The sequence below is a fragment of the Megascapheus bottae genome, chromosome 16 (assembly GCF_031878675.1).
Source record: "Megascapheus bottae isolate mThoBot1 chromosome 16, mThoBot2.hap1, whole genome shotgun sequence".
Classification (NCBI taxonomy): domain Eukaryota; kingdom Metazoa; phylum Chordata; class Mammalia; order Rodentia; family Geomyidae; genus Megascapheus; species Megascapheus bottae.
In genome coordinates, this window is record NC_143524.1 from 7,805,978 (window position 1) to 7,928,490 (window position 122,513).

Sequence of the window (122,513 nt, forward strand, 5' to 3'; positions counted from 1 at the left end):
ATATTCCTATATTAAAAGCTTATGCAGGGGTTGAACTTCAAAATATTGATGCCAAGAACAAGAATAAGAATGGAGATGGGGTGAACAAGAGGATTCTTGATACCTTTTAAAAAGCATATGATGAAATGACTATAGCTTGTTTATGTTTGTTGTTGCTGGTCAGTATGTTTTTTGTCTGAGAAGTTTGATTAGAAAATTCAAGACTTCAATAACTTCTCATTTCCCATGTTATTTAATTTCTGTTATAAGATGTATGGGTTTTATATAGGATTAGATTCTAATTCTATGAAGATAATGGCTAGTCTTGGAATGTATTTTTGATTGGTCAAGTCATGTTTTTTTAAAAATATATTTTTATTGTAATTAATAGAAGGGTCCTGTTTTTACTGTTGGTGGGAGTGCAAACTTGTTCAACCACTATGGAAAGCAGTATGGCAGTGCCTCAAAAGACTAAACATAGAGCTCCCCGATGACCCAGCAATTCCACTACTTGGCATTTACCCAATCATCCAGAAACAAGGACATACTAAATCCACTAGCACAACGATGTTCATTGCAGTACTATTTACCTTAGCAAAGATATGGAGCCAACCTAGATGTCCCTCAGTTGATGAATGGATCCACAAGATGTGGTATTTATACACAATGGAATTCTATGCTGCTGTCAGAACGACATTGCCCCATTTGTTAGGAAATGGAAAGACTTAGAAAAAATCATATTAAATGAAGTAAGCCAGACTCAAAGGAACTTAGGCTCAATGGTTTCCCTCATTTGTCATAATCAGTAGAAACCTTGGGCTCTCCTAGCAGATCTTTGCAATAGAGCAAAACCTTGATACATAAGGCCATATAGTATGACGCTAAATGAAAGGACCTCTAGGGTATAGAAACATAAGCCATATAATGGGTGATTGTTGTTCTTAAGGTACTATGTTATCTCTTATCTCTTTTGTTGTCCCTTGGTTATGTCATATTGTTACAGTGTCTTACTTTGTTATCTGATATATCGGGTTTATTTGTATTTGGTTATTTGAAATTGGATAGGGAAGGGGGGAAAACAAGATGAGGGGTGGGGGCGAGGGAAATGGGGACCAAGACATGTGAAAGGGTATCAATGTATGTGAATCAGTGCACCTTCTATCTGGCAAATATCATGTAACCCTTCTATTAATTACAATAAAAAATAAATAAATAAAGAAGGGTCCTGTTTTTGTTTTCTTGAACTCTGGGCTTGAACTCTGAGCCTGGGTGCTGTCCCTGAGCTCTTCAGCTCAAGGCTAACACTCTACCACTTGAGCCACCTTCCACTTCTGATTTTTCTGGTGGTTAGTTGGAGATAAGAGTCTCGTGGTCTTTTCTGCCACGGATGCCTTTGAACTGTGATCTTCAGATATCAGCCTCCTGAATAGCTAGGATTACAGGCATGAGCCACTGATGCCAGGCAAGTCCTGGTTTTTTGAAAAAAAAGGATAAAAGAGCTTTTACCAAAATGACTTTATAAATAGTTGAGATGTTTTTGGGGGCAGGAGAAGTGATTACTCACTACTTTCCCTAGGTTCCATTTGTTGATATAGCACAAACTTTCTCTTGAAAATTAGCAAGATAGTTATCATCATGTGTCTTCTTTTTTTTTCTTTTTTCCCTCTAAAAATGGACACAACTTCAACATTTAAAAGTAAAAGGAACCCATAAAAATCATAGAAGATCTGATGAGATCTCAAAGTTAGGACTCTAGCTATTAGAGATAAACTTGCTGATATGCAATCTACGACTAGATAATTTCAAATATAAAACTAGAAAATGGTTTTTATTGCTTTAGCTCACTTTCAAACATTAACTTTTCTTTTTGCCAGAGTCAACATGACTACTATCTTGCAGAATATATTATAGCATAAACTGAAACATTGTCAGAAAATTTGAAGTTAGGCAGCATATAACCTTACACAAATAAAAACCTTGATCTAGTTTTTTAAAAAAGTGATTTTTCCCCTCAACACCAGAATTTTTTTTATCAGAAAGAAGTATCTTAATTAAAGCCTTCAAAAATCACACACGGGGCCAGGAGTGTAGCCTGGTGGTAGAGTGACTGCCTAGTATGCATGAAGCCCTGGGTTCGATTCCTCGGTACCACATATACAGAAAAAGCTGGAAGTGGTGCTGTGATTCAAGTGGCAGAGCCCTAGCCTGGAGCAAAAAAAAAAGTGTCCAAGGACAGTGCCCAGGACTCAGTGAACTAAGGATTGGCAAAAAAATATCACACATGAAAATAGAACAAATGGAACCTGTTACAGTTGTTTTGAGAATAGGAGAGGGTGAGTTCTGATGAGGGAAAATAATAAGAGAGGGTGATTTGATGAAAGGAGTATCTTGACAGTAAAAATAGGAAAAAAAAGTAATTAGGGGAATACAAGACAAAGAAATGCCAATTTTCAACTATATAAAAAAGAATGCAAGTATTCCTACCATTCTGCGTGGTTCAGAGGAGCTTCATTATCACCAAGTACCATTCATTCTTGGAAATATCCATTGAATTCATCTATTTGAACTTAACTATTTTTTTATTAAATAATTTATTAACATTGATGTTTACATCATATTTCAAACGACATATTTAACAAACAAGTATTCAAGAAGGGAATCTCTTTATACAATCACAGGCTCTTAATTTTTAGAACACAATCAAAATTAGGCTAACGATTTGTATATCATAGATACGTATTAATCATTCTAATAAAACATTATGTCTATAGAGTCATAAGTTTTTATGTTTATGTAGTTGTGTTTATATATCATTGAACTTACCATATCATTGAACTTAACTATTTTTAACATTAGCTTTGGGCATTCTTTCCTTGATATACCTTTGAGCCATTTTGCTGTAACAGATTTACCTTTTGATCCTCCTATATCAGGCCCTATCATGGTTTCTTTTCCCCTACTTTATCTACTGATGTCAACAACACAGAGTTAAGATTTTTCTTCAATTTTCCAGCCTGGAGAAGAGAATCCTGCAGAGAATCCACCCACATAGTCCAAGACCCACTCTATACTCACTGCATTGAGTTCAGACAGAGGCAGAGCTGTTTCAGGGACTTACCTTGTTTCCCTGGATTTTCTATTTGTTTGCTCTATGTTCCAGGTTCAGCTGTTTACCTGGGTGTTATAAGTGCCTTTCACTTCCTTGCTTCAAATAGTTTCGTGTTTTATCCCTAGGTAATTCCAAAGTCCATTTATGGCACACACACTCTGACTTCCAGTGAACACAGGGTGTGCCCATTTGCCTATCTTGGAATATGCTATGCTTTTGTGTTTTCTTCTCATTTGTGCTTGGAAGCCTGTTCTGACACCTGCAGACACCTCTGTGCATTTCTTTAAACTCCTTTGGACTTCCTGATACTGATCAATGCAGTCTCTTATTGCATTTTAATGTCTGTTCAAGTAGGTGAACAAACATGTAAAATATAGATAACTATAAAGAGAATAGAGGGAAAAAGGACCCAGAACCATAATACCCACCCACAATTAATGACAATATTTTATTTGGATTTATAGTTTTATTAGGCAGTATGTCTCATACAGAGGCATACATGATTTTATAAAATCATCAAATTAGGATTAGATGCTTCACTCATAGATGCCTCATCATTAGATGCTTCACCTAGTAAATGCATGTTGAATGAGTTTGTCATCTGAGTGTAGACTTTTCCATGGTCTTTTGCTTTTGTGTTCTTTGAGCTTTTCTTTCTCTTGTGGATTAATATTTTTCTCTAAATAGAAGCCAGTTTCCTATGTGAGGAATAAATAGGTGCTGAAGATTTGTCAGTGATTATGAGTTTAAGGAAATGACATATAAAGGCTGCAATCTTTGTCAAAGGTTAAACATAATTAAAAGTACAAGAAGGAATAAAGAATTCTGTTCAGCCTGATTCATACTGACCAAAGAGCAAGAAAAGAAAGTTGAAAGTAGTCGTGTTCTTTAAAAGCTCCAAATTCCTTCCCTTTGCCTATGGCTTTTGAAATCCACTTCTATGCAGTCTTTCCTTGTAAGATTCCTTCTCATAACTGTGTGGCTGTTGCAGTTGGTGATGCGATTCTTTCACAGGTTGGTTCTTCACCTATCTTCCAGATTCTAGAAGGACAGGAGAAATGGCAACATTTCCGAATCTCTTTTGAACCATAAACATAGAAAAATGCTTGTATAAGTGAGTTAAACAGTAATTAAAAGTGACTGAAGTCATCAATCAATAAGTTTTGAAATATTTTTTTTTCTTGTTTTTGACTGGACCTGGAGCTGGAGCAGTTACAACTCTAGGCAAGAGCCACAAGCACCTGGTTGTTCCCTCCCTTCCTTCCTTCCTTCCTTCCTTCCTTCCTTCCTTCCTTCCTTCCTTCCTTCCTTCCTTCCTTCCTTCCTTCCCCCTCTCTTTCTTTCCTTCTTTCTTTCTTTGTCATGGGGCTTAAACTTGGCCTGGATGCTTTCCCTGAGCTCTTCAGCTCAAGGCTACCGCCTTACCCATGGACTCTTCAGCTCAAGGCCACGGACCTACCCTAGAGCCAAGCCCCACTTCCAGTTTTCTAGAGGTTAATTGGAGATAAGAGTCTTAGGTCTTTTTGTGCCCGGGCTGGCTTTGAACCTTTATCCTCAAATTTCAGCTTCCTGAGGATCTAGGATTATAGGCATAAGCCACCATGCCTGGCTTCTATTTTATATATATATAAAAATAAAAATTGTCTCTCATAAATCAGAATGAGCATTTTACCCATCATGACTCTGAAACATGTGCTACCAGGATCTGTAAGTGTTGTAGAAAAATTTCCCCTACCTTGAGTGGCATCTCCCACTAGGTTGGAAAAAGTTATATCAATGGTGGCACTTTGTGGAATTGCAGTGGTATTACTGAAAAGATGCACAAGCAAGAAAATGATGTCAGGAGATAATGAACGTCCACATCCACAAAGGATACTTAATAATTGTTTCCATTGTTATCATTATTGTATTACCACAGCTAACTTTTGTAAATAATTATGATTTTACAGGCCCATTTATTTATTTTTCTTTTTTATTGTTATAAAGGTGATGGACAGAAGGGGTAGTTTCATAAGTCAGGTAATGAGTACGTGTCTTTTTGAACAGTGTCACCTCTTCCCTCATTTTCTCTTTTTTTCCCTGCTGACCCCCCCTTCTCCTACAAGTTGTCTAGTTCCTTTTCAGCAGTGCCTAGTAAGTATCACTGCTGTGTGTGTTCCCCTTTACTCTCCCACATATACATAAACTTACATATGAGACAAAAGGTACAGAAATTAAAACAACAACAAGGGAGAAAAAGAAAAATAAGAAGCAGAATAATAAAAAAAAGAACCCTCTGGTTTCAGGCCAGGAGTTTGGCCTAGTGGTAGAGTGCTTGCCTAGCATGTACGAAGACTTGGGTTTGATTCCTCGGTACCACATACATAGAAAAAAGCTGGAAGTGGTACTGTGGCTCAAGTGGTAGAGCTCTAGCCTTGTGAAGAGTTCAAGGACAGTGCTCAGGCCCTGAGTTCAAGCCCCATGACTAGTAAAACAAAACAAAACAAAACAAAACCCAAACCCTGTGTTTTCCATTTTTTGGAGTTCATTTTGATAGGCATCATTTTATATGATCATATGCCTATAGCTATTGAACTTTTCTAAGACTTCCATAGATTGACTTTCTAAAGTGTATCATAAAAAGAATGATTAGCTTTTCTAGGACCCTTCAGTTAGTAAGGATCCAAGGATGAGACACCACTTTTAATCTGTGAGGATATCTGCCTTTCATTCTTTCTGTGGGAAATTTAATTGTTCTCTGATTCTAGGAATATTTCTAGAAAACTAAGCACTATACCCTTAACCAGGCATCGAGCAGGAACTGGGCTACTGAGGTGAGTGGAAGTGGTTTTTACTTTCAAAGAAGCTTTTATCCAAATGAGAATGACAGAGTGAATAAAATATATAGCTCTAAGATTCAGTCAGTCCACAAAAATAAAACAAAACAAACAAAACTGGGTGGATAAAGCTTCATAGAAACAGCCTTCAACTTCCTTGGAGCAGGAATTCCTCTGAGACACAGGAGCTGAGATATTTGTAGACTTTGGAGGCAATTCTGGGTTTAACTGTGACCCATAATTTGGGCAATGAATGCCCTCTTTTGGTGGGCCTTACCTGTCAAAAAGGATGAGAACTTCAATCATGTTTGGGGGTAACTTTTCGTATTCTCCTGTGGGATTGAGAGTGGGAGACATGGTGTGTGGGAGTGGAGGTGGGTGGGCTAGGCAATACAGATAGGGCTGGCCATCCTTGTACACCATTCACTTTTTCCTCCCAGACTTCCTGCTCCTACAATAAATGATACAAAGGTGCAGCTCAGGCATAGGCTTTCAAGGCCTGCCTCATCCTTCACTTTTACAGGATACCCAGGACAGTCTTTTAACTTGCATATTATTCAAATTTATTTTTGTGAATAGAGCCTGCATTGTTCCCCCAAATAAGCTTTGCTAAAAAAAAAAATGATTGTTTTCTCCAGACATGAGTGGCTCCTGCCTATAATCCTAGTTCATCGGGAGGTCTAGATCTGAGGATCGCAGTTTGAAGCCAGCCAGGGCAGGAAAGATTTTTAGGCTACTTTTCCAATTAGCCACTAAAAATCCATAAATAGGTGTGGCTCAAGTGGTAGAGCACCAGCCTTGAGCAAAAGCTCAGGAACAGAGTCCAGGTCCTGAATTCAAGCCCCAGGGCTGACACATAAAAGAAAAGATGTTTTTCCAAGTACTGAAAGGCAGAATAAATGGATTTTTCCCATGTTTTGGAAAACAAAGTAAGTGTGACAAAATATAGAAGTAAAGCCACCTCCTAGAAATGCTTTTGTTCCAGACCCCTGCCTTTCATCTAAGCTATCTTATAATTATGTAAATAGCTCTGTCAGAATTGCCTTTTCAAGTCAGTCCTGTATATAGATATGCCACATCACACTGGATAAAATGTAGCTCTAAAAAGAAAAAGAAAACCCTTCATTTAACATATGAAGCTCTAGGATTTCAGATGTGGGGGTGGGGAGGAGTGAAGAATGAATGGAACATGTGACTCCTTAGAAGATAAAACTTTCTTTTCAATATTAAGATGAGAAAGGATAAAGAGTTTTTCAGCGAGGCTGAAGTTTGTTTCTTATTTCCTTCCTCACTAGCTGGAGACCTTGGGAGGTAACACTTCTTTTAGCTCCAGTGTTTCATCTGTATTTCTTACAATAGAAATTAAGTAAATGGAGATCCTCAGATGAAAGTCCTCTGGGTAGGAATGGTTCTAAACTGAGATGCTTTGGAAGGAGAGGTCTTACTTAGTATTACCATTGCTCTTCTTTGCCTACTGCTGCCTTCTTGTTCTCCATGCCTCTTCTTGTCCCTATGGTTGAAATGTAGACTTCAGTGATTAAATGTGTGACTACTTTGGACAAGCATCCTCTGCTTGTTGAATACCTATGTATGATCCAAAAAAGCACAACTGCTGCTTCACCTTCTATGGGAAGTGGCTTGAGCCTCAAGGATATTCCCCACATTCCGCGATTTCCTCCCAGATAATGTGGTAGAATTTTAATATTGCATCTCTAATTTCTGTTTCCTGCTGATAAAATTACAATTCTCTACTCTTTCCTCATATGATGATACTTTTTTCATTGTTTGTCTTTCTTAGAGCTTTCCTAATTATAAAATATTTAAATAACTTAAAAAAAGAATTACCTTTTCACATTGACCATCTAAGATCTGTTACTGGTACATCCTAGATAGCGCTTAGCTTATTATTTTCACAAGCACAAAATTCAAGTTTACTTAAATGAAAAAAAATATTTTTCGGTCAGTCGTGGGGCTTAAATTGGGCCAGGGCACTGTCGTTGAGCTCTTCAGCTCAAGGCTACCACTCTACCACTTGAGCCACAGCCACACATCCAGTTTTCTGGTGGTTAACTGGAGATTAAGAGTCTCACGGACTTTCACTCCTGAGCTGGCTTTAAAACGTGATCTTCAGGTCTCAGCCTCTGAGTAGCTAGGATTACAGGCCTGAGCCACCAGCGCCCAGCTTTAAATGAAAAATTTTGTGCTTCTTTTATTTTAGAAGTTTTATTAAAGTTTCTACCATCTTGTGACATACGTTGTTCCTGTCATGAGCTAAGATTCATTGCAGCTATTTCCTGTAAAATGCAAAAATGTAACTTCAAGTTTCATTTCCTACAAAGATAAAAGCATGAACAACTATGGAGGGATCACTCTACAGCCCTTTACCATAGAAGCCAATGAAAAATAGAGCTAGGATTATTACATAATAAAAATTACTTCCCTCCCTCCCTCTCTTCCTCCCTCCCTTCCTCCCTCCTTCCCTCCCTCCCTACCTCCCTCCTTCTCCTCCTCCTCCTCCTCCTTCTTTTTTTTGACACGTTGGGCCATGGAGTAATATGGCTTTGACATTGATGCTATAGCCCACAAATTGCTTTCTACAGTATTGTTGGTAGCGGTTATTTCTATCAAAGCTGATAGAATATATGGAACATTGTGAGACTCACATACTATTGTTAATAAGTTAATAAGGTGGCACTAATGTGACAGAAGCTTAGCTTTCTGAAACATTAATCCATTAATAAGGTGACACTGATGTGAATGAAGCTTAGCTTTCTGGAACATTGCAAGATTCGCATACTATTGTTAGTAACTTAATAAGGTGACACTGATGCGACTGAAGCTTAGCTTGCAGTGAATCTAGGCATGCCACACTCCCTCACCCTCTGGAGCATGTACTGGTGAGGGGGTTACTAATGCATCCAAATTCTGTAACCTTCAAGAAGGCAGGGAATTTTATACTACCCACTACCATATTCCTTCACTTTAGAGCAGTACTACATGGTAGCACATGGATCTGTTCCAGAAATACTTGCTCAGTTTGCTAAATGATTGTGGCCTGGTGGTTCTTGATGCCTACAGGCTTTAGCTGACATGCCATTCTGAGTAATTCCTTGCCCTGATTTTTATGCAATACTTTGGGTTATCTCTCTCCTCCCTTTATGATCAGATTATCTCAGAAGCCAAGTCTGTTCTTGAAGTCTGGATACTTTTTCATCACATACATTTTCCAGTGAGTCAACATACGTTTGCCCTCCTGACTATTTTTCTGAAACTATCTCCCTAATGGTGCCACTGATGCTCCCTATCTGCTGGATATGGGGGCCGCTGTTCTTGCTTTCCAGGAGTTCTCAACAACACTGTGATTTCCTTGTCCTTCCAAGCCCTGCTCCTGCTTTCTTAGATGTCCCCCACGTCACCTTCCCAATTTCAAGGGGACTTCTCCCCCACGGGCAGGTAAACATGAGCCTTCCTTACAAAGTGTCACTTTCCTCTGCGATGCTCAGTCATTCATGTTAAGTGACTAATCTATGAAATTCGTTTTCTATCTTCTTTTATCTGGTTTGTGAACTTGGATATTCAGGTATGTTATCAAAGGAGTAGTATCAAAGCATTTGATGAAGTATCTGCCATCTACAATGTAAAGCTATAGTACTAGTCCAATACGAGCTCACGATCTAATCCCCGGGCTTTTCGTTTGTAATTTCCTGTCTCCTTCCATTAGTCATCACCATTCTGACCACCCATCCCATCTTCCCCATCATCCCAACTCAAAGCGGGGAGAGAATCTGATGTCCTTCCTTTGTACTTTTTCTGTCTAACAAAGTCCTTCATGTCCATTAAGTCTCCTCTACTCAAAAAACAACTCTAAAATCTACCCACCTTTCTTCCCAGTTAGATTCGTTTTCTAAACTATTGGAATTATTGCGATGTCTGTACCCAGATACCTCAGAGGATTCTCTCATGTTACAGTTAAGCTGGACTCCAGTGGCAGCTTGGGCCTGTAATTCTAGCGACTCTGGAGCCTGAGATCTAGTAATTGAGGTTCAAAGGCAGTCTAGGCAGGAAAGTCTTTGAGACTCCTACCTTCATAACCACTGAAAAGCTAGAATAGACCTGTGGCTCAAGCGGTGGTGGCTAGTATAGGGCTCTAAGCTCAATTACAGTCAGTGCCAAGGACCTGAATTCATGCACTAGTAATGGCACAGACAGAAACAGTGTTCCTTGACACATAATTGTTTAGGTTCTAATGGTATCCAATTTTTCTCTTAATTATAAAGGTATGGTTTCTTAGTTCATAATGCTTCATGAAATGCAATGAGAGGTGCCTGGAGAGTGAGTGAAACTGAGTTTTAAACATTTATTTCTTTTATAATTATAACATTATATTAAATTTAAGAGGAGATATGATTTAAAAGCAGAGAACACATCTTTGGCCTTAGGGTTAACATGTTTTCTGTTGCTCAGTGTTACTGGATTCATGGGAAGAAATGTCATGGGTAGACATGAAAGGATTATGTGAATTTTTATTTTTGTCAGTCATGGGGCTTGAATTCTGGGCCTGGGCGCTGCCCCTGAGCTCTTCAGCTCAAGGCTACCTCCCTACCCCTTGAGCTACAGCCTCATTTCCCATTTTCTAGTGGTTAATTGGAAATAGGGTCTCATAGTCTTTAGTGCCTGAGCTGGCTTTGAACTGTGATCCTCAGATCTCAGCCTCCTGAGTAGCTAGGATTACAGGCACGAGTCACTGCACCTGGAGATTATGTGAATTTTTTAAAAAAATCTAATTAGATATACGAATGAATTCATTTCATATATATTTGAATCAACAAATATATTGCAGAGGTGGGAGCATTTTACAAAGCAGATCTTGCATTTTTGAAGGTTTTGTTCCCCTTCAACTTGTTTTTGTCATTTTTTCTTCTCTAATTCAGGATAGGAGCTCTATACTTGATAACGAGAGGGAGAAATGTATTTTCTTTTCTTTCTTTTTTTTTTTTGCCAGTCTTGGGCTTGAGCTCAGGGCCTGAGCATTGTCCTTGGACTTTCTCAAGGCTAGAGCTCTAGCTCTTGAGCCTCAGCACCACTTCCGGCTTTTTTCTATGTATGTGGTACCAAGTAATCGAACCCGGGTCTTCGTGCATGCTAGGCAAGCATTTTAACCACTAGGCCAAACTCCTGGCCCACGTATTTTCTTTTGTCGGTTATTGGACTTGAACTCTGGGCCTGGGTGTTGTCCCTGAGCTCTTCAGCTCAAGACTGTTGCCCTACCCCTTGGGCCATAGTGCCACTTCCAGTTTTCTAGTGGGTAATTGGAGATAAGAGTCTCCTGGTGCCGAGTTGGATTTGAACCGAGATCCTCAGATCTCAGCCCCCTGAATAGCTAGGATTACAGGCTTGAGCCACCACTCCCGGCTAAGAAATATATTTTTAATGAGCTGTTCCACACTTATTTTCCCTGGGAGAGTAAAGATATACTAGCACAACCATTAATGACATTTGTCAGTGTTCAAACCAAGTTTGGGTTATATAAATATGCACCCAAGGCGGGAGGAACCTCTTACACTGACACTGTGAAAGAAAAGAACAAGGAAACACCCATGTTGTAAAAAGAATTCGTCTTATTCATTAAGAATCAATTTGGAGACTTCACATAAAGAAGTGTTCTATCTTTTCTTCTGTAATTATAGAAATATTTTCCATTGGTAGTCACTCACATAATGGAAATATAACAGGGCACATAAATTACATTGCCCTTATGCCTGTTGGACCCGGAACAGAGGGATTATAGCCTCTGGTTGGCACATTATGGTAATATCCTCCTAGGTTAACATTATTTTCCTAGGCAAGGTACTTGTATCTCTGAAGATAGAGGAATTTAAAAGTAAGGTGGTTACCTGTGATTTGACATTTTAATCATGCTGTTTCTAAGATACTCTTCTTCCTGAGACTATCTATAGTAATCTGTGTATGCGTTGTGCACTCTGATAGCTTATCACATGACTAATTTTATGAACATTGTTCATTTGTGTTTCTGTGTTTGAGGGGTAAAAATCTGATTTTAATTATTTTTGACTCTTATTCCTTGTTTAGTGCTGGGCAGAGTAGGTTCTTTGACAAAACCTGCTGTCTAGACTCTAGTAGTTTAAGCAGTCATTAGAGTAACAACTCGGTGATTTCAAATATTGCCTGGATTTGAATAGAAGGATGTGTGTTTGAATGAATGATCTCATAGTAGCTGTTGATGCCTTTGGTTGTTTATTTCTTGGAATTACTTGAAAGAAGGGATTCTTTCTTGATCATTAAAGGCCAAAGGAAATTACTGCATAAACAAACTTTGTTATCTCGGAAGCATTCTATAGAAACATCTGTGGGTTATTGTTTGAGATTTGGATACTCATTACAACATACTTTTTCTAGTGGTTCTTTTTCACCTGCCGAAAGCCTCTAAGTAGGTACATAATATGACCAAGAACTGGGAATAGGAGTTGGACAAAGTGAAGACTTCCACACATATAAACTATGCTATCTGTACAAATACAGGGTTGGAGATTGACCTCTCAGACCTTCCCTGACAGGGTGCACGGTCTCTGAAGAGTGTGCCACAGTGTGAGACGGATGAGAGCATAGCTGTGATTGGCTTCTTATTGTTCTGTATTACATTTATTTTTTTAAAGCAATAATTCAAAAGAGGATGGCTCCAAAGATGTAGAGTTAAAGATAGTTGATATCTTTTCCATCGGCTGCAGAGTCTCTATGTTGCTGATAAAGGCATGCAAAAAATGATTACTATTGTTACTACTAAAATGTCTATTGGAGGAAGGTTAGTGGGAGACTGTATTCTGTAGTACTTATTCTGCCTCTGTTCCAGTTTAAGGAAGTTTTCTTAGGTGAGGTGCATGAAGATAGAATTGGCTGCAATTGCTACATTCTTTGAATGTGAAAGAGAGGAGGCTGCGCTACTCCAGGCACTGGTGGGTCCACAATGACCCTGAAAAGCTCTAAACATGAATGCTCAAATAAGAAAAGCAGCACAGAAGTTTAAGATGAGCTGTCCTTTTCTACTGGGGAGGATTCTGGATCTTGAGGCGGTTCTGGAAAGTTTATTTCTGTTTCTTCTTCTTCTTCTTCTACTTGGACTGGAATAATTTCAATGTCTTCTTCATTTTTTGGTTGGGAAGATACTTCAGTTAGCTCCAACATTTCTTCTTTTATTTCAATTGTCTGTTCCTTTTTTTCTTCAGCTGCCAGGAGAACCACACTCTAAAACACAAACAAATTTTTCTAGCCTTTTCCATTGACACCTTGCTCCATAATCTCTATAAATTATTTCCTAGTTTTTTATGCTTCTTGTGGTAATCACCATAGACCTCCAACTACCAAGATTTCTCAGATGCTTAAATCTTCATCAGATCACTTATCAGAACTCAAGTCTGAGTAAATCTCCAATGCCTTGTAGGCATTTGCCACATTGCCTGGAATGGTCACTCTGTCTAGGAAAAGAACTAGTGACTTTAATCCATCTTTATCCTTCAACCATCCTACTTTTACACTAGGCATGTACTCAGAAGTCAAGATGGAAGTCTATGGTATGAAGCAGGAGGAAAGGTTAATAAGAAGGTACACATGTAATAATATGAAATAGAACTAAACCATTTGTCTAATCACAAGCAGATTTCCAGTTCCAAAACATTTGTGTACACTAGTGGTATTTTCTGCTTTCCAGAAATGTGACAGAACCATTTCTCATGAAGCTCCTAGCCTTCAAGTCTTACCAGATTCTGTTCTCCATAAATAATTTTTTGTAGATCTCTGAGTTTTCTAGAAGAATATAAGAGTGTTTACCACTTACAGCTTTGGGCCTGGAGCATGTCCTTTTCCACTCATTCTCAACAATGCCAGCAGTTACAAGTTTCTGGAAGAAGGCAAAGATGAGCATCACTGACAAAATGCCCTGAAAAAAAAACACAAGCATGGAGATGAACATGTACCCGTAGAAGAGAATATGACTGATGCTTGTTAAACGACTGCGAGTGCAATTTCATTAACATAATAATAACTTCCTGGAGGGATTGCTATTATTGCAGTTGATGTCTTCATAAACCAAATGGCAAACAGAGCTTCAAGCACAAAAAAGTAAGGAAGAAATAATCAGTTGAAGATTAAATTTTATCTAGAAAAGAAAAATGACTGAGTTCCCAATTAAATTGTATCCAACTTTAGGTAATGTGGGATTACATTAAAGAAATCGTTCTACACATGGGGGATACAGCCCCCCACCAACTCCACTGCGAGAACTTCTTGAATGGAAAGGTGGTTATCACATCTTAGGACAGCCATGTTCATCTTACTTAGTAATGCATGGCCTGAGGCCTGGCTTAAATGGTAGAGTGCTTGTCTAGCAAGTGTGAGGCCCTGAGTTCAAAACCCAGTGCTGCCTCGAAAGGTTAAAAAATAGTAGCAATAATGCTACTAGTGTTAATGCCACTAATGGCATTGATGATTAATAATGCTATAAATGTTAAAAATAAACATTATAATACTTTCTATATACCAGATACTGTTCTAAGTGCTTTGAATACATTTATGAATATATTCCTTCAAACAACCCTATAACCAGTGTTCTATCCTATTTTACAATGGAAGAAAGTGTGGCAGAATATGAGTGAAAAAAATTTTTGGGAGGGGGGTCATGGGACTTGATCTCGGCCTGGGCACTGTCCCTGAACTCTTCAGCTCAAGGCTTCCGCCCTACACTTTGAGCCAAGCCCCACTTCCCATTTTCTAGGTTTTCTAGAAGTTAATTGTAGATAAGAGTCTCAGGTCCTTTTGTGCCCTGGCTGGTTTTGAACCTTTATCCTCAGATTTCAGCCTCCTGAGTGGCTAGGGTTACAGGCATGAGCCACTGGGCCCGCTGGGTGAAAGCTGTAGAGGCATTAAGAAACAGATCCACACAGTCTGATTCTAGAGTTGATGCTCATATTTTTCCCATGGAGAGAAATGCAGTTTCACACTTACTAAGAAAACAGATTGTATGTTGTAACAGAATTGTGTTGATGTAGAGTTTTTCTCAGCGGGATTAGCTGGTTCACAGTTGTATATGTTAACATATGGCACAGGAGTTTTAATAAGATTCAAACTGTCCATTTTTAAAAAATGAGACATTGTAATATTAAGTATATCCATGATCAAAAGAATGATTCCAGAAATGGCAGCAAAAAGGCTCAATGAGTTCATTATCACTTTCACTCTGACCTGAAACAGAAACAAACAGATTTATTGATTACTTACGATTCCCATTAGACAATATAGTCTAGGAAGAAATCCCGGATGCATTTCTCTAGATTCACAAAAACGCCACATCTAAAGCCTATTCTATTAGATTCTATTAGGATTTTAACCTCTTTGTCAGTAGAAAACATAATCTTCAGTTCTCTCACACTTTCTCCTTATTGATGTCCCAGTCTTTCAAAATAACGTTAGGGATCTCATGGGTGAGAGAATGTGAGTGGGAATGTTTCACCTTGCAGGAAGGAGTAGGTAACAGGCACCATTTTGGTACACTAATCCATGACATTTAATGAAACGTGTTTGATTCCTGGCTCTATTACCTATAGTTGGCCAGTCAGGGGATCTGACTAGACGGGAGGTGAGGCTGTTTGACAAACAGTTTCTTTCTCCAAAAACTGAGTTTCTGAGGCCACTGCTAGAGAGGAATAAGATACACTCTGCCTGACAAAGTGATTCAGTTTAGTAGGTGAGAGAAAGTACAGGGAGATAAATTTCTTGAGGGGAAGCTTGCTGGTAAGGGCTTCAACCACTTGGAATCAGGGGCTCTATATAAGGGGCTCTCTTCTCTCTATGGGTGAATGAATCTCCAGGTGATACATGAATAAGACCACACTGTAGCCTTTTCTTTTTTGCTCGTACTAGGACTTGAACTCAAGGCTTGGGCTCTATCACAAAGTTTTTTTTTTTTTTTTTTGGCTCAAGACTAGCATTCTACCACTTGAGCCATAGTTCTACTTATAGATTTTGGGTAGTTTGTTGAAAATAAGAGTCTTATGCCCACACTGCCTTCAAGCCATGATCCTCAGATTCCAGCCTTCTGAGTTGCTAGGAATTCACAGGCATGAGCCACTGGCACCTGGCCATACTGTAACTTTACAAAGCTACTGGAACACTGACACACATCTTATTCCATTTCATCCTCATACCTACTTCCTGGGGTGGCCAGAACTAGTATTGTCAGTTTATGAACCTCTGTGTTCCATTTCTGAGAATGCAGAGATTCACTTATATAGAGATAAACCGATGAATTTGTGGTTATGACTTAAGATTCTGACTCAGCTGGAACCTAAATCAGACAAAGCTGATTGAAGAATGTTCCTGATGGTGGTCTGTTTCAGTGAAATTCCTTAAAAAATATTAAAAGGTCTGTTGTTTGCACGTAGCACTTAAATTGACAAATTATTAAGTGCAACCTCCCTGGACTTCTGGGAGATTGCATTTCAGGTACTTTTATAAATAATGTCACAATTGTATTAGTCAAGGATATTTTGCTTTATAGTCTTTAGTCTGTAATTCCAGAGCTATGTAAGGTTCCAGTTGAGAAGAGAGAAGATATTTCTCCAGTGTGTAGGGAAGGTCATTGGTTACTTGCCAGACTCTTTCTGAAGCTTTTCTCTGTGGCTGCCAGGAGTGATCCAGAAATAATGAACTGTGAAAAGAGAAGTGAGGTGATGGTTGGGGAGAAGTAGGAGGAGGAGAAGAGGGGGAGAAAAGCACAGGTAGAGGGTAGAGAAATCACTTTTTGACACCAAGAACTGGCCTTCTGCATATTAGCAACTCTCATTAAACTATGTGCCAGAATTTATTAAGTTCATTTATATTTTAACAGTTGAGACAGAACTCCCACTTTGTTTTCAGTGGCTACACCAAATAGGTAGAGGCCTCTGGGTCTGGTCCATTAAATTGAAATAAAAAGGTATAGCAATAGTAACATTATTTACTTTTTTTTTTGCCAGTCCTGGGGACTTAACTCAGGGCCTGAGCACTGTCCTTGGGCTTTCCTCAAGGCTAGCACTCTACCACTTGAGCCACAGCACCACTTCCGGCTTTTCTATGGATGTGGAACAGAGGAATCAAACCCAGGTTTTCATGCATACTAGGCAAGCACTCTACCACTAGGCTAAATTCCCACATTAGTCTTTAATGATACAGTTTTCGATCAGCCACAGTTAACATTGTTTAAAATACATTTAGAGTTGATGTCTCCAGATAGGATAGATGAGAAAATAATCAATATGAATTAAAAAAATTGATTTTCCTTTTTATCTTGTTGGCATTAACTTGTACTTATTAGGCAGGCTCTCTACCACTTGGGTCATACTACTAGCTCTTTTTTGTCTTAAGTTTTAAAACAGGATTTTACTTTCTGCCTAAGATGGCTAAAATCTCCATCTACCTATGGATAAATCTCACATAATTGGGACATACCACCTCACCCACTTTTTTATTGGTGGAGAACGGCGACGTGAATTTTTTTGCCCAGGGCTGGCTTCAAACCACTATCCTCCCTCTCCCGCCTCCCCCTAGTCTTCAGTCTCCTGGGTAGCTAGGATTATAGACATGAAGCCATTGCTCCTGGCTTATTTTAATTTTTGTAGTTAGTAAAAATGTCCCTTTCAGTTCACAGTAAGGTAATTGGCTTTGATGCCAATGAGAAATCAATGTAGAGGGAAAACCTTAGTCTGTTTTTTCGAAAGCGCCATTCAAATGTTGGACACTACAAGAAATGAGGGTGGGTTATTTCTGAACTTCCTTGGTAGGAAACCTTATAAAAGAGTCTTCCTAATGAAACGTCAATTTTGGATTCATCATTAGAGTGGCAGCCATAGGACCATCACAGTGAAAAAAGCAACACTGCCCTGTGCTACTGTCATCCAGGTTGATGAGTTTGGGAACCACGCACCTGAAATACCACAAAGGAGAGTTGCTGTATTCCTAAAATTAAAGGGATTTTGAGAGGATCAGACCCATTTCCTCAGGTGCCACAGTGAACAGTTGAAATTGGCAAATTGGTAGGAAGGAAGAAGCAGGTGGAAGAACAGGGGGTTTCCCCTTGCTTTCTAGAACCCCAGCTTCTCTTCTCCTCAGCCTTAGCTGTGAAAAGGCCCTGATTTAAACACTTTTCTCACCTGCACAGATTTGAGCAGAGCATCTTGCTTTGAAAAGTGACCAGTAATGCTCAACTCTGGTATACACGTTAGTCACTCTCTTACATTTAATGATTTCAACCCAATAATTATTATTCTATCTGTATACTTTCTTTCACATAAAAATAGCTCTGATATATTTTTGAATAAAAGCATTTTTCTTTATTTTGTGATTATTTCTACTCACCATAGTGCCTCCCCAGAGAGGATACCACACTGTCACACAGATGGGGGCATAGACCCCCATGGGGATCATCAGCAGACCCCCCAGGGCAAGATGGAAGAGTCCATTCATGATCTGGACAGCCTGTGGGGAGAAGGGACACCATGGACTGAAATATCCCCAACTGGACAGTGGAGAGGTTTGAACCCTGGGACCTGACTCGGGACTGCACAGAATACCTAAAGAAAGTGACAGAGGTGGCCAGGCTGCTACTTTCCCCCCGCCAGGATATTTTCCCACAGGCTATTTCCCAGTCATGTCTGGAACTTTAGCAGTGGCTCACGGTGGAAGATCTTTAATATTCAAACACGAACAGATAGATGGCCTTGCAGTGAGCCTGGTGCATCCTTGATGTGGGCCATTGTGTAAGACACAAGGGCCCCATCATTTTGAACCACATCGCTCCGAAATGGAGAAATGGCCCGCAGGACCAGAGAGGCCAGAGCCTCTCTAGGACATGAAGCATAGGGTGATGGACTTACCCCCAGAGCCTTGGACTCTCTCATGAAGAAGCTTTGTGTGGGGCCCGCCAGGGAGGACATCCTCCTGAAGTTCATGTTTGGAGTAGGCTGCATCCCAATGGAGCCTTTTATGGGCTCTGCTGGGAACATTCCCATCCCTGAATTTCTGGGTGTCGTCATATTTTGTTCTCAGAGCTCCTAGAAATAATGTATTACATAGGTACAGATGTAAAATATTTGAGTATCTGTCTTGCAGCAGACTTTCAGTTCTGTAGGACTTTGTTAAAGCAAATGGTACAATCAAGAAAGATAAAAACAAGATGTGACCCCCTTCTCCAAGAAGGGTTTAAAGGGATCAGGAAAAGCAAGAGAGAATTCAGCTAAGTAGTTGGTATCAATAATATCAAAAGCAAAAGGTTAGAGAGCTGAAACTAGAGCTAGACATTGTAAATTACCTTTTCACTTCGAAAACAACTCATGAGTAATAGCAAATAGCATTCACCACACTCTTCCTGTGTTCTGGACACATTGACATAAGTCGGTCTGTTTCAAAGACTAGTTGGTAGATTTCAGGCTATCTGTAGGATTTTTATCTTTGGTGATATAAAATCTGAACCGATTCTAAAATCAGGATCCACCCAATTACACACTCTCTAATTTTATTAGCTACAGCAACTTCCTTATTAATTTTTTTTCCCAAAGATGCCACTATGTCTTCTTGCTCTGAAGAAACTTTCACAGTTTGTGGGTTTGGGTTTGAGCAAAGACTTAGAGGTCCAATAACTCCACCATGTACTGAAATGGCTGCCTGTCTTGTCACCTCTACTTCCTCTCTGCCACCCAAAATAGCCTATCATTTTCATTCTGTCAGCCTCTGTGCACTTATCTCTGAGACTAAATGCTCTTTGTCTTGTTTCTTTCCACCAGCACCTTTATCCATGCCGTGAATCACCTCCTCCATGCAATGTACAGTCTCACAGTCTATTGGCAGAAAAGTTAATTCTACCTTTGGGGCTGCATTTGGGATCGTTCCATAGAATTGGGATAATAAGTACCTTGCTCAAACTATTGTTTTGGTAAGGTAAGTTATTTTACAATTGAAGTATTACTACTCAAATTATTGCTATTTCTGAACCTTTCTTATGACTAAAATGTGCTTCAGTGTCCCCAAACACACAGCCTCACTTTCTTAAATCTAATAATGGCCCCCGCCACTATCCCACCTCCTGTTTGCCTCAGATGCTCTAATGCTTTTATATTTTTCCCTCTTCTCAACTTCCTCCCCACCCACGCATCTCTGTAGTTTCTGCCAGAGGTATTCAGTAGAAAGTGCTCAGCATTTAAAGCCTTCACTGCTTTTCTAGTTGTTGTGCCTCAGATTGTCTTATCTCCTTGCTCCTACCTCCCAGACTTCATGCCAGGTCCTTCATTCCTGATGTGCAGTCCATTGGCAAATAATGTTATTCTACCTCTGCAAGGTGTCTTGCATGTGAACTTTCTTGGTTTTGCACAAAAAGTTGTTTTTTTTTTCATTCAGTCATTTTCTTTTCTAATATGTCCTGTACAGGGCTGCTAGATCCAGCTCTACACCACTGCCCAAGTCATGCTTTTTCTCAGTGTAAAATTTTGTGCTGTCCTGCCCTTGCATATTAGAGAAATCCTCTATCTGGCCCCACTAGGCCTTTGTTCTTCAGCTTCACATGACACCACAGGACTTCCAAAGCTGGTAGCTCTACCAGAGTTACTGTTCTGGACATGTTTTCTGCCTTCTCCTCTGAACTTGCTCAATCCCAGGTTACCCCTCCCCCCTCTGTTTCCCCAAGACACATCACCCGAAGCCATCCTTGCCCTTACCGGATTGAAAGGATTTCTTCCAAGTCCAAAGCCCTTTTGTATTTGTTACTTCTCACTCATTTCTTTTCAGTGTTATATCACAACTCTAATGGAGTATAAATTCCTTACAGAAATTGAGTGTCCTACTAGGATTTCATAGGGACCCTGTCTCTGGCATAGTATGAGTTCAGTGAATGTTTGATAGAACATCAAATGCAGTCCTTCAACTAAATGGATTCTCAGGATGTTGGATAAAAGGTAAGTTAACCTCAGTTGTCCATCAGTAAGAACAAGCCATGTTTGTTTTTTTTTCTTGGTGGGTCATGGGGCTTAAACTGCTTTTTTTTTTTTCTTGGTGGGTCATGGGGCTTAAACTCTGGGCCTAGGTTCTGTCCCTGAGCTCTTCAGCTCAAGGCTACTGCCCTACCCCTTTGAACAAGCCATTTTAAAGGAAATAGACAATCTTCTTTCTCTTTCTGACATAAACTTGCTCGCTTTCTGTCTATCTCACTGGTTGGCCTCAGGAACCCGTTATGATACAGTTAAAATGAATCCCCACTCCTGCCTTCCTAGGTTAAGGCCCAATTTTGTGCTCAGTTTAGTATTCACTCATCCTCATAAACCATAAGATTTAACATCATTTGGGTGCATTTATGTGTCTTAGCATATCTTTGAACACAAAAGCTATTAAGGCACAATGGAGTCATTTTCCTATGACTCTGACTGATTTTTCTTTTTTAGTCTTATCAGACAATCCTAAAGGCTTTTGTATTTTTTTTAGCTCACTCAGTATTCATGACAGAGTGGGTATTATTCTTGTCCGTGTTATGGAGAAGGAAGCTGACAATTGGAATACAACAGAGTAGACACCATGTCTACTTCTCTTGTAGCCTTGTCTCTGAGTTGACTGCCCATAGTAGTTTTGAGAGGAGAACAGTTAAGAAACTTGAGTGGACTTCAAGCCTTGAAGCCAACAGATGGGATCAAATGATGCTATTAGAACACAAGAGCACAAGATTGGAAACAATCTCTAATCTACCCAGTTTCTTTTCCCTTATCTCCTGTCAGCCCTTTATTATTATTTTTTTCTTTTTTTTTTTTTACCATTTAACAAAGCAGTTTATGAAGCCACTTCTTTCCACATTCTCAGCAATCCCTCCTCTAACCAACCCTTCCCTCACTCTTCTTCACTTTTGGGGGTAATTATGGGATTCTTGAATACATTCCCCCTCCTCCTTTCTCTCTTCATTAATATACCTCTTGACCCCACCCTACTGCTTTCAAGTACCTGATTCCTGGGGTTTTTTATTTTGTTGAACTTTGATTTAGGCTTTCTAAGGAATTATACTATTTTGAGATCTGTCTTGAATTTACTGTATTTCAGTAATACATTTGTATACATTCACATTTACTTAGGAGTTTGTAAGTTAAAATCTAGCTTCCACATATAAGACAGATCTTTTGTCGATTTCTGGGCTTGACAACATATTCACCCCCACAAGTATTTCATTTATTTCAGCCCTTTAAACAAAGCAGTCACGCGCATTCTTACCTGGATTTCCAAGATTTCCAATTTTCAGGGCTTCCAGACTGATCAGTTTGCTGCTTCTGGTGTCTCAAGAACTTGAGGGTGAATGAAATAGACCAAGCCTAGGGGTGTTATCTCTGATAGATACCAGGTGACAGGAAATCAGTAGCTGCTGCTACCTTGCTCCAATTACTTTGGTTTAATATAATCTTACCAGAGCCAAAAGAACAAGAAAAAGTTTCTGCTACACTAACAGGTTTCACTTCTTGAAAAATACCCCCAGGGGACAGTATGGTGCACTTCTTGCTACCTTAATTAGAAGAACTTCTGCAGCCCCCACCCTGCAAGCAGGTGTGGAAAGTGGGTCCCTAAGGGCTAAAAGAGCACTGGAAATTCTCCAAAGATGGGCTGTTAGACCTTGTTACCTTTCTGCTTTCCTTTTAGGGGTGATAGGTGGGGAGAAGGCAGCCATGCAAAGGTTCAAAGAATCACTGCGCACATAATCTTGGGAGGGGGGTTGTACTTCTTGGATTTCAAATAGCATCCTTGTCTGCTCATACTTGGGGTTCTAGTGGAGTGGGTTCATGTGGTGTCTCATGTAAGATTTAGAAGAGATGGCTGGAAATATCACTCATTAGCACAGAACATGAAACTTGTGTCAAGAGTGAGCCTTCTGCCCATTTGGATATGGGAGTTGAAATAGTACTTGTACCTGCGATCAAGTGTGTTTCTTCCATGGGTCCAGCTCCCTAGGTTCCCTCTTCAGTACCAGATGGAACTGCTTGGTCAAACCTTGATCAAGTAGGAGAATGGTGGAAGCTAGTAGTACCAGGAGTCTAAACATCTGGGGAGTAAAAGAAATATTTGTCCAGCAATATTATCACCTCCATCTCTATGTACAAACTTTCAATTGATATGTTGGGATTTTTTTTACTGCTTTAAAAATTCAGGGTATCAATGTATGTGAATTAATGCACCTTCTATCTGGCAAATATCATGTAACCCTTTTATTAATTACAATAAAAAATAAAAAAAATTTAGTATCCAGTATTGGTTTTGTTGGACACAGTTCTATAAATTAATGATATATTCATTTAAGGATGAATTTTATTACCTAATTTGAGGTTATCTTTTTTCCCCTCCCTCCCCACCTCCCTCTTTCTCTCTCCTTCCTTCCTTCCTTCCTTCCTTCCTTCCTTCCTTCCTTCCTTCCTTCCTTTCTTCTTTCCTTCCCTTTCTATCCCTTCCCTTCCCTTCCCTCCCCTTTCCTTTCTTTTTTTTTAAACACGGTTTAGAATCATGTGGGTGGAAGCAGTAAGTAGAAGAAATTCTGGGGAAGGTGATTTTGGTACAAGAATAAACGTGAAGCATGTTAGTGGAGCATGCTACTATTTGAGTATTCAAGGGCAATTCATTCACTCATCTCTTAAAATGTTTTAGCAAATGGGGCAGTAGAAATTGTCATCCATTTAATATTCGGACTGTGGGCCTGTGATGCTGAAATGCTTACATAGTTATGACAGGGTTGATAATTATATAACAGAATACCCCAAACTGAGCAGTTTGCAGAAAAAAATAAACCAACAGAGATTTGGTTATTATAGTTCAGGAGACTAGAAAATCTGAGGCCAAAGATCTCATATCTGTAAAGGGCCTTTGTGTGGCATCGTTTCATGGAGGAAAGCAGAGGGCAGGGGCAGGTGTGTGTATGGGAGAGAGCAGAAGGCCAAACTCTGACTACACACACTGCAAACACTCCTGTGATAATTATCCCATTCCCATGAGAACAGCATTCATTTCTTCACGAGGGCAAAGCTCTCCTGACCGAATCGCGTCTCAGAAGTCTCTTTTCTCAACACTGTTTGATTTGGGATTGAGGCTGGGTTGCACATGACGGTGAGGCCTGACGTTTAGACCTAGGATAAGGGTGGGAATGAGAGGTTATGTGCCTTCACTTTAAAGGCTGAATGTGCAGACATGTGGCCTAAAAGAGGCTTGAATTGGGGTTGTATAACCGGATCTTTGCATTGTGTCTGGTTTAGTCCTTCTCCCTCTCCCCAACATTGGGTTGCTTCTTAATCTGGCCTTTGTGGCCAGCGAGATAACTTTTAACACTATGTGTGATTCCTTGTAAATGAACTTTTCAGTTTCTATGGATAAACTTTTACTCTGTCTTTGTTGATGTAGTGTGATTGCCCTTTCAATGACAGTATTTTCATTCAGATTACATTAATAATTTGACAATGGCATCTTTTTTGATGTGGTATGTTCTCCCCTCCCCCTGCCCCGCATTTAGTGTTTGAGGATGTTTTATGGAGTTTTACTATACACATTTCATATATTTTCTTTTTTTTGCCAGTCCTGGACTTGAGCTCAGGGCCTGAGCCTTTCTCAAGGCTAGAGCTGTACCACTTGAGCCTCAGCACCACTTCGGGCTTTTTTCTATGTATGTGGTACTGAGGAATTGAACCCTGGTCTTCGTACATGCTAGGCAAGCTCTCTACCACTAGGGCAAACCCCTGGCCATTTAATATTTTTGACTTAGCTTTCTGTCATTATCTAGTGGTATTTTAATTCCCCCCAAATGATCTTTTCTTGTAGTCTACATAAAAGCATATTAGTCTTATTGTTTGCCTGATACAACATTTTCTCTTATTCCCTGCTTCTCCTAGTAGTTTTTCAAGCCCCAGAATGACTTTGCCTTGTTATTATGACTAAACAGTACACTATAATTGAGTCTTTTCCTTACTCAGCCCTTGGTCTCTGTTTCTTAGAAGCAGGCATGGCTTTTCTGATTGTTGTACCTTCTGAAGTGTCATGAGAAATACCTATTCTTTTTTCACTCTTTCTCCCATTCATACGATGATCATCAGGTTCTTTGGAATTAGGAAGTAACATCATGACCTGTTACGAATTGCTCAGTAAGGCCCCATCACCCATACTTACGTGCTGTTGGTGGGCTTTTGTCTCAGAGCAGTGGTAGAGAAATGCATGGATCCTCAGAGGTAAGGTTAAATATCTAATTGAAAGTAGAATTCAATTATAGCCCAGGAATTCCCAGCATTGTACTTACAATTAGTTGTAAGGGAAATGTAAATTTAAGTATTGAAGCGCATAGTTCTTTCTATTCTCAAGAGCTTTCTTTTCACAGGAAAGTGACATTAATTGAATATTTGTTTACGTGCCAAGCAGTGTCCTTATCCATGTCAAAGTTTTATATGTAATATGGATTGTCTTACATGTAGTATTGATTGGCTGTACTTTATATTTTCAGAAACTAGAGCTCAGAAAGTGGGGAAACTAGGTCCAAATCACACAGCTACTAACTGATAAAACAGATGATGTGTATAAAGGAAGAAAAGCTGAACCTAACATTTAATGCATTCTGCCATTTACTAAGTGATTCATAAATTCCAAATGCCGATGAAATCACATCACACATTACATGTTTAATTGAAGGCTCGCAGCAAACTTGCTAGGTAGATATGGATTTTGTTTAGGAATTTAGTATGGGAACTTTTTTTTTTAGCCAGTCCTGGGACTTGAACTCAGAGCCTAGGCACTGTCTCTGAGTCTCTGTACTCACGACTAGCATTCTGCCACTTGAACCACAGCACCATTTTTGGTATTTTCTGAGTTTATTGGAGATAAGAGTCTCACAGACTTTTCCTGCCCAGGCAATCGTCAGATCTTAGTCTCCTGAGTATCTGGGATTACAGGTGTACAAAATTTAAATAGTAAAAATAACAGATTTAAATGTAAAATTTGTGAATCAGATCATGCTTCTGTTGTAGCTCATCTTCCTACACAGCGGAGCTGGAGCCCCTGGGTGGAGTCTCTTAGAAAAAATGAGCTGGAGGCTGCCGTGAATTCGGGAAGTTAAGTGACGAAGCCATCCCAACCTTGAGCTTTCTTCCATATCTTTATTTGTGGAGATGCAATATACCATACCACATTATGGCCCTCCATGTCAAGAATGCGTGGTGCAGAGGAGAGGGTGATCCCAGGATAAATGCTGGACACGGGGAGTGGCACTGGTGGCATTGCTTGAGGCAGAGTGCATTTCATCTGTCAGATTCTCAGCTTCTTCCCCCATCCTTACTCTTTGCTTGAAAGAATTGCCAGCCTTAAGTTTCTGCATTCCTTTTGGCTTTTCCTCTCATTGAGTTCATCTTTATATCATATCTTTACTCTCATAGCACTGTGCTGTTCAGTAACATGCCTCTCAGTCTTCATCTGAGTAGCATCCACAAATTGAGAACGTCAGAGAGATGGCTAATTCAACAATGCTAAATATCACCAGCATACTCAAACTTCCCTGTAACCAAACAGGAAAAAAGGAAGCACAGTGATCTAGCAATTCCCGGGTAATGAAAACTCCCCTCATCACCCAAGTACATCTGATACTTGAGTATCAAATTCATGGAGGATCATGGGAATAAGCAGACCTCCTAGCATAGCATACAACAACGTATATTACTAGAAAAAGTCACAAAAGAATATATTTTCTAAATTATGTAAGTAATATTCAATTCCATAATATAGCAACCACGGAAAAATGCACATCAGAAAGAGCAAAATGCGCATCAGAAAAGTGGTCTGTTGAAGAAGGAAGATGAATAGATAGGAAAATGGTAAAAGTTAAATTAGAAAAGGAAAGAAAAAAAAAGAAAAAAACCTATGAGCCCAGAAAAAGAGGAACATGAAGAAAAAGATGAACATGCAGAGAAAGATGTATAAAAGAAGCATCCACCGAGACTACCATCTATGTTCTTTTTTTGTACTTATTATTTTAAAAAGATTTTTATGTAAATTTCTAATTTATGGGGGTTTTATTGTGGTAGTTCCATCCATGTACACAGTGCAGTTAGAATATATTCATTCTCTCCACTGTTTTCTTTAGGGGTAAGTATTCACCCCTGGCCCCTCTTCTATCCTCCTGCCTCCTCCCTGTTCAAACAGTGCTCGGAGGAATTCACCATTGTGATCTTCATCACCTTATGATTTCCTTTTAGTCACTGAAATGTTTTTTTTCTTTCTATTTTGGCAACTAAGCACAAAATGACATACATTTGGTTAGGAGCACTGAAGCTGGGTGCTGGCACCGTGCCAGCTAAGGTTTGTTTTCTTCTGAGAATGGAGTCTTACGCTGAAGTTGTAAGCATTAATATGATTACTATTCTATCTTGGTAAAACCATATTTGTCTATCATATTTTGTGTGGCAGACATATATACAATATGTACATATTTTGAATACATACTTTAGAGACATGATTTTTTGTTGTTGTTTGTACATAATTTATTATTTTTTCATATATTTTTATTGTAATTAATAGAAGGGTTACATGATTTTTGCCAGATAGAAGGTGCATTAATTCACATACATTGATCCCCTTCCACCTGTCTTGGTCCCCATTTCCCTCCCCCCCACTCCCACCCCTCATCTTGTTTTCCCCCCTTCCCTATCCAATTTCAAATAACCAAATACAAATATACCCGATATATCAGGTAACAAAGTGAGATACTGTAACAATATGAGATAACCAAGGGACAACAAAAGAGATGAGGGATAATATAGTACATTAAGGACAACAATCATTCATTATATGGCTTATGTTTCTATAGCTAGAGATCCTTTCATTTGGTGTCATACTATATGGCCTTTTGTATCAAGGTTTTGCTCTATTGCAAATCTGTGCTAGGAGAGCCCAAGGTTTCTACTGATTATGACAAATGAGGGAAACCAATGAGCCTAAGTTCCTTTGAGTCTGGCTTACTTCACTTAATATGATTTTTTTTTTTGCCAGTCCTGGGCTTGAGCTCAGGGCCTGAGCACTGTCCTTGGGCTTTCTCAAGGCTAGAGCTCTACCACTTGAGCCTCAGCACCACTTCCAGCTTTTTTCTATGTATGTGGTACCAAGGAATCGAACCCGGGTCTTCATGCATGGTAGGCAAGCACTTTAACCATTAGGCCAAACTCCCAGCCCTTAATATGATTTTTTTCTAAGTCTTTCCATTTCCTAACAAATGGGGCAATGTCGTTCTTTCTGACAGCAGCATAGAACTCCATTGTGTATAAATACCACATCTTGTTGATCCACCACTCATCAACTGAGGGACATCTAGGTTGGTTCCATATCTTTGCTATGGTAAATAGTGCTGCAATGAACATGGTTGTGCTGGTGGATTTAGTATGTTCTTGTTTCTGGATGATTGGGTAAATGCCAAGTAGTGGAATTGCTAGGTCATAGGGGAGCTCTATGTTTAGTCTTTTGAGGAACTGCCATACTGCTTTCCATAGTGGTTGAACGAGTTTGCGCTCCCACCAACAGTGTAGTAGTGATCCTTCCTGGCCACATCCCCTCCAGCATCTGTTGTTACTAGTTTTCTTGATCCTGGCCATTCTAACTGGAGTGAGGTGGAATCTTAGAGTTGTTTTGGCCGTATAATATGTGATCATATACAATATTTAAATGTTTTAAATTAGCATATATTAGATTCACAGGGGGCTTTATTGTGGCATGTCTATGCATACATAAATGCTTCATTCTTTCTCCCTTTCTTAAAACAATTTCATCAGGCTTCTTTACTTTTGTACATGTATAAAAAGTACTTTAAGCTGGGTACCAGTGGCTCATACCTATAATCCCAGCTACTCAGGAGGCTGAGATCTGAGGATTGTAGCTTAAACCCAGCCTGGTCAGGAAAGTCCACGAGACTTCTCTCCAATAATCTACTTAAAAGTTTAAAGTGGTGCTGTGGCTCCAATGGTAGAGCATTAGCCTTGAGCAAAAAGTGGCTCAGGGACAATGCCCAGATCCTGAGTTCAAGTCCCAGAATCAACAAAAAACCAAAAACAAAAAGAAAACATGTTTGTAATTGTAGGACCTTTTGGTAGGACCAGGAGGAAGGAGAGAGGGAGACAAGGAATGACTGAGGGTCCATAATATTGAAATTCTCTGTACAAAGATGGCATAAGGAAACTCCCTAAAAGTTGTTGAATAAAAGAGGGTAGGGCAGACCTAGGAAGAGAAAGTAATAAAAGGGGTTGAGCTGATTAAAGTGTAGTGTCGGCAAGTGTGAAATACCATGGTACAGCCCCTTTGGACAGCTAATGTTCATTAAAAACAGACTGATTTCCTTGTCATTTTATTTTCTGTGTTTTATATTTATTTGTTTTACCTCCTTGAATATTAAAAAGCCTGATTAAAACCATCAAAATATTCATGTTTCTCATATCTCTCTAGAACAACAATTATATTCCTCTATTTTTGTTTAGTATTGCATTTTTATGCTAATTTGCATACAGTTCTATTCCTTCTATCCCTAATTCCTATAGGTGGGAGTTATCTGTTTATTGTTTTATCAGATATTATAATTTCCCTAAATTTGTGTGAGTAAAATGCACAGGCCTGTACCATATTACCTGGGTGGTGTTGATTGGATGCTATTGAATCTTTCTGATTAAGCCATGGGCTTCTCACTCTAAAAATGCAGCATACTTACAGTGAATAGAATGGTAATTGCCTCACAGGGATGTCTGTCTCGAGAATAGCCACAGATATAGTTTCCGTCTAGAAGGAAACCAAACACGAGGGCAATGATTCCAACTACTGCTCCCATGGCACTAATAAAGTTCATGATTCGGCTTATGGTTAGCTGCAAAGGAATCCAAACACAGCATAATGACTCAGGCACTTCCTGTGCTACAGAGACAAAGAAATGAGTGGAGTTCCTAGAGAACGAGATTTTAGTCACAATCACCCCATGCCATGAACCAGCCAGGTGGTCTCATGGACTTTCCTTATCCACAGAATCCAGAGGACTTCTTAGTAATATTTTTCTTTTTCTTTTTGTTTTATTGGTTGTGGGACTTGAACTCTGGGCCTGGGCGCTGTCCCTGAGCTCTTCAGTTCAAGGCTACCACCCTACCCCTTAGCCTGGGTGCTGTCCCTGAGCTCTTTAGCTAAAGGCTACCACCCTATTCCTGTAGCCACAGTGCCACTTCTGGTTTTCTTTTGATTAATGGGAGATAAGAGTCTCACAGACTTTTTAGTGCCTGGGCTGGGTTTGAACTGTGATCCTTAGATCTCAGCCTCCTGAGTAGCTAGCATTACAAGCCACCATGGCCAGCTCTATTTCTATTTGCCACATTCTATACCTCAGTTAGCCTCCATCGGCGTGAAGCGGGGCACTCAGGGGACAGAGGGTGGCCACGCCCAGTGTTGCATTTTGATGCTCTGATAAAACTTGTGGCCTGTTAAACACATTTTTCTAAAACTAAGTATTGAAGTATTTTCTAAAACTAAATATTTCTAAGTATTGCATTCCTCTGTCATTTTTTTTTTGCCAGTCCTGGGCTTGAGCTCAGGGCCTGAGCACTGTCCTTGGTCTTTTCTCAAGGCTAGAACTCTACCACTTGAGCCTCAGCACCACCTCCGGCTTTTTTCTATGTATGTGGTACGGAGGAATTGAACCCGGGTCTTTGTGCATGCTAGGCAAGCACGCTACCACTAGGCCAAACTCCTGGCCCCTAGTTATGTTTTTTTAATTGAAAAATTATCTTTAAGTAGTTGCATGAATACAATATAAGCAATTTATGAATACAATATATCTTGATCGATATCACCCCTTTCAACATTCTCTCCCATCCCTCCCCTACTACCCCTTCCCTCATTCTTCTTAATTTTGTAGGATATACATTGGATTCTTGACTGCATTCTCCCTGCTTTCTTCTTCATTTCACCCCTTGTCCCTTGACCCCACCTCACTCCTTTCAAGTACTTACTTTCTGATGGGTACTTCCTGCCGAACTTTAACCTTGCCTTTCTACGAAATTATAGTATTTGGTACCCCCCCAGAATCTATAGTATTTCTGTTAATGCATTTCTATTTACTTAGCAATGCATTCTCTATTTCTGTATTCCACTTGTGATTTAATGAGGATGTTTGGACTTGACCTTTCTTATGTGGCAAGACCAGGGCTTCTCAGTGTCTGGTGTGCATTAAGTGCACACAATATGGAAAGAGTAAATGAGGGAGAAACTAGAATGCTGAACCCCCATTGCACGATTCGTTGACTGGGGAACTTGGGTAAGCAAGTTCTTTGTTTCATTGTCGTCATATGTAAAATGAGAATTAAGCTAGATGACCTAGGAAAACTTTTCTGGCACCAGTGGGAGATATAATTTATGACCACAGCTAACAAATGACATTGGTCATTATCAGTACTTGACTAGTCACAGAATTATAGTGGCCTGATGATTCTCCTTATTCACTTGTGTGTGGGGAAGAGGGATTGTGGAGCTTGAACACAGGGTCTGGGCACTATCCCTGAGCTCTGTTGTTCAAGGCTAGTGCTCTACCACTTTGAGCATAGCTTCACTTCTGAGTTGCAGGTGATTAACAGGAGATAACAGTCTCTTGGACTTCCTTTTTTTGGTTGGTGATGGGGCTTGAACTCTGGGCCTGGGTGCTGTCCCTGAACTCTTCAGCTCAAGGCTACCACCCTACCCCTTGAGCCACAACACCACTTCTAGTTTTCTAGTAGTTAATTGGAGATCAGAGTTGCACAGTTCCCAGGATGGCTTTAAACCATGATCCTCAGATCTCAGCCTCAGCCTCTGGAGTAGCTAGGATTACAGGCATGAGCCACCGTGCCCAGCGGTCTCTTGGACTTTCTTTGCTGGACTGGCCTTTTCACAAATGAGGGAAACTGCATGACCTATGTTTCTCTGGGTCTGGCTTTCTTTGCTAATAATAATTTTTTCCAACTTTTTACATTTCCTTACAAATGGTCCAAATTGACTTTTAAAGCTAGAATGAATTATTTCAAATTTATAATTTTTAAAATAAAGTAGAAATGACTCACCAAAGTTTCTGTGCTTTTTCTTGTCAATGCAATTAGGAAGGCTCCAGATATAATGAACTGTTAATAAGAACAAATATTATAATGATGTATGCATTTGTCTGATGTTAAGGATTTCTCACAGGCTAGATCTCTGTTCATCTTGTTTCTTTTCCTCTGTGTTCATGCAGCCCTTCACAAAGTGAGGGGATGGTCTGCCTTGGATGATGCTCCCCAACTAGTGAACAAACCTTGGCCTACAATCTGTTCTAGCCTTAGCAATGGATTTGTATATGTGAATTTAAAAAGTTTAGTTTTCTTGTCTGATTTCCATTTCTAGGTACTGTGAACTTAACTATGATATAATGACACATCAATGTTGTGTCAGTTTATAACCACTAACATCAGTAATTATTCCACCTTATTAGAGTCTCTCTTGGAGAGAGACAGAGAGAGAGAGACAGAAAGAGGCAGACAGAGGCACAGACAGAGAGAGACAGAGACAGAGACAGACAGAGACAGAGACAGAGAGACACAAAAACACATACACACAGAGAGACAGAGAGACAGAGACAGAGAACACCCAATGATTTTCATGGAGGTGAGTCAAATGTGGCACCATCATTGCCTAGCAGATTCCAGATCTGATGATAGCTCCTTGGTGCTTAAATCTCTAGGCCTCTTGTTGATATTTCTGTAGGCTCATCCCTCCACCCTTACTACCCGGACTAAAATACTACAGGTTACAGAATATAAAATGCCTTCCTGAACCTTAATGCCTTGTCCTGAAGCAAAGCATCCCTGCCTTTACACCTAGATATCTCTTGTTCCTGTCTTGTGCGTGTTACTTTACCCTTTTAGGAATTTGAAAGCTTGGTCAAGCTGGAAATGGCTCTAAAAATTTCCCTTACCCCTTGGGGCCTGTTCTTAATGGAGGCAGCTTCTGCATCCTTTCTCAGAACTCATGGCTCTCTATGGCAACTGTGTAACCTCCCCTGACATCTGCCACTCAGAGTCTCCCAGCCTGCCTATTCTCTGGCACTGTTAGATGGAATTACTGTTAATTGAATGAGCTTAAATGTAGCAGATTCTTCTGTGCAGCTCATCAGGGGCATATGTGGATTTCATCCTACCTCTCTATTTCTGTTTTGATCTCTGCTTATAGAAGTACTTCCAACATTCCTCTTACATTGCTTATCATACCACCTTGACAAGATCTGCTTATATTTTTCCTTCTTGTTCAACCGAGAGCTTTCCGAGGATCCTTAATTGCTCCAACTTTTGGATTCTCTTTGCTCTGCTCTATGAATCTGACTTAGAATTCATATAGCTATTCATTTTGGATGAATTAATAGACAAGTTAGCAACTATAAGACCCAATGCAATATTCCCAAAGGAATTTCAGGACCCAAAGATAGGATATACATAAAGCTGGTGATTTAATGTGTGTGTATGTGTGTGTGTGTATGTGTGTGTAAATTTCACCCAAGTTAATCTTTCTGCTAATTCGTCTCAACATCATATACCAAATATTTTTGTTTTTGCCACTCCAGGGGCTTGAAATCAGGGCCTGGGCCTTTTCCTTTTCTCAAGGCTAGTGCTCTATTACTTGAGCCACAGCACCACTTCTGGCTTTTCTATGTATGTGGTACCAAGGAATCCAACCCAGGTCTTCATGCATGGTAGGCAAAGCCTTTAGCACTAGGCAAAACTCCCCGCCTGGTACCCGAATATTTTTATTTCATTACTAAATGCTTATTAACATCTTCTGTGATTGACATGGCTTCCAGTGGACCAACTATACTCACCAAAGTAGAGCCCCAGAATGGGTATCCGGCAATAAATACAAAAGGAAACCTTGGGTATGGCTTTATCAAGAGGAAAACAAAAACAATTCCAAAAGAAAAAACCATAATTCCGAGCAGGATCTGGATGGCCTATGAATAGAGGGAAAAGTCTTGTTTAGTTCTTCCGTTTGATAGTTCCTCTCTTGTAACAAGGGAAGGATAGCAGAAGTGCCTGTGTGATGCTCTTGGGACTTTTTTTTTTGTGTGCCAGTTCTGGGGCTTGAACTCAGGGCCTGACACTGTCCTTGAGCTTTCTCAAGGCTAGCATTCTACGATTTGAGCCACAGCACCATGTCCGGCATTTTTTGTGTATGTGGTACGAAGGGATGGAACCCAGGGCTTCGTTCATACTAGGAAAGCACTCTACCATTAGGCTATACTTCTGGACCTAAGACTTTTCTTAAGAAAAGTCTCTCTGATATTTGCTGTCATTACTCCTACATTATGCAAAATCTAAAGTAAAGAGGGGTATCTGATTCTGAGGAAAGAGATCCCCAAACTTACCTTTCTGTTTCTCTTTTTTTTTTAGCTTCTAAATATTATTTTAAAAAATACATTGCAAATGAGGGAGGGTGTGACACTGTTCAAAAAGAAATATACTCAATCCCTGACTTATGTAACCACTCTATATATCACCTTTACAATAAAACTTTAAAAAAAATGTTATTGTCGGGTCGAGAGTTTGGCCTAGTGGTAGAGTGCTTGCCTAGCATGCATGAAGACCTGGGTTCGATTCCTCCATGCCACATACATAGAAAAAAGCCAAAAGTGGTGCTGTGGCTCAAGTGGTAGAGTTCTAGCCTTAAGAAAGTTCAGGACAGTGCTCAGGCCCTGAGCACCTAATCCCAGGACTGGCAAAAAAAAAATTAATGTTATTGTCGTAGTGGGAGGGATTGTCTGAGTTGAGTGGGGCTGAATGTTGGGGTTGGCTCCTACCTGAAAATTGTGCCATCAGGTAAGCTTCCTTTCTCCTCTTTCAGACTTCCCCTCAGCAGTCTCTCTACTTACCCCTAAGATCTTCAGTTTTGTGGCAAGAAATTTCTGCACGAAGTTTTGAGTAGCCATGAATTCTGCTGATTTATATTCTGGGCTGTTGATCTCAGGAGGAAATATCAGGAACATGGGACTGTGTATACTATTTGTATTCATGATGAAGCCGATGTGGTTGATATTTTGAAGTGAGAGAAGATGGTTTGCTGGTTCCTCTGTCTAGACCATGTTCTTGCACTGCCTGCAGTACGGTGGTCTGCAGCACTGCCATTGTTGTGCTTTGACTTGGAATTATAGAACCTCGGAGTCACAGAGTCATAGAATTTCAGCTCTGCTCAAGATCCCAAGAAGATTACAAAGTAACCGGACAGATCTGTGGCCTGGATCACAGAAGCTGAGTAGTAGTCTTAGTTTGGTCAGAAACAAACTGTGACTGTAGGGCAAGTCACATACCTCCCTGAGGTTTAAGCTTCCACATATACAGTGATATAAAATATAAGTGTATATAAACATAAACATGTCATATATATTCATACCATTTATACATGGACAAAATTAATAAATGAATATATTATAAATGAAGAAAACCTACTTTGATTTGGTAGACATTAGTGCATAATATATAACATATGACGTGTATATGTATATTCATTCCTTGTCTATCTCCTTGTCCCCTCTATACACACACACATGTATACACGCATATACACATATACATTTTACTTCCCAGATAAATGACATCTGGTATCCATTTTCAATTCTCCATTTTCAGACAGGAAAAGAACGAAATACTTTAAGTCATAGAGGTAATGTCAAACTTCTGAAGCACACACAGCATCCTTATTGCCTGTCTTTATATTTTGCAACTTGATTTGACTATAAAATAGGCTTCCTCAAAACACTTCAGCTAGGTACCAGTGGCTCAGTGCCTTTTAATCCTAGCTACTAAGGAGGTTGAGGTCTGAGCATAGCGGCTTGAAGCCAGCTGAGGTAAGAAAGTCCATAAGACTCTTATCTCCAGTTAAGCACCAAAAAAGCTCAAAGTGGAGCTGTAACTCAAGTGGTAGAGTCCTAGCTTCGAGCAAAAAAAGCTCAGGGACAGTGCCCAGGCGCTGCGTTCAAGCCCCAGGACTGGTGTGTGTGCGTGCATCCACACACACACAAAACATAATGACTTCAAATAATCTATTTTATTCTGTTGACATTTCTCTGGGTCATGCATGTGGTCTTGCTCTGCTCATCTCTTCCAATTTTTCTCATGCATCTCAGATCAACTAGTGGGTGTAGAGCGTCAGAGGAGTTAGGATGGCCCCGGAAATATATCCAACAATTGGCAGACTCTTGAACCTCCTCCAGTTCATAAGCGCTTTCCATACCTCTGCAATCATGGTTTACATCCACTGGCCCAAGCAAGTTGTGTAGACAATTTAGACTCAGAGGATAAGGAAAAGATTCCACATCTTCATGGGAAGATCTGAACTACCAAATTACAAAGATGAAAGGAAAATAGTCATTTATGTCTAGTTAAATTTTTTTATACTTTGCCTTCTTCTTTAGTATTTTCTACTGAGATCAGATTTTCCTTAATTGAATTTCCTGTCATGGCCAGCTTCTGCTTAGCTGTGACTCAGAATATTTAAAAAGATCTTCATGCATTAGATTTTGTTTTTCTGAATTTACTTCTCATTCAGTTTTCCATGGACAGAATTCTAACTGGCATCATTCATGGTTATTAACTGATGCTGGAATAGTGTTGTCTGAGTTAAATTCTGTTCCAATATAAGGTTTTAAAATTTGGCAGTACTACTATATGGCCTTTTGTATCAAGGTTTTGCTCTATTGCAAATCTCTGCTAGGAGAGCCCAAGGTTTCTACTGATTATGACGAATGAGGGAAACCATTGAGCCTAAGTTCCTTTGAGTCTGGCTTACTTCACTTAATATGATCTTTTCTAAGTCTTTCCATTTCCTAACAAATAGGGAAATGTCATTCTTTCTGACAGCAGCATAAAATTCCATTGTGTACAAATACCACATCTTGTTGATCCACTCATCAACTGAGGGACATCTAGGTTGGTTCCATATCTTTGCTATGGTAAATAGTGCTGCAATGAACATTGCTGTGTTGGTGGATTTAGTATGTTCTTGTTTCTGGATGATTGGATAAATGCCAAGTAGTGGAATTGCTGAATGAAAGGATCTCTAGGATATAGAAATATAAGCTATATAATGAATGATTGTTGTTCTTAAGGTACTATGTTATCTCTCATCTCTTTTGCTGTCCCTTGGTTATCTCATATTGTTACAATATCTCACTTTGTTACCTGATATATCGGATATATTTGTATTTGGTTATTTGAAATTGGATAGGGAACAGGGGAAAATAAGATGAGGGGAGGGGGTAGGGGGAGGGAAATGGGGAGGGGACCAAGACATGTGAAAGGGTATCGATGTATGGGAATTAATGCACCATCTATCTGGCAAATATCATGTAACCCTTCTATTAATTACAATAAAAAATATATGAAAAAAATTTGGCAGTACTATATCTAGAACCCTCCTAGTCGAGGATTACAATAATGCAAAGCCTAGAAACATAAGGCCATATAGAATGAGGCTAAATGAAAGGATCTCCAGAATATGGAAGCAAGAGCTTTATCTTGTGTGATTGTTGTTCTTAATGTACTATGTTATTTCTCTTCTCTTTAGTTCCTTTTGGTTAATCTCATATTGTTAACAGTATCTGACTTTGTTACCTGGCATATTTTATATACATTTATTTGAAATAGGAAAGAGAAGGGGGGGAAAGATGATGATTGGGAGGGCTGGGGGAAGGAAAGGGGAACAAAAATATGAGAAGGGGTATCAATGTGTGAGAATACCTACTATCTGGTGAATATAACTGTAACCCCTCTATACATTACAATTTAAAAAAAGAAAAAAATTGGCAGTACTAGGCTTTGAAGTCTGTACTTCATAGTTTGCTAGCAAATGCTCTCCCAGTCAAGCCAAGTGTCAATACCTTTTTTTTGCCAGTCCTGGGCCTTGAACTCAGGGCCTGAGCACTGTCCTTAGGCTTTCTCAAGCCTAGAGCTCTACTGGTCCACCGCACCACTTCCAGCTTTTCTATGTATGTGGTACCAAGGAACAAACCCTGCTAAGCAAGCACTCTACCACTAGGCCAAACTCCTGGCCCCAGCCAGTACTTTTTTATTTTTCTGCTAAGATTCCCACTTTTGCCCAGAGCCAGCTTTGAGTCATGATGATCCTCTCACACAGCTCAGATTACTGCCATGTACCATCTCACTATCCCCTATCTAATATGCTTATAGCGAACTAACTCACCGAGCTTACCTCTGGATTTATTGTAAGAAATGTTACAATCTGCCCTTTTATCAAATTATATTATCCAATTTATCTAATAAATCTATACTTATTCAAACATGGATGACATTCTCTACCCCTATGCACTTAGGTTTTTCTTACTTTGACGGGGAATGGCTCCAGTAGTTTAATTATATACATTTGCGTTCCTTTGTACTTACAAACGAAGTTTTTTTTTTTTTTGGTCAGTCCTGGGGGCTTGAACTCAGAGCCTGGGCACTGTCTTTGGACACTTTTTATTCAAGGATAGCCCTCTGCCAGTTAAACCACAGCAACACTTCTCGATTTTTCTAAGTATGTGGTACCAAGGAATTGTATCCAGGTCTTCGGGCATGTGGTACCAAGGAATCTAATCAGGTCTTTGAGTGCCCTATCACTAGGCTTAACTCCTGGCCCCAAACAACGTTTCATTTCAAGTTTCTTATTTGCTAGTGCTTCCAGCACTAGGAGTTCAGCACCCTAGGTGATTGGACCACGGTCTGTGATCCAGTCAATGAGATTAGGCCTTGGCTCTGATTTCCTTGTGAAATTATTTCAAGAAAAGCTATTTGTGCTCTTCTATTCTTACCTTACTGCTAATGCTTTTCAAATTTGTAGTTCTTTTCATTGTTGCAAAACCTACCCACTGCTTTAATATATCTGTCCTCTTTTTTTTTTTTTTGTGCCAGTCCTGGGCTTGAGCTCAGGGCCCAAGCCCTGTCCTTGGACTTTCTCAAGGCTAGAGCTCTACCACTTGAGCCACAGCACCACTTCCAGCTTTTTTCTATGTATGTGGTACCGAGGAATTGAACCCAGGTCTTCGTGCATGCTGGGCAAGCACTCTACCTCTAGGCCAAACTCCCGGCCCAATATATCTGTCCTCTAAAGAGCACAGTAGTGACATGTGGCATCTCTGTGGGAATCCCTAAATCCTCTAGTTTTGATCTCTTTTAACTGGGTACTTGGGCTTGAACTCTGGGCCTGCGCATTTTTTTTTGCCAGTCCTGAGCTTGAACTCAGGGCCTGGACACTGTCCTTGAACACGTTTTGCTCAAGGCTAGCATTCTGCCACTTGAGCCACAGAGCCACTTCTGGCTTTTTCTGTGTATGTGGTACCAAGGAATTGAACCCAGGACTTTGTACATGCTAGGCCAGCACTCTACCATTCATTGACTATTTGCTCCTATAATTTCTGGACAGAGGGGAGAGAGAAAAGGATGGGAATTTGGATTATCAGGTGAGGCACAATGTAAAGAATCTGTCATATTTTCTAGAAACATCTGCATTGCTGTCCTTCCCTGACTTCTTTCTCACTGCTAGGTGTGCATTCCTTTTTCCTCACTGTTCTTACTGCCACATTCAAAAGAATTGATACTCATAAATTGAAACACTAAATTTGATGGCAAAATGTTTACATGAGATTTATTCCTTTACCCCAAGAAAGTTCACATAGAGCGTTAACATTTGGTTTGTTGTCCTTGTATTTTAATTAAGACGGAACTCTTTGAGGGTTCTACACACCCTTCATTTTCTGGTGGTCTTTCCCATAGTTAAGATTATAGGGTTAGGGAGGATTATATTGGTTTTCCCTTCATCTGGTTCCATTTGGGATGGGCACTGTGGTATCTGGGTAGCTTCTGAGTGTTAATCAGACTCTTCAGATTGCAGTTGATATCTTACAGTAGATGAGGAAGAAGTTATATGTATATCTTTAGTGTGACTCTCTTGTTCAGATTCCATGTTGGTCATACTGGTTTCATATGTGCCTTGTACTAAGCTTTGGCTGCAAGAAGGTTGATAGTCTGAACTTATGTTCTCTGACTGCAGGTCTCTTGGGTCCTGTCCTGTGTATTTCATGTCCTCTGGCTTGCTCGGTCTTGTTTGGCTACTAGGTGCACGTACATCTTGCTTCACAGCTCCAGATTCAGTGCCTTTTAGTTTTATATTTTGATGCTCACTGACTTGGTCTACAATGTTTTGTGATTGCCAGCCTGGCTTTTTCCGGGCTGTGGTGGTTTGTGGAATTGGTTGGCAGAGTGCTCTCTGCTTTAGGGATTCTTGTTCCAGTAGACCTTGGGATCCCCAGTTGAGGGATCCCCATTCTTGTGCTTTCCAGTCTTTGTTTTTCCAGCCTTGACTTCTCCAGTCTTGGGTGTCCTTGGCACGTGCTTGCCAGTTTGAAGATGTCCACTGTGGAGATTGCTTGTCTTGGGTTTCGTAGTCTGGGTAGTCAAAGCTTCCGTAGCTCCAATCTTGACAGAACTGCTTTCGCGGTTTCTCCACTGGAATTTGTTGTCTTTGTTTTTGTAATTTTACTTTTGAGCCTTTGTCCTCTTGGGGTTTCTGGCCTTTAGGTTGCTCATCTCGGATCTCTGGTTTTGGAGGCTGTTCCTTGACTGGCTTGTGGTCTTTTTCTTTGGGTGGTTTGTCCAGCACCTTCTCTTTTACAGCCTGTTGAGTCTGTCCATCTTGGGATTTCTCTCCTTTTACTTGCTGATCTTCAGCCTTCTCATCTTCAACCTTCTCATCTTCAACCTGCTTAGTTTTGACCTGATCTTCAGGTTGGTGATCTGAGGGTTGGTCTGGGGTTTGGTTATATTGTGCTTGCTTATCCACAGAGTACTTCCTTGGGAACATCCAGGATCTGACTTTTTGGTCTAGGGATTTTCGTCTTGTGCTTGGCAGGTCTAAGGAATATCTCTTTTGGTATTGCATACTTTTCCTTGGCAGGTCTAAGGAATATCTCTTCTGGAATTTCTTATCTTTTCTTTGGACATCAAAGGAAAGTCTTCTTGGGGATTTGGTACCATGGGCTTTCTTCTCAGATTTCCATTCCTGGGTTAGTTCCATGACTTCACTTCGAATGTCTTGATATGGTATGTCTGAAAATGGTTCGTCTTCCGACTGATGATCCAGGTCTAGCATGAGTGGCGATGTGTCCTGCGGAACATCCTGGGGTGCTGTTTCTTGGGCTAGACTTTCTTGGGATGGTGTATGGTGGGATGGTATGTCTTCAGGTGGTTCATCTTGAGGTGCAATGTCCTGGGGTGGTTCCTCTTGGGGTGGAATTTCTGTGGGTGGTTCCTCTTGAGATGGTTCCTCTTGGGGTGGAATTTCTGTGGGTGGTTCCTCTTGAGATGGTTCCTCTTGGGGTGGAATTTCTGTGGGTGGTTCCTCTTGAGATGGTTCCTCTTGGGGTGGAATTTCTGTGGGTGGTTCCTCTTGAGATGGTTCATCTTGGGATGGGGTTTTTTGGGGTGGTTCCTCTTGAGATGGTTCATCTTGGGATGGGGTTTTTTGGGGTGGTTCCTCTTGAGATGGTTCCTCTTGGGATGGGGTTTTTTGGGGTGGTTCCTCTTGGGGTGGCTCATCTTTTGGTTCATCTTGGGATGGTTCATCCTTGGGTGGTTCCTCTTGCGGTGGTTCATCTTCAGGTGGTTCATCTTGCGGTGGTTCATCTTCGGGTGGTTCGTCTTCGGGTGGTTCGTCTTCGGGTGGTTCATCTTTGGGTGGCTCGTCTTTGGGTGGCTCATCTTTGGGTGGCTCGTCTTTGGGTGGCTCGTCTTTGGGTGGCTCGTCTTGGGGTGGCTCGTCTTGGGGTGGCTCGTCTTGGGGTGGTTCGTCTTGGGGTGGCTCATCTTGGGGTGGCTCGTCTTGGGGTGGCTCGTCTTGGGGTGGTTCCTCTTGAGGTGGTTCATCTTGAGAGGATGATGACTGCAAGATTTGTGTTGATGGGGATTCTGAGGGTGGAAGGTCAAATGGCAAGCTACTGAGCAGTGAATCTGTGAACTCTTGTGCAGATGAGGATGGGGAAGCTCGGAATGGTAAATCCAGGTCCTGAAACTTGACTTGTGTTTCAGTGGGCTCTAAAGAGCCTTTCAGAGAGCGTGTAGTGCTTGCCAGAGACCTTGCCTCTGATTCAGGTTCCTCCTCAATGTATTCCTGTGGTGTTGTACTCTCTAAAACAGAAAGTTCACTTGGCTCTGATTTTTCTTGGGAGGAAAAAGGAGGTTTTGAGACTCTTAACTTAAAGTAAGAATAGCCTCCAAAGAAACTGGCTTGTATGTTTGGAGGTCCACCAGTGTGACTGCCCTCTTGAAGTTCAAAGTGTATTTGAGCAGGTTCTTCTTGATCAGGTTGTTCATTGTCTTGAATAACATCTGAAGGCAAGAAAAATACAACCTGCAACACAGGGAGAAGAGAACATTAGTGCAACAGACAGAATCATCTTTCATGAAATTTTCCATTTGACTTCTCCAGTTTTTATTATGACTGTAGATAGGAGCTGACATTTAGGTTAGGAGTTGGAAAAAATATTTGTGCCATCATCAGTTCATTGGCATTATTTGGGACAAGGCAATGCACCTTATTATCTCAAATACTGTAATTCTTCCATGCTTTATATTATAAAACTTCTAAGACATTTGAAATCATTCAATCAATATTCAAGTATGAAGTTGTGTGTGTGTGTGTGTGTGTGTGTTTAAAATTCAGTCCCCTAAGGGAACACATTATTTCAGGTTGATGTACAGAGTGGCTGTGTAAGCTCTGATTACACCTTCTTGTTATAAAAGATCTAAACTTGTATATCTAACACATATCCATCTAATACATATGTGTGTATGTATGTATGTATGTATGTACAACTACTTCACTCAATCTTAGCCAAAAGTCCAGGGAATAATACATATGATTTATTAGTTATATAAAGGAACTAAATGTTGGTCATCAAGGATAATTAGATGTGAATTTTGTTCTTACAGTGCTCACAGTTGTTGGTAGACCAATGTACAAGTAAATAACCATTCAGATATTATTACAGATATTCGGAAAGGGGTACTTTCAGGAAATAAAGAAAATGACCTAATTTTCGAATCTTAACAGATGAGTAGGAATTGTTTAGGTAAAAGAGATGAGATGAGGTAAGACAGGAGACAAAATTCATGTAGTGAATCAATGGAAACAGTTATAAAAGGATAGGTTGTGATATAACATGTTACGATAACATTGGTAAGCAGTTAGATATTGTTAGGTTAGCTAGGGGATTTGGGATTTGCCTTTAGAATCAAGGCTATTGGCTTTTTATTTTTGTTTATTTCTTTTTTGTCAGCCTGGGGCTTGAACTCAAGGACAGAGCTCTACCACTTAAGCTACAATATCAGTTCTGGCCTTTTCTGTGTATGTGGTACTGCGGAATGGAACCCAGGTCTTCGTACGTGCTAGGTGAGCACTCTATCATTAGGCCAAACTCCTGCTCTGGCTATTGGATTTTTAAAGCTAATAGTATCTGATATAAAGTGATTCTCAGTCTTTCTAAAAACAAAGTAAGGAGTTGACATTGCAACCAAACCTGCTGATTTTAAAAAGTAATTATCCTTCTTATTATTATAAAGATTTCTTTTTGGACAATGTCTGCCCTTCCCTTGCTGTCTGTTTTTTCCTCCCATCCCCACTCACAAATTGTATGGTTCATTTTCAACATAGTGTCTAGTGAATACCACTGCTGCATTTGTTCATCCTTTGTCCCTGTGCTCCTTTCACCCTCCCAAAGACAAATAAATGATCAAAGAAGACAACATGAAAAGGAAAATAGCAACAAAGGAAAAAATAACCTCTTGTTTCAATTTCCTGAAGTTAATTTAAATAAATAGTATTTTGTATAATCAGTTGCACATAAGCATTGTGCATATTTTCCTTTGTTCTTACTATGTGTGAATGCTTACTGTCTTGTATACTTTATCATCTCCCAGTATATTTTAGATCTAGCTTATATATGAGAGAAAACATGTGTTGTTTGTCTCTCTGAGCTTGGCTTACCTCACTTAACATGATTTGTTCTAGGTCCATATATTTTCCTACAGATGCCCTAATGTTCTTTCTAATGGCTGTAAAATTCCACTGTATAAGGTACCATAGGTTTTGGATTCACTCATCTATGGTAGGGCATCTGGGCTGTTTCCAGAACTTAGCTATTGTAAGTAGGGTAGCAGTGAATGTGCATATGCAAATGACTTTATGGTATCCTGTCTTGTGATATTCTGGGTAGATGTCCAGGAGTGGTATGGTATGGCTGGGTTGTAGGGAAGATCTACTCTGCTGTCCAGAGTGGTTGTACTAGTTTACATTCCCACCAGCAGTGCAGCATGGTTCATTTTCCCCACATCCCCACCATTTGTTGCTGTTCAAATTCACAATGTTGTCCAATCTGAGTGAGATGCAATCTCACAGTTGTTTTGCTTTGCATTTCCTTTTTGGCCAGGGTTAATGAACATTTCCTCTGTGCTAGTCTGTCTTCTTCATCTTCTTTTTTTTTGGGGGTTGGGCCAGGGAGCTGTCCCTGAGCTCTTCAGCTCAAGCCTATCCAGCTAACCTTGGAGCCACAATCCCACTTCCAGTTTTCTAGAGATTAATTGGAGAGAAGAGTCTCACAGTCTTCTGTGCTGGGCTGGCTTTGAACTTCGATCCTCAGATCTCAGCCTCCTGAGTAAGTAGGATTACAGTCATGAGCTACCTGATAACTCTTACTTCTTCTTCTGTGGCAATCTCTCCTTAGCTCCCTTTCACATTTGGTGATTGGTTTATTAGTTTGGGAAGGGTTCATTCCTTGAACAACTTGTATATTTTGGACATTAGGCTTTTGTTAGATGTACTGCTGGTAAAGATCTTTTCCTGGTCAGTTGAGCCTGCTGATTTTTCATCAATCTGTGCTGTTCTTTTGAGGTTCTTTATATAGTATAGGAAGTAACTATCTGTTATGTTTCTCTGATATGCTTATTATTCAGTGTTTAAATGAATTAATTATGCTTATCTAGCTGGTTAATAACAGGACAGGCAGAAAATCCACAATTCTTGTATTATATACATTGCCATTCTCCACCATCTTTGGTTTCTATACCATATGTTTCGAGTACCATATAAAATGGGTACAAGTGGTACTTTGTAGATATTTCTTTTTTTTTTACTTATCCTCAGCCTTTGTTTCATAGGTATTAACTTACTAGTTTGTTCCAAGAGAGCTTTGGAGGCATGGATAACAATTTATTATTTATTACAGTTATTAAGTGCCATGGCTTAAACATTACTTAATGTTGACTTTTTTTTACAACAAAGAGAACTGGGATTTTGAGATGTAATGTGGTTACCTCAATGAGAACAGTGTCATAGACCTATGAACTGTGAAGCTAAGTAGGAGTCACACATTGCAGTAGAACCCTATGTCTTGTGTTTTCCTCTCTAATTTATTATTTCTTTTATTAACCACTTACCACTTCACTTAATTAACCAGTTCAGTCACTCCCTGCAGTAGGGTGGTAATGACTGAAGATCATCTGAAATACTTTTAAGCATACTAGTCAGAATCCTCATGTCATCTGTGATGCTCAGGACATTAGTTAACCTTAGTTCCTTCCATTATATGTAATATAAGGATATTATAATAGCTTGAATGCAATTGAATTGCTGCTCAGTAATGATAACAATGACTAATCTAATGTGTGATTGGTAAATACAAACTTCAATGATTACAAATGAATTTAGTTTCACTTAGTATTTTTCTACTTCCTCTCTAGGAAGAGGAAATAGGAAGAGGAAGTAGGAAAGGTATGACTGACATGCCCTTATGACCCAAATGTAAGCCTCCCCATGTCGCAGTAATTTGGATTCCTATTAAGTCTGATATGTTGTGAATGTCTTGTCATTGAGCTCAAGACCCGTGCATGAACAGTAGACAGCAAGAAAGGAAAGCAGAGTGGTCCTATAGGGTTGTAGGGACCTTCAGTCTTAAGCTTATCCTGCTCTGGCTTTCCTACATTTAGAAGTTTCAAGTTCAATATCTGAGCATGCTCCTCCACCCACTCAGACTGGAAGTTACCTGGGATAACCTTTTAGGGATCAGTTCTTATTTGAACTCACCTGATTGGAATGTGTCCAGCATTTGTTTCTGAAGGATGCGATAGTCACAGAGATGCTGAACTCTGCTATGCTGATGATTAGTAAGATTGACAGAGCTCCCTGCAAGGAAGGAGGGAAAGTAAACAGCATTTGGAAACAAAGCCAATGTCCTTTTAGAGATAGTACCTTATACTTCCTGACCAAGTTTGACATTGGACATTAGTTTTCATATCTCTCTGATGAGACATTTAACAGCCTCCAATGTCTATACCCATAGAACCAAACACCAATTTGAGTGCAACAGGAAGAGACAGTAGAGAGTAATGATATTGGCAGTGAATTGTTGCCATATGGCATTGTGATGCCTTTTTCATTCCCTTAAATTTTAAATGATGTCTCTGGTGACCATGTAGACAGTAGATAGGTCTTTTTGAAGTATCTATAGCTTACTGTCCTAATATTTTAAGCTGAGTTTTAGCAGGAGGTTAAAACAGGCATGAGGTTGATTTTCCATAATTTTCTATGCAGGAAGACTATCCTGGGATACCTATTCATGGAGGGCAGGAAATAACAGAATTTCATGAAGCTGAGCCCCCAGACCTGGGTGTTATCCCTGAGCTCTTCAGCTCAGTGCTAACACCCTACCCTTGAGCCAAGCCTCACTTCCCATTTTCTAGAGGTTAACTGGAGATAGGAGTCTCAGGTTCTTTTGTGCCTGGGTTGGCTTTGAACCTTGATCCTCAGATCTCAGCCTCCTGAGTTAGGATTACAGGCGTTAGCCACTGCGCCCAGCATAACTCTTTTCATATATAATTTCTTCCTGATGTATATAATTTATATAAACATAATACATAACTTGCATACTTATATATAATATATTATCAATAATATGTCTGGAAAAATTATACACATATAATTATATAAGTATATATAAATTACATATACACATGTAACTATATTATATATAAATTATATAGATATATATATCACTGTAATAGAGAGTAATGGGATCCTAAACATGAGTTAAAAGGGTAAGAAAATATGGTATTATGTATGAAGATAAAATTAGAATTTTATTTTCTGTATTTATTTCTATCACTCCACAGTAATCTGAATCTAATTTTAGAATTTATCTCAGAATATATGAGAAGATAATTTGGTCCACTTAAATGAGTGTGACTAAGATCTTTTAGTCAGTCACTGACAGTTCTTTTTTATGTCCTCCTTTATTGAAAGAGATACTTTTCCCTGATTCTGTGTTACTTCCATCCAAACTGGTTCAAATCTTAAAATTTTAGTATTCAGGTCTTTAAGATACAACTGGTAGAAATAGAATGAAACCCAGGACTTGCTTAAGAAACTAGGAAGAAAGACCTACTGAAATCTTTGACATAATAATAGTACCATTTATTACTTCTGACAAAAACAATGTTCTTCTGAATTGTACATCTTGGCGAAAGTGCATTTTGTTTTCCTTATTAAGATTGCTACAGTTATATAAAGTGATTTATGTATTAAAGTTATTGTAAAAAATACTGTACTTGCTAAACATTTCTTTAGTGATGTTATTTTTATTTTATTAAAAAAAATTTGTTTTCAGGGCCTTGGTGCCGTCCCTTAGCTTTTATGCTCAAGGCTACCACTTGAACTCTACCACTCTACTTTTTTTTTTTTTTGCCAGTCCTGGGCTTAAGCTCAGGGCCTGAGCACTGTCCTTGGATTTTTCTCAAGGCTAGAGCTCTACCACTTGAGCCTCAGCACCACTTCCGGCCTTTTCTAAGTATGTGGTGCCAAGGAATCGAACCTGGGTCCTCATGCATGCTAGACAAGCACTCTACCACTAGGCCAAATGCCCTGCCCCTACCACTCTACTTATACTCTACCATTTGAACAAAACAGGCCCATTTCCAGCTTTTTTGTGGTTAATTGGAGTTATTAATTAGAGTTTATTTGTGGTTAATAAGAGTCTCACAGACTTTCCTGGTGAGACTGGATTCAGGCTACATTCCTCAGATCTCTGATAGCCAGGATTATAGGCATGAGCCACAGGTACCCACTCTCATTGTGCTTCTTTTATATAATGAAGAGATAAAATCCAATTGATGTCAAAAATAATTGTGATAATGAAAACCATTAACCATTATTTATACTGGGCCAGTTACTATTTGTACTATTTAGTGATAGCAAGGAGTCATGTAGTTTCATGTGAGTTCAATGAAGCGATATAATTTTCATTTTCTATAAGAGGAAACCAGAGGCACAGACCTCATACAGTGCCAGGCCAAAGTTACAAGTTTGCCTAAGGCAAAACCAAGGTAAAATTCAGAGGAGAACTCCTGAGCCATCTTAACTATCAACTTACTATATGCATCTCAAAATAAGTTTAAAGGTTGATACAACCTCAGTTAGTAGAATAAAAGTTAATAATGCACTGTTGTTTCATGGGCAGATCATACCTAAGATAAAGCACTTACAACAAGAAGTGTTTTGCCAAAAACACATAGTCCTTCAAGGGATGGCATCTGGCAGAACTTGTGTTGCTGTGTAAAGCTGATAATGGTGAATGTAATCCCAGCCACTGCGACCACGGAACTGATGACATTCATGGTGGTGACCGGTAGTCCCTGCAACATAGTTTTAACACATGATAAAGTAAAAACTACACCAAACCAGAAATAGCATGTAAGAAATCTACTTCACAGGGAAGAGTTGGTCCATTCGATCAATGACTGGAAAGGTCAGTGACATAGATTTTGACTCATCAAGGAAGACTAAATGAGAATAAATGAGTCTAATAAATATGCCGGGTGCTGGTGGCTCACGCCTATATGTAATGCTAGCTGCTCAGGAGGCTGAGATCTGAGGATTGCGGTTCAAAGCCATTCTGGGCAAGAAAGTGTGAGACTCTGATCTCCAACTAACCACCAAAAAGCTGGAAGCAGAGCCTGGATTAAATGGTAGAGCACTATCCTTGAGTGAAAACGTTCAGAGGCAGTGCCCAGGCCCCAAGTTCAAGCCCCATGACAGGCAAAAAAAAAAAAAAAAGAAAGAAAAAAGAAAGAAAGAAAGATTAATTAGTACAAGGTTCTAATGAAACTGGAACTAAAAAATCAAGTCTGATTTCAAAGTGAAGATACCTTACAACTTACCCTGCTGTTTGCCTGTTATGAAAAATACCTACTCCTGGCACTGATCTTATTATTTTAAAGGAAAAACAACAAAAAGCATCCTTTCTGTCTTACTTCATCCTGTGTTTACTGTTCATTTATCTACGTGTTGTGTTTGTTGTGACAAGAAATGTCTACAGTCTCTTCCCGCTGGAGTGGTCAGTGGCTTAGTTGGCGGGGAATTGGACATTTTTACATGCGATGTAAAAATAGAAAGAGGAAGAATCATATAGAGATGTCATCTCTCTCAATGTTCAGTTTTGCTCTTGCCAACCTCTGTTTTGTCTCTCGTGGGACATTTGATAAAGTAAGGTCTCTAGAGAGGCAGTCTTTCCAGGGTGGTTTAGGATGTGAGGCCAGGACATTTGATGTTCCTGTTTTACAAATGAATCAGATTCAGGGATTCAGTGACTGCAGCAGTCTTACCACTGGTGGAAGATCTGTGAGGAAAAATCAGGTCTTTTGATACCTAGCTCAACATTCTCGCTCATGCCATCCTGCCCACTCTTCTTTTGTCCCTGAAATCTTAAGCTCAAGGCTAGTGCTCTACCACTTTGAGCCACAGTGCCACTTTCTTCTGTGTAGTCATTTTGTGAGTCAGGGAGAGTTTTGCATTAATCTTAGTCTAATTTCAGCATTGGAAAGATGGAGGCTTTTATCCTTGCCTGATGCCTGATAATTTCTCTACGGCTTGTTACTGCTTTTCGAGGATGGCAGAGGACCATTAGAGCAAAGATAAAATGGCTTTTAGAGGAGGCTTACATCTCCAGGGCCATAACAAGATCAGAGTGGTGAGAAGGGACTTGGAATGTTTGGGTGTCATTATTCCTTTTATAGGCAAACTCTTAATCTTTAACTGAACACAGCAATGAATGGAATGGTACAGCATCAATGCTCAGAGCCTTTTCTTGGGACCTTGGGCAGTCCTCACATTAAAGCCTCTATTGGTATGGGGAATTATGCCTGGAGAAGGTAATTACTGGTTTCTGTGCACTGATTTTGGCTGTAGCAGTGTTTCTTTAATAGTATAGACATTTTTGGTTTTGTGATTTGATTTTACTGTGGGAGGCTTTCCTGTGTGCATTTTAGAATGCCCAGAAACACCTCTGGCTTCTGCACAGTAGAGACCAGAGCATCCCATCACCCAGTCATGACAAACATATCTTTAGACATTATTAGATACTTCCTGGAGGAGAAGGGACAAAAATGACACCCGAGTAAAAAACTACCTAGTTAGAGAGATAGCAAGAATGTATCAATTTTCATGGCCAGAGAAATAGGGATCAGTGTAAACATGTAGGGCTAAGGGCAGCACTGACAGATATGAATGATCTCTACTGCACACCTGATGTTTTCAGATTCTCTTGAGAATTTACACAAAATGGTTTCAAAACTGAGATGATATAAACAATGAAAAGATTTTAAATGGCATAGAAATCACAGAGTGACTTACCCGTATCTTATTTGGCTTCTCATCGATCATAGTGACTAATCCTGTAAGAAAGAACTGTTTGGAAAACAAGAGACAAAAGTTAACAAGTGATGAGTGAGATGGCTTCACAGGGAAGTCTCCACAGGATACATGGATTACCTATGTGGGGATCTCCCAGACCCTTGTGCCTTCTCATCGTGCAATAGGAGGAAACATAGGCACATTTGTAAGACTAAATCTGGACTAGACTTGATTATCACCAATCAAAGGCTCTCTGCCAGCAACAGCTGGGAATATCTCAGCACAGCTGAGGTTTAAAAAAAGAGAGATCTTCTTGGGCTCTTGGCCTGGAAGGGGGTGCGCAGGGGCTGTGTAGGTTCTGAGCAGAGGGAGGGAGCCTTTCTCAGTGAAGATTCCCCTTCAGGTTGATAATGTGTTCCAAAACCTAGTGACAGCTGATTTTCAGAGCATACTCTAGTCCTAGTGCCAACCAGAGAAATGGTAAAGCCACCCAAGGTCATTAATGATTAATGCATCTCCTCTGTGGGGATTACTACTGTCTTGGGGGTATCTTGGGCTCAGCTTGGTTGAGGAGTTTTGACATGACATACAGAGACTGGAAGTTCCTTTTGGTGCCTTCCTCACTCAGATCACCAGGTCTTATCAGTGGCTCTCTGAGCGGTCTGTCTCCACTGCTGCACTGATGGTTCAGGGAAGCACCTTCCCTGCCAGTCCCTCCAAATGGATTCTGCAAGGTTTCTGCTATTCTTTGACTCATTTCTCACACAAACCCCAACATATCTCAATGAAAATAAATCTTCAAGTGACACTGTCCTTTAACAACTTGTTTGTGAATTTTCCCTATGCGCATATGGAAATTTTGTTTTGTTTCATTTTGTTTTTTTTATTGGTCGTGGGGCTTGATCTCTGGGCCCAGGCACTGTCCCTGAGCTTTTTGCTCAAGGCTAGTGCTTTTTGATGATTAATTGGTGGGAAGAATCTCATGGATTTTTCTTCCTGGGCTCTCTTTGAACTACCGTCTTCAGATCTCAGCCTCTTGAGTAGCTAGGATTACAGGCATGAGCCATAAGCATCTGGCTGGTTCTGTGTTTTCAACATTGCTGCAGAGTTTGGCACAATCAGGTTCAACTTGGATTTATGGTCTCATTTTTATGCCACTGACACGAAATTTTTGGATTTCTTTCAATTGCTCTTTCTCACATCAAGATGGCTGATTCTTTGTCACTGGCTAATGAGAATGTGTGAAGCATTGCACTGGGCGGGCCAGATAGGGGCAGCTAATAAGGCCTCCCTAGAGTTCCTGGAAGAACTCTCAGAACACTTGGTGCTAGCTTGTTCCCCACTTCTCACAGAGAGGCCTAGCGCAGTGCCTGGGACACTACCACCAACACATAAGACACAGTTATCTAGTAAATACGCTTCCCATGCACCCTGGAGTTTTGAAAACCAGTCAGCCAGGACCTCATTAGAATTCATACATGCAGACTACTGAGAATCCCCTGGGTGAGATTCCAGTGGGAGATGGGAAATGAGAACTGGGTCTATTTGATTTCTTTTTCTTTTTTTTTTGCAACAGTAAGTTTTCTTTTAAAAATTTATTAGTTTATTTTTAATTTTAAAAATCATCTTTATGAAGTTGTTCTGAGGGGTTTTAGTTCAACATGTCTGTGGGTACAGTGAATAGCAGTTTGAAAATCAATTATTCAATACTATATTACATGTACTGGGAAAATAAAGACATCACCAGTTGTTTTTGGAATACAAATTATAGAAAAGGCATGGGATATTAATGTTTATCAAAAAAATAGGGAGCCAAGAGTTTGGCCTAGTGGCAGAGTGCTTGCCTAGCATGCACAAAGACCCAGATTCAATTCCTTGGTACCACATACATAGAAAAAAGCTGGAAGTAGTGCTGAGGCTCAAGTGGTAGAGCTCTAGCCTTGAGAAAGTCCAAGGACAGTGCTCAGGCCCTGAATTCAAGCCCAGGACTGGCAAAAAAAAAATAGCATGGGTATGGGTGTCAGTGACTCATGCCTATAACTTTAACTGCTCAGGAGGCTGAAGTCCAGAGGATTACACATTGAAGCCAGCATAGGCTGGCTTCAAAACTGACAGCTAAAAGTAAGGCTAGAGACATGACTCAAGTATTAGAGCACCAGTGGGAAGCAAACTGAGAACGTGAGGCTCTGAGTTGAAGACTAGAACCAGGAAAAAAGAATTATATTAAAATGAAGATAGGAGTCTCTTGAATTGCTGACTGGCTCTGAACTGTGGTCCTTAGATCCCAGGTTTCTGGGCAGCTAGGACTACAAGCATGAGCCAGCACAAGAGTGAAAGTTGTGTTTTTGTTTGTTTTGCTTTTGCTAGTCCTAGGGACTGAACTCAGGGCCTGGGCATTGTCCTTGGGCTTTCCTCACAGCTAGTGCTCTACCACTTGAGCCACAGCACCACTTCCGGCTTTTCTATATGTATATGGTACCAAGGAATTGAACCCAGGTCTTTGTGCATGGTAGGCTAGTTCTGTACCACTAGGCCAAACTCCTGGTCCCAAGAGTGAGTTTTTTAATAGAGATGGTGGTTCTTATTTCATCTTTTTTTTAACTGACTAATTGCCTCATTTATTCATTTGTACAAACTTTGCCTCAAGTATGATTCTAGTTTCTGAGACTGTAACAGCAGGTAAAACAAGACAATACACTTCCCCTCTAGTGTGAGACACTGTGACAAATCTATCTTTAGATATATAGTACAAAATTAGGAGTCAAAACTATACACTGTTGGAGTACATTTCATTGTTCTCAGAACAGTATTATGGCTTTGTTATTACCTGTATGAGGGACACATCCATGAGTTTTACCGGACTGAGAAGGGCATAGATCTTATATAAAACCTTAAAATTGTAAAATGCATAATAATCTTAAAATTCTCCTTAAACTAGGATACAGTCTTTGATGCCATGAGTGCTAGGTAGACATGTTTAATTGATTACCTGTTCTCCAACTCAAGTTTCCTTATTTGCAAAGGAGAAAGTTGTGTATCTGCCTCTTTTTCAGATCAAGTGTGGACTTTGGACCCTTGCAAGAATTGCCCACCAGGAGACGCTGTTACCAGAATGAGAGCTGTGCATGACCAGAGGAGCCAATGGTTTTGTCATGGAAGGGACTCTGGTTTTCTGGAGGTTTCACATATGTAGAAGTCACTGTCATAGGTCACCTAGCAGTTCACACCCGCCTTTATAGCAATTTCTCTAAAGCTCTTATAGCACAATACTCACAATTAATGCTCCCCAGAATGGGTATCCCGTGAGGAAAACGAGGGGAAATTTTTTTGAGAAAGTGATGACATTAAATGCAAATATAATTCCAAGGCTCATAATGACTAGAGCAAGCAGGATCTGGATAGCCTGTGTGGAGAAATGATGCGGAAGGTTACCTGTGCCTGAGGCCTGAAGGCTGCCCAGGCCCCGCAGCATGCTTTGTGCTGACTGCACATTTCCCTCAGCCTGAAAGTCTGTCTCTCCATCACCAGCTCGGCTCAGAATATGAGGAGCGACAGGCCAGATGTCTTTCCCTACCATGCTTGGCTCACTCTTGCACAGCTCCTCCAATCACCAGTTTATTTTCTACCACGCCAGTTTGAATGTCTGGCTGCCCTGGACTGTTAACTCCTTGAGAGCAGAGACTCCAAGTTGTTCACTTTATATTTGTTTTTACTTTTCTAGCACAGCGTTTTAAGATTTCCCTCACGGCCTGTTCTTCTTCACACTTTCTACATTAGTACAGTTGATCTTTCCTGATATGTGTGGGAATGTGGCAGGGTAAGAAGATCGATTCTGCCCAAGTCTGTGGTGTTCAAGTCCTTTGCGTAAAATGGCACAATTTCTCCATCCTCTCATATTCATTTCTCATTTTTCTTTCATTTCCTCAGACTCTATCACTTTCCTTTTCTTCCCTTCCATCTCTCCTTCCTTTCTTTTCCTTTCCTTTTGTTCTTCTTTCCATTTACCTCTCCCATATCCTTTAAGTTACCTCCAGACTACTTAGAATACTAGGGGAATATAAAGGGCACAAGGACAATTGTTTTACTGTCATTTTTAGGGAATAGTGGCAATCAAAATGGTACACATTTGGTACGGGCATAATTTTTTTTTAATATTTTGATCCATGGTAGGCTGTGGTTTTGGAACCTGTAGATTTGGATGGCCAATTGTGTATGCTTTTAAAACTGGGCTCATGTCAATTCCTAGAAGATTACAAAATTTGCAGATATATGATGGAGAAACAGGAGTGGATGGTGTGTCTCATCTCTTCTCCATCTAAGTGCCTGACTAGGAATGAGAACAAGATAGCCAGCTTTCCAATATATTAGGAATTTGCAAGAGATGGAAAATGCAGTGATCTTGTAGGGCCAGTAGTCCTTATTGGGGCCAAATCTCTCCGCTGGCAGTCTCGATTTTATCCCCAGGCCTATCCACCATGGCATCTCACAACGAATGATTTCATTGCTTTAAGGAAGTTAGGACTGTCTATTCAGCTCTCCCTTAGGTACATTCACATATGTGTAAATAAATGTCTATCTGTGGCTCACTACAGTGTTTTGGATATGAATTTCAAAGAATTTCTGATGCTTAACTCAAAGAAATTTAACCTTTCATTTACATTTCTTGTTAGTTCCAAGGTGGATACTACACATTTCCTCAATAAGGTATTTGAAAGAAATTCGAACAATTTCCTTTTATCTCCGCCCTAGAATGTCCTCAGATTTAGGGGAGTTACTAATTTGAGTAATTTTAAATTAAGTCCCCAGAAATGTTCCCAAAATCTGAGGCATACTGTGTGTTTCTACTGAGAACTTTTATTCTTCTTGTTCATGAAAATCCACAGTAGTCTGTTATCGGTTACGATTGGCTCTAATGATCCAATTCTTTGTACAAGCAAATGACTTCAAAGTCATGCTTATGACTCAAGAAGGATACGTTTCAGAGGAAAGGTGAGAAAGAACAGGAAAGAAGGAATCGGTTCCCTTCTTGAAAATGATGACCTAGTGGTGTCTCTGTAGATAAAACACAGAGACATAACTTCATTTTCTCCCGGATGACCCGTGATTGGAGAGAACTTACCCCCAAAAGTTTTGGCTCCCCCTTTAGAATATCCAGCAGAGAGATGTGAGGTTTATAAGGAAACGCAGTTAGCACGGTTTCATCCGTTTCTATTGTGATGACCTGGGTCCCTCTTTTCTCCTGGGATGGTGACTCCATGACTCACTGGCAGAATTCCATTAGGAGAATATGTGAGTGAATATTGTGGTGGAAATCATGATCTCCTTTTCCACCAATGTCACTTGGAGTCTTTTGCAATGCCCCTTCAGCAGTTACTCCACTCCATGCTAGAACCACAGAATCTCAGTCATTGAGTCATAGAATCTGAGAATTCTAGAGTGCACACAGCCCCTTCACTTCCAGGAGAAGGAATCAGTAATCTAGAAGATCTTCCTCTCAAGAGTTTGTTTATTGACATACAGCGAATACAAGATAAAACAGATAGTTCACATACAAATGAGTGCATGTGTACCTACTAGTCTTATATAGAAGCCTATATTATTCTGTAGCATATTGCTGTTTGGAATCTTTTTTTTCCCACATTAGTCCTTTATATTCTTATAACTGGTGTGATTTTTGACTATTAAGTCATGGAGACAAATGGTTTAACCATATTGTGTATAACCATACATAGTATATACAGATGTTACTCCTAATATGCCAACCATGAACCCCAGGGTTTCCCAACCCTTATGCTGCTGGCATTTGGACCAATAATTCTGCATAGTAGGGAGCTCTCTTCATCAACATCTCTGGCCTATACTCAGTTAGATACCAGTAGTACATCCCTAATTGTAACTTCTAAAAACTCATGTCCAAACACTGCTAGATATTCCTTGAGGCTAAACTATTCTATGTTAGAACAACTGCTATATACAGTGCTGAATTCATATGCTGTGAAGACCAAGCATTGTGACGATTTGAAGACTGAGGAATTGTATTAAGGATTGACTAGCTTAAAGTGTTTGTCTTCATCATCACCATTATCACCACCACCATCACCACCATCATCATCATCATCATCATGCTTTTACTTGTGTTTTAGGAACTTGAATGTGAGTTTGGATTGGCAAATAGCACATATATGCATATGAACATACACATCTATAAACTTATGCGTTCTCATTTAAAACGATGGCAAAGAGGTGGCTTCCGTGGTACCCACAGGGAAAATACAACACAAAAACTTCCAAGAGTTTATTTTTACATCTACAATGAATGAGATTTGGGGAGTCTCGTCACACTTTACCATTTGCACTAGGTTTTCTTCTGAATTAAGGGTAACTCATATCCACAATGAGCTCTTTTTGACTTGATGGATATCCTTATGTGACGGAGGTAAGGGGAATGCACTCTAGAAAAGATAAAATTTGTTAGTAACTTTTGTGATTTGCATATGAAGTGCTCCCTCCTCCTACATTCCCCACTCCCCCATTTCTCATGTGTTAAAGCTTGGTCCTTAGCTGATAGATTGGACAAGGAATTAATCCATTCATAAGTATGCTATTAGGATATGAAGATGGGTGGAGGAAATAGGCCACTACTGAAGGTGTGCCTTTCAAAGTTAAATCGTGCCCTTATTCTCCCTGCTTCCTGGCCACCATGAGGTGATCAGCTTTCCTCTGCAATTTCCTTCAAGCTGTAGTTCTTCATGAGGAGTAAGGCCAGATGATTTCTAAAGCCAACTAGCTTCATATTCATATCCGACAAATAATATCTGACGGTCTACTTCTCTGTACATACCCACTGATCTCAGAAACCCACTCCTGTAGAAACCCACTCGTTAAACTTTTTTATTCTACTATAAAAGTCATCTTCTACATGTGTCTCATGACCAGTGATTAATTCTTTGTGACCCTTTCTGAACCTGGATCATTGTAGCTCAGATGTAGGACATGGCAGGTGTTATGTGAGATGTCAGCGTACTCACTTTGGTGTTGCTGGAGTAGATATGGTTCCACCAAAAGACAGAGGCATAGACAGCAAGCAAAAGTTCCAGCACACTGAAGACAAACATCACCAGCAAAATACACTGCAAATTGGAGCATCAGTGATTAATACCTAATATAAGTAACTTGTGCCTATTGAGAGGAGATTGGGAGATGGCGGCCCCTCCAAGGAAGACAAGAAGTGACAAACATGCTTCTCTTCTCTGATTTTTAATACCAGAACCTTGATGTTTCACATTATTATAAATAACTGTCATGCGCCTCTTCTCTCTGGTTGCTTCATGTCCACATACAAAGAGTTGCCCCTTAAAAATATTCATAGTGATGTTTCTAGGTGTTGATTTGATTTTGTTTATCCTGCTATGGTCTTGGTACAGTTTTAGGGACTAAAATCTCATGTCTTTAATTTGAAGAAGTCTCAAGTTTTTCTTTTTGTGTATTTTTCTCTCCCATCCTTTCGTCTTGTAACTTTCATTAAACATATGTCAAATTGTTTAATGCCACTGAAGCTTTCATATTGTCTCATCTTTCTTTCATACTTTTCACATTTTTATCTTAGTGTCATATTCTGTGTGGTTTAATCAGGCTTGAATTTCAATATATATGCTTTTAGATACATTGAATCTGCCACTAACTGATTTGCTCAAGTTTTAAGTCCAAAGTTAGTATTAATGGTCGAGTTAATATTTTTCCATATTGCCTCTGTTGTCCTTATTTTGCTTTACTTTTAGTTCTTTTAATATATTTAATGACTTAAAATATATTTTAATTACAGCCATGTTATTATCTCCAATTCTTAGGATACTAACTAGTGCCTTTGCTCTACTGCTCTTGTTATTTTTTCTTTATTTCTTATAATACTTTTATCAGCAGATAACTGGTGTTTTGGTGGTGGTATAGTGGGATTCTTTGATGTGTAAAAGTCTCATTGGGAGCCCAGAGTGTGGCCTAGTGGTAGAGTGCTTGCCTAGCATGCACGAAGCCCTGGGTTCAATTCCTTGGAACTAGATATACAGGAAAAGCTGGAAGTGGTGTTGTGGTAGAGCACTAGCCTTGAAAAAACTCAAAAGATAGTGACCAGGCCCTGAGTTCAAGCCCCTGGACTTGCAAAAATAATGTCTCATTGGTTGGGATTATTGATATTTTTCTAGGTTTTCGGCTTGATTCCTCCAGTACCTTAGGAGTTTTTAAATCCAGGAGTCCAATTTTTAGAGCACTTTCTGCTGCAGTTTGAATATGAAGTCTCCCTTGAAAATGCTCATGTATTGAAGGCTTAGTCAGAGGTAATGATTATTTAGAGGTGACCAGAAGTAATTGGGTCATGAGAACTCTGCTTTCACCAGTGGGTGGATCCATTGGTAGATTCACTTGAATAGACTTTAAGGAAGTCTCAGAAGTGGGACCTAGTTAGGGGATGTGCTTCACTGAGGGTGTGCCCTTGAATGATAGGCCTTGTCTCTGGCTGCATCCTAGATCCCCTCGCTTTGCTTCCTGGCTGTCATGAGGTAGTAAACAGCCTCTTCCTCCATGTACGTAACACACTTCTATGACATTTGGCCTCATCCAAAGTAGTGGAGACTAACAGACCAGGGACTGAAACTTCTGAAACTGCCCATGTGTGAACATGGAACAATGAAGCAGCTTGTCCATACTGTTTTGGGAAGAGGAAGGTACTATCAGAGAATGATGGAGGGAGTGATTCTGATGATCAAGGGACACTGTATGTATATATGGACATGTGAGTTGATGCTGACAGACATACAGAAAAAAACAAACATTAGTCTGAATTGAAACCAGTACATCTGCTGGGTGCTTGTGGCTCATGCCTGTTATCCTAGCTCCTCAGGAGGTTGAGATCTGAGGATTGTGGTTTGAAGCCAGCCTGGGCAGAGAAGTCCCTGTAAGACTCTTATCTTGAATAAACTACTCAAAAGAGCTGGAAGTAGTGCCATGGCTAAAGTAGAATGCTAGCCTTGAACACGAAGAGGCTCAGGGATAGCACCCAGGCTCTAGTTCAAGCCCCAGGATAGGGTAAACCCCACACAACACAAACAAATGGACAAACCAAAAAGACACCCCCCCAAAACCAGTATTTCCTCCCTTAAGTTGTTTGTATCAGTCATTTGTCATAGCAACACAAAGCTTGGATAACATACTTCCTTTATTTGAAATTCCCCTATTTTATGTGTGACTTGGATAATTTGAGGCTTAGTAAGCAGATAACAAGATTTCATTCAACTCCTTGGAACACTGAGTAGCCATTTTCCGCATCTTATTCTCCAATATTGGGCAAATATTCACTCTGAACTTTCAAATTTTCCCCCAAGGTACTCAGTAAGTTCCTGTAGTTTAGTAAAACTGTAACATTTTCTGGGAATTAAAACTTTATGACCCTATATCAATGTGTGAAAAATAATGCATCTACTACCTGGTGAATGTAACTGTCTTCCCTCTATACATTACCCCAGCAAAAAAATCTTTATGACCCTAGCCTTTAACATAAATATTTTTGTAGAGATTACCCCAAATTTTCATCACTTACTTCATAATTTGACTTTATAATTCTTCTAAGATTCTGGGACATAGGATATCATCTTACCTTCTTGATTGTTTTTTTTTCTCCCATTCATATATATCAACATATTAAAAACTATATATGTGTTTTTTTATCTATTGCATTACTCTAGGTTATAGCTGCATTAATTAAAAAGAGGTGACACTAGGGATCAGATTAGTCTGTTCTAAGATGAATCTGAATTTGTTGTTATAAGAAGTTCTTTTGGGGCACAGGAGTTTAGCCTAGTGGTAGAGTGCTTGCCTAGTATGCACAAAGACTTGGATTCAATTCCTCGGTACCACATGCATAGAAAAAAAGCCAGAAGTGGTGCTGTGGCTCAGGTGATAGAGCTCTAGCCTTGAGAATGCCCAAGGACAGTGCTCAGGCCCTGTGTTCAAGTCCCAAGACTGGAAAAAAAACTCTGAAGTTCTTTTTGGGTTGAGTTGTCTGAGTGGGAGGAAATTTGTTGTAATGAGATTAGCTTTCATTGAAATAAACCCCAGTTGTCCCCATGGGACCATGATTCTTCAACATTCATTCCTTGTCATTTGCACCATGATTATACAACATGAGTCCTCATGTTGATTTCTAACCCAACGGGTCTCTTTGCTCTTTTACTTCCTCAACCTCCTGGATCAAAATGACTGTAGGTCACATGGAGAGATTCAGGCAGATATGAGCGCAAAAATGCTCTTAGATTGTGAGACAGATGGACTCAGGGAGATGAGAGAGAATGCTTTTGTCTCCTCATCCCTATAAACTTACAGAGGAACATAGTTTCTGGTATTGATAAACCAGCTTTTATCATTCACCCTCTTTGCCAGCCTTGCTGGATCATGTATTTGGGTTTGATGTTCAATTTTTGTAGCACATGTAGGCACATATTTGAAGAAATTAAACACTGCATATGTTTTCATAGTCCTCTCTTCCTTCCTCTCTCCTTCCCTTCTTCCCTTCTCCTTCCTTCCTTCCTTCCTTCCTTCCTTCCTTCCTTCCTTCCTTCCTTCCTTCCTTCCTTCTTCATCCCTCCCTCCTTCCATCCTCCTTTTCTTTCTCTCTTTCCTTTCATCCTAATTTTCTTCCTTCCTTCTTTCCTTCCTTCCTTCCTTCTCCTCTTCCTCCTCCTCCTCCTCCTCCTTCTTCTCCCCCCACCTCTCTCTTTCATTCTTCATTGCTAGGGATCAAACTCAGAGCTTCAAAAACACTAGGCAAACCGAACACTTTTCCATCGGGCTATCTACTCTGCTTCTCTTTACTCAACTTCACTGATGACTAGAAAATAAGCATCTCTAAGAAGTAAATTCTTACAACTCCTTAAGAGAAAAAAATCTGAAGTTCAAAAATAATTTCAATAAAGAAAACTATTTCTGCCTATGTTTGAAAAAATACCTTCTCAAGAAAGGGGCACTTTGACAGTTAAAGTCAAAAAGTTCGGAATAATTGTATACTTAAGAACACCTAGGGGACAGAGTTTCTATTGTTTTTTTTATTTACTTTTTTTTTTTTACTGGATTCCCTCATATGACACAGTCTGGTAACAGGTCTCTTTTAATCGAGAATTGTTTCTGTGTAACAGACGTCCAGACAAATAGGAACAGAGACTATGGAAAAAGCAGAAATTGGGTAAAGAAGAGACTTGCTTCACATGACAGGACATTCAGTCTAAAACCACTTACTGTTATATTGACACCAGCCAGGAGACAGTCCTTGTCTTCATATATTGAGGAGTAGTACTCTGAATAAGGTGATAGAGATTGATGTTCCTTTCCTGAGTTACAAGGTGGAGAAGCAGTCCCCAAGGCCACCAGGCTATTAGCAAGGAAGAAGAGGCCTGCCCCAGCAATGGCAGAACTCACTGCATTGGAAGCCAGGCTGCTCAGGGCCTGGAAGAGAAATTCTGCATTAGGCTGTCATCACAGAATCAGCAAACAGTGCTGTTTTCCCTCTGTCCAATGTATAGCAGACATGTTTCCTTGGGCATGTTTCTCCCTTTGTTTAAGTTCTCCTATTGGACAGAGATTGTATCATGTTATTTTTTTATCTCTCTCCACTATGTAGTTCATCATGGGATATAATTATTAATGCTGTCCAATGAGAAGACACAATAACTGTCCTTAGGGAGGAGGGGCTCTGGCTTCTCTCAGTGGACTCTATTGCACTAAACTCAGAGATGGTTCACTCAGGCCACTGACAATAACTACCTTGACTTCAAGAACTCTTGGAATATATCTTTCATTCCCTCTAGAAATCCCAGTGTTTGGGGTTGCTTTACATGGAGGAGTAGGTTTAGAGATAGGCATAAACTAGTGAAGAGGACAACTGGCCCTATGGAGTATCATATAACCTTCAAATGGCATGCAATTGACCTTCAGGGATAAACAGTGGTTGTTCAAAATGATAAGAATACACCTTGAACTTTCCCTCAGTGGCAAGGTGATAGGCAGAGATGTATGGTAAACCTTATGCTTTTCTTCTACCTACTTACAAATGAAACAATTACTATACAATAGCCAATTTCCTCCCAAACCTTGAAGCTATGATAGGAGGAAGCAGCTACAGGTTTTGCTCCTGTCCATAGCAACCTTTCCTGTTTATGCACCACACACCTGCAAAAATGACTCAAGGAAAAGCCATATTCTGACTCTAGAAGGTGCAGGGATGAACACATATGGGTAGCAGAGACTAGCATGTGCCCAGATGATTGCAGCTACAAGCTAAGCTCAGGAGTAGGAGTAAATGCATGTATGTGTGCATGCATGCACATGTGCATGGGTGTGTATGCTGGTCCTGGGTGCTGTCCCTGAGCTATTTTGGCTCAAGGCTAGCACTCTACTACTTGAGCTACAACTCCAATTCTGGCTTTTCATGGTGGTTAATTGGAGGTAAGAGTCTTATGGATTTTCAAATCCTGATTCTCAGATCTCAGATCTCTGCCTCCTTCGTAGGTAGGATTATAGATATGAGCCACTAGAGCCCCAGCTCAGGGGTAGGTTTTAGAGTTCATAGCATTGGGAAGGGGTAGGGTTTTGGAGCTGAAATCAGTTCACTTGGACTTCCTTATCACTGATGGATCACTGTTAGGGTGAACTATTGCCTTTGTGCTAGAGGAAGTTATTTTCTACTTTGGGATTCCATTTTCTCAGGCTAATCTCAGAAGTGGCTTCCCCACCATCCTGCATACACAGAGTACAAACAGACTCCAGTTTGGGTTCTGCCAATCGGCCAGCCAGAAGAACTGAGGCACTCTAACCTCTTCTGAGCATTATTCTCTAAATAATAATATGCCTATTTTGAAGAATTAAAGCTAATTGTAATTTGATGGAACACATACTTACAAAAGGTTTGATTGATATTTTTCCAGACATAATTGAGAGAGATCCACTAGTCGCAAACTGCTCAGAAAAAGAGAAGAACAGCTAATTCAGTCATCTTGCAGGATGTAGTTTTTATGATACATTTAGTCATTAAGCAAACAAAAAGTAGTCGGGAAATGCTACTGAAGAAATGGCATGAGTTCATGTTGCTCAGGGTTTATATTGATTCTGAAGAATAGACAGATGGTCAGAGCATTGGCTTTATTTTACTAGAAAGCACAAGGAGCTGAGGAGCCCTGGAAAAAGACAAATTATTCAAATTCCCAGGTTGAAAGAGAGGAAACTGAGGCAGACCAGTGGCTCGAAGGGATAGCTGAAGCAGTTGGCAGCAGCATGTAGGACTGAGGCTCTGATGGGGCAAGGTGCAGAAGCTCAAGCACATGAAACTGCAGGGGTGGGTGGCCTAAGACTTTAGGTTGGGGTAATTGGAGAATCTTTATCATAAGCCTCAGAAGCTAGTATTTGATCCTAGTAGAATCAAGGATCCTGATGTTAGAAGTAAGGTATTGTGGGAAGTGGGACCATTGGTTAAGATCATGATTTGGGTACTAGGTACTCACAGACAAAAGAGATCCAGCAGGAACCAACACTAACTTCCCCAAGGAAACACAAGGCCCTCAACTATCGCTTCCGGGAAGACAAGGATAATTTATTCTGTTGGTAACAGCAAGAACTTGCACAAGTGCATAATTTGTGCCCACACAGGGACTGAAAAGAAGTGCTTTGATAGTGAACTTGCTCAGAATATGTGCCTTATTCTCTTTTGTTCAGGATATTTTGGAAAAATGATCTTTAATGGAAGATTGTCCTTACTAATAAAAAATATACACTCCATTCTTTTCAAGATCTGTTAGATGACAGGAAGCAAGAAAGAGCTTTAAAGGGCTCGGGGCTACCACTCAGCACATAGCAAGAATGACTACTTCCCTTCAGTTTTGTTGTTGCTATGTAAATGTCTGCAAGCTATTGTAGCCACTAGTAGTCTTACTTGACCATTTTAACATGGCCTTCTTACACTCTGTCTCTTGAAAGTCCCAAAGAAGGAAACAAAAGCTCTTATATTTTCCATCAGGAAGCTAGAGTGCAGGCTCAGAAGTGCTGCTCTTCTATACCCAGTACATTTACCGTCCCTTCTTGCTTTTTGTCCCATGAAAACCCTTTTTGAGATCCTCATACAGCAGGAGGACAGGTTACGCCCCTCTGCTGCTCCTATAGAAGGGGAGTGGCATAAAGTGGAATGCTAACAGAGGGAAGCTTTGAGGCCTTGCTCTCCTGTCTCCCCTCCTCTTGAAGACTGAGTCACCCAGGACCAAGTTCCCAATTCGTATTTATAAAAACATGTCATCTCTTGAGACCCCACTCTACTCACACACAAGGCTCCGACAAATGGATATCCAGACATCAAAATGGTGAAAACTTCTGCATCAAAGTGGAAGGAGTAAGAGGTTAAAAACCAAATGGCTCCCAAACCTGAAATCATCAGGCAGCACAAAATTTGGATCACCTACAACAGACCAGAAGGAAGATTCTGGAACGCATGTCAAGTGAAAAGGACTACTCAGATACACACTGTGAGTTGTAATGAGTATTGAACATTAGAATTTCATAATTGAAAAAGGAAAAAATTGCATTTGGAAAAGGAAAATCACAAGGAGTTAAGTTTTACATAGTTATAATTCAAATTATACATGTTTAAGCAGAGGTTATATATAATTCCTTAAAAAGAAAGTATGTAGAACTTAAACCTCTTTTCTGAAAGGATGATTAAATTAGCAAACTAGAGAATGACCAAAAATACATTTTAATTTATAAGTGACATTTACAATTTTTTTTATTTTTGTCATTTGTGGGGCCTGGGCACTGCCCCTAAGCTCTCTAGTTCAAGGCTAATGCTCTGCCATGTTGAGACATAGTGACACTTATCTTTTTCTGGTGGTTAATTGGAGAGTTTCAGGGACTTTTGTGTCTAGGCTGGCTTTGATCTCAGCCTCCTGAGTAGCTAGGATTATAGGCGTGAACCACCAGCTTTCAGCCAAAAAAAAAAATCTTATTTTTTGTTTCATTTTGTTTTTAAGAAGCTGGAGAAAAGTTGTCTGTACATTAGTCCAGTTAGGAGACTATAGAAAACAAATTTATTAAAAGAATAGGAATGGAGGGTTCAGTTTCAATGGCATCAAACAGAATCAGTTTCAGTTGCTGTCATTCTTTATTAATTTAAACTTCTAAAAATGGTGGTCCTAGGATTTGAACTCAGGGCCTGGGCACTATCCCTGAGCTTTATTTGCACAAGGCTAGTAAATACCACTTGAGCTATAGGTCCACTTCTGGTGTGTGTGTGTGTGTGTGTGTGTGTGTGTGTGTGTGTGTGTGTGTGTAGTTAATTAGAACTAAAAGTTTCATGGACTATCTTGTCTTGGTGGGTGTTGAACCGCAATCCTCAAACCTAGCCACTTGAAAAGCTTGGAATACAGGAATGAGCTCATCATTTCAATGTAATATCCATTTTATCCTGATAATTGTAGTAATTAATATTTATTGGAAAAACTACATTCTGCATACTTTTAACCTTCTTTGTTTTATAAATAAAGAAAATTAAAGTAGATATTGTAAATCTGTACAAATGCTAATGGGAAGAATAGTAATTTTTGCCCTATTAGTTTAAATGGGACCTCATATTTTTAATCACTACTTAAAGCATATAGCTATTGAAAGATGATAGAAGAGGCAAAATAATCTAAAATTTAGAGAAGTTTGCCATTCATAAATTAATATTTATTGAATACATGTTGTATGGCAGGAATCAGGGAGCGAAGCAAATGAAAATCATTATTGTTGGAGATGTATCATTGGAGAAAAGCAGAAGCATGTGATGTCCTGAAAACCAAGTGAATGAAATATTTTAAATACGAAAATGAAGTCAACTGAAAAAAATCACATAATCTTCTATTCAAGAAAAAGAACAAAAATTCAGAAATCAGTTTGTTAATGTGGAACAACAATGCTAGTTGATATGATTCAAGAAAGAATATCATTATTATCAGCCCAAGAAAGAATATTACTCAAGAGAAGTTAGAGATATTGGCCTGGCCCTATTCAAATGAATGTTCCTTGAAGATAAATAGGGAAAAGAGCATCAGCTGAAGCATGCATGAAATTAAAGTATTTTCTCTCATTGGAATAAATTATATTAAGCTTCTGTGCTCATAGAATTTATCACAAAATGGCAGGAAAACTAGGCAGTATTTCTGGAACAAGTCATCAGAGATGAGATTTTGTGCACAAATGGAGTGTCAGCATTAAGTAGTGGACATTCTGTTCTTAGTACTGGAGAGGGGAGAGTGCAGGGGCATCAGTGTGGGTAAACTGGAGATGTTGTGGAATTCTGTCAAGATTGCTTCCATTTATTTAGTCTTATAGGAAATGTATTCAATGAAAAATGAGAGTGAGGGAGATTTATTATAGATTAGAAGGCATGAAGTGTTTTTCTGGAGTGGTCAGGGAGTGAATGAAAGAAAGTGTGTATCTTTTGGATAGCCTTAACAGTCTATTTGAGGTAATGGTCATAAATCTTAGGAGTGTGTGTGTGTGTGTGTGTGTGTGTGTTACTTTCTAGACTCAGATATGGAGTAGGAAGGGCAGATAATTAGAATTAAACCAATGGTTCAGTTTGCCGGAAGTGTGTTGTTGGGGGATCAGAGATGACTACCAGAAAGTCCATGAAAGAGTGAATTCTGGGACTTTGAAAGAAGAAAATGAGCTTATGACAGAGCGATATTATTAATACTGATTGGTGAAATTAAAGTCAAGATAGAATCATGGTGAGCTATCTGGGAAAGCTTGGGAGTGGTATTTGCAGTGTGGGATGTTGGAAATTTAGGGTAGTGATAGATTTTCTGCTATTGGTGCTGAGAAGGTTTAGGGTGTGGTCTAAGGAATGTGCATCTGAGTTTGGATGAACACACCTTGGGAGACGGAAGTCGAGGAAATGACAGGACACAGAGCAGACCATAGCACTCACATGAATATTGAAATAGGATGACTTCCGATGAATCTCTACTAGATGATGACTTAGGGGCCAAGGTTTGGAATGCCAAATGGCTAATGATATATGAGGACAAATTAATAGGTAGCTCACAAAGGCTTTGAAGATGTGAAATTCTAAGGATATGAGATAAACTGAAAGATGGATCTCAAAGTATCTTGAGAAGCAAAGACAATACTGACTTTATTTCCATGGTCAGGGGTGAGAGTGGACCAGGAAATATGCCCCCAGAATACAAATTTCTCTTCTGAAAGCAGATTAAGAGATCTCTGAGAAGAAAGTAGAGGGATTGAGATTATTCTGAAGGCACAATTGGGAAAAATTCCAAAGGTGGGAAAGAGTAGGAGTTGTCTTAATTGGGAGTGTCCAGAATGAATGCTGATGTAGGACTCTTATTGCCTTGTATTCATCATATAGAAAAGGAGAAAAAATACATAGTGAGGTTAAGTTAGTGTTTCATCTCAAATATTTGAAAAAAACAGTCCCAGAAAAAAAACTGAATAAAATTATAGTTCAATTTAAAATCTCTACCAAAGTTAGATTAGAAGATCTCTACCAAAGTTAAATTGGAAAAGACCGAGTTATTAATTAAGTAGTGTTCTGGTGGGAAAAAAACTTAGTGATTATATAACCATAACCTCTCTGTACATCACCCTGAAAAGAAAATTAAATTCAAAAAAGAACTTAGTGGTTCTGATTAGTTTATAGAAAGACCTGAGGCATGGGAGGGTCTTCTCAGAAAGCTCCATTTCCTGTCTGGATTAGTCTGGAGTCAGCTGGAAACAAGTGATTTTCCCAGAAGCACTGCAGATAGCTGGTCAAGCATATTTCCTCCAAGTTCCCTTTCTAAGGAAGTGGACTTACCCCAAGAACTGTGGCTTCATGCTGTAGCCTGATCTTTAGGCCATTCTCTTGGTGGTCATTGTGTACGGCTTTCTCTCTTTGGGGGCTAACGCTGACCTTTGGTGGGATGCTGTCAGAAGGCCCCTTGGTGCTGGGCTGAAGCCTCATGATGCTCACCATGCTGAAAGAGGCAGTGAACAGGGTCAGTTCCCAAGGTTTGGAGCTTTCTCCCAGGAGCAGAGTTGAGGATGGTTGGTCTTTAGGAACCAAACCAAACGTAGAGCCCTGGAAAGCTAGCATGTCTCACACAGTCCACCCATTGTCAACGTGAAGAATGAATGCCCCGGGAGAATAATGGAAACATTTGAAACAACTCGGCAACTGGGAAATGGACAGTTCACACAGGACTTGCCCTGTGCCCTGGGCACAGATATCCCTCCTACATCCTGCAGCCCCCACTGACTACTTCCTGTCCCCACCCTTTCCCACCCCCTCTTCACCTGCGGTATGTTCCCACATTGCATCTTCCAGGACAGTGCTTTTTTGCTCTATCGACACAGCCTGCTTCTTTATTCTAGTCTTTGTTTTGTTTCCATTAAAAAGTTGGGCAAATACTGTTCTGCTTGCTTCCTTAAATAGAAGACAATGTCCTTTCCAGAATATTTCCCTTTACTTCTATTGGCTTGGTCATTATCAGTATGAACATTTATTTAACTCTAGCTGAATTCTAGACAGTAGACCATTGTAGCTCTCATCCTTATAACAGTCCTGTAATGTAGTGTTAATTAAACCCAATTTATACATAAGTTTAGTGGTTTTCATTCAAATAAAATAGTCACCAAAAGTACTTAACCTGGCATGCAGAATATGTGTAATACATGAAAGCAAATATCACTATTAGACTGTATTTGCCTATCTGGCATGTGCTTGATTGGGTCTATTTGGTCCAGATTTTTTCTCTATACATTGAGCCTTTGCTCTCTTTTCTCTTCCTTCAAACCTTGGCATCTCCAATGTCGACTCAAGGAATAAGCAGCGTGCTGTCCACCAGCTCACAAGCATGGCTGGGCCTCTGTGGGCTGGACACAGGGCTTGCTGGAAGGCTGCTCAGATCTCAAAGCAAAACCTTCTCCCTCCTGAAGGCCTTGGTTTGATTGTGAGCTTGTGATCATCTGCTGGTGACTCTGTTGTGTTTTCTGACACTTCCCCTCAGTGTTTTGGTATTGGAGGACTAACTCCAGGTTCTCGGGATGGGGTGCATAACACATAAATCTTGAAAAGGACATGCAGAATCTTGTGTCTAGTGGAAGGAGATGTAGAAGGGCTCTCAGATGGGAGCCCAATACCTCATGTCTGATGGCCCCTGAAGCACTGTGTGCTGCTCATGGGTTTGTATCTTTACCGCTAGGGATTTGTGACCTCAGGGTAGGTGGGAGAACTCTGTTTCCAGAACTACCTCCAGACCATAGAAGCATGGCTACTGTCTTGATCCTACATTCCATGGCTCAAACAAACATGGCAACTTGACTCCGTACTAAACTCAATAGGCAGCCTCCCTGGTTCTGAATTGCTTATTGCATTTTTCAGGTCTCATATACAAAGATGACATGGCATGTTGGATTCTAGCCCTGTGTTAGGATCTGGAAGCCCAGTGGATACCCTCTAGCCTACAGCCTGACTCACACCATGTGCATTTATTCCTTGTTATTTATTCATTGCTTATTTGGTTTAAAAGGACAGAAAACAGACCCTCAACTCAAGGAAATAGGATAAAACAAAACTTCCTTAATCCTTTACAATTACCATGGAATAACTATCGTTACATACATATCCTTTATATTCTTTTTTTCCATCCTCTTCATATATGCTCATATACATTCATAACAATGTAAACAATGGTCATTCTGTTCATGCCATTTATAATTCTTTTTCCATTTCACATCATTGACTATCTTTATCCTTTATTTATTGACTACTTATTATCCTGGGCTAATTACAAACCCATATGCTAAATATAAAATCCAAGGGGTAAATTCTGATATATGCATGGGATTCTACTTACATGCGTCACCCAAAGCTCAGTTTCATAGACCTGGTAGAAAGAAGGTGGTTGCTGTTGGCTGGAAGGAGAGGAGCTGAAATGCTTCTAGGTGTAGAGTTTTACTTTGGAGAGATGAAAACATTCCAAAGTTTTTCATGGTAACAGTGTAAATGTACTTAAGCCATTGAACCTCACATTTAAAATGCTAGAATTCTGTGAAGCACATTTTGTCATTGAAATTTTTAGAAGTGGTATAGTCAAATGATTTCTGAACTCATTTCTAGTTTCATTTAATGAGTCACAGTCGTCGAACTACTTCAATTCTTTCTACCCATCAGGAAAAAAAGAAGACATAATAAAGACTTTTCCACTTTGTGTTCCTCTTCATTAAATTATTTCTTAAGAATTTCATGCAGAAGTGGATTTCAAGCCATGCTGTTTAAATGGTGGTAAATTTGCTATTTGAAGCATAAATTCTGCATAGTCAGGATTCTTTAACTTTTTAAGAGATCTCTCAACTAATGCCATGTCTGCAGCAGGTGAAGACAAACCTGGAGTGGCCACAACCTCTCAGACAGTCCTGCAGTCATCGCTTTAGGGACAAATGGTTGCATGGAAGTCCACGGTTTTGCACATGGCCATTTCTGTTTACTTTTGTATTATTAGAAAGCTGGAAAGATAAAAATATTCCCAAGTTTTTCCTGATAATGGTGTTGCCCAACAATGTGAATGTACTTAAGCCATTTAAAATGCTAGAATGGTTGCAGAGGGGAAACCATTCTATAAATCAGGTAAAGAGAACATTTCTTTTTGGATGATGTTACCCCTTCCCTCTCCGTCTGTCTCTCTTGGTTTTTCCTTCATGTCCCCATTCACAAATTCAACATAGTGTCTAGTGAGTACCACTAGATGTGTCCCTCCATTTCAGCACATGGTAATTTTCTTTTTTTAATCTAATTTAATTTTTTTTATTGTTGGGATAATGTATAGTGGGGTTACAGTTACATTCATCAGATAGTAGGTGCATTACTTCTCACACATTGATACCCCTTCTCATGTTTTTGTCCCCATTTCCCTCCCCCCTCTCTCTCCCAATCATCTTGTTCTCCTCCCTTCCCTTTTCTATTTCAAATAAACCAATAAACGTATATACAATATACCATGGAACACAATCAGATACAGTAACAATATGAGATTAACCAAAGGGCAAAAAGAGAAGAGAAATAACAAAGTACATTAAGAACAACAATCACACAAAATAAAGCTCTTGTTTCCATATTCTAGAGATCTTTCATTTAGTCTCATCCTATATGACGTGATGTACCTAAGTTTTGAGCTATTGTAATGCACATGGTAATTTTCTATGATGCAGACTTAGAATAGATAAATGTTCCCCTAGTATAGCAGTCAGTCAGACAGCACGGTATTTTCTCACTGTTTACTCCATGTAAGACTGTGTAGCCTGCCAGGGAAATGAGAAATCCTCACTTCATATCTTGAGGAAAACCTAACTCTTGCAACCAGTTTTCTTCTTTGACAAGTAAGGAAACTGATGCCAGAAAGGGAAAATTACTCACCCAATTCAAGCTCAGCTGCAGAGACAGGCTGAGAATTTAGTTCTCTGGCTTTCGGTTGCAAAGCACAAAATCTCCCCCCAAAGTAATGATGCAAATAAAATGTTGAGATTTCTTGTTGAGAGCCCAGTTCTGTGTACAGTGACGGGCTGTTCAGCTTGCTCACCTCTGGACAGCTGTCACCCAGACTTCCTACTGGCCATTCTTTCAGGAACCATGAATCTTACTTCTCTTCTTTCAAGATGTTAGGTTGTCTTTTCCTTTCTCAGAGAAGTGTTTCTGATTATGCAAGATACGAGTTTTGCTGTAGTGACAGACGGTTGATGTATAAAAAAATGCCTCTGCTTCCTCTTTTTAAAATTTTGAGGTCTGGGAAAATAACAGAAAATAGAAATAGCACACGAGAGAAACAATTATGATCCCAGTGACACTTTGTTTCCTCCATTTTGAGGTACAGTTAGGTAAGCCAAGCCACTGAGCTGCTCTTAAGCTGAGTTTTCTTATCTATTAAATGGGAGACAGATAATAATTATTCTGTTATCCAGGTGTTAGAAGAATTAAAGAGAAAGAATATAAAGAGTTCATGAAAAGTAGACACTGAATAATGATAATGTTAATAATAAAAACAATAGTAATTTGAATTTGGGAGGATTCTGGTTTTGAGGGATCGTTATTCATTTACTCTGTCTTCCTGTGCATTGATTATTGTAATGTCATCATCATCATCATCATCATCATCATCATCATCATCATCATTTTTTTTGTTGGTCATGGGGCTTGAACTCTGGGCCTGGGCACTGTCCCTGAGCTCTTCAGCTCAAGGCTACCATCCTATCCCTGGGCCTGGGTGTTGTCCCTGGGCTCTTCAGCTCAAGGCTACTTCCCTACCCCTTGAAGCACAGCCACACTTCCCATTTTCTAGTGGTTAATTGGAGATAAGAGTCTCAGGTTCTTTAGTGCTTGGGCTGGCTTTGAACTGTGATCCTCAGATGTCAGCCTCCTGAGTAGCTAGAATTACAGGTATGAGCCATTGTGCCCAGCTCTACCATTTTGATTTGAATGTACTCAGCTGGAATATCATTATTTATAAGAACTAGGCTCCACATATAAAAGTGGACTTGTAAGATTTGTCTTTCTTATTCTCTCATTTATTTTGCTTAGTGTAATCATCTATTGTGTATATACACTACATTTTCTTTATGCATTCACCTTTGACAAGCATCTAGGTTGATCTCATATTTTAACTATTGTGAGAGTAGTGGTTCTGTAAACATGGATTACAGACATCCTGACTATAACTGACTTACACTCATTCAGACAGATGCCAGAGACTGGTATAGCAGGGTCATATGGTAGTTATAGCTGTAATTTTTCTTTTGCCAGTATAGGGCTTTTAACTCAGAGTCTGAGCACTGTCCTTGGGCTTTCTCAAGGCTAGAGCTCTACCACTTGAGCCACAGCACCACTTCCAACCTTTTCTATGTTTATGGTACTGAGGAATTGAACCTGGGACATCATGCATGCTAGGCAAGTATTCTAGCACTAGGCCAAACTTCTAGCCCCTACTTTAATTTAGTGTGTTCCAGTACTGGAGCTTGAACTCAGGACCTGATTCTCTTGGTGTTTTTGCTCATGGAAGGTGCGCTACTACTTAAGCTGCATCTCAGGTACCGTATCTTAATTTTTAAATGTAATCTTCATACTGATTTCCAGAGTGGTTACACTGATTTTCATTTCTACCAACAGTGTTTCATGGTTTCTCACTTTAAAAAATACCTCTAATACAATAGGTATGAAGCTGTGGTCAGAACCACAGATTTCTGAGAAGCTTACTTTCACTTCTCTCCTTGTGTTATTTGGAGGTACGATGGAAGTATGGTCCTCTGGAAAACAGAAAGTGATCACCCACCAGAACTGACTGAGCTGGCTCTAGACCTTGGACTTCTGATCTACAGAACTGTGAGAAATGAAATCTCTGGTGTTTAAGGCCCCCAGGCAATGGTGTCTTGTTATAGCACGGTGGAGCTGGAGGAGACAGACCTGAAAGTACCTGGGTCCCTGAGTGATCACCATTACTTAGAAAATGCTGGCTTTTAGAGCACGTTCTATGCATCATCTTGGGATGGTTTCTCCATGGGTTGTGACCCATACAAAGAAGAAAATACAGGGCTGGGAGTTTGGCCAGAAGTGGTGCTGTGGTTCAAGTGGTAGAGTTCTAGTCTGAGAAAGCCCATAGGCAGTGCTCAGAGTCTGAGTTCAAGCCCAAGGACTGGCAAAAAGAAGGAAATATATAATTGGCTTCCATCCATGCAGAGCCCTGTGCTCTTTATGAGTCCTTATCATAATTCTGTAATGCAGTTATTACATCAGTTAGTTATGTGACAGGACAGCAGACATGGCTCATGTCTGTGAGGGGTTTCAGGGCACTTTAACACGAGTGAGGGTCTCAGTACATGGGAGGGTTTCAACTTACAGTGAACTTGCATTCTTCTTGCTGAGAAGATGCTCACTACAAGACACTTCTTCAGATTATCCTCTGTACCCCCTCCTTTTGTACCCTCCTCCTGTCTTCTGCGTCTTCATTACAGAGTTTACTCAGTCACTGAGCTTTGAGTCAGAAGATTTATGGTTAAATCATAGGTATTGTTCTTGAAACCAAGTTTTATGAGTTTAGGTAGAACTTTGGATGGTCCTGATACGCTTTTCCACAAACACATAACTGCACAAACTGAGCTCTGTTTGCTTTGAATAAAGCTTAAAGTATGGAGATTTTCACCGAGAAGTCACTTAAGTAAGATTCTTGCCCTGCACCGACACTTAGGTACGATAGTGTAAAGATACTGAGACTGGGTTGTATGAGAGAAATTTGATACACATCTTATAAATATAGAACAGCAGAAAGACAGGGCTTGAAAATCTTGCCACAGTCTCTTATGCTGAAATATGGGCAAAATGTGGCACAGAGAAAGTGACTCATGTCACAAAGGTAATGGATTTATAACTAATTCGATTTGCCTGATACAATTTTCCAGTTCTGATTCTTTTCCTTGACTTTGAAATGATGTATTTAGTTGAACCACAAGAGGGAGATAATGAACAAGGAAACGTGCTCTGCATTTCCACCTGAACTCTGGATTGGATCTTGCTTCTAGTTTCCTGTTATAATTGAGACTAGATATTAAAGGTGCATTGCAAAATGGATTATCAAAATAATGTGTAAAATAGGGCCCAGTGTTGGAGCCTCCACATTTACAATGGGTACTTTCAAAAATAAATCTCATGGAATTTAACTCTGACTGACTCTAGATTCCACTCCTTTTCTACATTTTGGAAAATTTGGGCACCTACAGGCAGGAGGAGAATATGGAAAGAGCTAGAGGGAGAATCCAAAATGCCTAAACTAACTTGATTTCGTGTTATGAATAATGTGAGCTCCCAGAGAAATTTTTCCATGTCCACATGTGAACAGAAGGTGAAGACTTAAGAGTCCAGGGAGAGTGGGCAGTGACCTCCTGTACACTCAGCTTCCGCCTGTGTTAGTGGAAGAGTCACTGTCTATCACACAGTCAAGGCCACACACAGGACTTGAATTGGGTCCTCAGAGCTTCCTGTGTAGTGCTAGACAGATTATACTCGAAGAAAATACTAAGGCAGAATGTGACTTGTGTTTTCTTAGGATCCCTCTAGAACCCAGATAAGCTGAGGGCAGATTGAAAATGGAACAGGGAAGACAGAAGGGCATGGGAGGAAGACACAGCAAGAGTCCTGGAAAGGGAATCCTGGGAGTTGAGTTGAAGACAAGGGAGCATCTCTGCTAGCCCTAGATAAACCCTGGCAGGTGAGAAGGCCCTTCACTCCCCTTTACTCCCTCTCCTGTCACTTAGAAGAACCAGGATGTGCACCAGAGTCTCCTCAGGAAACAAGATTCATCAGTGATTGATTTTAATGAAGACCATACAGAGCTTGGGCACAATTTGGGCAAGACAAAAAGGGTTGGGAGGCATCAGAAAAAAAGACATAGCAGGATTCTGTTATCACCTCTAGGGCTAAGAGAAGAAGATTTAGGAGCCTCCTGGTATAATTTTGGAGGAAGTAGCTTATGCTAATGCAAGGAAAAGTTGTGAGAAGAAACACCTTACTCTTCCTTTCTTTTTGGACTCTTAATCCTCCAGATGTCTTCATGTGATTTTCTTTATTCTTTTTTCTTTATTTGGTTGGTTCTGGGGCTTGAACTCTGGGCCTGGGCACTGTCCCTGAGCTCTTCAGCTCAAGACTGTCACTCTACTACTTTAACTATAGCACCACTTCCAGTTTTCTGGTGGTTAGTTGGAGATAAGAGTCTCATGGACTTTCCTGCCCGGGCTGGCTTTCAACTGAAATCCTCAGATCTCAGCTTAGTATTACAGGCATGAGCCACTGGCACTGGGCTCATGCAATTTTCTTCATTGCCCTGTTTACAAGGGAATCGAGAATTGCCAGAATTACACAGAATTACACAGTTGACCAGTGACCAAATTAAGTCAGGAGATGACATCTTCTGATTCATAGTTCAAGTCTTTCCTTTATACCAATTTCAAACAATTGAAAGTGGTGTTAAGTGTCCTTTATACTCTATGGTTCTTTTGGTACAACATGTAAGATTGGGACTTTGATCCAGGAACAGCAGAATGATCACAAGAATAGGAAAATACCAGGAAGTGATTTTATTAGCAGTGCGGAAATATGCCTCAAGAAATGAGGTAGGCAGTTCTGCAGTTCTGTTGTTGTTGTTGTTTAGTTGGTTGGTTTTTGTTCTTTGCCAATCCTGGGGCTTGAACTCAGGGCTTGAGCACTGTCCTTGGGCTTCCTCATGGCTAGTGCTTGTGCCACAGCAACACTTCTGGATTTTTTTTTTTTAATGTATGTAGGTTTTCCTGCATGCTAGGCAAGCACTCTACCACCAGGCCAAACTCCCACCTCATTTTTTTTTTTTTACAAGAGTTGTAAGTCTTGGGGTTTTATCTCATAGGAGGGGGTTATAGCAGAATATGAAGTTAATGCCTACCCCTGTAACCCTCTCAAAGTGGTTTGACAACTACCCAGTGACTGTGAGAAGTCATATACCTGTGCATTGGAGAACAAGGAGCTTGGTGTCTCTGTATTTGATCTTTGCCATAGCTGGTCTAGTGCCTTTAGTGGAAAGTCCAGTAGTGGTCATTCCACCCTCAAAGCATATGCCTGACCTTTATACGGGCCCCGTAAGAACATGGGACAGTGGTCCAGAGTGAGGAACATCTGGAACATTTAAAAAAGTTTATTGTTACTATAAAGCTGATGTACAGAGGAGTTACAGTTACATAAGGCAGTTTCACACTAGCATTTGTGAAAGACTGGACCAGGTGCCAGTACTGCCCAAAAGTAAAATAATCAACTCAATAAAGGGCTCTCTCCCCCATCCAGTGTGTGGGCTTCCCATCAAAATCGGTGACCTTTGGAACATGGGATGGGAATACTTCTCTGCTCTTCAGCCAGATTATTTTTAGAGGTTATTTAACTGGGGATTTTAAGAACTACTATGAATTCTTGGGTTATTTCTAGGTCAAGGTGTTTATGGGGAAGTATATGAGGTTAGGTGTTCATTGTAGATGAGTGATTCAGAAGGGAGCGGTGTAGACAGTCTGCTTCTGTATGGGGCAGGGGTGAAGTTTTTATGCAGGAAGCACACGGCTTCCCTGATTTCAAGAAGCCTCCCTTAGGATCTGTGCTAGCCCTTAATTCTGTGAAAACATTTTTCTTTCTTCCTCTTGAAAAATAAGTTGCAGAGTAGAGTTTATTGTATCTTATCACTAAAGATTTTTCCTTTTTCTCTATGGGCAAGTTCTCATAAGACCAAAATATAAAGCACTTGGTTTTAGTGTATCATATAACTTTGCTATTTTTACAAGTTTTCATCCTAAACCTCAGTTCATGTAACAATAATTTGCCTGTTTATGAGATAATTGTGGTTCTTTTATTAATGAAAGCTAATGGGAAAGGAAAAAAATGTAGCTTTGGCTCACAGGGTGATAAATAGGGAAAATTTAAAGTATAAATAGATGAAATGACTTAGTACCTATTTACTCCTTCTCTTCCATTCTAGAATTAAAGAAAAGAGGAAAGGAGAGGAAAAAAGAAGAGGGGAATGAGAAAATCTCCGACACTCACAGTAGGCTGAAATCCCAACCTTGATTGAGAAATTTTCTATGGTAAATTTTCACTGTTCTTCCTGATGCTTCATGCAGCTTTTATATCTAGATTATTATGAGAAGGTAAAAAATAAAATTTTAACTTATTTTCTAATTTGACATGAAGCTTAAAACCTGTCTTTCTTGCTTTCACAAAAAATGAAAGCAGTTATCTTTAGAGAATTGGGGCCACGGGGCCAAACACTGTCCCTAAATGTGGAGAAATTGGCAAAATCAAATTCAAACAGGCCAAAAATCCACGAGGAAACCTTACTTGAACTTGGGGTTGAAGCTCAATGTAGACCCAGTCTTGGACTAGGGAACCCCAAATTTCGATGCCTTTTACCCACAAGACTGCTATTAGGCTTCAGAATGAAGATCAAAACAAATCTCCTTTTGCTTCTATTTAGGGAGACGTGTAATATTCATATTTAAAAAAAAAAAACCAAAGGTGCCATGGAAATACCTGAAATTCTGCAATTGGGGCTTTAAATGCCTTTAAAGAATCTCTGTGTTAAGACTTTTGAATGGAGTCTGGCACAAAGTAATAACCACTGACTATGGAAGGTTATGAGACAGCCACTGCTTGCCCAGCAAATTTCCTAACATTTACCACACCCATGTTATGGCCCCCAAATCAAATGGGTACTTCAGACACAGAAAAGGGAAGCTGGGGGCCGGGAATTTGGCCTAGTGATAGAGTGCTTGTCTAGCAGGCATGAAGAGCCGGGTTCAATTCCTTGGTACCACATACGAAGCAAAAAGCCAGAAGTGGTGCTGTGGCTCAAGTGGTAGAGCTCTAGCCTTGAGAAAGTCCAAGGACAGTGCTCAGGCCCTGAGCCCAGGCCCAGGCAAAAAAAAAAAAAAAGAAAAGAAAAGAAAAGGGAAGCAGGGAGCTGTAGTGGTGTTTTACAGAAAATTTTAGAGCTGCCTGAGTGATTCTGAAAAGTGGTAGAAGGAGGAAGGATGCAAATTGAGGTAATTTACATCTGAACAAAGCAACTGAGATTCAGAACTTCTCAGAGTCTCATTCAGGTTCTGTCCTCACTGGATGCACAGCAGTCATTGCAGGCTGTATTGAGTACAATAGGTTTCAGAACTTAAACTTGCTTTCCTGCAGTTTGGGGTGGATGGTTTTATAGTGTCTAGACCACCAGGGAGGACAATGAGAAAAAGACAGATGTGGTATTTGAGGGTGTTCTGGACTGGGGTAGGTTGAGTGTACCTTTAAGTGGAGTTCTGGAGGAAACGTTGCTGCAGAGGGAATGGGAGAAAGACTTCCTAAATGCCAAAGCTTTAGTTCATGCTTTAGTTGCTTTGGTTCTACAGATCCTAGTCTAGCAAACATCTGTGCCATACTTTAAATTTGTGACAGATCATTTCATGGTGCCTTGGCAATACTGGACTTAAACTCATGGTTTTGTGCTTTGTGCTTAGGAGGCAAGCAGGGTACCACCCAAGCCTCCATCCTTACTATTATTATTATTTTTTAATTTTTTGAGATTGGGTTTCATGGTGTGTTTGGGGTCCACCTCAGTCTGCAATCCTCCTGCCTACAGCCTCCTACATGACTGCAGTAACATGCATAGATGACTACTCGCCGTGTTTCCTAGAAATTCTCATTGTCTGAGATGAAGTTTTTCAAGCTTTATTCCCTGTATAACCTCAGATTTCCATTCCCCAACATCTGCTTCCCAAGTAGCTGGGATTGCAGATATGAGTCACCGTACCCATTTCATGCACTCTCAGTGTTCCTTCTTCCACAGTCTCTATTCTCTGTCTCCATGTGTTGTTTTCATAGCTCAGTGGTCAGGGAAAGATCTGCCTCACATCAGACTTGGTGGCGATGGTGGAGGGTGAAGGCAGGGTCTCCAGTGTAAAAACTAATCTGATGTGGACATAGATTGGGGGCTGACTCCTTCCGCTAGTCCTGACTGGCGCCATTCGTGAGTCAGTCAAGACTCAACTGGAGTGCTCATGAGAATGTGTACCAATGGAATCCACCCTGTAGGTGTTTACCGCTGTGCCAACAAGAAAAAAGCTTCCAGCTAACCTAGCTCTCTAGCTATTAAGGAGACCGAGATCTGAGGATTGCTATTGAAAGCCGGCCTTGACAGAAAAGACTGTCAAATTCCTTTTATTAACTGGAAGAATGTCGGAACGAGAGGTATAGAGTACCAGCTAAGAGTTTAAAAACTGAAGGAGAATGCAAGACTCTGGTACCAGCATGTGTGTACACACACACACACACACACACACACACACACACACACACACACAAGAACTTGGGGGAAATTATGTCTTCTTCCTCAGATCAGATAAAATAAACCTGTAAAAGGAAAAGAAACAGAATCTTACGTGCAAACAGTAAACCCCAGGACTACTGGATCCTAGTCTAGGCCATTTTCTCTCCATATCACCACCATCCACTACTGAACCATCCACATTCTGCTAAAGAAAAAGCTGGCCCTTCAACCCCCACCCGCTCCTTTTCTCCTTCTTCCTTCCCTAGTACTAATTTGAACTCAAGGCCTTTCACTTGATTGGCTTGCTTGTTCTGCTAGTGCTCTACCACTTGAGCCACACCTCTAGTCCTGCTTTTTGTTGGTTATTTTAGAGAGGAACCCAGTAGATTTTTCTGCCCGGGTTGGCATCAAACCATGATCAGCCTTCTGAGTAGCTAGGACGACAGGTACGAGCCACTGTGCCCAGCCTCAGACCATGGTCTTCATGCAACCCCCTGGGTGATTGTAATGCAAGAGGGGCATGTTGATATAAAAGGAAGACATTTATAATACTTGGTAATACTGGTGCTTCCCAAGGACTTTGGGGCCAATAAAAGAGGAAGGAAAGGCTTCCTCAGGTTTCTCCAGCTCTGTTCCAAGAGCTATACTTTAATCTTGTGATGTCACAATCTGGCAGAAGTTTCAGATTCTCCCCTAATCTGAAAAAAAAATGTCCCTTGTATCTGTGCAATAATATTTTTGGCAATACTAATTTTGCTTTCATTATTATTTGAAAGCGTGCATTCATATCTTTGGGCCGTTTACTTGGCGTGGGTAATGAGAGCAAGGATTTCTTCAATGTGAAGATAAAGGGCAGCTATCTAACTTGACAGCATTTCTTAGGAGGATTGCATGACCTATTGCATCCATAAAGCTCCAGGGATTTATCAAATGACCCTAGGACTCACTTGATGCAGTTCTTTAGTATAATGTCTTGGTTTTGGGGAAGCTTACAGCCTTACCATTGGGGTACTAACTATAGAAGAAGAATCACCGGGGGAGACTGGTAGACAAAATCCATACATCCTAAGCAGTGCCTGGGAAGGTCAAGTTAGTAAGTCCTTTGCTTAGAAGAGAATACAGGAGAATGTACATTGAACTGGAGTAGAAGAAGTCATCCTTACAACACCTTTGGTTTCTATGATATAAGAGATTTTGTAAACCCATCTGTAACTGTCACAGGTCGAGCAAACCAGTTGCAGTGGGAAGTATCTGAAAGAAGACAGGGACAATAAGGGGCTGTCACTGTGGGGAAGATTAGAGTTGGGAGGGTTTTATTTGTGATTGATGCATAGGAGACTTGTAAGGAGTGGGAAATTCGTTTAAGCAGTTACAGTGTAGGTGGAGGCTCCTATAAGAACTAAAGTAAGTCAAACAAAACAAAGAGCCAAGAGAATTTCAGGATAAGAGATATAAGCCCAAATGGCAAAGTTTCTCCAAACAATTTAAAAATGTGGAACTTTTTTCTATTTAATTTTTTGCATTTTTTATTGTTAGGCGATATACATGATGTGCAGGGGATTATAGTTACATGCGTCATACATTTCTTTTTGGACAATGTCAACCCTTGCTGTTTTCTAGTTTTTCTCTCCCCACCTACAAGTTGTACAGTTCATAGTCAACACCGTGTCTCGTGAGTATCACTGCTGCATTTGTTCACCATTTGTCCCTCCATTTCTGTAGCCCATTAACCCTTCCCAAAGACAGATAACTGAACAAACAAGACAATAGGAAAAGAAGACAAAAACAGCAACAAAGGAAATAAAAACTACTTGCCTCCGTTTTTCTGGAGTTCATTTTGATAAGTATTATTTTATATAATCGGTACACATAGCCATTGCACCTTTAATTCTTCTTTTTTTTTTTTTTTGTCAGTCATGGGGCTTGAACTCTGGGCCTGGGCGTTGTCCCTGAGCTCTTCATCTCAAGGCTAGCACTCTACACCCTGAGCCACAGCGTCACTTCCGGTTTTCTAGTGATTAATTGGAGATAAATGTCTCATAGACTTTTGTACCTGGGCTGGCTTTGAACCATCATCCTCAGATCTCTGCCTCCTGAGTTGCTAGGATTACAGGCGTGAGTCACTGCGCCCGGCACACCTTTAATTCTGTAGTGGACTACACAAGTGTTTCACAGAGGAGATGACTTCGCACATTGCAATATAACTCTGCCAATAGGTATGTGGGGTTCATTAGACAGTAAAATCTACAAATGAACATAAAAGAATAGCAGGACGCTGTAAGGATAGAGACTTCTTCTGATAAAGTGGGACACATACAGTTGTATGATAACAAAAGTTGGTGGCTTATCAGGCACAAATGACTGGTAAGATGGTGATGATGAAGTGCCAGATTGCCAATCTGCACATCAGAGGCAATTGTTGGGTCTCTTGTGTCAAGAGGCTATTAGAGTCCTTTTGGCCTTTAGCACTTGCTGCTTTATCTTAGCAGAAACGTGTGGGGCTCTGAAACAGCCTCTGTTTTATATTTACCCTTAAACTGTATTAGTTTTTGAGATATGCATCCTGAAGAAAACTCTGTATCTTCAACTTCAGTTTTCTAATATTTGAAATGAAAATTATGTCTTTTTCACTAGCAGGTTACTGAATGGTCAAATTATAAGTTTCATTGAAATGATGAAAACCATGGAAAATGTGTGTCTAAGCAAAACTATATTAGATGGTGTGGATAAGGTATAAGAGCAAAGAAAAGGATTCTGAATATGTTCAGCCACCTTAGCATGATGGGAAAATGGTTGTGGAGCTAAAGTATGAGAAGACTTGTGATATGAACTGACAGCAGTTTCTCTAATTCTCAATCTGTTAATGTCATTCTATCTGTATTTCCTGCTTTAGCACATTCATCATCTTAACATCATGTGGGACTCTCTCTCTCTTTCTCTCTCTCTCTCTCTCTCTCTCTCTCTCTCTCTCTCTCTCTCTCTCTCTCTCCCTTTTCCCCCAATCTTTCCTCTCAACGCATTAATGTGTTGTTTCTTATTTGCTCTCCTTATGACATATGAAGGTAATGTAGTCCAGATCTATCATGTACTTGTATGACCAGTTTTATGGCCCCATCCAAAATTATGGTTCTTATTCCAGCACATTCCCGAGGCCGTGACAACCATGCAGGGCCTGGGACAGAGCACACTGGAGGCTGGCTTTGGTGAGCCACAGCTGGGGCAGCTTGCAGCTCTGCACTCACAACTATGGAAGAGGCTGGTGGAGAAGTTCTTGAGGGAGGAACCCAAAGTCCTGGGGGTGAGTCAGTGTGGGTCTGCGAGAAGGAACAAGGCTGAAGTAAAGGGGGCCACTGCTCAGGCTAAAACACTCAGGCCCCACCAGGTCTCGGCAGTGTTTGATTTTTCATGTTTTGCCACTTGAAAATGGCATAATATTCTTGCACACCATACTCTCTGTTTAGTTGTATTAAAAATGAAGTTCCTTCAGGGGCCAGGAGTTTGGCCTAGTGGTAGAGTGCTTGCCTAGCATTCACGAAGACCCGAGTTCGATTCCTCGGTACCACATACATAGAAAAAAAAAAGCCAGAAGTGGTGCTGAGGCTCAAGTGGTAGAGCTCTAGCCTTGAGAAAGTCCAAGGACAGTGCTCAGGCCCTGAGCCCAAGCCCAGGACTGGCAAAAACAAAAAATAAAAGATTAAAAAAATGAAGTGACTTCAGATTAATTCTGCCTTGTGGATCATCCAGGGCAATCGTATCAACCTCAGTATGGACAAGCAGCTAAAGAAAATGCCAACTGCCCTGACTGCTCCTTGCGCAGCCTGCCAAGTGACTGGTGGATCCTGGAGTCTCTGTGCATCCCATGCCCTCTCTCAGCTGGCTGCTTGGAAAACAAGCAATGCAGAATCCCTCAAGCATTTACATCTGCAGTGTCACGAGGGGTGTCTACGAGAAAGAGAGTATTTGAAGAATGGCGGCTTAGGGCAAATTTAAGAGACCAAATTGAATATACAGGTTTATCGATTGCCCAGACTCCAAACCACTGGGGAAAAAACATCATTGTGGTGGCTTTTTTCCACTGTCATGTGTGTATATATATGTGTGTGTGTGTGTATGTGTGTATACATGTATATGTATGTATATATGTATATGCTGTCAATATATATGTATACATATATATGTGTATATATGTATGTACCTATATATGTATTTACATACAACACATATTCAAAAATATTATATACAATACATAAAACAAAATACAATATAATAAGATATATGATATATGGTATATGAAATAAAATAAATTATAATATATAATATATAAATTTTGGAAAATTAGTATATGAAACAAGACATTATGTATATAAGACAATATATAATATATAATTTTTGGAAAATATTTTTCATGAAATAGATAATATATGTTGACATGTACATATAGGTATATATACAATATGTAAACATAAATGAATATTTTAAGATGTAAATAAGTATATATTTAAAGATAAATAAGTATTCAATCATTTTATGTCTAATTCTCCTACTTTTAGGATATTGCATTTAAAAATTCCTTCCTCAGGTACCAGAGCTCAAAATAATGTCATATTTGTCCTTTTTTTCCTTGACCTTGTATCTACGTTTCTTTTAGAAGAAGAATTGCTTCCTAGTTACTTGGTAATTATGCTCCACCATGTTTCAAAGTCAAGGTTGAGGTATAAGGATTGTCATGGGCAGTAGGAAAACATGTCTAGACAGGTTTTGGTGGTCACCTCCTTCCCTTGAAGTGACTGCAGCAAAGACATATATTTGGAGGGATAATTTTGGTAAGTTAATATGTCTACTCTTCTTTGTGTGTGCAGAAGGGAAACTTCGGAACGCTGAGCTGAGTGGATGAAAAGATGGAGAATAGTATTAACTTTGTGGTTGGATAGGAAGCGTGAATGTTCTTGCTGTAGTTGTTACCCTGTTTTTGCTTCTTATCATTTCTAGGTTGTCCACTAGTGACTGCTCTTATGAAACTCAGCATAGGAATGATGATGTGTATCATATTACCCTTCTACAAAATTGCTCCCCTTTCCATGTGTTTGGGATACACAATTAGGGGGTCACTTGTGGTGAGTAGCAAACCTTGGGGTAAAATTAGAGAAATAGTTAACACTGCTAGTATATTCGGGGTTTTGGATAGAATCCTATTCTATTTTGTAAATCTAATACTTTAAGAGAAGTATATTTGATATTTGGTTACTTTTCTTACATTTATTAGAGCAACAATAACCAACTTGAATTTTTCTTCCTATTACTAGTTTAGTATTTTAGGATCCTTGACAATTGCAGCAGGAATGAAAACTATACAACCTCTGGTGAGTTTTATTTATTTGTTATTATTTTAGAATTTATTTGGTATGGAAAGAATAAGAGTTAATAGAATGTGCTTCTTTATTAGATAAGTAAGGTAATGAGTACATTTCTTTTTGAAATGTTACCCCTCCCTCATTTTCTCCCACTTCCTCTCTCCCCTCCCCCCACAAGTTGCAAAGTTCCTTCCCAACACAATGTGTACTGAGTAACCCTGTAGCATTGTTTCACCCTTTGTCCCACCATTCTGTGATTTTCCTTTCCTTCTCCAAATCAGATAAACTTATATACAAGACCAAAGGTACAGAAATAAAAAACAGTGACAACAAGGAATACACTAAAGGTGGGGTAGCGGGGATAGAAAAAGAAATAACTGAAAACATTATAGTAAAAAAAAAACAACCACTTGTTTCTGTTTGTTGGAGTTCATTTCAATAAGCATCATTTTATATGGTTATATCCACATCCCTATTGAGCCTTTGTCTTTTAAAAAGCGAGACTTGGTCCCTCAGTTGATAAGTGGATCAACAAGATGTGGTATTTGTACAAAATGGAATTCTATGCTGCTGTCAGAAAGAATGACATTGCCCCATTTGTTAGGAAATGGAAAGACTTAGAAAAAATCATATTAAGTGAAATAAGCCAGACTCAAAGGAACTTAGGCTCAATGGTTTCCCTCATTTGTCATAATCAGTAGAAACCTTGGGCTCTCCTAGCACAGATTTGCAATAGTGCAAAACCTTGATACAAAGGCCATATAGTATGACGCCAAATGAAAGGATCTCTAGGATATAGAAACAAAAGTCATATAATGAATGATTGTTGTTCTTAAGGTACTATGTTATCTCTCATCTCTTTTGCTGTCCCTTGGTTATCTCATATTGTTACAGTATCTCACTTTGTTACCTGATGTATCGGATATATTTGTATTTGGTTATTTGAAATTGGATAGGGAACGGGGAAAACAAGATGAGGGGTAGGGGGGGGGAGGGAAATGGGGACCAAGACATGTGAAAGGGTATCAATGTATGGGAATTAATGCACCATCTATCTGGCAACTATCATGTAACCCTTCTATTAATTACAATAAAAAATATATGAAAAAAAGCAAGACTTGGAGTTTTATCTGGAATTATCTGTCTTTACAATTTTAGCAATGATTGGGTAGGAGGAAATTGATTTTCATTCTCATCAGTGAAAAAAGTGACATTGGAAAGGCTTTGAATTGGCCGAGAGGAACAGTGTAATCAGGTCCAGGTTTCCAGTCTCCTGGCCAGTGCCTTTTCCTACAGCCATGGTAATGAAATTAATAGTACCCAGTTCTAACCTAGCATCTCCTTCGGTCCTCACATTCCTTTGCTGTGAATGTATTTTAGGATTTGGATGCTGTAGTGCTGGTCTTCTGCATTGCTGTGTCTCTCTCAGCGTTTGGATGCAAAGCAACCTGTTGTAACCCTGGTGGGGTGAGTGTTGGCCTTCACATGACAGGCAGTGGATGTCTTTGCTGTGCATTCAGCTGTGCACACCTGTGGGCTGAAAACAACACGAGTGTTATGTATCAGCTTGCACAGCTCAGGTGTGTGGGCTCAGCGTTGCGGGGTCCTCTGATCTGTTATTTCTACTCCACTCAGGTTGTCATGAGGTTGTATTCATTGAGTTGGCTGGGCTGAGATCTCATTTGGAGCTTCTGTTTCTTTTCCATGCTCATGTTACAGAATCTATTTCCTGTCACATGTAGAATTCCTGTCAATGTAGTTCTTCTCTGAGGAAATCTTGTAGACAGAGGTTTCAAGTGCTTTCAGGCTTTTGGCTCACATGAAAAAAGTTCATCTGAATATCATTTTTAATACACGCAGAGTCAACTGATCACGACCTGCTCACAGGAATGATAGCCATCCTCTTTCATTCAGAGAGAGGATCCGTGGGTTTATGTTAGAATTACTCGTATCGCAATGACCAGAGCACTTACTTTCCCATTATTCCCATAGCAAATGACATCGCCTGGGTCTAGGTCCAAGAACATTTCTCAGTTGAGAAGTCCTCTGAGAGTACTAGAATTTTTATCTACCATCTATTTTCATTTAGCTACTATAACTATTGAGGAAATGTCACAGATAAAACTTTGCTCATAGCTTGTGCACATATGGCCATTGTGGCTAAAACCCACAGCAGATCCTCCAGGCTGCTGAGCAGGAAGGATTTTATTCACAGAGAGGGGAAGTGGAAAGGAAAAGGAGAAAAAGAGATCCAGAAAGAGGACCTGGGAATAGCAGCCTCAGGAAATCCTGCAGGCTTAAGAGTTCCAGGACAGGGATGTGGCTAGTGAAACCCTGGCAGCTGCCCAGACACAGCTCCCAGAAAAACAGTAGCATGAGAGTGGTTCATGAGAATGTTGAGTATTTATTTTTTTATTTTTATTTTTTTTCCAGTCCTGGGTCTTGAACTCAGGGCCTGAGCATTGTCCTTGGGCTTTGCTCAAGGTTAGTGCTCTACCACTTGAGCCACAGCACTATTTCTGGCTTTTCTATGTATGTGGTACCGAGGAATCGAACCTGGGTCTTTGTGCATGCTAGGCAAGCACTCTACCACTAGGCCAAACTCCCAGCCCTGAGTGCTTATTTATATTGATGGGTACATCCTTTCACGTTTTCTTTTCTCAGAGAATGCGACATCCCACAACCCCTTCACATGCCACAGAAAAGAGACACTTACACTAGGAGTCTCAGGTTGCCCTCATAATCCACCCTGTAACATGAGTTTCTCAGAAAGTAGAAAGCTAGGAATACCATTGCATTAAGCCTCTTAGGGATGAGACAATTCTTTAGTTGAACTCTCTCTCTGTATATATACACATACATGTACTGCCAGGACTGAGACTTGAACTCAGGGCCTAGGCACTGTCCCCGAGCTTCTTTTGCTCAAGGCTAACCCTCTACCATTTGAATCACAACTCCACTTCTGAATTTTTATGTGATTAATTAGAGATAGGCATCTCACAAACTTTTCTGCCAAGGCTGGCTTTGAACCCAGATCCTCAGATCTCAGCTCCCAAGTAGCTAGAATTATAGGCATGAGCCATTGGCACCTGGCTCCAAATTTAAATATTTAAGACTCAGCTCCCTCTACTCTGGCTTATTTATAGATCAGGTAAATGGAAATCTCCTGTGTGAAAGGAGAAGGGCAGTGGTTTTGGGGTATGTGATGTCTCTGTTGCTGTATCTTCTATCTTCCCTTGTCTAACACCGCCCCCAACCAGCTCTGTCACATGAGGTTGTAGAAGAAGGACCAGTAGTGTTTTAGTTTGGTGAGAATTTCTGCCATTATAGGACAGCATGATTTTGCAGTAACCAGAAAATCATGATTGGGATCTCATTGTATCATCAGCAATGCACATAGATTATCCATAAGCATCTCAAGCCAGATCCCTCACTGAATATGTGTTCTAGGCTAGCCTGATATAACAGATGCCCAAACACCCACCAAGCTAACATTCAGAGATGGGAGTAATGCTGTGCAGTTTATGACATTGTGTCTGGGGAAAAGGAAGCTCTGAGGCCCTTATTGACTTGATGACATTCTGTTCGATCTCACAGGTTGTGTTATCTCTGCCATCAGATTTTTGCACGGTGAAATCAACATCTCCTGCCCCATTGGAATGAAATTTGAATGCCACTGACAAACCAACAACAGATTTATCCTGAATTAATTCAAGAATTGTATTTGAGAAAGAAACAGAATCCAGTAAATATTGGTGTATGTGTTTGCCAGGGGTCACTAGCATTTTGGATCCATTTTCTTCACCCTAAAAGATTTTATGTAAGAGCATTAAATTATCAGAGTCAGAGAGGCAAAAAGTTAGTAATAAAATGAGTTACTGATGTCTTTGTACATAGCTGGCATTTCTGCTTTCTTGTTCAGTGTTCCTCCCATGTGTCTGACCTGCCTTGGTGGGGTGTTTTGGTTATTTGTTTTTTATTTTTGGTGCTAGTCCTGGGGCTTGAACTCAAGGTCTGGGTGCTGTCCCTGAGATTCTTTTTCTTTTTTTCTTTTGCCAGTCCTAGGGCTTAAATTCAGGGCCTAAGCTCTCTCCTTGGGCTTTCTCAAGGCTAGAATTAGAACTCTACCACTTGAGCCATAGCACCATTTCCAGCTTTCTTTGATGTATGTGGTACCAAGGAATTGAACCTGGGCTTGGACTTATGGCCTGAGCACTGTCTTTGGGTTTTCTCAAAGCTAGAGCTCTACGACTTGAGCCACAGCACCACTTCTGGCTTTTTTCTATGTATGTAGTACCAAGGAATTGAACTCGGGTCTTTGCGCATGCTAGACAAGCACTCTAACATTAGGCCAAACTCCCAGCCCCCCTTTTCCAGGTTTTTAAAGTTTTCAACATAAAGATTCTTTACATTCTTAGTTAATTCCTAAGTACTTTATTTTCTTTGAGGCTATTGCAAAAGGAGTTGCTTTCCTAATTTCTGCCTTTCTCTTCTCTGTGTTGACATAGAGGAAAGCAGTTGATATTTGTGGGTTAATTTTATACGCTGCTACTTTGCCAAAGTTTCAAATCAGCTCAGGCAACTTGGGAGTGGAGGCTATAAGGTTCTTTAAATACAGAATCATGTCATCTGCAAAGAGGGAACGTTTCATTTCCTTTTTCCCTATTTGGATCCTCTTTATGCTTGCTTCTTGCCTTATTGCAATGGCTAGAAATTCTAATACTATTTTGAAGAGGAGTGGAGAGAGTGGGTATCCTTGTCTCATTCCTAATTTTAGAGGAAATGGCTTCAGCTTTTCGCCATTAAGTATAATGTTAGCTGTAAGTTTTTCATACACAGCCTTTATACTGAGGAATGTTCTATGGATTCCTAGTTTCTCCTGAGCTTTTTCATTTCAACTTTAAAATATAGTCTTCTATGATTTCTTTCATTACATTATACTTTTTCATTGTAATGTTGAATGTTGAAATTTAATATTTTCTGTATTGCTAGGCAATTGCATCATTTCATTAATGTTAAATAAAAATATTTTCTGTGTAGTAGACATTAAAATGAGTGAGAAGTCATGTGTGATTCAGGGGAGCTTGTGTGAGGCGCAGTAATAGAGAGGATAAAGGTGGTCACATACTATATGTACTTGTATGAAGATGTAGTGTCATGCTTTTGGAACTCTAAAACTATAATAAACCTATAATAAACCTGTTTTCTTTACAGACTGTCCAATAACAACTGTTAGGTTATAGCAATAGAAAAATGAACTAATTTGCTCTTCCATTAGAGTGAGACTTATTTTTATTTGATAATTGAGGAATCTTAGTTTCTGGAGAACTAAAAACATCATGAAACATCTCAGTGCTACTTGGATCCTTCAGCTTCGGGAAGGGGCCCAGTAGTTGTTCCTGTGCCACCACTTTGCTGTGTCATGTCCCTGTGGCTGTGTATGATGAGGCTTCAGCTGTAAACTTTCATGTAAATAACACAGCTAAATTTGAAATTAGGAAGACAAGGATAATCCAGAAATGTACGAAAGCATGGAAATGGGCTTTCTGAAAAGATTGTATTGATGAACATTTTCACACTGACCAAGATGCACGGTCCAGCCTCCTCCTGTGACTGTGGGTTTCAAAAGAAAGACCAGAAGTCGTCCCCTGCCACTCTCAGAGAATTTCACAATAGACTTACTCACCCCAACTAGGGGTGTAATCTGCTCACACTTCTGAGATACAAAAAAGGAACTAGCTGGGTTATTTAAGAAATATTAAGACCAGCCTTTAGAATTTAGAAAAAAGCTTACAGATTAAAACTGAATGACAGCTAGAGTAAGGGGAGGGGATCTTATCTGGACCCAGTAGACTTTCTGGAAGCCTGGCCCTCTGTCAGACACCAAGTAGGCGTTGCAGGCTGGAAGCAGGTGAGTTCTGCGTCTTGCTTTCCAAGGTACTTGAGACTGACTTTCATTTTCAACTCCTCTAAGATTTCTGGGAATGGGTTGGGAAAAAAAGGACTTCATATTCCATGACCCAAACTGGAATTCTGAATTGAGTGGGTTGAGGGAACTTTTAATGTACCTGTGTGGCTTTTGAAACAATTGTTGGTGCAGACAAATGAGGGGTAAGGAAAAACTGAAATTCACCCAGTGGCTGAAGTTAGGTATCAAATCAATTTGTTGTAGTTCAATTGGTTTTGTAAACCTTTGGCTGAAAAAAATGTGTTAGTACTGTTCAAACTTTTGACTAAGCATTTCATGTACCCTTATTGTTATTTCTTGCATAGTGTTCATTCTCTATCCTCTATTTGTTCCTTTTCAAAAATAATTTCCAGCCATTAAGGAAAATAGGTACAGGGTAAAGGCAATGTCCCCAGTCTGAGATCCCATCCCTGATCTAACAGATTGTGGCCTGATCTAACTCCTCAGTGGTCTATTTTCATATCTATATAATATTCTCTATGACTTAGGGTTATTTGATTTGGAGGATATTGGGACAGTGACTCCAAGTACTTAGTTTTCCATGCAGAATTGACTTGCCCTACATTATAAATAAGTGGGTTACTGGAAAGGAGGATCTTCTTAGGAGAGGACTGCAAAGGCCCAATACCTATAGGCATCTGGTCATAAAATATTTTTTTTGTTTTTTGTTTTTTTCATATATTTTTATTGTAATAAATAGAAGGGTTACATTATATTCACCAGATAGAAGGTGCATTAATTCACATACATTGATACCCTTTCTCATGTCTTGGTCCCCATTTCCCTCCCCCCACCCCAACCCCTCATCTTGTTTTCTCCCTTTCCCTATCCAATTTCAAATAACCAAATACAAATATATCCAATATATCAGATAACAAAGTGAGATACTGTAACAATATGAGATAACCAAGGGACAGCAAAAGAGATGAGAGATATCATAGTACATTAAGGACAACAATCACTCATTATATGGCTTTTGTTTCTATATCCTAGAGGTCCTTTCATTTAGCCTCATACTATATGGCCTTAAGTATCTAGGTTTTGGTCTATTGCAAATCTCTGCTAGGAGAGCACAAGGTTTCTACTGATTATGACAAGTAAGGGAAACCATTGAGCCTGTGTTCCTTTGAGTCTGGCTTACTTCACTTAATATGATTTTTTCTGTCTTTCCATTTCCTAACAAATAGGATGATGTCGTTCTTTCTGACAGCAGTATAGAATTCCATTGTGTATAAATACCACATCTTGTTGATCCACTCATCAACTGAGGGACATCTAGGTTGGTTCCATATCTTTGCTATGGTGAATAGTGCTGCAATGAACATCATTGTGCTAGTGGATTTAGTATGTCCTTGTTTCTGGACAATTGGGTAAATGCCTAGTAGTGGAATTGGTCATAAAATATTTATGAAAATGAACTCCAGGAAATTAGAATGAGATTTTTTTCTTTGTTACTTAAAAAAATGTTTCCTTTTGTCTTGTTTGTTTGTTCATCTGTCTTTGGGAGGATAAGGGGACCAGAAAGGGGAGACAAAGGGTAAGTACGGCTGTGGTTCTCACTAGAAACTACATTGAGAATAAATTATACAACTTGTGAGTGGGGATGGGAGGGAGAAATTGGGAGAGAATGAGGGAAGGGGTGACATTGTCCTAAAAGAAATGTTCTCATTACTTGACTTGCATAACTGTAACTCCCCTGTACATAACCTTTATAGTAGCAATAAAAATGCATTAAAAATAAGTGGGTTGCTATGATGGGGAAGTAGAAAGCAGTTAGGTGAAATCGTTGCCAGTAGTTATAGTTCTTAGAAAGACAGCATTAGATTGAGTATGCAGGACATGACCTATGTTAACAGGGAATTATGGGAAGAGGTAGTAGTTAATTGAAGGCTTTATTAATTTAATTATCTTTAAGAAGTTGTACGAAGGAATTAGCCATTTAACAAAGCTGTGTGTGAGTACAGTGCATCTTACTCAGTGTCACCACTTTCAACATTCACTTTCCCCTTCCTGCCCCTTTCCTCATTCCTTTACATGTTGCAGGGTATATACAGCATCCTTGACTGCATTCTTCTCTTCTCCCATCTCCCCCTTTTCCCATCACCTTACCCCTGTCAACTGTTTCCTGGTGTTTATTTTGTTGAACGTTGACTTTGCCTGTCTAAGGAATTATTTTTAATACAGTGTGTGTCCTACAGAACCTTCAGTCTTCCTATAGGGGTTCCAGTCTTCCTATACTTGGAAGAAGAATTACTAGCAGTGCTTTAAATTTGCCAAGCTCATTGTTTGGTAGTCTTAAAGGCCATTAACTCCAGGACCATTTATCAGGATCTGGACAGGGATTCATTGGGAACGCTTGTAAGTGAAGACATGGAAGCCATGACCAACAAAGATCATCTTGCTCAGGTTGTGGCAAAGGCTTCTGTAGGGGTGTCTGTAGAGGTATAAGAGATACAGGAGTACCAAGTTTTATAGTAGTTAAAAATTTGAGGTATTCTCATTCTTTTAATGGACAGGCTCCGACTACTTGTAGGTTTTCAGATATTCTTAGTTTTGTAATGTAAAGGAAATTTACTGGTCAGAAAGTCCTGATAATTTCTTTTTCCCCTTTAGTTCCCCTGGAATACTTAGTCTTGTTATTAACCATTAGGATTAAAAAGTATCTTTAGACTTAAAGAGAGTCATCTCTGAAGAAGAATAAGAATGGCCTATAGACACATGAAGAAATGCTTGACATCTCTGGCCATAAAAGAAATGCAAATCAAGGGACAGCATCTCACTTTGTTATCTGATATATTGGATATATTTGTATTTGGTTATTAGAAATTGGATAGGGAAGGGGGGGAAACCAAGATGGGGGGGTGGGGGAGAGTAATGGGGACCAAGACATGTGAAAGGGTATCAATGTATGTGAATTAATGCACCTTCTATCTGGTAAATATCATATAACCCTTTTACTAATTACAATAAAAAATATTTTAAAAAAAGAAATGCAAATCAAAGAAACTCTTAAGATTCCATCTCACTCCAGTTAGAATGGCCACGATCAAGAAATCTAATAACAACAGATGCTGGAGGGGATGTGGTCAGGAGGGATCACTACTACACTGTTGGTGGGAGTGCAAATTCATTCAACCACTATGGAAAACAGTATGGCAGTTTCTCAAAAGACTAAACATAGGGCTCCCCTGTGACCCAGCAATTCCACTACTTGGCATTTACCCAATCATCCAGAAACAAGGACATACTAAATCCACTAGCACATTCATTGCAGCACTATTTGCCATAACAAAGATATGGAACCAACCCAGCTGCCCCTCAGTTGATGAGTGGATCAACAAGATGTGGTATTAATACACAATGGAATTCCATGCTGCTGTTAGAAAGAATGACATCACCCCATTTGTAAGGAAATGGAAAGGTTAGAAAAAATCATATTAAGTGAAGTAAGCCAGACTCAAAGGAACACAGGCTCAATGGTTTCCCTTATTTGTCATAATCAGTAGAAACCTTGTGCTCTCCTAGCAGAGATTTGCAATAGACCAAAACCTAGATACTTAAGGCCATATAGTATGAGGCTAAATGAAAGGACCTCTAGGATATAGAAACAAAAGCCATATAATGAGTGATTGTTGTCCTTAATGTACTATGATATCTGTCATCTCTTTTGCTGTCCCTTGGTTATCTCATATTGTTACAGTATTTCACCTTGTTATTGGATACATTGTATTTATGCATATTTGGTTATTTGAAATCAGATAAGGAAAAGGGGAAAACAAGATGAGGGTGAGGGTGGGAGAGGGTAATGGGGACCAAGACATGAGAAAGGGTATCAATGTTTGTGAAGTAATGCACCTTCTATTTGGTGAATATAATCTAACCCTTCTATTAATTACAGTAAAAATATATGAAAAGTATCTTTAGGAAGTAGTTCTGTGGCACAAGGGGTAGGCTGATAGCCTTGAGCTGAAGAGCTCAGGGACAACACACAAGCCCAAGTTCCACGACTGACAAAAAAATAGTATGTTTAAAAAATACAATTTTATTGTTTTTCTTAAGGTGTTGTGCAGAGGGGGTTATAATTCTATAAGTCAGATAATGAGTACAGCTCTTCTTGGACAATGTCACTATTCCCTTTGCTTTCTCTAGTTCCCTCCTTACCCATTCCTGCACACAAGTTGCATAGTTCATTTTTTTCCACAGTGTATATTGAATACTGACTGCATTTCTTTACCCTTTCTCCCTCCACTTGAAAAGGTATCTATATCTATATATATGTATACACACACACACACACACACACATTCAGAGATTTGGTAAGGCTATGGATAAGGTAATACTATACAATAGGATTTTGCTTGGCAGGTGGCTGGAGACAGAGGCGGGATGTACAGCTAAGACAGGGGGAGAGGAATAATTTATTTTCTAGCTGTGTGACCTCCTAGGACTTCTTAAGGGTTTTGCCCAGTTATAATAAGATAGGAGATAGGATCTACCTTTCCTAAATCTTTGGTCTGAAAATAGATCTGAGAGCAAGGGCAGGGTTCCTGTGCAAAAAGAGGGTAAACTAAAACACACCCTCCATTTTTACCTCGACAGTGTCTATGCCTTCTGTGGTAGGCAGTAGCACAAGTTTTTTAAACCCTTTCTGTTCCTGGTTGAGTGCTTTGTGTGCAGTATGCATGTTGGAGAAAAGGCAGAGACTGAAATACTGTTAGTATCTGAGAAGGAAAAGAATGACGGGAATGGATTTCTGTTGTTGTGAACAGATAAAGGAGTGGAAAATTCGTGTAAATTGGGTGTGGCATGGAGATGTGAAAACACAGGATTAAAATTGCTGATTTGGACAAAGAAAAAGAAATACAATGTACTTGGAACTTCAAAAATAAAATGAGACAGAATAATGATAAGGTTAAGAAGAAAGGAAAAATGGGGCCGGGAATTTGGCCTAGTGGTAGAGTGCTTGCCTAGCATGCAAGAAGACCTGGGTTCGATTCCTGGGTACGACATACACAGAAAAGCCAGAAGTGGTACTGTGGCTCCAGTCATATAGCACTTTCCTTCAAAAAGCCCATGGACAGTGCTCAGGCCCTGAGTTCAGTTCCTAGGACCAGCACAGAGAGAGAGAGAGAGAGAGGGAGAGGGAGAGGGAGAGGGAGAGGGAGAGGGAGAGGGAGAGGGAGAGGGGAGATATTGCAGTTGCTCTTGCCTTTGAACATAATTCCAGTCACTAAGTAGAGGGTGGACATGGAAGAAGGTTAAGGGAGTATAAAATAAGATGCTGACTTCTTTTGACATGATGTAAGGAATATACAAATTTGGGTAATAGTTGTGTTAAGAGAGGATGTTGATAAAGTGCCTAGTTCCCAATATAAACAGTCAAGACAATTATTCTGCCTTCCATGAAGACAATTTTATGTGCCCCAGCCAGCCATTAGCTTTCAGGATCAAAACTATAACAACAGATCAGGGGATTGCGTAGATGGTGTGCTTCATATACCAGTGAGCTGTAAAGTCTATCCCCGCAGTCCAGAGTTTATAGGGAAATAAAATTCAACATGGCAGAAATCACACGCAGTAAAGAAGGTGCTGGAAAGATGTCTAGCTTTTAGTGTATAACTTTGATCAGAAAAGCTAGGAAACCATTATTCCAGGGAGAGGCTTCTGTGGCAGCCACTACTCATGATGAAGCAGTGCTCCAGGGGAGAAATGGCCATGTGGAAGCAATAGGACATAAGAGGTATAGGGAATATCCAGTCTCTCTTTAGATGTTTCCAGAACTTTGTCCTTGATTGTATTTCTTATTCTAGCATATTCCTGATGCCATGACAACCATGCAAGGCCTGGGACAGAGCACACCGGAGGCTGCCTATGGCGTGCAGCAGCTGGAGCAGTTTGTAGCTCTGCAATCACAACTATGGAAGAGGCTGGTGAAGAAGTTCTTGAGAGGGGAACCAAAAGTCCTGGGGGTGAGTCAGAGTGGGTCTGCGAGAAGGAACAAGGGTTCTGTGAATGGACCACTGACTGGTCTGATACCAACTTCTTTCTTTCCTCCTCCCCCTCCTCCTCCTTCTCCTCCTTCTTCTTGTGGGTCAGGGGAATCGAGCTTGGCCTGGGCACTGTCCCTGAGCTCTTCAGCTCAAGGCTACCACCCTACCCTTGAGCCAAGCCCCACTTCCTGTTCTTTAGAGATTAACTGGAGATAAGAATCTCAGGTCCTTTTGTGCTTGGGCTGGCTTTGAACCTTGATCCTCAGATCTTAGCCTCCTGAGTAGCTAGGATTACAGGCTTGGGCCACCACTCCCGGCTCCAACTTCTTATTCTTTTTGGACTATGTCACACCTTCCCTCGCTCTCTCACACCTTCCCTCGCCCTCTCCCAATATTTAATTCTCAGCCCCATCCACAAACTGTATCATTCATTTTCAACATAGTATCTAGTGAATACCTCTGCTACATGTGTTTGTCCTTTGTCCCTCTGGTACCTTCCCAAAGACAGATAAACAAGCAAGAAAACAAGAAAAGAGAAACAAAACAGCAACAAAGAGGGAAAAAAAACTCTTATTTCCATTCCCTGGAATTCATTTCAATATTATTTGACATGGTCAGAGGCACATGGGCAATGTGCTTTTGCAACACATTGCGCTTTTGTAATGGAAAAAGAATGAACATTGTCTCCCGAGGATCAGGAATAAGACAAGAAACTATTCCATATAGGGTTGAAGGTTCTGGATAATGTATTAGAGCAAGAAAATGAAATACGTGCATGCGTAATGGAAAGGAACAAATAAGGCTGTCCTTATGTGCAGATGACATAGTCATCTATGCAGAAAATCCTCAGGATTCTACCAAATATTCCTAGAGCTCATGAGTGTAGCAAGTCACACTGCATTTCCATGTGCTAGTAACATTATTTTGAAAGGAAAAAAACCTTTCACATCTTTTATTAGTTTTATCGATTACATTGTTTTTGGGTCCATTAACTTACATTCTAACATTTACTTTCTCTTCTGTTTCCTTTCGATTTCATTGTTTTTTTTTTTTGTAGTTTTCGCATAGGAAAGCTTAGGTAACTGATGTTAGATCTCTTGTCTTTATACATACCCTGTATGTACTGTTTTCATGGTATTTCACCTGTTTTGGTTCTAATGCACTGGTGATAATTGTCCTAAAATTCTTTCACAAAGATGCCAGTGTTCGTACAGTTTTTCCTCAGGCCCTCCAAAGACAAATCATATTTGTTCTTCACTTTGCTTTTATTCTGCATCTAATTTTCTTTTAAGTTACTTCTCCAAAATGCTGTTGGAAGAAGCACTTCCTATTATCTGGGTATTTTCCGGGTGAGCATGGGGCAGATGTAGCATCATAGGTACCAGAAAAAGCATACTTGGGTGGGATTTAGCATAGTCCTAACTTGGAAATTTCTAAAATAATGATATTTTTCCTCCTGAGATATACTTTGGCAAGTACTGTATCCACAGTTCTTTAAAACCTTTCCATTCCTTATTCATAAACTGTGTAGAAGTTCACCTGAGTACATTGAAGGTGATAGCTTAGTGGCTGAGTGAGAAATAACCTCCATTACATTTTTGTGATAGGTAATGTGGTTTTCCTTTCTTTTTCACTTCTAGATTGTGCAAATTGTTATTGCCATTCTGAACCTCAGCTTGGGGATATTAATGATGTGCATCCTGATTCCTTTTGCTCATATACTTCCTGTTACTGTGTACTCGGGATACACCATTTGGGGATCAGTGATGGTGAGTGGCTGACCACCTGACTTAGTGGTTGAGAGTGGGACACTACTGTTAAATCTCCATTTTGGATGAGTCTTTAGCCTGATTCTATCCCACACTTCGGTTTTTCTCATACTTAAATGGTAAGGTCACTGTAAAACTCACAGGAAGTTAAGGAGAATCATTATTTAAAATGTGAAAGCAGCCACTGTGTAAGTCATTCTCCATGGAGCTTGTGACTGGATGGTAACTGCAATATATCCTAGTGTCACATAGTAAATGATGACTCTCCTAACTTGCTGTGAGTTTTGCATGCAGCCACTCCTAGGGCTGTTTCACCGGGCAGTGCAAGGACCTCCCTGAGCTTTGCTGTCAGGCCTATCTGACATGCTCACACATCTCCTTAGTGTGCTCTCCTTGGGGTCTTTGCTCTTATGGGGAAAAAGAAAAAAGTCATTAGCAAACTCCTATGTTTCTTTTTAGATAGTCTCTTTAACATGTGTATTTACCACAACTTTAGTGTTACGGTTTTCAATAACTTCTAACTTTTTTCCCTCATTTTGTTTCTCTTATTACTAGTTTATTATTTCGGGATCCCTGTCCACTGCAGCAGGAATAAGAACTACAAAAGGTCTAGTAAGTAATAATTGTTTTATTTTGGTATCAGAAGAGGGCAGATTGAATCAAATATGCATTTTGGAGCTGAGGCCAACTTATACCCATAATCCTAACTACTCAGGAGGCTGAGATCTGAGGATTATGGTTCAGAGACAGCAGGGAAGGAAAGTCTGTGAGACTCTTATCTCCAGTTAACCACCAGAAAACTGGAAGTGGTGCTGTGATTGAAAGAGGCAGAGTGCTAGCTTTGACCAGAAAACAAAACAAAACAAAACAGGGATAGTGCTCAGACCCAGAGTTCAAGCCCCACAACTGACAAGAAGAATTGTTTCAAGGGACTGGGAGTGTGATCTAGTGGTAGAGTGCTTGCCTAATATGCATGAAGGCCTGGGTTTGATTCCTCAGTACCACATATACAGAAAAGGCCAGAAATGACATTGTGGCTCAAATGGTAGAGTGCTAGCCTTGAGAAAACTCAAGGACAGTACCTAGGCCCTGAGACTTGCAAAAAAATAAAGAAAATATTTTTCCAGGGTATGTTTGCATAGTGGTGTGTGTGTGTGTGTGTGTGTGTGTGTGTGTGTGTGTGTGTGTGTAACATCAAAAGATAGTCAGATGCTGTTGATTTACACCTATAATCCTAACTACTTGGGAGGCTGAGATCTGGTGAGTATAGTTCAAAGACAGCTTAGGCAAGAAAGTCTATGAGACTTTTATCTCCCATTAACTACCAAAAAGCCAGAATTGAAGCATTAGAATTAGAGCATTAGCCTTGAGAAGAAAAGCTCTGAGTTCAAGCTGCAGGACTAGCACACACAAAAATCATGAGAGATGATTTTTACCTAGAAAGGTTGGCCTTTCCAAAATTGTAATTCAACACTTGGCCTGTGACAGGGATGCTCATGTGGGATTGGTTGCTGTGTGAAGATCAGTGCAAAGGGAACCTTTGTCAGACGTAAAGAACTCTGGGGAAGAAATGTCCAACACAGCCAGTCAAGCACACAGTGAAGCTTGAGATACAGCCCATGGCAGTTACATCAAGTATTGGAGTGGCATGATGCTTTAAAAAAGAGTCAAAATGTACATTCCAGTTTCAACCAGAGAAGAGTTTGGATTTGCAATAAAAAGGCTCACAGTATGCTATCACTTAGAAAGAATCAAGTTTAACATATAACTCTAATGCCAAGATATGTGTCACAGACCCTAAAACAGAAGAAAGTCAAGATCTCTGACTATAAATAGTAAACTAGCTACAGACCATATTTGAGGTGTTTCCCCCCCCCCAAAAAAAACCCCACAAACAAGAAGTTCTCTAATGTAATAAATGTGCTGATTCCACATCTGGCTCCAATTTGCCTTTGTAGCATCATCTCTAAACTAGTACTTTTTAAAGGTGCCTCATGCTGTATTCCCACCAAACCACACACGTTTTTCTATGCAAATTTTAGTTCTTTTAAAAGCTAACCATAAGTTGACTGCGTAGGTAAAGACACATGACAGAGAGATCTGAGGGGAAAAGGAAACAGAAGCCTGAGTACTAAGTAGTATTTAGAAAACATTGTGTTCAGGCATCTGTATCAGAGCATGGTTTGAAAGCAGATGGACAGTATTGTTGACAAGCATGAAGGAGTTTCAAGTATTTGTTATAAAACTTAGAGTTTGTCTTTTGCTGTCAGAGAAGGCACCGGAAGATTTCATCTTGAGAATGACTAGATAATATTTTTGGAGAAGAGATTAAATGTGAAGTACAATGAGGAAAGAGACATAGGGCCAGGAGCGTTACCTAGTGGTAGATTGTGTACCTAGCATGCACGAAGCCCTGGGTTCTATTCCTTGGTACCACATACACAGAAAAAGCCAGAAGTGGTGCTGTGGCTCAAGTAGCAGAGCACTGGCCTTGAGCAAAATATAACCAAGGACAGTGCCCAGGCCCTGAGTTCAAGTCCCAGGACTGGCCAAAAAAAAAGGCAAGAGGCAAAATGAGAGCTACAGATGATGGAGCATGTGGGTAAAGGAAAGGGGCATGCAGTATCTGATGAAGTGTCCGACGAGGCTACGGCATTGTGTAATTGATGATGTTCCTTCCTTGTTTAAATCTTAGGTCCAAGGCAGTCTAGGCTTGAACATCACCAGCTTTGTGCTAGCGATTGCAGGAATCATCATCAGTGCAATGAGTGTGAGCATTTTCTCATTCGGCTTCTTTTACTGTGGTAATGCAATCTTCAACATCTGTTTTATCGTTCTGGTAAGTATTTCTTCTTTTCATGAGCTGCGATGGTGGAAGCCTGTATGTTGACAAGGCTGTGACCAAAGCAATAACTCTGTTTCTGTCATTGTTGAATCATTTGGGGAAGTTGGAAGTGATTGTGAAATCTTCTATTTAGGATTGAACACCTCCTTACTCTTAGTTCTCCATCTGCATATGAGAAGAGCAAAGGCATAGAAGGCTTACCCTTTTCAAAATCATGCCATTCTTATTTTCTAAATACTGTTTAGAAAAGAAATATTACTCTGTGTATGTCTCAGGGCTTCTGGATGAAGCCTGACGGAATTATCTGACTCTCAAATAATCAAGGAGAGTTTTCTGAACATTATGTTAGAGTAATAACCTAAAGTCTCTCTTAACCCCCCACTATTCTTTCAAGTCAGACCACTTTTGGCACCAACTCCTGGCCCCTGACAAGTTCTCGGTGCATATCCTGTGTTTTACATCTTGGTTGGCCTACTTTCCCTCATCAACATGCCATCCTACTTGCTCTGTTGTCCTAATTATTGCTTACACAACTATTTGTGGGCAGGAAAACTTTGAAGATTTTGGTTTTGGAGTACTTGCAATAAGAGTTATTGTAGTATGTTATATGTGACTAAAATGATCAATTGGCTATTTGCTTTCCTTGTGGTACTAGGAATTGGATTCAGGCCCTTGTGTTTGCTAAACAGATGCTCTACTACTTGAGCCATTTTGTCAACCTAGTATTTGTTACTAATATATCTATTGAGTGCTGTAAAGCAGTATTGGGACATGAACTCAGGACATCTTGCTAATCAGGCACTCTAACATTTAAGTCATGCCTCCAGCTCATTTTTTTTTGCTTATTTCTATCAAAATAATCCCATGAAAGTCTTTAGTGACTTCATTTAATTCTGAGATTTCTAACAGTCTTTAAATTAAGCAATTGTATTGTTTTCCATTTATTCCAAATAAGGTTATTTTGAGTGGACCTAACATTTCCCTGAAGTTGCTTAGAAGCGGTCAATAGCAAGGCTAGATCCTGAAACATCTTGCCTGCAATTCACACTTGGAAAGCTTGTTCTGTGTAGAAATTCTGAAGACTATCCTAACTTCTTATTTCTGAAGATCTGTTTACTTACAGACTTGAACAGAATGTGGACAGGGTTAAGATTCTAGGGTTCACTAGCTTCAGATGGCTGGATTTCATGGGCCTCAATTACTCTCACAGTAATTGCTATTTATAAGAACTTGGTCCTTGGTTTAATGCTCTGCTGCTGCTATCCTGAAATGATCAATATCACTGTTCCTTTTTTATATTTTAATGAAATATAATGTATTTCTTTTAAATGCAGCACATATTTGTAGACAAAGCAGTACTTTAGCATCACTAGAGATGATGTGTATCTTAATAGGAAATAAAAATTCCATCTGAAAGTCTGTGTCAGATATTTCAATATCATTTTTTTTCTTTTTAAAATGTTTTTAAAAATTTAATTTTATTGTCAAAGTGATATACAGAGGGGTTACAGTTACAGACATAAGGTAGTGAATACTTTTCTTATAGAACACTGTTTTCTGCTGTTTTTAAAGGAGATTTTTGCAAGTACCTAGCTGAACCCTTGGTTTAATGTTCTGTTGCTACTGTCCTGAAATGATCAATATCATTTTTTAAAAGATTTTTGTAAGTACATAGATATATCTCCATTCATATCCATCAGTCACCCTCTCCAAGTTCCTGGTGGACTCCTGGAAATTGTGTGAATTTTGCTCTTCTAGAAGATTTCTATTAAGACTTTGTTAGATTTGAAGCGCCAACTTCATTTCCCTGGGGGCCCCTGCCAGGTTAGCTCATATCACTAGAGGACCCTTTTTTATGCCAGTGTTCAGGATTGGTTCTCTCAGAGATAGAGAGAAAGTTCAAGAAGCTCCAGCACCTCTTGGGAGGTAAAAGATATTACAAAACTTGTAATGATGCATGGAAGTCAAGAAGAGAATTCTCGTGAAGAAAGAACACTGAGAGAGTATATTACCAGGAGTCATTGAGCCAAAGCCCATGAATTTGCCAGTGATCCCCTGTAGTTGACCTTGAAAGATAGAATAAGCTAATATGTTACATATCTGTCTATAAGTAAGAGCATGCGTGACATTCATTAAGTGGCAATTTGGGAAAGGTATGTGCTATATTAGGAGGGAGATTTGTGGATGCCTGGCCACTGCCATTTCCCTGTAGGCCTGGTAATTAGTAGTAAATGGTCCAGACTCATGAGCTCCTTCACTCCCACTCTGATGCTGTGGGTTTGTTCTTAGGGCCTAGATGGTATGGTGCTCACGCTAAGTATGCTGGAATTCTGCATTGCCGTGTCCCTCTCTGTCTTTGGATGCAAAGTAACCTGTTGCAATCCTGGTGGGGTAAGTGTTGGCCTTTCATCAAAAATATTTCTACTAGCATTTTATTGGTGCATAATCTGCTACAGAAACCTTGGAAGCATAATACAACAGATTATTCAAGATGTCAAGCACAGCATGGCTGGTGGCTCTGCTCAAGTTCTTAGAGGGGTGCACTCACAGAAGTAGTGGCTGAGCTGTGGTCTCACCTGAAGGTTCCTTTGGTTGGTTGGTTGCTTGGTTGTTTTGTGGCCATCTAGGGGCTTGAATTCATGGCCTGGTTGTTGTCCTTGAGATTTTTTTTCCCCAAAGCTATCTCTCTACCACTTAAGCAAACCCAAACTTCCAGTGTTCTGGTGGTTAATTGGAGATAAGAGTCTCATAAACTTTTCTGCCCAAGCTGGAAGTCCTCGGGTCTCAGCCGCATGAGTGGCTAGGATAACAGCACCCGGACAATCCCAAGTTTTTCTTCTTCTGTGCTGATAAAGAGGAATTCAATCCCTGTCAGACATAGAATGCATAACATTGCCAACCTTTGAGGATAGCAGGAGAGAAAATGTCTCAAGTTGTCTCAGGGTGTTTGGAAATTTCCAAATTATTAGTTGAATTCAGCAAAACAATGGCTCTTGGATACACTTAAAGTAAACTGATCTGTAGTCTACTCACAGCAGGGAGCTCTTACCACAGGAAGATCCTAAGAGAACGACCTTCTCTGCATTCTGCCTACTATCCTGGCAGAAGAGCTATCTTTTTTCCATCTTTACCTGCTCAATGGACATCAGAGTTGTGCCCAGTTCTAAATGAAGTGATGTCCTAGACTTTTTTGCTATTAATATAGCAACCTTGCATGAAAACTCTTAATAGCATATATACACATATATATATGAGAACTGTTAATAGTGAATATATGAGAGCATGAGAATGTTAATGATATATATATATATATATATATGTATCCATTATTCTACCCTAACACCTTCAGCAGATCCTCCTGGCTATCATGCACAGAGAATGTCTTATACAGTGATGGGGGAAGTAAAATGTGAAAAGAGAATAGAGACCAAGAAAAAGGGCCTGGGAATAAAGAGAGCAAGGCAATCCTGCAAGCACTGAGGGTTTCAGCATGGAGAAGTGGGTAATAAAATCTAATGGTTGCCCATTACCTTTATTAGCCGAAGGCCCTGGAAGAGACCATAGATCACAGTCAAATAAGATGACAGTAATATGATGAGATAGGCTGGCCAGTCACATCCTCTGTAATATTACTTACTTTTGGATTTCCCAGACAGCATCTAATACTTCACCCCCAACCTCCAACCCTTAGAAAAGGCTTAGACAAAATTACATTACCATGTTATTGGGGCTTGCATTATGCAGCAACTAGGACTATGAGTTTCTTAGAAACTACCAAAGACTTTGAAACTTCCTTTGATGCTGTGTTACGAGTTTATTGAGCAGAGCATTTGGACAGGAGGGTGCATCCCTTAAGGTAATCAAACCTTATCATCTGAGCACATGCCCCTTCTGTTGTTGAATGATTGTAGAGCTGAGAAATATGGTTGCTATTGATCCATGTTAACTCCTGAAAAGCAGAGGTTTGGGGCCTGGAATTAAGCCTGTCTGTCTTCATTGTTTCTTTACTGCCTCCAGCCACCTTCATATTTTGACTTTATAGAGTAAGGGTGAGAATTTCTTTTGTACTCTTGATGATTTCTGCCAATATGGGACAAGTGTGGATTCTACAGTACTGTATTTGTAGCCAGACAATCATGACTCAAATCTGCTGTTGCTATCAGTAATGCAAATAAATTTGGAAGGAGAGCTAGGCATTTTCTTTAACATCATCGTAGGTAAGATTAGTGACTCGGTCAAGACCTATCACCCAGAGTGTGGTCTGAGGTCTAACCTGACCCAGGAAGTACCTTCAGCACTAATCATGATAACATTATGTAGGTAAAAAAGAGGAAGTTCTGACGGTGTTTGAATGACTCAGTGACATTCTGATTGACTTCACAGGTTATGCTAATTGTGCCATCAATTCCCCAAGGAGCAGCAAAAGCTGCTTCCCCTGTTCTCCTCGAAGGAGGGATGGGGTGCCCAACAGGCCAAGACCAGAATGTTCCAGAAGTATCCTGAGTAATGCAAAAACAATTCTTGGGAAAGAACCAGAACCGGACACACACACCCACACACACACACACGCACACATGGAGGACGTATAAATTCAGAAATCATGTTCTCATTTTTCCTCAGAAACTTAATGCACTCCTACTCATTCTACTAGATTTGTGTCCTTATATCAACATTTGAACAAATAAAGCCTATATGTAATGAGTTAGAGCACTTGATTGTTTTTTTAAATTATGCCAGGATATAATTGCACCTTTTGGTGCCAGATGAAAATTATTTCAAAACCTTTGTTTGTAAATAGTACATCTTTTCTGCCTACACTGAAGGATATAATTTCCTCCAACTCAGATCTTTGAGGAGACTCAGCAAGCATACTCCCAGAGAGTTTTTATTTAAGAGAGGAGGCTGAGGGGCAGTGGAGTCATCCACTTATGGGCCTGCCGGAGCAGTGGGTTGTGCGGGACTCTAACTTGGATTGTCCAGATCTGTGCAAGTTAACAAATTTAAGTCAATGACTATGTTAAAAGTTAACGTTAACTTTCAACTTTCTTTTTCTTTGCTAGATTTAGATACATCTTGGTTCCTCTATATGTTGTCACTTGTGACAAAAAGCCAGGAAATGTTTGTTTACCTAAATGTTGGTCTCTGGTTCTGTTCATCTTCTATCAACACTATCGATCTATTGTCATCTATCTATAGATAGCATTTTCTATTGCTGATATATAAATACACATATACTTAAGTGCGCGCGCGTGCATGCGCACACACACACACACACACACTGAGTCATTCGAAAGTGTGGTGAGAAGTGCAGGATGGCTGATGAGGAGCTCTGTGGACTACTACCCCCATCAGGACAATAATAAACAAGTATATAGTGATGAAAATAATGACAGGCTGTATTTTGTGAGCTGGAGGCCACTGAATGTAATATCAAGTTCCTCTTTTGCCTCTTAGAGAAATAAAACTTTGGCAGATTTTCCTCTCAGAGCTGGAGCCCATGCCACATTCTGCCTTCCAGGGTCTGGAGTCTGACTCAGGGCCTGGCAGAACAAGCTTGAAGTGGCATGGAGCCCTTCCAGCTGGGGAGGTTGTATCTCGGTTGAGCTTCAAAGTTACACCTTTAAGGTCCTGAGCTGACAGTGGTTCCATGTGCTTGGTTATCGTGGAAGTGTTGGGTAAGCAGTGTAATTCTGATCTCTGGGTCCAACAACTAGTGGTACCCTGCCTGCCTCTACATTGTGGAGACATCACTCCATGCTTCTCTGGTCCTCACCACAGCTCTGCCCCATCTACTCAGCTTCACAGAGCTCAAGCATAGTAACGTCTGATCATGCCAGGGTCCAGAGTCACCACTGCTGTTGGTTGAGGATCCCAATTACCCCTTTTGATTCCTGCTTCCCTGGGGCCCAAATCCACTCCTGGGTCAGCTCTGTTGCTATCAAAGCCAGCCAGGCATGAACTTCTAGAATGTCTTAGACTTACAGACCACCAGGTCCTGTAGAATGAATTGATTGCATCTCTAACCTAGTGTAAGACCCCGGCTCCCCACTTGCTCTGAGAATTGGTGCTTTGGATGTTAAGAATCAGCTGTGGCTGCCTGTGTGTTGTCACCCCAAAGACGGAAGCCTTCAGCTCGTGTCTGCATGCCACTTCAAGGACTTGGAATCAAACTTGTTCTGCCAGGCTCTGAGTCAGACTCCAGGACCCAGAAGGCAGAATGTGGCATCGCCATCTGCCCTGAGAGGAAAGGCTGCCAAGAATTAGGGTACCCTGGCGACTGAGCCCCCAATTGCCCACCACTGTCATCAGTAACTCCAGCAGCTGTGACTCCTGAGCCATCTCTGCCACCGTGGACATGGACCACGACTGAAGAAGCTGCGCAGAACTCACGCCACAGCAGGAACACGAGGGGAATGGCTGTTGCTATGGAAACCACACCTTCATGCATGGAAGAGACGATGCCTAACCTGATCCAGTGTGCGTGTCTCCCTCTGGCTTCACAAGCTTCCTTCATTGGTGTGTTTCCTGCCCATTCCCCAGCTTTCCCACTTGAACCACAGCTCCACTTCCAGTTTTTTGGTACTTAATTTTGGTACAGAATTTTCTGCCCTGGAGTTGACTTTGAGCCACAATTCTCAGATCTCAGTCATCCGAACATCTATTATTACAGGCCTGAGCTATTGACAACCAGCTTGCAAACACATATTTAAGCTCTGGATAGGCCATGCTCTAGGGAAATATGGGTAGCATAACATAGAAATGTGCAAACTTGTGAAAATGAGACACCATTGGATTAGTCTGTGGGTGTTAAGATCTCTGACAGAGTCTGGAACACAGTACACACTCACACTGGCATCAACAGTAATTAACATTAGTATTTTTATATGGAAAGCTAAGTGGCAGCCACAGCTTGTGCAAAAAAATTTCACAGTACGTACACACCCTTGTTCAGGGCACAAAATAAACTTCTGACATAAAAAAGGAAGTAGCTGTGTATCTCATAAATTCTCCATGCAAGCCATCTGTCTCATAACTTGTCACACACCCTTGAGACCACAAAGGGAGCTGTGTGGTGAAATTGGCGGATTTTGCCAGAGGTTTGCCCTCATCACATCCCCAACAGAAAGCAGGTAGGTTCACAAACTTGCTTCATGGGCTATGGGACAAATACTTTATACATATATGCTGGATGTAGGAATATATACCTGTATACACACACACACACACACACACACACACACACACACACACACACACAATGGATGTAGGACTCTATATACTGGATGTAGGAATATATATATATGTATACTTAAATATGCTGGATATAGAAATATGTATAAACATATACTGGGTGTAGGGATGTATATACTTATATATACATATACATACTAGATATAGGGATATATATACTAGATGTAGGAATATACATATTTATTCTGGATATAGGGATATATGCATATATAGACTGGATACAGTAATATATATACATATGTATGTACACACACACACACTGGATGTAGGAATATACATATATGCACACATGCACACAGGTACACTGGATGCAGGACTTCTGGGAGTAGAATGTGGACAAAGATAAAACCACATCCCATCGCACACATTGGAATTCTGCCTCAGGTGGGTTGAAGGAACCTTTAAACATAGCTACGGGGTATTTAAGAAGTAGACTTTGCTATACAGGATGGAGATGAGGGAATGACAAAAGTCTCCTAAAGGTCAAAGCTAGGTGCTGTATGAGATTGTTGTAGTTTCTTCTGTTCTCCAAAATGCCAGGCTATCATATTATAGGAGCATGATTTAAACATTTAAGCTATCATACCAATATCGAGTCAAACTTAAATGCAATAATTGCAATCTGCAAGCTTCTACTGTATTATATATAGTATTATATTCTGCTTATATATTAATGACAGATGCCTATCTATGTAATCTATATCTATATATAAGCAAATGTAGCAGATACATAAACAAAGCATTGTGTCATCTATGTATCTTCACCATCATTTACCTAGATAGGTTTGTTTATAAAACCATATTTTGTGATTCACAAAAGGAAGACATTTTTAGAGAACAAAGTATGGCTACTTTATCTGGAGTGAATTCAGTCATATGTTGTTAAAGCTGGCTCTAAGTACTCTAAGGTACAAACTTTTGACTGAAGATCTAAAATATGAAAATCTAATCTTTAAAATGCAACTGATAAGCAAGGACGTTTTAGAGAGCTAATGTGCTGTTGAATAATTATGCCACTAGCCTTTCGTTCTTATGGTTTTCTGCCAGTGGCCCCTCTTCTAGAGTCATTGCAATATGTGAAGATTTCATCCATTTCTTCCGTGTTGCCTTTTCAGTAGACAGGCACTTACGGGGCGGCCATTGTTTCATTTCTTGAAAGCAGCGTCTGCTTCACCTTATAGTAGCAGATTTTAAATCTGTACACAGAAGGATCACAGTTGCTTAGCTCAGGCGCTACGAAGACATTGAGATTTCAGTCTTTCAAGTCAGAATCTTTTCATGCTCATTAAATCAATCTACTTGCAATCTTTGTGGTATATAATATTTGTCTGAATTTCCCTTAGAAAGGTATTTCCAAATCATTTAATTTTAAATATCCAGATAGGAGGATTTATGAATACTTTCATTAAACACACACACACACACACACACACACACACACACACACACTATAAATAGATGATTTGGTTTCCTTCCACATTGAAATGGTAGAAATGAACTCTGGCGCCCCCTTAAAAACTAATACATTTCATCATGTTTTACCAATGAAACAGTCACCTGAACAGTTCTTGATGAGGAAAGTGAGTAAATTGCAGTGGAGTCTTACTCAGTTAATAGTGTGGATCCATTTCAAAACAAAACCAAAGGAAGACACGTGTGGCTAACACCTGGAATCCTAGCTACTCGCGACTCAGGAGGCTGAGATCGGAGGACTGGCATTCTGAACCATCCTGGGAAGGAAAATTGTGAAACTCTTATGTCCAATGAACCCGCAAGAGGCCCAAGTGGAACTATGGTTCAAGTGGCAAAGCACTAGCCTTATGCGCAAAAGCTTAGGGACTAGCACAGTCCACACAAACATACACACACACACACACAAACACACGCACACACTCAAGAATATCAACCAAACAAGCAAAAAATAAGCCCAGATCTAAATCAAAACCAAAGAATATTAAGAAAGTCTTAAAGCGTGCTCTCTCTCCATCCCTCCACCCCTTCTTTCTCTTTCTTTCTTTCTTTCTTTTTTCTTTCCTTCCTTCCTTCCTTCCTTCCTTCTCTCCTTCCTTCCCCTCTCTCCCTCCCCTCCTTCTTTCTTTCATTCTTTCTTTTGTTCTTTTCTTAGGAGGAGAATTTAATACCTAATTCTTCCTTCAGGGGTGTGATGGTTAAGCGTGATGGTTCACTTGACTGGATTACAAAATGTCTACAAGGTTAGTAAAGCCACCCTGTCCTTCATGAAGCCAGCTGCACTGCTGTGCCACATCTGCTTTGACAAATGGACAGACAATTGTGAAGTCGTGAGCCAAAAATAAAACGATTGTTGCCTTTGAGTCGTTCTGCTATTTTGATGACAGCTAAGGGAGAGTAATTAAAATGGTGAAGAATTCTTTTGCACCATAGATCCCTTTCTTGCCATGCCAGGATCTATATCCTAACTCAATCTCTAATTCCAGTACTGTTTCTGCCACCATGACAACCAGATACCTTTCAGAAGAGATCACCCTGAAAGCTGTTCACCATGCAAAGAATTTGAGGAAGCCTGTCTCTGTCAAGGCAGGTCTGTGGGAAGACACGAGAGGAAAGTTTTTGAAGGGAGAACCCAAAGTTCTGGGGGTAAGTCATTTTCCTATCTGAAAGAACAACAGTCTTGTACATGCCTCATCAGCAGATGAAGCTAATACTGAATGTTCTAGGCTGCTAAGCTAAAAGTACATTAGAATCCTACTCATTCCTATTGGATTTTCAAGATTCATCATTTAAAACTTGTTGTCCTGTTCTACCACATCACAGTTATTCTTTTGGTTATATTTCTGTTATAGCAATTTTATGTCAGTCAGATCAGTTCCAGATGTCTTCTGGGTTGTGGTTAACCCAAAATAATTACATTTCACCTCAGGGTGTAAGAACATCAAAAGAAAAAGTGGTGTGTGTCCTAGGTGAAGTTTCCTCCACAGCCTTACATACCATGAAAAGATATACTCACTGTGTAAAAGAAATATCTATTCCAGTTACACAGCCTTGAACATTTTAAGACCTACATGCAGGAGAAATGCTGATGTGTAAGATTCTTTTTCTTTAGTAATACCTGTCTGGTTTTGTAATTACGGTATGGTGAGGCCCCACAGAATCCAGTAGGATGCCTTCTGATTATTCATAGTTTCTGGAAAAGATTGTGAAGAATTGTCACTACCTTTTAAGAATTTGATAGATTTCACCACTAAAATTTTCTGGGGCTTTCTCTTGTTTGAATATCAATAATCATTTATTCATTCTATTTAATGATATTAGGGCTATTCAGACTGGTTCATTTTTATGTTGAGGTTTGATTCATTGGATGGTTAAGAGGTTATCCATTGCATTGAGGCAATCATGGGTAGAAAGAGTTTCTCCTATTCCTTTGTTGAGTTTTGATATCCATGGAACCAAAGGTGATATCCCTATGTAATTTCTGCAATTTCTGATGCTACTAATTGATATTCTCATTCTTTTTTTCTTTGCCAAGCTAGCAGGTCATTGGTTTTATTTATCTCTATAGGAAAAACAATTTTAGATTTTCTTCTTTCATTGATTTATGGCCTACATGGCTCACATTTTTGTCATGAATCGTCTGTGTTTAGCTTTTCATTGTAGGTTGTGCAAATTATGATTGCTCTGATTACCCTCAGCTTCGGAACAACAATGAAGAATATAGGTCACAGAGAATTTCCCCTTTCAGTGCATACCGGATATGCATTTGGGGGGGCCTCTGACGGTGAGTAACATACCTTCTGACATAAATCTGAGATCAGAACATTGTCTCTAATAGCCTTGGCTTGGATAGAATCATCTCTCAATGCTTCCCCATAATTCAATCATTTTTAGAAATGTTCTCAAAGTAACGTTGAGAAAAGCTTTATTCAATTATCTCTCATTTAGGTGGCACTAACCATGAAAAACTCCAAAGAAGCTAGATCATAGTTATTTAGTCCTATCAAGTAGGCTATATTGTGACAGCATTAGTCATAGGCTATAGGATGACTCAACTCTGACAATATCCCTTCCCTGCAGTGAGAGACCCAGTGGTGGATCCTGTGGCTAATCATGTCCAGACTTGGTGCAGGGATCCCACCAAGGTTACTCTAGCACAGGGTATCTGTTATGGTAATGTATGCTTTATTCATGGGATGGTTTGCATACATGTTCTCAGATCAACGATGGACAGAACTAAAAGGCTTTCTATCAGTTGTTTGAACTAATTAAGATGAAACTTCTTTACCTGGGAAGAATAGACTTCCTTCTAAGCTTATGGGAGATGGGAAAAAATGAATGGGTGTTTTTAACAAGTTAAAAGAGGCTAATATGCAAGCAATTTATAAGGTAGACACTAAATGAATGATTATCTTAAATGACAGAAATATTCCAGATACATTTCATTTCAAAAGTCCAGTAAAGTAACCGCAAGACTTTTAATAAGAAGTACAAAAATATTAAGTGAAAATTGGAATCAAATTAATAGCAAAATAATGAGTAAGTTTTAAATGGTAAAATAAGAATTAAAATTAGGATTTTAAATGTTTCAAATTTAAAATATTTAAACCTTTAACACATTACCCCAAGACAACAAAAATAGGAAATACAAAATAGGAGATCTTTAGTTGGCAAATTCAGAATATAAAATAAGTATAAAATATGAAGTTTTAGACAGAGGAAAATAAAATTCATAAACTGGACCATATTCAGATTAGGAAACTAAGTATTGCATCATCTCTATTTTTCTGTAAATCTGAAAATAAAAAAGCTTAGTGTCTTACTAGAGGCCCAGAGTTTTAAGTCTTCCCTGTCCTTTTTTAACAGAAGTTTAAGAATGGAAGAAAAGAATATGAGGATCTACTTGTGAAAGTTACAATGAACATTTTATACCTAGTCACAGTAATTCTAGTAATAGCTTTTCACTACACTCTTACTGTGGTCTGGACATCCTTCCAAGAGCTTTGTATGTTCAATTCTCTCAAACAGACACCATAGCCTCTTGGGCTGGATTTAATACCATCAGCATGATATGGATAAAATCCTTGGGTCTTAGAAGGATCAATTGACTTTCTAGAGAAAGTCCATTACCAGAAATGCATTTTAACTAACCAGTGTAATTTTATTGTTTTGAGTCTTTATCCATTTTGCTGAGGCGAGGTTCTCTTATTCAGTCTTGTCTTTAAATACATTAACACGCTTTTTTAAATTTATTTATTGCATACTCCCTGTATGTAGTGATTTTTCATATGCCTTATTGAAATTTTACAGAGTTGTAATAGTTTTTCTGATATTGTTGGATGTCTGCAATGTAAATTATATTCATATTCAAATAAAAATTATTTGAGTCATTTTGCTGAACATTTTTTTTCATACAGAATTATTTTGTTTGGAGTATTGAGTTTGATATGATGTAGTCATCTAAATCCTTACATTAATATTAATGAGGGCCCTAGTGTTTGCCTATTAACCACTAAATGTTCCTAGAGAGTGATGTTCTACTATATAATGAAAAATACAGTTCCTCATATTTCATCAAACATATTTAATTCAACAGTAACCACCCCACATGTTCACAATTTATTCTGGATCACATGATAGATGATTTAATCTGTTATATCTTTTTCCAAGGGTGGTTTAATTAACACGAATCATCTTCCTATCTTGGAGTTTAGAGATGGATTGAAGCAATTCCATTAGTTCAGTCATTGGGATATTAAGCCAAAATACTGATGCCTTGACAAGCAAATTTGGGAAGCAAAATAAGAAACCTATAGAGTTCAATGGTATAAAGAAGCAGGTCTGATCAAGTGACACGAGCCATTTTAGCTCAATACAATGTTCAAGTTGGTGGAATAAAGTTAACTACTTTATCCTAGTAATCAGTTAATAAAGAATTTACATTTGTGGAATTATTTTATTTACAACTCTTAAAAATTACATTTTAGTCCCATACAAATAACATATCCAACTATGTTCCAGATTGGCAATATGTTGGCTCAAGAATTTGGAAGGTTTATCTTTTGGTGCTCTCAGACAATTTTCAATATCACTGTGGTTAGGCATGCTTTGAAGAACTTAATGAATTATGCTACGGGTTCATAGGGTACAATTCTGCTCCTCTAAGAAATGGAAAATCATTTTAGCTAACTTTTGTTTCCTCTAAGATAACAGATCTGTTTCACATATCTCGCTAACTTTGAAGTGGGTTTTAGTAAGTTATGCTTTCAAATAACTAAAGATTTTTCAACTTGAGATTTTCCCATTGTTATTAGTTTATAATTTCCGGATCTTTGTCCCTTGTGGCAGGAATAAAAACCACAAAATGTCTGGTGAGTTCTATTTCATTTGATTTTCTATTGATATCAGAATGATATCAGGAGGAATGAGTCATGAATTCTGCTGTGATGTAAAATAGATTTTTTTTCCAGTCCTGCGGCTTGACCTCAGGGCCTGGGAACTCTCCTTGGGCTTTTTCAAGTCTAGTGCTCTACTATTTGAGCCACAGCACCATTTCCAGCTATTTTTCGGTGTATGTGTGAATTGAACCCAGGGCTTCCTGTATTCTAGGCAAGCCCTCTACCACTATGCCAAGTTCCTGGCCCCTGAAATAGATTTTTTTAATCTTTAAAAGATCAACGAGATTGTGAGCTTTATTAGAAGGATCTCTATTTCCAAAATTGTAGGAAAACTATAGGTTTATGATAGGGTTCCTGGCATAGGACTGGATATTGTGCTGAGAAAATCTTCCTGCAGATATGGAAATGTTTTGTAGAAAAATACCAACCAGGACCACTGGGAAAAAATACTGGAAGCTTGAGATTCATGGCAATGACACGAAGTACCAGAATGGCATATGCTTAATGATAAATTGATTACAAGGTATATTAAATGAAAATAGGTGTAATGAATGAGTTTTCAATGAATGATTCTTACTTTGGAAGGAACAAATTTGTAACACATCACCCTCATGTTAGCATATCAGTCCCAAAGGTGATAAAAATTAAAAACCAAGATTTTAATAAATATTACATTGGTTAAAAATAATATTTTCGTTTTCCTCGCATAAAAGGTAAGCATTAAATTTGGTTTCATAATCATGATGGCCTTCCCAAATCTACCTTCCAATCCTCTTCTCTAATATTTTCTAGCTGGTTAAAAATATACCTATTAGGGATATCAGTGTTTGAGAAGTAATGTACTCACTGCCTGATTAATGTCACTGCGACACCTCTATACATTACCCCAACTATAAAATACTATATATATATGTATATATACAAGCTGTGAGTTTGGCCTAGTGGTAGAGTGTTTGCCTAGCATGCATGAAGACCCGGGTTTGATTCCTTGGTACCACATACATAGAAAAAAGCTGGAAGTGATAGAGTTCTAGCTTTGAGAAAGTCCAAGGACAGGCCTCAGGGCCTGAGCTCAAGCCCAGAACCGGCAATATATATATATATATATATATATATATATATATATATATATATATCTGCACTGAATCACTCATGCTTCCTGAAATTTTATTTCTTATACAAAGCTTGCAAAACTTCACCATGAGAGGGGAATTTGCAGAAAGGCATGCAAATTAGAAACAAAGCAGGCATTGCAGACAGAATTTAGAATGCTGTGTTAAACATAGTAAGAGATGGAGATAGATGTCCAACTACAGTGTAAAAAGACCTTAAAATCTCTGCTAATATTTAATCTTGGGAATGAAAAGATCATGCTTTTGTTTGAGCAACACATTAGAATTGAAACAACTGTAAGAGGCAAACGAAGGGTCTATTCAAGTAAGACAGGATAAAATCTGCTGATAAAGTAAAAAACCTTATAAATAAACACCAGAAAATTGGTACTTGCAAGAAGTGGTGTGGGGTCAAGGTGAGAGGGATAAATGAAGAATGAAGAGGAGAAGCAGGGGAGATTGCAGTCAAGAATTCACTGTAGAGGCTGGGAGTTTAGCCTAGTGGTAGAGTGCTTGCCTAGCATGTATGAAGACCCTGGTTCAATTCCTCAGTACCACATACAGAGAAAAGGCCAGAATGATGCTGTGGCTCAAGTGGTAGAATTCTAGCCTTGAGAAAGTCCAAGGACAGTGCTCAGACCCTGAGCTCAAGCCCAGGACTGGCAAAAAAAAGAAAAGAAAAATTCACTGTATATCCTAAAAAATGAAGAAAATCAAGGGAGGGAAAGGATGGGTTGGGAGGGATGGGTGAGAATCTTGAAGGGTGACACTCACCAAGATGCATTATATTCATACACCACTTTGTTAAATGGTAGGTTGTTTGTACAACTACTTAGAGTAGTTGTAACTTTAAAAAGAATTGTAAAACAAAGAAGACAAAGAGAAAGGATTTAAAGGGACCAAGCCATGTGAAAGGGTATCAATGTATGGGAATTAATGCACCATCTGTCTGGCAAATATCATGTAACCCTTCTATTAATTACAATAAAAAATATATGGAAAAAAAGATCATTGTATCCGAAGATGTTGTTGGATTACTGGATTTTTATTCCTTTCTAGGCTCAAGGAAGTGTGGTCGTGAATGTCTGGGTTAGCTGTAGGAGGAATGTGTATCACCCTTTACAGCTGCCTCTCAGCCTTGCCTGCCTTCTGTTCCCAGACTCTCCACAATCACTGCTTCACGACATTCATTTTCATTGTGAGTCCTCCTTCTTTTCATGGGAGGCCTCGGAGGAGGCAAGCATGTTGAACATCGGTTGTGGGGGGAAAAAAACAACTCTCTCCATTTTCCCTCACTGCTGGATCCCTTTGAGAAGCTGGAAGTTGGTTCAATGAGGGTTGCTCATTAGCATACATTAATTATAGACAGCAGCCATCCCTGAGACCCTTCCACACGAGACTACTGAGCAGTCTCACTCCTGCCATGCTCCCCTCCCCCTTCTAGACCACCCCATCAGGTTGCCTTCTATTTTCACACACACAGCCAGTACATTGATTCTATTTGCCTTCATTTGTCTGTCCCATTGGCTCTTCCCCCTTCAGCTGCCACAGAACAGTGCTTCACTTTCCCATCATCCATTGAGTTATTGCATAATTGGTTTTTCCCCCTTCTTTTTTTAAATTCTATTTTTAAATTTTTTTATTGTTGGGGTAATGTAAAGAGGGGTTACAGTTGCATTCACGAGGTAGTAGGTGCATTACTTCTCACACATTGATACCCCTTCTCATGTTTTTGTCTCCGTTTCCCTCCCCTCCACCCACCGAGGGCTTCATCATAGTATTTTGCAAATTATGTATCTGCCTACTTGTCTGTCCTTCTGTTCATCCATCCTTCCACCCACTCGCCCATCCATTCTCATTCTCTCTCTGTCTCTGTCTCTGTCTGTCTGTCTGTCTGTCTCTCTCTCTCTCTCTCTCTCTCTCTCTCTCTCTCTCTCTCTCTCTCTCTCTCTCTCTCTCTCTCTCTCTCTCTCTCCCTATCTAATGTGTATATCCCTAAGCTCTTTTGTTTAGGCTTGCACTCTAGCATTTGAGCCACAACTACACTTTAAAAAAAATTTTAACTATCTTTTTAAATTTATTTATCCTTGCTATATAGATGGGTCACAGTTATGTAAGTCAGATAAAGAATACAAATTCTTTTTGGAAAATGTCACCACGTCCCCTGCTCTTTCTCATAGACTTGCCTGCCTGGGTTGGCTTGAAACTACAATCCTCAGATCTCAGCCTCCTGAGTAGCCAGGATTATAGATGTGACTCATACAGTGTCTGGCTTTCAGGGAGATTCCTTAGGCCATTTTCCCATGCTGATAGAATATACTTTGGTATTACTCACCAGCCATCAGATTCTTTCCTTCTTTCCCAATCAATCTACAGTAGAAATCATGTAAAAAACCACCATTTGTGACTCGGGCACACTTCCCTTTCTCTTTGTTCTTCTTTCCATGATAGCCACAAAACACTTACCCTTCAGTAGTTACTGTGTATCATGTTTTCTCTTCTATTTTTAAGCATTCATTGGAAAACTAATTATCTTCTTTGATGTTTTAAATAATTTGTAGAGAAATTGATTTTAGTTTTGCTAGTTATTTTGATAGTTAATTGGAAATAAGTCTCCCACGGGCTTTCCTGCCTGAGCTGCCTTGGAATTACAATCCTCAGAATGTTAATAGATAATATTAACATTTTTCCAAGGTTACACTGAATTGGTAAAAATAAGAATAGATTCTAGAATTTCTTGCTTCTACCCCTTTTTTCCTATTTAGGATTTTTCTATGCAGTTACTCTGAATAAGAGCATTCTGCTTCTGAAAACGTGTTCACTTACAGACTTTAAGTGTGTGATGGTATTGTTCAAACTTAATTGGCTGGTTTCACGTGGCCATCTTTATAGTTAAAATAAAAATGTCAAATATCTTCAGTTATCAGAAAAATTTCAAGAGAAACAATAGGATACTATGGTGATAAAGACACATATAACATCTGGCCATTGTGTGAAGAAGAAGAAAAATATGAATATTATGTCCTCAAGCAAGTTTACACTGAATAGATTTGACTTCTGCTCAATTTGCCAATATAGTTCCTATTCTCAGTCTACATTTATTAAATACTCACCTTATCATTCAAGTGAAAAGTGAATGACAGAAAATTTCCTGTAGTAAATTCTGAATTGATCCTCATTATCAGTCAATAATGATTATTTGTGTGAGAATTATCCTGCTCTTCTGTCATGTTTATATGATGTGATTTAATGCATTGGTATAATACCTCCAAAGAGCTCAGATAATAAGTGCAGATATGATTTTTCATAGAGTTATGACCTGTCAAAATGGAGTACTGCTGTTTCTTTATTAACTGATTTACATCATAAATAATTTGAACAGAAATGTTTCTAGAAAGTTCTCAGATATAGTTACTAAAGAAAACAATACAGGTGATTCATGAATAGAAAGTAATTGACCTAACCAGGTGCTGGTGGCTCACGCCTGTAAGCCTAGCAGCTCAAGAGGCTGACTCTGAGGATTGAGATTCAAAGCCAGTCTTGGGCACAAAAGTCCATGAGAAATTCTATGGTGCTGTCAGAAAGAATGACATTGCCCCATTTGTAAGGAAATGGAAAGACTTAGAAAAGATCATATTAAGTGAAGGAAGCCAAACTCAAAGGAACATTGGTTTCCCTCATTTGTCAGAATCAGTAGAAACCTTGGGCTCTCCTAGCAGAGAGTTACAATAGAGCAAAACCTAGATACATAAGGCCATATAGGATGACGCTAAATGTAAGGAACTCCAGGATATAGAAACAAAAGTCATATACTGTGTGATTGTTGACCTTAACATACTATGTTATCTCTCCTCTTTTGCTGTCCCTTGGTTATCTCATATTGTTACAGTATTTTACCTTGTTATCTGATATATTGTATATATGCATAATTGGTTATTTTTAATTGGATAGGGAAGGGGGTAAAACAAGATGAGGAGTGGGGGTGGGGGGAGGGAAATGGGGACCAAGACATGAGAAAGGGTATCAATGTTTGTGAAGTAATGCACCTTCTATCTGGTGAATATAATGTAACCCTTCTATTAATTACAATTTTAAAAATGTGTGAAAGAGAAAAGAATGTAAGGACCATAAAACTCATAAAACTTAGCCCAGAGCTAGGATAAGACTCAAATAAAAAGACTCTGAAAATAGTAAAAAAAAAAAAAAAAAAAAAAGTCCATGAGACTCTTATCTCCAATTAACCACCAGAAAACTGGAAGTGACACTGTGGCTCAAGTAGTAGAGCGCTAGCTTTGAGCTGAAGAGCACAGGAACAGCATCCAGACTCAGAGTTTAAGCCCATGAAAACCAAAAAAGTAAAAGAAAAAGAAAGCAACTGACCTGACACTATTACTTTGATACATAAAATAATTGTGATACCTCTGTACATCACTTTTGAAACAACAATAATGTAAAACTTTTAAAATACAGGCTTTTCTTCTTGCTAAGCAATTACTGTATCACTAAGCTATAGCTCTAAGAACAAATATGAAAATTCCATGCAAAAAGAAGTCTGTCTTTAACTTGACACCTAGAATGAATATACACATTAGTGAATTCTTTGTGAAGAGAAAAATTGCCATTCCCCAATGTTAACAGAGAGTAAATGCTAATCTACTTTGCAACAAACAAATGTTTGTCTAAGCAATATATTTCACCTTCAAATACTGTGCTTTTATCATGAATTAATTTTGAAATACTAACCCTGACGAAATAAAGCAGCTGCTATGCACAGTGTAAATAGGCTTCAAGGATATATCCAAAAGAATTCGATAAACAAGGTTTCTTAAAAAAAAAATAAGGTGCTTTATCTTCGCTGGAATCACTCAAAATCCTAAAAATACAATAAAGCACAGCCAGAAACTTCTTTATAGTTGTTTCCTATTTACAGTGAGTTTGGGCACCTGGCTTAATTCTAAATATTAGCTTAATTTTCTTCCTTTCTGTCTCACTTCCCTAATTCTTGTCTGTTATTGGAAGGTACTACCTACTTGGGCTTGAGAAGTTCCTGCCTGCTTTATGAAATCGCTTATGCCGAACCCCAGCCTTTCTTGACATTTGAGGTGGGTTGGAGTTTCAACCACAGACTTCTTGTTGCCAAAGGGCAACATCACCATAAATATTTCTAACAAGGATAAAAGTACTTCAAAATAGAATATGTTTTATCTCCTT

General features: G+C 39.7%; 5 protein-coding genes and 2 long non-coding RNA genes across 10 annotated transcripts; 3 read left to right on the forward strand and 4 right to left on the reverse strand.

Moving 5' to 3' along the window:
• Positions 1 to 12,074: 12,074 nt before the first annotated feature.
• On the reverse strand, positions 12,075 to 22,328 carry Ms4a1 (membrane spanning 4-domains A1). Its single transcript, XM_090347605.1, has 7 exons — positions 22,189 to 22,328; positions 18,825 to 19,001; positions 18,307 to 18,426; positions 16,565 to 16,621; positions 14,920 to 15,156; positions 13,754 to 13,855; positions 12,075 to 13,164 (listed from the first exon to the last, which is right to left on the reverse strand). Exons 2-7 carry the CDS (start codon positions 18,981 to 18,983, stop codon positions 12,943 to 12,945), a joined length of 897 nt encoding a protein of 298 aa, XP_090203731.1. The 5' UTR covers positions 18,984 to 19,001; positions 22,189 to 22,328; the 3' UTR covers positions 12,075 to 12,942.
• On the forward strand, positions 19,735 to 55,473 carry LOC150052520 (uncharacterized). 2 transcript variants are annotated; one of them, XR_016538026.1, is made up of 5 exons: positions 19,735 to 19,884; positions 20,768 to 20,894; positions 43,322 to 43,434; positions 44,539 to 44,695; positions 53,775 to 55,473. It is a non-coding gene; the product is annotated as an uncharacterized LOC150052520 (long non-coding RNA). The 2 variants fall into 2 exon arrangements; XR_016538025.1 differs by lacking the exon at positions 44,539 to 44,695.
• Positions 26,079 to 35,121, reverse strand: Ms4a5 (membrane spanning 4-domains A5). Of its 2 annotated transcripts, none has more exons than XM_090348694.1 (5): positions 34,868 to 35,121; positions 33,821 to 33,949; positions 32,037 to 32,093; positions 29,672 to 29,824; positions 26,079 to 26,482 (listed from the first exon to the last, which is right to left on the reverse strand). In XM_090348694.1, exons 1-5 carry the CDS (start codon positions 35,006 to 35,008, stop codon positions 26,390 to 26,392), a joined length of 573 nt encoding a protein of 190 aa, XP_090204820.1. In that variant the 5' UTR covers positions 35,009 to 35,121; the 3' UTR covers positions 26,079 to 26,389. The 2 variants fall into 2 exon arrangements, with proteins under 2 accessions (XP_090204820.1, XP_090204821.1); XM_090348695.1 differs by having other exon boundaries at positions 26,393 to 26,482; positions 29,672 to 29,739.
• On the reverse strand, positions 39,607 to 56,128 carry Ms4a14 (membrane spanning 4-domains A14). 2 transcript variants are annotated; one of them, XM_090347602.1, is made up of 6 exons: positions 55,841 to 56,128; positions 53,996 to 54,124; positions 50,722 to 50,775; positions 48,576 to 48,725; positions 46,123 to 46,221; positions 39,607 to 42,393 (listed from the first exon to the last, which is right to left on the reverse strand). In XM_090347602.1, the coding sequence occupies exons 1-6, from the start codon at positions 55,976 to 55,978 to the stop codon at positions 39,856 to 39,858; spliced, it is 3,108 nt and encodes a 1,035-aa protein (XP_090203728.1). In that variant the 5' UTR covers positions 55,979 to 56,128; the 3' UTR covers positions 39,607 to 39,855. The 2 variants fall into 2 exon arrangements, with proteins under 2 accessions (XP_090203728.1, XP_090203729.1); XM_090347603.1 differs by lacking the exon at positions 53,996 to 54,124 and having other exon boundaries at positions 55,841 to 56,127.
• A 915-nt stretch (positions 56,129 to 57,043) lies between these two features.
• Positions 57,044 to 68,752, reverse strand: Ms4a7 (membrane spanning 4-domains A7). The gene is made up of 6 exons (XM_090348697.1): positions 68,606 to 68,752; positions 65,069 to 65,203; positions 63,661 to 63,717; positions 62,002 to 62,208; positions 57,750 to 57,851; positions 57,044 to 57,173 (listed from the first exon to the last, which is right to left on the reverse strand). Exons 1-6 carry the CDS (start codon positions 68,750 to 68,752, stop codon positions 57,105 to 57,107), a joined length of 717 nt encoding a protein of 238 aa, XP_090204823.1. The 3' UTR covers positions 57,044 to 57,104.
• A 6,858-nt stretch (positions 68,753 to 75,610) lies between these two features.
• Positions 75,611 to 85,785, forward strand: LOC150052524 (uncharacterized). Its single transcript, XR_016538124.1, has 4 exons — positions 75,611 to 76,037; positions 78,318 to 78,423; positions 83,788 to 83,946; positions 85,638 to 85,785. It is a non-coding gene; the product is annotated as an uncharacterized LOC150052524 (long non-coding RNA).
• Positions 85,786 to 87,404: 1,619 nt separating this feature from the next.
• Positions 87,405 to 107,272, forward strand: LOC150052525 (membrane-spanning 4-domains subfamily A member 4A-like). Its single transcript, XM_090348698.1, has 8 exons — positions 87,405 to 87,466; positions 89,597 to 89,756; positions 97,778 to 97,936; positions 99,598 to 99,726; positions 100,282 to 100,338; positions 102,422 to 102,565; positions 104,861 to 104,962; positions 106,955 to 107,272. The coding sequence occupies exons 2-8, from the start codon at positions 89,670 to 89,672 to the stop codon at positions 107,072 to 107,074; spliced, it is 798 nt and encodes a 265-aa protein (XP_090204824.1). The 5' UTR covers positions 87,405 to 87,466; positions 89,597 to 89,669; the 3' UTR covers positions 107,075 to 107,272.
• Positions 107,273 to 122,513: the final 15,241 nt, after the last annotated feature.

Bases quoted from the DNA above. Each gene is read 5' to 3' on its own strand.
- Ms4a7 (XM_090348697.1), bottom strand. From the start codon at position 68,752: ATGAGGCTTCAGCCCAGCACCAAGGGGCCTTCTGACAGCATCCCACCA. The intron at 63,718-65,068 runs GTGAGTAGAGTG...TTTTCTGAGCAG, and splicing joins CATTTGTCGGAGCCTTGTGT to TTTGCGACTAGTGGATCTCT. The intron at 62,209-63,660 runs GTAAGTATGTGT...TTTCTCTTCCAG, and splicing joins AAATATCAATCAAACCTTTT to GCCCTGAGCAGCCTGGCTTC.
- LOC150052525 (XM_090348698.1), top strand. From the start codon at position 89,670: ATGCCACTGACAAACCAACAACAGATTTATCCTGAATTAATTCAAGAA. The intron at 89,757-97,777 runs GTATGTGTTTGC...TTCTTATTCTAG, and splicing joins AGAATCCAGTAAATATTGGT to CATATTCCTGATGCCATGAC. The intron at 99,727-100,281 runs GTGAGTGGCTGA...TCTTATTACTAG, and splicing joins CCATTTGGGGATCAGTGATG to TTTATTATTTCGGGATCCCT.
- Ms4a5 (XM_090348694.1), bottom strand. From the start codon at position 35,008: ATGAATACAAATAGTATACACAGTCCCATGTTCCTGATATTTCCTCCT. The intron at 32,094-33,820 runs GTGAGTATAGTT...TCTTATTAACAG, and splicing joins CATTCTGGGGCTCTACTTTG to TTCATTATATCTGGAGCCTT. The intron at 26,483-29,671 runs GTAAGTATGCTG...GTTTGGTTACAG, and splicing joins CAATTACCATTCTATTCACT to GGAAGTTTGAGTATGCTGGT.
- Ms4a1 (XM_090347605.1), bottom strand. From the start codon at position 18,983: ATGACGACACCCAGAAATTCAGGGATGGGAATGTTCCCAGCAGAGCCC. The intron at 13,856-14,919 runs GTAAGTGTGAAA...TTTTTTTTTCAG, and splicing joins ACATACAATCTGTTTTCTTA to GGCATTTTGTCAGTGATGCT. The intron at 13,165-13,753 runs GTAAGTGGTAAA...TTTGTGTTTTAG, and splicing joins CATGCTCCAGGCCCAAAGCT to AGTGTGGTTCTCCTGGCAGC.
- Ms4a14 (XM_090347602.1), bottom strand. From the start codon at position 55,978: ATGGAGTCACCATCCCAGGAGAAAAGAGGGACCCAGGTCATCACAATA. The intron at 50,776-53,995 runs GTGAGTATTGTG...TTTTCCAAACAG, and splicing joins CATTCTGGGGAGCATTAATT to TTCTTTCTTACAGGATTAGT. The intron at 46,222-48,575 runs GTAAGTGCTTTA...CCTTCCTTGCAG, and splicing joins TTGGCAAAACACTTCTTGTT to GGAGCTCTGTCAATCTTACT.